General features: G+C 38.7%; 1 protein-coding gene across 1 annotated transcript; it reads left to right on the top strand.

Moving 5' to 3' along the window:
* Positions 1 to 23,572: 23,572 nt before the first annotated feature.
* Positions 23,573 to 112,873, top strand: SPRED1 (sprouty related EVH1 domain containing 1). Its single transcript, XM_084869861.1, has 7 exons — positions 23,573 to 23,739; positions 71,815 to 71,989; positions 85,414 to 85,582; positions 88,497 to 88,546; positions 93,757 to 93,912; positions 107,272 to 107,373; positions 109,842 to 112,873. Exons 1-7 carry the CDS (start codon positions 23,708 to 23,710, stop codon positions 110,478 to 110,480), a joined length of 1,323 nt encoding a protein of 440 aa, XP_084725987.1. The 5' UTR covers positions 23,573 to 23,707; the 3' UTR covers positions 110,481 to 112,873.
* The last annotated feature ends 31,306 nt before the right edge of the window (positions 112,874 to 144,179 follow it).

Raw genomic sequence — 144,179 nt, 5'->3', positions numbered from 1 at the left:
CTAAATAGAGAATTACATAATTTGGAGGACTGGGGAAAAAGACATCTTACACTAATAAAAGAGTAAGATGCAAATTGACCTTACTTTCACGATGCCCAGCAGCCAATCAGCAGTGAATATGCAAATTAACCCAACAAAGATGTAGAGTTAATTTGCATACCAGGGGTCTTCAAACTTTTTAAAGTGGGGGCCAGATCAAGGTCCCTCAGAGAGCTGGAGGGCCGGACTATATGAACTACTAATCCCTACTGTAACACCTTGGCTGCGCTCACTGCCCAAAAAACCTGGCGGGCAGGATCAGACTCCCCTGGGGGCTGCATGTGGCCTGAAGGCCGTAGTTTGAAGACCCCTGGTATACACAATGCCGAGTGGCTGGGGGGGGGGGGGGGGAGCAGGATGCTTGCATCATCGCCACGGAGACAATGCAGGCATTCTGCACCGCCCCATCCTCTCCAGGCCTCTGGACAGTATGGGAATGCAGAAAGGTGGATCCGGGCCAGAGCAAAAAATCAACTCCAGCCCGAGCGAAGGCAGTGCCAGCAGCCAGGGAAGGAAGGCCCATATTTGCACAAATTTTCATGCATAAGGCCTTTCTTTTATAATAATGCCCATTTAAAGAAAACTTCATTGAACAACATACAGTTTCAAATTAGGCCTATTTTCAGTGGCCTGAAGGATTTAACTGGGTTTCTCTTAATCCATCAAGAAAGATGGATTAAGAGAAACCAAGATGGCAGCATAGATAAACACCTAAATTGCTGTCTCGCACAACAATTTCAAAACTACAACTAAAAGACAAAACGTACATCATCCAAAACCACAGGAAGGCTGGCTAAGTAGAAATTCTACAACTAGAAGGAAAAAGAAAAGCACACTGAGACTCACAGGAGCTGCATAAGGCAGAGAGGTACGGAGGCACGCACTCGGAAAGGGTTGGCAACTGAGTGTGCGCTGGCTTTCTCAATCAGGAGGGAGACAAAAGATTCCGACTGCTCTGAACTCCAGTTCCAGGCAAGACTCTGGGGACCCAGACACATACAAGAAGAAACTGAACTGTCTGGGAGCGGGCGACACTCAAGGGCGGCTTTCTCTCAGAGGTGCTTGCAGTGATTACCTTGGAACACTGAGACCCAGGGGCCTCTTAGGGCAGGGCTGACAGGAAGCCATCACTGTTTGCTCCGCCCTGATCTCCTACCCCACGAAACCATTGCTGATTGTTCCATCCTGAGACTCCGCCCCATCCCAGCTAAGTGCAGAGGCTTTTGCATATGAATGGCCTGGTCCTTTGAAATCTAAACTTACTTAACAATCTGTAGCTGAGTCAGTGAGACCCAGAACATCCAAAAGAAGGCCCAAGGCCCTGCAGCAGTTTGCATTGCTTCACAGCTGAGCCTCATCTGGGCACCTGTTTGCCCCCAACTTCCCTCCTCTGCCAGCCTGGTCACCCCTAACTGCCCTCCCCTGCAGGGTTGATCACCCCCAAGTGCCCCCCCTTGCAGGCCTAGTCCCTCCCAACTGCCCTCTCCTGCTGGCCATCTTGTGGCAGCCATCTTGAGACCACATGGGGGCAGGATCTTTGACCACATGAGGGCAGCCATCTTGTGTGTTGGAGTGATGGTCAATCTGCATATTACTCTTTCATTAGATAGGATAGAGGCCTGGTGCATGAGTGAAGGCCAGCTGGTTTGCCCTGAAGGGTGTCCTGGATCAGGGTGGGAGTTCCCTTTGGGTGCAGGGTGGCCTGGGCGAGGGGCCTGTGGTGGTTTGCAGGCCAACCCCCCCCCCCCCCCCCCCCCCCCCCCCCCCCCCCCCCCGACAACCCAAGCAGAGGCCCTGGTGTCTGGAATTTATTTACCTTCTACAATTGAAACTTTGTAGCCTGGAGCAGAGCCAAGCCTCCTGCTCACTCCGTGGTGGCAGCCATTCCTATTGGAATTTATGTATCTTCTATAATTGAAACTTTGTAGCCTGGAGTGAAGGCCTGAGCCAGCCAGGGTTGCAGAAGCTTGGCTTCCTCCATCGCTTGGGGCAACCCTAGCCTCCTGCTCTTCCAGTTCTGTGGCTGCTGCCATTTCTGTTAGTATTTATTTACCTTCTATAATTGAAATGTTGTACACTTGAGTGGAGGCCTGGGCCAGCCAGGGTGTGTGGAAAGCTTGGCTTTCTCCATTGCCAGGGAAACCCAAGCCTCCCTTCTGCTCTCTGTGGCTACAGCCATCTTGGTTGAGTTAATTTGCATACTAACTCTGATTGGCTGGTGGACGTGGCTGGTGGGTGTGGCTTGTGGGTGTAGCAGAGTGGTGGTTAATATGCATATTACTCTTTTATTATATAGGATGCTGAAAAATATTATTTTTTAAAATATATTTTATTGATTTTTTTACAGAGATGAAGAGAGAGGGATAGAGAGTTAGAAACATCAATGTGACAGAATCATTGATCAGCTGCCTCTTGCACACCCCCCACTGGGGATGTGCCCGCAACCAAGGCACATGCCCCTGACCAGAATCGAACCCGGGACCTTCCAGTCCAGTCCACAGACCGACTCTCTATCCACTGAGCCAAACCGGTTTCAGCTGAAAAAATATTCTTTAAGAAGAGGAAGAAGAAGAAAAAGGTTAAGATAAAAATTATGAACAACAAATACATATCTATCAATAAGTGAATCTAAAAATCAAGTGAATAAAAAATCTGATGAATAGAATAAACTGGTGAATAGAATAGAATCAGGGGCATAGAAAGGGAGTGGACTGACAATTCTCGGGGGGAAATGGGTGTGAAGGGTGTGGGAAGAGACTGGACAAAAATTGTACACCTATAGATGAGGACAGGGTGGGGGGTAAGGGCAGAAGGTGGGTGGGGTGGGAACCAGGTGGAGGGGAGCTATAAGGGGGAAAAGAGGAACAATTGTAATCATCTGAACAATAAATATTTGTTAAAAAATAATAATAAAATAAAAAAGAGAGATGGATTGTGAGATAGATTGGTTAAGACTACCTATTGAGTCTTTGACATAAATAATAATCCTTTATGCAAAATTAATATTTCTGCTATAATATATATTGAGTTTATGTATGAACCCTGACTTTGTCTTACTGTAGAAGTTTCCTTTATCCTATTATTCTTAGAATACTTGGGATATTTCATTTTTAATAGGTTCCTCAGAGAATTCTGATGCATACCAAAATTTGGAAACCACTGACATACTTTCTAATGGTTACCCCATGGTACATTGTAAGGACATAGTATCATTCATTTAAACAATCTCTTTTTCTTGGAAATTTAGGTTTAATGTAAGTGTTCCCTATTATAGATCATACTAGTGGCCTGATGCACAAAATTTATGCACATTAAAAAGAATTAATTAGAGGAAATATTTTAATATTGTTATTTGCCCTTTCTCTATAATAGAAGTGTCAGAGATAAAAGAAAATTTATAAAATGTATATGAAAATTTCCCTCCTGTCAGAATCTGTGACATGCTGTGGGACCCAAAATCAAGTCTCCATCCACCCACATGCTCCGCAGGGTGGGGGGGTGCAATCTCAGGTCCCCTGTCAAATCCCGCCAGGCAGGGGAGCATGGCCTCAGGTCCCCTGCCCCAGTGTGAGGGCATGAGGGTGCAAGGGCATGACGACCATTTGCATATTAGCTCTTTATTATATAGGATTGTAATGACCATCTTTATAACAACAGTTAACATTTATTGCATTTTTAGTGCTGCCACTATACTACACTTTTATTTTCTTAAGATAAATATTTAAGAGAAAAATTACTAAGATATGTTTTGTGTATTTTTAAGGGTTTTTTAAAAAAATGTTTTTATTGATTTCAGAGAGGAAGGGAGAGGGAGAGAGAGAGAAAATGTCAATGATAAGAGAGATTCATTGATTGACTATATCCTATATGTTCCCCACTGGGGATTGAGCCCAAAATTTGGACATGTGCCCTGACTGGGAATCAAACCCTGACTTCCTGGTTCATGGGTCGACACTCAACCACTGAGCCATGACAGCTGGGCTAAGTTTTGTGTATTTTTTAAGGTTTTTGATGCCGAGATGTTACTCCAAAAGGTTTGCTCTGTGACCACTTTTGAGTGGGAAAACACTGATGTTACATGAATACTAGCATTCAGCAGTGAGTTTAGTAACTACCCACAAACAGTGCCTCATTCAAGAAATTTAGAAAAGATACAGCACAATGTCCTGACTCAAGCATCATATCTTAGCTGCTATTGTTGCTAAAAGTAGCACTCCTGAGTGGCTGCTTCCAGGAATGCCTATCCAGAATCCGGCCACAGAGACTGTGCGATGTTTCTGGGAACTGGCACATTTCACACGCTGTCCCTTCCAGGGCCCATCAAGGCAGAGCCAGCCAGCTCCTGTAGTCAAGAGAACAAAGGGCAGTGTGTAAATGCCGAATCCAATATCATTTGTTATAGAATTCAATATGAAAATGTTCTGATATCAGACAAAAGAAATGTGCAAATCAGACAAAAGACTTGTGTACCCAAGTAGTTAAGAAATTAAAGCAAGCCTAGCCTTGGCAGATGTGGCTCAGTTGGTTGAGTGCACCAAAGGTCAGTGGTTAGATTCCCCATTAGGGCATATGCCCAGGTTAGGGGTTCAGTCCTAGGTCAGGGTTCATGCAGGAGGCAGCTGATCAATGTTTCTCTTGCATTAATGTTTATCTCTCCCTCTCCCTCTCCCTTACACTCTCTCTCTCAAAAAGACAAACAAAAAAAACCCCAAAACATATTTTCCACAAAAGAATATGAATTATTCCCAATAATATGAATTACATGTTCATACTATATCTTAACCATCTACAATGGGGAGGAAGAAATTGTTTGGAAGTATGACATTTTTCCATGTTAGACCGGTGTGAGATTTTTTGGCTACCTAAATAGACATTTTAAAAATCACAGCAGCAACTCATTATAATGCTAGCACTGGGAGACAAAGCCATCTTGTTTTCAAAGAAATCCGGTTGATTTAATGAACATAATTAGATCACTTAGGATCTGTGTACAAATAGTGAAATGCAAGGCTAATCACCTTAGCATAAAGCATAGAGAAAACATTTGGTATCCTGAAAATGTAGAAAGTTGAAACTGGAATGAATTTTATATTTAACTAGAGGCACAGTGCATGAAATTTGTACATGGGGGGAAGGGAGGTCCCCTCAGCCCAGCCTGCACCCTCTCCAATCTGGGACCCCTTGGCGTATGTCCGACTGCGGTTTAGGCCCTATCCCCAGTATCATGCCTAAACTGCCAGTCAGACATCCCTCTCACAATTCTGGACTGCTGGCTCCTAATCGCTCACCTGCCTGCCTGCCAGGTTACCTCTAACTGCCCGCCCATGCCAGTCTGATCACCCCTCACTGCCTCTGTGTGCCAGCCTGGTTGCCCCTAACTGCCCCTGGCTGCCAGCCTGATCACTCCTAACTGACCTGCCCCCCCTGCCAACCTGGTTGTCCCTCACTGCCCCACTGCCAGCCTAATTACCCCCAACTGTTTCCCCCTGCTGATCTGGTCGCCCCACGCAGCCTGCTGTTCAGGCATTTGGTCATCCCTCACTAACCCCCCTGTCAGCCTGGTTGTAGGCATCTTGTGAGGACATGAGGGTCAATCAATTGCTCTACCAATCCTTTTAAGAAGATAGCAAAAGTAGGGCCCTGGCCAGTGTGACTTGGTTGCTTGGAGCATTATTATCTACATCAAAAGGTGGTGAGTTCAATTCTGGCCAGGCACATACCTAGATTACTGGTTCTATCCCTGGCTGGGGCACATATTGGAGGCAACCAATCAATGTTTCTCTCTCTCTCTCTGTCTCTCTCTTTCTCTCTCCCTTCATCTCTCTAAAATCAATTATAATAATAAAAAGGAACAAAAAGAACAATGTAAAGGTACAACTTATAAATAATTTTAATAGAGATTACCTAACCCCCACTTTCATTTTATTGATTAGGTAACTAAGGCATAGAGTTAAAGTGAACTTTTGAAGATCACATAGCTAGCAAATGGAAAGTGCAAAGGATGTTTAATAATACACCAGCTATAGGGTTGGTATACAAATTTGTGCATGGGTAGGTTCCCTTGGCCTGGCCAGCAATGAAGGCTGACTGTGGGGCAACTGGCAGAGCGATTGGAGGCCCCACTTGCACCCACCTTGGCTGGCCTGGGGCCTGCAGGCTGGGGGAAGCTCCTTCATTGAGCCTCTGCTCCCTGGTGGTTAGTGCACATCATAGCGACTGGTTGTTCTGATGGTTGTTCCATCATTCAGTTGATTTGCATATTAGGCTTTTATTATATAGGATACTCAACTCAGTGTCCATTCCTTTCTTTCCCTTTTTTAGTGTTCCCAAAAATTTCCAAAGAATTTTCAATTGTTACATATAAATGCTCCTCCCTTAAGGAAAAGTATAAATTGGGCATCATAGATACTAAATAAAGGTGTTTAGATTTTCCTCTCCACCTACAACATGCCTGCTATATGATGAAAACATCCCTAAAAGCCTTATGTATATTAAATGTGTATCTTTGACTGGGTGTCTATCAAAACAACCAATCACTCTTCATATGGATTTTGTGAAGAGCCAGGGATGAGGGGTTCTGGAGTTTTCTACAGGGAAGATTAGGGGCAGTAATTTAAATAAAAGATACTGTTTAAAAGAAGGAATATTAGAAGCCCTGGCCAGATGCTCAGTTGGTTGGAGCCTCGTCCCATACACTGAAAGGTTGTGGGTTTGATTCCTGGTCAGGGCACATACTCAGATTGCAGGTTCAATTTTCAGTTGAGGCCCAATCCAGAGGCAACCAATCATTGTTTCTCACATCGATGTTCCTGCCTATATCTGTCTCTCTTAACAACCCCCCCCTCCCCCCCGCCCCCGGCCCTACTTCTTCTCTCTAATAAAAAAAAAAATGAAACAAAAAAGGGAGATCAGAAGACAATCTGATCTAAGGAGTAGTATGGTGAGGACAAGGAAAATTTCTGTGGTTGTTGTTTCCTGTTATAACCAGCCTGAGCACCAGAAACCAGGTCTGGCACACAGTAAATGCTTAGTTAATGTCTGTTGAATAAAAGAACATGAGTTTGACACTCAGGAGACCTGGGATCCAGTTCTGGATTTCTCACTAGCCTTGGTCAATCCACTTTTCTGAGCCTCGTTTTCATTATCTGTTCCATGATAGGCTTGGACTAGATTAACTTTATGGTAGATACAGATGCTTTTTTTCTGCCAAGCACCCACATAGCAGGGGCCTGCCCCTCTTCTCTATCATCTTTATGATTATGATCAAACTACTAATCCCCAAATTAGTCAAATCTAACCTCCCCATGGACAATGTTGACTGGTCCAGGCATAGGGACTCCCAATCTGGGCCAATATGAGTTTTTTCCAGAGAAAAACTGGAACAAAATATTTAATATTATCCCCCTTCTCATGGCTGAAATTTAGAAAATATAAACCCACAATTGGTTGGTGGTCACCTTTCCCAATTCTATCTGAGTGGTAGAAGTATCCAATAGACAGAAGAAAAAAAACAGACACAGAAATTGAGCAGAGAGACAGAAACAACTTTACATCCATGATCCCAGCTGAACGGAGGGCCCAATGCATTCCTGTCCTTTATGTAACCCTCACATTAAATTCCCCAATTAAAAATTAGATCAATCACTTAACCATTAGATTATCTATTTATTGAGATGAAAATAGTTATATCCAACAAATTCTATATTTAACTATTTAAATGATTTGAGAGATGAGGGAAGGGAGGGAGAAACAGAGAGAGACATTGATTTGTTGTTCCACTCATTTATGTGTTCATTGGTTGTTTCTTGTACATGCCCTGACTGGAGATTGAACCTGCAACCTTGGAGTATTGGGATGACACTCTAACCAACTGAGCTATTCAGACAGGGCTATCAATTGATTTTATTTAGGTCTATATTCTTAAAATTACCAATAGGGATATATTCTATTCTTTGAATGATTTTGGTAAAGAGGATATTGAGATAGGCAGAATTATATTAGCAAATAATGTTAGACTTGGTCAGAGTCAGAAAATGTGAATTCAAATCCCGACCTGCTTCTTACTAGCTTATGTAAGCTTGCACAAATAACTTCACCTTTCTGAGTCTTGAGTTTACACATCTGCTAAATTGGTAATAAGGCTTATAAGAGATAGTATACATAGGATTGAATGAAATACCTGTTACATAAAATTTAAAATGGTATATAAATCTCAAATATATTATTAAACACTTTGATTGTCTTAAAATGTCTAAATATATCATGTTATCATTAATAAACACATAAAATGGTAACATTCAAAGTAAGTTTTCTTAAGATTAGGAAGATTAATCAAAGTATCTTAGGTCTCATTATTGGGTAATAATTATTCCTCAGGCAGTTCCAGCAAAATAAAGGTTTCCTTTCCTTTCTTCTGTTATTATCCCAACAACACCTGCTCAGTTTCATTTCAATCCCTGGTTTTATAAGGAAACACCCAAATAATATCATTTACACATGACCAGAGGTAGAAAATCCTGGCAAGAAATTATACCCAAATATTTTGACTTGGCCTTGTATTCTACTTATGTTTTGCACCTTTTCCCCTTCATGAATGTCCTGGCCAGACAGGAAGGAGCTGGAATGAAAGAGTGGAATTTGGCTGGAAAGAAAAGTTCCAGTTATCCTTGTATTGCTGTTAGAGAACAAATTCTCATGCCACTGGATGGTAGTGTTAACCTGAGTCGGGGAAGCGTTGTCTTACAGGACAGGGCTTCCTCAACCTTAGCGCTATTGACATATCAAGTGGGACAGTCCTTTATTCTGAGAGGCTATCCTTAGTAGCATCCCTGTCCTCTACTTACTAGATGCCAGTGGTATTCTCCTTCTCCCTGCCCCAGCTGAGACAACTAAAACTATCTCCAGATATCATCAAATTTCTGAGAGTCAGGGGTGCAAAATTGCCCCTGATTGAGTACCACTGTCATGTAATAATTCCCTGTGGTCTTTTTTACTGTGTTGAAGATGAAGTGGCATCTGATTTGCCAAGGTTTGGGGCTCCATTCCAGTCAGGGCATATACAAAAATCAACCAATGAATGCATAAATGTGTGGAACTGTGGAACAACAAATCTCTCTCTCTCTCTCTCTCTCTCTCTCTCTCTCTCTCTCTCTCTCTTTCTCTCTCTCTCTCTCTTCCTCTCTCTTTCTAAAAATCAAATTAATTTTTTTTAAATCCAAATTTCATTGTTTTATCTAGAATATTTTAAGAATACACTTTGTAAATATTTGTCCTCCACCTTATATTACGCTTAAAAGCTCAAATCAGATGATGAGTGTAAAGTCAATCTCATCTTTCTTCATAAGAGTCCACAACTCTACAATTTTTGTGAATCTTAGAAGGACAGCAAGAGGAGATGCCAGAACAATGTTCCCAAGTTGAAAGAAGTATGCCTGTATGTGGGCTTGAAGGGGTGGTTGGGCCAAGGGCTTAGGGAGCATGAGTTATACCCACAATGCAGTGCATTTCATTGGTGCTTTTATGAACAAGCTCCATCAAGTGGGCCACTAGCTTAGCAGCAAGAATCAGAAGGTAATTTTCCCCACTTCTTTCTTTCCTACTTCCTTCCTTTATTTTATTTTTTATTTTTCTCTATTTTTTCTCCTCTCATCTTCCACTTTATTTCTTTTCCTCCTTGTCCATGACCTTCTTATAGTTACTTTCTCTTCTGTTACTATTTTATTCAAATATTGGTCATGGAAGTTCAGCATTGACTATGAGTGGGGCTCTGAGCTAGATGGCTTGAGTTTGAATCAGGACTCTGCTACTTTCTTGCTATGAAACCTACTCAAGCAAGTTATTTAACCTTGTGTGCTTTCATTTCTTCACGACTAAAATGGAGATGATGTTAATAGTACCTGCCCCATGGTAAGGTCAGTGTTAACATATGCAAAGCATGAGGAAAAATGCCTGGCATACAGTAAGCAACCAATAAATGTTAGCTGTTATGATGTTCCTCATGTCCTCCACCAGGGAAGAACATGTACCACATCCTATATAATAAAAGGCTAATATGCAAATTGTCCTCATGGGTGGGAGTTCCACCAACCAAGAGTTAGATGTGTGCTGACCACCAGGGGGCGGCACGGCACATGGCAAGCATCAGGGATGAGGTGCTGGCAGTGGGGGGCAGTAGAGGCACTGCCAACCTGATGGGCCCCAACAAGAGCAGGACCATGGCAGGATGGTGGAGTAGGTGAGTGGGCGGCTCCAGGCCAAGGCAGGTGTGAAGGGAGGCCCCAGCCTGCAGCAGTGGCAGGCAGCTGGGGGAAGAGAGGCCCCTGCCAGCAGCTGGCAGCTGCTAGGGACCATACCAGTGCACAAATTTTGTGCACTGGGCCTCTAGTTTTTATATAAAAGAGCCCAGCAACAACTGCCCATTTGTATTTATGGAGTGGATTATTCTGTATGGCTGGTCTGGGAGAGGAGAAAGTTAGATATCTGTCTTTTACGAGTAATGCTGGGTTTTATATACCGGTACCATTTTTGTGTTGGGGAAGCTGTGCGAGGATAATACTATGGACAAATAGTACATTTTACAGTAATAGAACTTAAGTAGTTCATTAAATTTCTCTCTGATGCATTATTATTGCTAGTCTGAATACAATGTATATAGTGTTTCAGTATGACTGGAGAAAAAGCAAATTTTAAAAACTGCATACAAAAAGTAGAATATCAAATACAGAGAAGATAATTTTGAAAACACTTTTAAAATAATACTTTTATTTATTATTTTTCTTAGAAAAGACAAAGACCCACTGATAATAATCTATAATAATAAAGGTGTAATATGCTAATTAGACCAGACATCCTTCCAGACAATCTTCTGGATGAAGCTGGGGCTACAGGGAAAGCCTGGGTCCCAGGTGCCTGCCAGCGGCCTGAGGGAAGCCCGGGTCCCGGGTGCCAGAGGGAAGCCAGTGCCAGCAGCCAGGAAAAGGAAGGCCTACCCTTGCATGAATTTATTGCATCTGGCCACTAGTCTATCTATATATATAAAAGGCTAAGTGACTAACTGTTCATCTGTCTGACCGACTCACCAGCTGACTGGCTGGTACATATGACATGCACTGGCAAATTTAAAAATAAACGTTGACTCATGCATGAGTGATACATATAAATCTCCCATCGAATTTCTTAATTTTAATAGTTTTTAAAATTTCTTAAGCATTTACCAATGCTTTTATATCATGTCTTTGTTGTTGTTATTGTTTATTTATTAATCAATTTATATATTATTTTCATATGCATTTCATATTATTAAGAAATCCGATGGAAGTTTTATATGTATCACTCATGCTGTGTCATAGATTAAAATTGAAAGTAGGTGCAATCATCATGCTACTGAGAAATCTTAATAGCAAATGGGGTCTTTGTAATGGTACTAGATTTATTATCAAAAGATTGCGACCTAACATAAGCGAAGCTGAAGTATTGACAGGATCTGCAGAAAGAGAGGTTGTTCTGATTCCAAGAACTGATTTGTCCCCATCTGACACTGGCCTCCCATTTAAATTAATTCAAAGACAGTTTCCTGTGATGCCAGCATTTGTGATGACTGTTAATAAATCATAAGGACAAATTCTAGTCAGAGTAGGGATATTCCTACCTGAACCTGTTTTCGGACATGGTAAGTCATACGTTGCTTTCTCTCGAGTTCAAAGAGCGTGTGACGTTAAAGTTAAAGTTGTAAATACTTCATCACAGAGAAATTACTCAAGCACTCTGTATACCACATTAAGAAAGTGTTTCTACTCTTAATGTGGTATACAGGGAGATATCAGAATAAGTTTAATCAATTTATCAGTCATTGTTTTTACCAATGTTTTTATATCATGTCTTTGTTGTTATTGTTTATTTATTAATCAATTTATATATTATTTTTATATGCATTTTACTAATTTTCTTTAATCTCTGACACTTCTATTATAGAAAAAGGGTGAACAGCAATATTAAAATATTTCTTCTAATTAACATCCTTTCAATGTTCACAAATCCATGCATTGGGCTGCTAGTATTTAATATGTGAATATTTTCATAACAGTTACTTCACAACAATATTGAACTAAGATTACAGCTAAGGAAATGGAGGCAAAGAGAAATTAATGAGAAGCAGATGGCTTAGGAAATTCACTGAAGAAGAAACATGAATGAAATTAAACCAAGTAACTAGGGAAATGAAAAATAAAACAAAAATAAGGAACCATATTGGGGATATTACATTGGCAAAAAGTAAGAACTGTTTACATCCACTTTGAGCGAGGGTGTAGAGGAAAGAGCACTCTCCTAACCCTAACCACTCCCTAACAAACGCTAGTGCTAGTTAATGAGTCCTTTTGGCTTTATAAAAGACCAATATCAAATGAAGGTGATAAAAAAAAAACCAAAAAAGCAAACAAACAAACAAACAAAACACACACACACACACACACACACAAGAAATAATTATTGTTAGAATTAAATGAGCTACATTTCAAGTGATTTCCAAGGAAATTGGACATTGTAGATATGTGAAAAGTAAAAAAGACACTGTAATCATACATAGTTTATTAATTTGAATGAAAGATTAGCAAATCTCATGTCATTTACACATTTGAAGAGATAGGAGCTCCAGAGATATAAATTGAAAATGGAAATTAAAAGTTGTGCTTGTGCAGAGACAGGTTTGGCTCAGTGGATAGAGCATAGGCCTGCAGACTGAAAGGTCCCGGGTTTGATTCCGGTCAAAGGCATGTACCTTGGTTGCAGGCACATCCCCGGTAGGGGGTGTGCAAGAGGCAGCTGATCAATAATTCTCTCTCATCGATGTTTCTCACTTTCTATTCCTCTCTCTTCCTCTCTGTAAAAAATCAATAAAATATATATTTTTTTAAAAAGTTGTGCTTGTGGAGTAATAAATTATTATTATCACATAAAATAATGTTTGAGAAGCACCAGACATCTCACCTTACAAGTTATTGTACAAAAATAATTTGATACATATGAATATTTGGGTTCTAAAATCTTGGAAACAGTAGATAACTATAGACTTTAAACCAATACATACTTACGAATAGTATCATGGACTATATCAAGAATAACTACATTTCTGAGATGTGGGCTAGACCAAATGCTGTAGGACTGTAGAAAGCAACTTTTCCCCTCCAAAATCAATTCTAAAAAGCATCTGGAAAACACTAGGAGATGTACTTAAAGGAACAAAGACAATAAGGCGAGGAAAGAGAGACTGTTGGAGGTACTTGGCACCGTTTGGCAGGGGCCCCAGAAGGAAGACTGGCATGACCCAACAAAGGAAGGAAACTTGAAATAAACAAAGATTGGCTAAAATACAGAAGACGATAAGGGTGTGAAGTGTTTTAAGGCTTCCTGATAAAGAACTTTAGAGCTGAGGGTAGCATTCTTTAATATAAAGGAAAATTGGTAACTTTTTGGGATTTCAATTTTCTAGAGAATGAAAATATCTCTTCCTGGTAAAGTAAGGGCTTGACCAGATGTCACTGCAACTGAAGTTTAAAATTAATTCTAAACACAGAAATTTTCAACGAGGTGTATATTTTAGATTTTTATCAAAGGTATTAAAGCTATTAGCATAGGATTCCAAAGTGGACCTATTTGGGAATGCTAATAAGATTAGTGTCATTAGTGGAAACAACAGCAGTTATTTTAATTACTTGTCATGGCATGCATTCATATAACATCTTGTATTTTCTAAATGTTTCCTTTTGGTGTCCCATGTCGGCCCCAGCTAGATGGCAAGTTTCTGCAAAGCATGTCTCCTAGCAGCTAAAGTAGTCTTGAGGATCTGGTACCTACGTATATTTGTACCCATCCTCTTCTCCCCAGCACCCAAATTGATCTCTTGCAGATCACCGCAACAGTCTTTTTACTGGTCTCCAAAATTTTACAATATATCTAGGAAGACAGGAAAACCCGGAAGGAAACATTTAGATAACACAGTTAATAAAAACAACTGCTATCATTTCCCTCTAATACTGACATTTCCTGTATAACGCTCCTCCTACCTCCATTGCCTAAATGTCTGTATTCCTTCAACTATAAATTATGAACACACACACACACACACACACACACACACACCCAACACAGGTAGCAGTCTGGAAGGGTCAATGTCATATGTAAATGGGGAGTCTTAACTTCTGTTTTGTTTTTAAACTATAGTAGAGCAAACAGAAGTTACAATAAAACCCAAGGTTTTAAGACTTCCTGAGAGGGTTGTGCAGAAAACGACCAGGTTTCCGCATGCCTAACACAGTGTGATAAAGTTCTATTCAAGTGCCATGTCGCAGAAGGGGAAGAGCTCGGACCCTTCAGTAAGTCAGAAACAGAGAGTTAGAAAAAAAGAAGGAATTTTTTTTTTTTTAGGAAAATAGGGAGAGCTGACAGAACAGAGGAAAATGGGATGGGGTAGGGAGGAAAGGGGCAGCCCTCCAGTCACCTAGGCTGAATCCAGGAGGAAGCAGGCCAAAGTACTGTTAGGTGCTCTAGATCCCAGGCCAGAAAGAAGAAGCTAAAAGCAAATTGGAACAAAAATCCTCTTCCAGGGGCCCAGGAAAATGGCTGGGAATGATGGGTGGGTCTGTCTTAGTTTTTTACACTTGGAGGCTGGACAAACCTGAAGAAAAATATACCTAGTCAAGGTTACGAAGGGCCACCATTAGAGAGAAAGAGAATATTTACAGCAGGGTTTCTTAAACTTGTAAACTTTAATGTGCAGATGAGTCACCTGGGGATCTAGTTAAAATGCAGATTATAATTGAGTAGGGCTGGGGTGGGGCCCGAGTCTGCATGTCTTTTTCTTTCTTTTTTTAATACACATTTTTAAAATTGATCTTTAGAGAGAAAAGAAGAGAGAAAGAGAAACATTGATGTGAGAGGGTGACATCAATCGGATGCCTCCGCCATGCCCCCTATGCCATCGAGTCCCCAACCTGGATATATGTCCTTACCGGGATTTGAACTGGCGATCTCTTGGTACATAGGAGGACGCCCAACCAACTGAGCCATGCCGGCTAGGGCTCAAGAGTCTGCATTGCTAATAAACTCCCAAGTGAGGCTTTGCTGCTTCAATAGCAAGGGTTTATTTTACAGTACTACACATGGCATTTAAAGTATTTTTATAAAATAAATCAATCAGCGAATTAGTGCTTCCGAATATAGATACCTTCTGTAGGTTTATCACAGACTCTAATTAAGAAGTCACCCTCCCTTTCTCCCTAAATGGATGGCAATGAAGACATAATCTGAGGTCAAGAGAGGGAATACAGTGTCCCAGTTCAAACAGACAATTAGATATTTGAGAGCATAATCATTGTGAGATGACTATGTTAAGAACAAGATAACAACAACCTGTGTTGTTTACAACAACACATATGCACAGTAAAGTGCCCAATATAATATTCTGTGATAATAAAAATGTCCTATACCTGAACTATCCAATATAATAGCCACTATTTATCTGTGACCATTGAGCATTTGAAATGTGGCTAGTACAACGGAGTGAAATTTTAATCTTATTTAATTTAATTAATTTAAATTTAAATAGTTACAGATGCTGGCAAGTGCCTACAGTGATCATCAAAACTGCTACCCTGTTTCCCCGAAAATAAGACAGTGTCTTATATTAATTTTTGCTCCCAAAGATGCACTAGGTCTTATTTTCAGGGGATGTCTTATTTTTCCATGAAGAAGAATACGGTACACATTTATTGTTAAATGAAAATAAAGGAAATTTATTACCTGTATCCGGTACGGTAGTACGGTAGTTGTCAACACAAACCAGACAAACTGTGAATCCTACAGTATCAAGAATTTACTCATTTATTCAATGACAATCATGTCATCATCTTCTGGAACATCATCATAACAATCCAATTCCTGAATTTCCTGGTGAATTTCTTGTGACTCCATTTCTTTCAGAATCAGTGGACCAAATCTCTCATGTTTAGCCTAGGGGGGGGAGGGGGCCTTATTTTCGGGGGATGCCTTATATTTCACTCAGAAGGAAACCTGTAAGTAGGTTGTATTTTCGGAGGATGTCTTATTTTAGGAGAAACACGGTAGTATTCCAAAAGAAAACCAGATATTTTTCCCCCCAATGGGATTAGTCTATCAAGGCTCTAGAATTAGCTACCCATTCACAAAAGAGACACCAGAGGTTTTCTCTTCACACTGATGACATAAATCAATTTATGTCCCTGAGGTCCACAGGAGGCAGTGATAACAGCCAAGGAATCAATCTTCCCTTTATCTAAAGCACTGGTTCTCAACCTTTCTAATGCCGTGACCCTTTAATACATTTCCTCACGTTGTGGTGACCCCAACCATAACATTATTTTCATTGCTACTTCATAAGTGTAATTTTGCTACTGTTATGAATCGTAAGGTGTTTTTGATGCTCTTAGGTGACCCTGCTAGCAGTTCTCAACCTGTAGCTGCTGTAGAGCCTAAGACCATCAGAAAACACAGATATTTACATTACGATTCATTAACAGTAGCAAAATGACAGTTATGAAGTAGCAACAAAAATAATTTATGGTTGGGGGTCAACACAACATGAGAAATTGTATTCAAGGGTCGCGGCATTAGAAAGGTTGAGAACCACTGATAAAGTACCCTCCACACAGTAATAATGACTTGAAATGGAAAGAATATCCCACAGAGGATCCCATCTTTGACAAGCTATATAGAATATTAACACATGCACATGGGCTTTTGAAGGAGAAAGTCTGAGTTGGAAATAGTCACAGCCTTACTAATGTGTGACCTTTCTGATTTTCAGTTTCCAATTCTCTCTGTACATTGGAGTTGATAATAATCCATAGGGCAAGGGTGTTAGAAAGGTAAGTTCCTATACAATGGCTAATGATTATTACTAAAAGGGAAGTCAAATGCCACATTTAAAACCAGATCCAAGGAACTGCTTAGACTTGGACACTTTTGTCGTGCACCGAATTTGTGTTGCATGCACATTGTCTTCAGAATCTTGCTGTAATAGGATTATCACCTTCAACGAATCAACATGCCCAGGCCATTTGGGAGAACCGCAGTAAGGGAGGAGTGCTTTACTTAGCAGTTGTGGAGCCTAGTCAGCATACTCCCTGCTAAGATTACACTGAAAATAAAGGAAATCGCAGACTGCTCATTTCCCTTGTACTCCTTGTAATCTTGTGGAAACTTCCTGTAGAAGGCAGTTATATCATTAAAAGTAAACTTATTTCACACTCACCGGATACTACCAGGCCAACAATTGCAGTCCTTTGAGAAAAATATAAAATAGCATACTTCTACTTTATACTTTGTATTAGTTTGGAAGAACATGGAAACCCTAGTGATGGAGAAACAGACTGATGCCAGAGGCAAGGAAACTATTTAGAAACATGGTTACCATTTAGTAATTCCACTGAGAGGCAGAGCTCATTAGCCAGGAGACTGGTTATGCGGAGAGAGAAAAAAAATCATTCATTAAACAAAGTACAGCATGAAAATAGTGTCCCCTTTGATCTAGGCACATATTAACTACAGTTTTAAAATATAAAACTTTAATAACGTCTGCTAAGGGGTAATGGTAAGCGTAGATTTAGAAAGGGAAATGTGTACATGTATTTTTTATATTCTTTTAGAACCTCCAATGTTGGCATGGCTATTTCCTCTTTTGGCTTTTCCAAGTACTGTATACAAATATCTGCTGAGATGCCGGGACTGGTTTGGCTCAATGGATAGAGTGTCGGCTTGGGGACTGAAAGGTCCCGGGTTCGATTCCGGTCAAGGGCATGTACCTTGGTTGCGGGCATATCCCCGGTAGGGGGTGTGCAAGAGGCAGCTGATCGATGACTCTCTCTCATCGATGTTTCTGACTCTCTATCTCTCTCCCTTCTTTTCTGTACAAAATCAATAAAATATATTTAAAAAAAAAAAAAAAGACAAATATCTGCTGAGAGCTTATTAGTGCAAGGCAAGGTGTGTGTGCAATGCTGAACGCAGTAGTGTTCAAGGCACACACAATAGGGGGCCAGAGGGGACTCCTGAGTTCCATCAAGAGTCAGTACGGCTTCGTTTTTACATATGCACACCGCTTTGGCATCACATTTCACTTGAAAAGCTTCCATTACTTAAAACCAATGCTGACAAGAACACCAAAAAATAGGTAATACTGCCTCTGCCTTCAAGCCACTTAAAATGTAACTGGGAAAAGATACATAAACTCATGAAAAGTTAATTAGAGCAAAAAATAGAGGGAAAGAGAATTATTAATGCAGGCTTAAAACAGTAAAGGTAAAAATAAAATAACTTGAGAGTTTGCTCAACTCATTGGAGCATTGTCCTATACACCAAAAAGGGTTTCCGGTTTGATTCCCAGTCAGGGCACATACCTAGGTTGTGGGTTTGATCCCGGGTTGGGAAGTGTGCAGAGGCAGCCAATTGAGATCTCGGTCTCTCTCTCTCTCTCTCTCTCTCTCTCTCTCTCTCTCTCTCTCTCTCTCTTCTCTCTCTTTCTCCCATTAAACATATCCTAGGGTGAGGATTAAAAGAAAATAAAAATGAAAAGAATTTGAGAAGACAAATTCTGAGTTCCTAAGAAAGATGGTCACTGTGGACCAAGTGGTCTGGGAAGAAGGAGAAGGCCCTGACTTGGAGCGCTCCATGCCATCTGCCAGTGCCTCCATGAGGACAGGCTGCTTGGCTGTCCTTGTGAACTCTGGTCTGATATCTACCTGGAATTCAGAATCCACTTGTACTTTCTTAACTTTAGTTATCTATAGTGACAATGACCTGGCAATTTTGCTGTTGGCCAGCCCATGGGTGCTTTAGATTAGGGGTGTCGAACTCAATCAGAGAAGGGGCCAAAATCTAAAATCCAGCCTAAATCGCGGGCCGAATGGTTTACTGAACAGTCATAAACTGACAATGTCATAAACTGACAGCGGAGTGCAGTGATGACAGCGCGGTGCGGGCCACATTGCAAGGCCTGGCGGGCTGGATTTGGCCCGCGGGCCTTGTGTTTGACACATGTGCTTTAGATCAGTGGTTGGCAAACTCATTCATTAGTCAACAGAGCCAAATATCAACAGTACAATGATTGAAATTTCTTTTGAGAGCCAAATTTTTTAAACTTCTTCTAACTCCACTTCTTCAAAATAGACTTGCCCAGGCCGTGGTATTTTGTGAAAGAGCCACATTCAAGGGGCCAAAGAGCCGCAGGTGGCTCGCGAGCCGCAGTTTGCCGACCACTGCTTTAGATAATTAGTCATCTGTTACAGGTTGTCAAGTGTTAAGTGGCTGTGGCTAATTCTTAAGCTCAGGACACCAGTCCCAAGAGCCACCTGTAGGAGCCAGCTATTGTGGCCAGTGTCCTTCCCACAAAACCTCCTCAGAAAATACAACAGAGCGAATGCAAGGGCCCCGTGCCTTCCTGACCCTGATATGGCCACAGAATCATTCTGGACTCGTGCTCAGCCAACTGAATGAAGTTGGAACTTAAGGTGAAACTGTGGCCTATGTGTATCTCTCACACAGCTTTTCAAGACTTGTTGAGTCCATCCTCCACAGTTGAACCAGGTCTCTGGCCTTGATCAGTATCTACTTAGCCTAAGATATACATTGGGCCACCCTTTTTTTGTGTTCTGTTGTTATAGAAGTTTCAATTAGAGATGTGTTGAGAGAAGCAATGACACCAGTAGTTGCAAGGAAAGGGGGAGCAGTCAGTGAGGGGCTAAGAAGGACCTTGCTTACTTCTGAAAAAACAGATTTGTTAGTCCCATTACAGATCTGTGATCACAATCTCTGGAGTTGGATCTAGGAGTCTGCATTGAAGCAGCACTCACACACCCTAGCCAGCCTCCAGACTGAAGGGTCCCAGGTTTGATGTGTCTCTCTCACACATCAATGTTTCTCTCTGTCTCTCCCCTTCCTTCCAATCTCTCTAAAAAATCAATGGAAAAATATCCTCGGGTGAGGATCAACCAAAAAATATAGCATCACTTGCAGTGTACAGTAGGTCATCAAACAGTATCATTTTATTCAATGTCATTTTGTTATAACCTAGGAAATTAAGCCCATGGTAAAACTGGTTTTGTTACACGTTGTTTCCCTTAAAATCATAGAACTCATCAACATTAAGCGAGGACTTACAGTACTTGAAAAAAGAACTGCTTGGTGACTCTCTTGGTCATGGGATTGGAACAATCTAAAAGCATTAATTCAGGCTGTTGATTATATCTTGCCCCTTTGGGTAAGCGCTCTGTGTGAAAGCGGCCAGCATAGTACCCTGCAACTGACAGCCAAAATGGCTTTCCTATCTTTTGGCAAAACATGGTATTGATAATTTCCCTGGTGTACTTGAATCCCAAACAGGCAGAAATTTCTTCCAAAGAAAATGAGGCTTTGCAGGCGACTCAACTTTCCTTAATTATAACTCTGAGAACTATCATTTATTGATGACTTACTGAGGGCCAAGGCATATGTCTAGTAGTACATAGAAAAAAAAAATCTGAGTTATTTATTAAATGATCAAGGCTATTGAATGCTTTACATTCAACCTTCAGAGCACTTGCCACTGCCTTGTCATGGAGTTCATTATCTCCATTTTACAAAATCATAGGACTTATTATTGAGCTCTTAATCTGTTCCAAGTGCTTTATGTATATTTATACAATTTAATCAGTACAGCAACTCTATGAGTTAGGTATACAGGCTGAGTTTAAAGTAACTTGTCTAGAACACAAATTATAACTGATTTGATTCAAATCTGAGTACATGAAGCAGTGAGCAGTAGTGCTGGAAGGAGGGCAGGCCAGTCCCAACACTCCCAGTTACAGATTCTTAGCAAGAACAAGATAAACAACAACAAAAACAAACAAACAAACAAACAAAAACTCAGGTTCAGAGGTCACAGAGGTAAAGTCTGATTATCCCAGATCCTCTCACCTCTTCCCTATCGCTAAGTGAGTTACCCGTCCTCACTGTGAGCAAGGACAATGAAGCTGCGGAGGCAGTTTTGCAAGAGAGCTCAGAAGTCAATGGGATGTATTTTGGGGGCAGATTGACTGGTTTAGCTCCTTTAATTTGTTCGTCACACATTTATTAAGCACCTACTATGTTGAAACACTCCTAACAGAATAGAGCATGCATGCCTGAGAACAGCAATCCTGAAACTTCCAGGAGACAGAAGGCAGTAGGTGAGTGCTGACTTGTGTGGGAGGTTCTCCCACTTTCTTCTTCCTCAGGAATTGTTCTACCCCTCAAGGTGGCAGGAGCAGCATCCTTCATTACCAGGTCGTACAAACTTGAGAAGGAAGAGAAAAACATTGCGCACAGAGCTAGACCGATCACCCAGGGAGATGCGTCAGAAAAGCTGGAGCGCTTGGGACTCACTCAGTCCGCCAGGCCGGATCCTACAGAGGCTGGCTTTCTGGAGAGAGAAGAGAGAGAATTTGCGGAGCCAGGGGCTTAGAGTCCTCTGATTCAGGAGACCCCCTACTCCAACCCGCAAGCCCAGCAGGTTTCCGTGCAAAAACCTTTTGAGACGAATGTATACTTTGTCCTCTAACAATGCAAACGTGGACAGCTGCCCATTCAATTCTCGTTCCGCCTCCATTCAGAGCAGTTGATGCCACAGCGGCATCTTCTGCGCTGTAGTTATGCAACCTCGCTCGCAGCGGGAGTTATTTCCTGTGCTTCTGGCTGCGCCAGATTCATGTAACACGCCTATCCTGGGCTTCAATGGAAGTCGTTCTCCATTAACAGCCACTCTAGCTCTAAGAGATGAATGCCCTGCACGGCATACCCCTTGAATCAGTAAGAATCCGAGGCATGAAAACCAACTCTTTCTCTCTCCAACACACGCGCGCGTACACACACATACCCCCCCCCACACACACACTCACACAAACACACACCCGTTGTGCATGCAGCTAGGATACTGCAGCGATGCAAGCCGAGGACAGCAGGCGGAGCTCTCTTTGTACAGTCCCTCTCCTAACCCCCACCAACTAAAGATGAACTCATGCCAGTTCCATTCTTTGCTCTGCAAGGAGAACGCACACGGCAGACCAGAGCGGCCTCCCCTGTCCTCCTAGAGCACAGTTATTCTAGCTTCTCCGTTGTTCAAACAACCTGGATATTCCAAAAACGAGTGACTTGGGGGGTGGGGGGGGGGACACGGACCGCTGCCGCAACAACGCAGCCTCCGAGGCAGCTCCCGGTGCAGCTCGCACCCCCGCCCCCTGTCGCGGCGTGCCAAGAGTTTGGAGCGCGCGCACGCACACGGGGCTCGGCGCCTGGCGTATCCCTCCGCCTCCCTCCGATTTGGGAAATGAAGGGAGGAGGGGACTACTTTCCTGAAACTTGCTATGCTGCACACGACTTGGAGCGGCCGTGATTCGCTCCGGGGCTGCAGCTTCGGGGCCTCCTGCCCACGCACCCTCACAGCCCCGGGCACCCCGCTCTGCACCTCCTGCCCCCCCAGCCCCCCAGCTCGTGCTCACTTTGCTTCCTCCCCTCCCCACCCCACCCCACCCCCGGGAAGCCAGCGTCCGGGAGAAGTCGCCAGGGACTACTTCGCCTCCTCCGGCGGGCGGGCGCCCCGGGTTCGGGCCGCGGCGGCGGCGGCGGAAGGAGCGGGCGGCGTGAGCGCTTCCGCCGCCCCCCTGGCAGGCAGCTCCCCTCGGGCGGGTGTGCGGCGCTGAGGAGTCGGCCCGCCGCGCGGCTGCTGGGCACCCACCGGCTGGCGCCTGACCCGCGGCCGCCGCTCTCCTCGCTCTCAGGCTGCTCCTCGCGAACCCGTGCTCCCCGGGAGCGCCCCGCGTCTTCGCCGGCCCGAGCGAGGGGGACGACGATCGGCCGCCGGCCCCCGCCTCACGCGCTGCCCGCCGCCCCCCTCTCCGCCCTCAGGAGCCGTCCCGGCCGGAGCGTGTCTGGAGGAATCCGCCGCCGCGAGGCCCCGCGCCCGGCGCTTCTGCTCCACCCGGAGGAGGAGGAGGAGGACCGCCGGCCCCACTCGCTGCCGCCGCCGCCGCCGCCGCCGCCGCCGCGGGGGCTGAGCGGGCGCCGGCCGCGGGGCGGGAGATGGTGGGCTGGGCGCCGGTAGCACCGCGCCGCCGCCGCCGCCCGGAGCCCGGGCTCCGCACCCCCGCGCCGGCCCCCGCCGCCCAGCGCAGCGCCGCTTCCTCCTCGCCGCATCCCTGAGGGCAGCGCCGCCTCTGCTCCGGCTGCTGCTTCCCCGCCGCTCAGCACCCGGCGGCGGGAGCACCGCTCTCCAGTCGCCCTTGGCAGCCCCCCCCCTTTTTCTTTTTCTTTTTTTTTTTTTTTCCCCCTCTCCTCCCCGGCCTCCTCGGACCTCCCGGCCGGGCAGCTGAGGCGAGCGAGGGGAGAGGCTGGGGTCGCCACGGCGGAGGCTGCCGCCGCCACCCCCCTGCGGGGGCGGCCGGGGTTCCCGGCTGGGGGGGCCCCGCTCCGCGTGAGGCGTCCACCATGGTGAGGCCCCTGAGCCGCTGCCCGCGCGCCCCCCCGGCCGCCGCCGCCGCCTCCGGCCCCTCGGTGCTCCCGCTGCTCCTCCCGCTGCTCCTCCCGCTGTTGCGCCTCCATCTCCAGATCGGATCACGGTGAGGGAAAGATGAGCGAGGAGACGGCGACTGCTGACAACGAGTAAGCAAGCGCCCCATGGATCTTGATTCCTTACCCCCCCCCCCCCCCCGTATCCTTCCTTCCTCCGCCGGCTCTCCCCCCCCCCCCCCAACCCTCTACCCCGCACCCCTCGATGACTTGGGTGCAGGGAGGCTTGCAGCCCTGGAGAGTTGGGTGCATCTTGTGGTGCAAACAATATTTGGTTTCTTGAGCCATTTCATTTCATGGCAGCACTCACCCCCTCCCACCCCCATGTAGTTGCTTCCTTCTGGGGAAGGGTATTGGGGGTTGGGGGTGGGTGGCAGTTTTATGTCCAGGAGATGGAGTGATGATGGGGGTGGGTGCGTGGATGGATGGAGGAGGCAGGGTAGAAATAATGACCCCTTTGCCTGCAAGACCTTTGGCCTGTCCCTTTTTTCACGGGAGCGTGCCAATCAACATATCCCGAATATGCATCCTGTTTCCTTTATAGCTTATTTCACTTGGAAACTAATGTGTGGGAGCACCTCCTGCAGCAAACGGCTCTTGAATCTTAATTTGATGAGTCAGTGACTCTTCAATACAGATTAAGCCTCCGCCCCCTCCCCTCCTTTTTTAAACTTATGACCTGTAAAATTCTTGTAAAAAATGGGGCCAGGGGGACTTTTTTTTTTTTTTTTTTTTTTTTTTAAGAATTTAATGGGATTATGGACACCTGGAGTGTGGGAGATGTTGAACCATTATATTGTGCCTTTGCGAACGTTGGGCATGTGTTTGTCAGGTGCCTAGGAGAATTGTGAATGCTAATTTTTGTTTTTCAGCTATCTTAAAACACACCCTTTACACCTTGGTGTTGATTTAACACTATTTCCGTTGCTGACTATGTTGATGACTTCATTGATGAACTTCTAGAGCAGCCTGGTTCAAGTTTTTATTTATGTGGGCTGCTGTCCTTATGTTTTTCAAGCCAAATATTTTGCCCTTTTTTTTGCAGTATTTTTTGCTTTAACCTAACAGCTGCTTGGAGAAGTATCGGGTGAGATGTTTTCTGTTGAGACTGGATTTAAGTTCATGCGGGATATTAGCTTCCGTTTTCTTGTAATTCAAATTTTGTTTATCTTTTGAGGGTTGGAAAGAGTTAAGTGAGTTACGGCTAGCCCTAGGATGCATTCCTTTAAATGAAGTGCATTCCTCGAGTCAGACCTCTTTTGAGAGAACTTTTTAATGAAAGTCCCAAGCCTAGGCCTGTTTAACATAAAATAGCTCGAGAAACGCCAAGCAGCGTTTTCCCTTCGCCGCCCTCCCCCCAGCACGCGCCTCCGATGAGCGGGTGAGGGAGAAGGTGGATCGCTGCTGTGTCAGTGCCGCCGGGAAGCAGAAGTGGCCGCCGCCATGTTCTCTCTTTTTTTGTGAATCGCCCTCATTTGCATAGCACACTCTTCATTCATAAAAACATAATTAAACATCCATCACCTTGGACATCTTGAAAAGGATTTCCCAAGAAAAAAAAAAATCGAAGCTTGATTGTCTTCCACGTAGATTTTTTTTGAGTTCAGGAAGTAAGGGAAATTGCGAGTTTTAGGTTAAATTCTGAAACATACGGGCACACACAAACAACTACCCCTGTTCTCAGAACGTTGACACAGTTATGTGGGAAATATCAGTTCGGGGAGGTGCTGGGATCACGTGACCGCCTCCATTCATAAAATACCTGGCTGTCCATTCACAGTGCAGTACACTGTCTCGTTGCCTTCCGCAGATTAGACCTACTTTGAGCGAGATCAAGGAGGACTGTGTCTCAGATAACGCCTGGTTAGGAGAGCAGCTGCTGCAAATTCTGAGCAGAAGGACGATATTTTTTTGGGTCTCTTAAGAAAGCTTGGGTCAACATGCCAAGTTCACTTGAGGGATAGGAAAAGACTAATTACCATATTTAAAGTGAAATATTTAATACCTCAGCTAATAGAAAAACAAATGAGGGAATGCGGATTGACACACGTGTAAAATGGTTTCTAAATGGCTCTTTCTGTAATATTTGACATGAGCAAATTCAGAGCAAGTTTTTGGTGGAGTGGTGTCAGTGGATGATTTTGCTGTTACACGAAAAATGAGTAAATATTCCCAGTGGTTTAATCCCAAAGATGTTGATATTTGAAACACGAAATGGCAGTTTTTACTGAGAAAATTGCTTCTCTCTCTCTCTCTCTCTCTCTCTCTCTCTCTCTCTCTAATTTTAAATGTACTTAGTGTGGGACAACTTGGAAATCCCACCCATATTTTTGGAATTCTGTTTTCACAGATATATCCTGCTTTATTAATGTTATTCCCTAGGAGCTTTGTTAAGCTAGTTTTTGTAGGACAAAATTAATGTTTTAGCATATAATATTTTGCTATTAGATCTTAACTCTTCATGGGAACAAGCTCTTGGGATTTTATTTTATTATTATTTTTTTTTAATATTAGAAAGTGATGTGTTCATCCGGTAATCAGTTTTCTTAGGGCCAACATTGTACATTAGATAAACCATAGTAAACTTGTTTTGAATGTAGCTTTTATTCTGGTGATTTATATATCTCATCTTTATTATAAAGTAATGTTTTGAAGTGGCAGTTTATTGTTTAACCATATATATTATGAAGGCAAAAGAAATATATAAAATGGCCTATGCCCTTGAAGGTTTAACTGTTTAAAACTGCCCTGTAATGTGGACTTTATTTATAAAATCCTTATGTATATTTTTTTCTTTCCTCAGTTTTTTTCAAAGTCTCAATTAGTAGGAATTTAATTACAGTAGAGATTATTTTTAACACTGGAATGTTTTTACACTTAATTTCAACCGTTAAAAAAAACACAAACATGAATCACTTCTAGGCCTTTAGGCTAAGATCAAGTGTAGAAAAAAAAAAAAAAAGTGAAAATCACCAATATCTTGAGAAACCTTAATCTTTTCTAAGCCATTGTAGTAAAATACAGTAAGGCCTTTGTGACTTCATTTTGAATTCCTCTATTATATGCTTTATTATTTGAAATAAGAGTTACGTGTAGAGAGAGAGAGCTCTCAGAAGTTGATTGTGGATATATATTGATTCAAGAATTAGTGAAGGATCTACTACGTGTAAGACTCTGTCTTATGCAATATCAGACTTTGGGAAGGGTTGGTAAAATTCTGCTTTTCTTCAATCTTTAGTAGGAACTGGAACTGAGTTAAAAGAGCAGTTTAAAAAAATAATTCTTTCCCTGCAGGAGAATTGTTTATTTCAGATAATGTACAAAATGGTCTTTAAAGTGAAAAAATAATAACTTATTTGCATTTCTACTAAGATGTCTTAATATTTGATATATAAACACACTTTTCATATGATATGCATAAATCACATTCATTTATTGGATTTTTTTACCATGTGCCAAGCACCGATAAATGCTTTGCTCATGTATTATATAATTTATGTATATGCGTGTATTTTTAGCAGAAATGGAATTGTGTAGCAGATATTATTATAGCTCAATATATTGTGAATATTTTCCTATGTCATTACATTCTAGAATATAATTTTAATCGCTACATTATATTCAGTATATAATGTGCATTAGTTTTAGTCAGTCTATTTTTGGATATTTCTAAACAGTGCTTTATTTGATCCTGAGTTCTGTCTGTATCCAAATATATTACTTTTTCCTGGAGATAGTCTAGGAATGGAGTTAAAATAAGTAAGCTTTAAAAATTTTTTAGATTGCCCTCTAGAAAAGAATAACTCACTGTATCACAGTACTTATACTTTGAAATGTCTGTCCATTTCTCTTAGAAATAAATTTTTGCCATTTAAAAAAAAATTCTCACCTAAGTATATGCTTTTTATTGATTTTGAGAGAGAAAGAGAAAGATATGAGAGAAACAAACATCTGGTGCCTCCCACACCCACCTGGACCCAGCCAGCAACCTAGGTGTGTGCCTTGACTGGGAATTGAACCCGCTATATGGGACATTGCTCCAACCACCTGAGCCATGTGGCCAGGGCAATTTTTGCCAAATTGAATGAGGAAATGAGATCTTGTGCCTATTTTTAAAAGGTGCTGGACGGTAAAATAAAATTGATACTTGAAAAAGCAAATAAACTTGTGAGGTTGTTTTTGGACAACTGGACTGAAACAAAATACTATATAATAAAATAAAATTACAATGTATGTGCTCATACAGAAGTCATCTGCAGATCATTTATTTAACTCTTACTAACCTTTATGTAGTAGGGTATAGTGTAGAGAACATTGGACTTGGAACTGGGTGATGCAATGCTATCCTAACTGTCACTAATTTTTTTCTGTGATTCTGGGCAAGTGACAGCTTCTATGGGCCTCAGTTTGCTTGTAAATCAAGGTATTTGAACTGAGCTTTATCATGGCCCCTTCCTGTGCTAAATCACCCTAAAGTAATGCAGTGGTAGAAGTACTGCAAGTCACTAGCCTTGTAACGTACACATTTGTTAATTTTATTATGTTGTTGTTTGTGAAATATTGAAGCAAAAGAAAGAAAAACTTCTAGTAGAGATCTGGTAGGATGATGAATTAAAAGCATGAATTTTGATGAATTGAAATAAAAAATCGAAACAATTAGTATGTTCAGAATCCTTTAAGATTTTCTTATTATGTGTCTTTGATATTATATATCATAGATGGAGAACTTTTTAGTGCTTTTTTTTTTAAGCCTCCTTTTAAGGCTATCGGGTTTAAATACCAATTTGGGTATTTCTAAAAGGAGTACTTGTACTAACAGGGTACCAACCCTTGTGTTTTAATTGTTCCAGAGGTTCAAACAAAGTAAGTCTTTTCATTTGGTTATTCATACAAATCACGTTAATCTAATACTAAGAGGTAATTTAATTCATTTAAGGAGCTAATACAGATAATGAAATTTTTTATTTAATTTTTTAATTTTTTTATTGACCCACTAGAGGCCCAGTGCACAAATTTGTGTTTGGGTGGGATCCCTCAGCCTGGCCAGCGACCAGGGCCAATTGGGGGCCGTCTTGCCCACTCCCCATTAGGGCCAGAGGTTGGCCAGCCATAGGAGCTTGGCTGTGGGAGCCCACTGACCGCCGGGGGCAGCTTCTGCATTGAGTGTCTGCCCCCTGGTGGTCAGTGCACATCATAATGACCGGTCGTTTGGTTGCTTAGGCTTTGATATATATAGATAGATTTAAGAGAAAGAGAAATATCGCTTTATTGTTCCTCTTACTGATGCATTCATTGGTTGCATCTTGTTTGTGCCTTAACCTGAGATTGTTTGTGCCCTAACCTGGGATTGAACTTGCAACCGTGGTGTTTGGAAACAGTGTTGTGCATTAACCAACTGAGCTACCATCTCTGGGCCTTATTTTTTAATATTCAGATTTAGTTTGCTGTTTATAACAAATTTTGTGTCATTGCAGCATCTCATTTTAGAGTCCTGAGCTATTGTCATTATAAACTCCTAACGTGTTGATTTTTGTGGCAAACTGAATGGTTTCAAATGAAAAAAAAAAAAAAAAGATGTATTTTTGTTTCAACATAGTATATTATTTTTGTTAAAATATGGTTTATTAGTAATGGCTCTTATACTGAGGTGTTAAATTGCTTGAGACATTGAGTTCTTAGAATTCAGACTACTAATCTCTAACAACCTTGTTTACATTCATGGTTGAAGGAAATACCAACAAATCATAGCAGAATTAGAAGTACTTGTGACAGCAATTGTATTAGTTCCCTAGGACTGTCATAATAAAGTATCACAAACTAGGCGGCTTAAAACAACAGAAATGTGTTGTCTCACAGTTATGGAGGTTAGAAGTTCAAAATCAAGGTGTTGGCAGGACCATGCTCTGAAATCAGTGGGTGAATCCATCCTTGCCTCTTCCTAGCTAATGTGGTTGATGGCAACTTTGGCATTCCTTGGCTTGCAGCTGCCTAATTCCATAATCTGCTTTCATCATCGCATGGTGTTCTCTCTGTGTATCTCTATCTTCACATGCCCCCTTTCCTTTTTTATAATATATATATTTTTTATTTCAGAGAGGAAGGGAGAGAGAGAGAGAAACATCAGTGATGAGAGAGTCATTAATTGGCTGCCTCCTGCATGCCCCCAACTGGGGTATCGATCGAGCCCACAACCTGGGCATGTCCCCTTGACCAAAATTGAACGAACCTGGGACCCTTCAGTCCGCAGGCCGACACTCTATTCACTGAGCAAACCAGCTAGGGCACATGGCCCTTTTACTAGTATAAGGACACCAGTCATATTGGATTAGGAGCCCATCCTACTCCAGTATGACTTTCTCTTTACATTCTACAACAACCCTGTTTCTAAACAAAATCACATCAACATTATTTATTTTTGAAAAAATATAATTCACCCGTAATGGCCATAGAAGTCAGATTTTTTTTTTTTTTTTTTTAACAGTACAATTGGTATCCAGGGGTTAATAGGTATCTTGAAATAGCACTTTACTATAGTTATTATAGTTATTAAATTTTTGAAATTATTATAGTTATTGAAATTATTATAGTTATTAAACTATTGCTAGAGCTTATTTTTTAATATGTTAATAAAAGAAGCACATGTATTTTGTATTGCTATTTCAAAATTTAAAATATTTTGATATTTATGTCAATGTAATTGATTTCTTTTGTAATCTTATGCATTATGTTTTAAGCCTTTAATGTTCTGAGAAGGGGGCCATAGGCTTCTTTAGACTGACAAAGAGGTCCAAGGTACAAAAGCTTAAGATCTGCCAGAGCCCTGGCCAGTGTGGCTCAGCTGGTTGAGCATGCTCCCTTGCACAGAGAGATTGCCCTTTATTCCACTCAGGGCACATGCCTGGCTTTTGTAGGGGGCTTGCAGGAGGTAGCCCATCCATGTTTCTCTCCCTCTCTCTTCTTTTCTCTAAAATCAATAAAAAACATATTTTAAAAGAATCTCCTGCTATAGAAGGCTGAACCCAAAGATATGGATATAAAATGGGAAGATTAAGAAACATGAAGGATAAGATAAACAGGTTCAGCAGTTCCAAAAGAAGTGATAATAGAGGAGAGGAAATAGAGATAATGGCCAAGAATTTTCAAAAAGAGCAAATTAAACCCAATTCAGTGAACTAAACACAAAACAGCCTCACATTCAAGCTGGGATTATCTGTAGATTGCAAGAAAGGAACAACCTAACAAACTCCATGTAGTTTATCACATTTGAATATTAAAGGAGAGAAATAATTTTAATAAGTGCCAGAAATGTAATACTGTCATTCCATGTCTGCCTATAATATGGAAGTAAATGTTCATAATTTAAAGGTTTACAATATAAATATTCATAAATACAGATTACATTATTTCTCTCCCTGGAATTTAAGACTTAATTTTTCAGATTTAAAATGAGAGTGTTGTATTTTATCTTTAGGATTTCTTTTAGCTCAGTAATTATAGAATCCTAAGTGGTTTTCTTTGTATTTCTGAACCACATTGAATATAGATAGCGTTACTGTTACTTATAAATATAGAATTGATGGGTGAAGATTTCCTTGTATCTGAAATTTTTCAATTATCTGGGAAGGCAATTTCTTTGTACATTTAGAGTACAAAGAATAAGCTTTAGTAAATTCAACAGTGATTGGAAATAACAATCTAATCAGTTTTTTAACATTATAATTTAGATAAAGGCCTTTATGACTCAGAATGTAGAATGTAATTGTTTTCTGCTGGTTGTATTTAATGATACTGTTGCTTATGATTGAACGCATCTCATTTGTTTATTCACATGTTTAGAGATTACTTTCACAAATACGTGGTATTTTTGTTTTTAATTTTTTTATTGTTTAAATTATTACATATGTCTCATTTTTCCTCTATTGACCTCTCCCCGGCCACTCCTACCCCCAGCACAGGCCCTCACCCCCCTGGTGTCTGAGTCCATTGGTTATGTTTATATGCACACAAGTCTTTTGGATTACCAGAAATTTAGTGAATCATGACTTTTCTGATGCCACTTTTTCAAAGTTGTCATTACTTTCACCACATTAGAATGTTTTAGTAACTTTGGCATAAAGTTAACAAACTTTTGTTTGTTTTATTGTTAATTACATTGATATTTTGAGATTGGAATTCGAGATCAATTCTGGGTTTGCCCCATTAATAATATGTGAAAGCATTTCAAAAATTTTAGTTGTTGAATTGTGTATATGTATTTCTTAACAGTTTTTCAGGACAGATTTCATTAGTAACGTTTTCTCCAAGAATTTCAGATCAGTGACATTTGAGTGCCTCCTAGGCATTTGACTTTTCCTTAGCCTTGGAGATACAAAGATAAGTAAAACCGGATAACTGCTTTCACTTTCCCTCTGAAATGTGATGAGTGCTCTGCTTAGGAAGTTATTCAAGGCTGTCGGAGAAAATGATTCTATCTGGAGGTGGATGGCAGGGTGAGAATTATGTGTGAAGGAAGTTTTCAGAAAAGAAGTGCCATTTTAGGAGTCACCTAGAGATAAGATGGAACCTAGAGATGAGATGGAAGGAGGAAAAGTATTCCAAGAAGTGGGGTGGGAAGGGGGTAAAACGGAAGCAAGCACAGAACGTTTGAAGAAAAGGAATGGCTTTTTGGGTAAACATGTTTGGAGGAGTAATGGGAGATAGATTACAAGGTGTTGGTGGCCAGATTGTAAGTATAGATTTGTGTTTAACTGTGTATCCGCAAGCAATCTTGGAGCAAAGGTGATGGCTAGGTCTGGAGCCTGAGGCCACAAGATAAATGTGACAGAGGCTCCTGGGAGCTATTTCAACACTTTTGAAAAGTTGAGAGAAATTTACTTAACTGTTCAGTATGTTAATAACATTAATTTTGAACAGAATTCACATAAATTTTTCAGATAAAGCACTAAGCATTTGCAGAAAATTTGTTATTTGAGCTTCTCTCCCTCTTCATCACTTCGATCAGTAAGGATAATAATGAAAGGCACCAGCTTACGTCTTTATCTTGTAGACAGTGGGGAACAATATTTTAAGTAAGGAAGTGATGTCAGATTTGTGTAGAACGGTGAATATGAGGGTTCCTTTGTACAGGTGATTAGAGGGAAAAGGAAGGAAAAGAAAATGAACTCTCATTGAGGAGGAAGATGTATAATAATGATGAAGGTAAAGAACCGCTGGGAATAGTTCTTTTGGAACTGTTGAGGATGAATTTGTAAGGCAGTTTAGATTTCCAGTAAGTGTGATTATGTGACTGGATGTGAAGGAAGTAGGATGAGTGTGGGATGATTTCAGCATTTTAAATTTGGGTGGCTGTGATGCTTTTAAATGAAGTGGGAAGAGGAAGAGACATTTTTTTAAGGGGAAAATAACTCAATTTTGATACTTTTTAATTTGTGGGTGCCTACTAGGTATCCTATCTAATAAAGAGGGAATATGCTAATTGACCATCATTCTGTCACAAAGATGGCTACGCACACATGTGAGGCCAAGTTCCCATAAGGAGCCTTAAGGAGCAATCAGCAGGGACCTGAGGCTACGCCCACCCCTGCCCCTTGAGGCTTGATTGGGGACCTCAGGCTGCGACCCCCACTCTGGAGCCGGCCAGGGGACCTGAGGCCACGTCCCCCGCCTGGTGGGGCTTGCTGGAGGACCTCAAGGTGCACTTCCTGTCCTGGTGCTGGGCTAAGGGATCTCAGGCTGCTCCCCCCGCCCCAGCGCCAGGCTAGGAGACCTCGGGCTGTACCTCCACCCCAGCACCAGGCCAGAGGACCTAAGACTGCGTCCCCCTTCCTGGCGGGGCTTGATGGGGGACCTCAAGGCAAACATCCCATCCTGGCGTTGGGCAAGGGGATCTGAGGCTACATTCCCTGCCTGGTGGGGCTTGACGAGGGTGAACTAGCCAGGTCTGGATCTAGCCTAGGGGTGTCGAACTCAATCAGAGAAGGGGCCAAAATCTAAAATCCAGCCTAAATCGCGGGCCGAATGGTTTACTGAACAATCATAAACTGACAATGTCATAAACTGACAGCGGAGTGCAGTGATGACAGCGCGGTGCGGGCCACATTGCAAGGCCTGGCCGGCCGGATTTGGCCCGCGGGCCTTGTGTTTGACACATGTGATCTAGCCCAATTGTGGGGTGGTGTCTGGGTCTAACATGATTTTGAGGTGCATGTGGGTTGGTGGGCGGGAACTTGACTCTGGGTCCTGTGGTGTGCCCCAGACTCTGATAGGAGGAAGGTTTTCATAATCATTTTACTTATTTTCTTTCATCTCTGACACTTCTATTATAGAGAAAGGGCAAGTAGCAATATTAAATTATTTCCTCTAATCCCCTTTTAATATGCAAGAATTTCGTGCACTGGGCCACTAGTCAAGGTATAAAATACCCCATACGGTGTTTCAAATTATAGGTTAGGTGCCCAAAGAATGTTAAGAGAGCAGTTAGAGGCAACATAATCAGCATATGTAATAGTTGAAGCTAGTGGAAAATTGCCCAAAGATAATATTAAGTAGAAATGGGAAGTTGAATAGTTAGAAACAGCAGTTTTTGTTCTTGTTTTTTTATTTTTTATTTTTAATTGATTTCAGAGAGGAAGGGAGAGGGGGGGAGAGATAAAAACATCAATGATGAGAGAGAATCACTGATCCGCTGTCTTCTGCATGCCCCCTACTGGGGACTGAGCCTGCACTGGCACATGTGCTCTGACCTTGAATTGAACCATGACCTTCTGGTTCATAGGTCAACACTCACCCACTGAGTCACACGGGCTGGGCAATAGCAGTGTTTTTAAGCGAGTGTAAGAAGAGACACTAAAAGACAGGAAGAAAGTCTTGAGGGGTAGGAGAGTTCAGAGAGAAAATGTTAAAATGGGAAGTGATGAAATGGAAACAACAAAGAGTAAGATTATACTCATTTAGGGGAATGCTGGGAGTTGAGATTATTTGTTAAATGAGGTAATGTCAGTTATGCAGAGAAAGAAAAAAAAGTTTAAAAAGATGGGCAATTGATAGAGCAAGGCCTAGTAAATTGGAGCCTATCAACTGTTTTACTGCTTGTCAGATTTAATCCTTCTAAGGACCATGTGAGCTTAGTATTATCCATAGTTACAGATAGAGATAACTGAGATTTAGGAGAGGTTTAGTAACTTGCCCACAGCCACACAAGGGAGTAAGTGGTAGAAATGAGATTCAAAATGCAATGTGATATTTATACTGTATCTCAAATACTTAATGGCCAGACTCGATTTTAAACAAAGTAAGCTTGAAGTGATAGGTAGACACATAGAATTGACAGCTGATTTGAGGGACTGGAAGTTCTGATAAAGTTAATGGACACATGAGTGAAAGTGGGGAAAATTGAAAGTTAGATTTTGATCAGAGAACACAGACTCAAGAGTGTTGACATGTGAGGGAAGATTAAAGTAAAAACAGGTTGTAGGAGTAGAGGAGCCATGATCTGCTAGGATGTTTTAAAAGGTCAACAATGTGGCTGTTCAAGTTTCTGGATTGGTATTAGGAGTTGAGGTGGAGAGGAATCCTGAGCCAAGGCCAATGTATTTAATGTGAGTGTGGGATGAGCAGCTTAGAGTGGGAGTGTGAATGCTGACATCTGCCTCTACAATTTAAAGAGACAGGAATAAGGATTTTGGAATTGGAGGTTGAAGAGGAGGATATCAGGGAGGAGGGTAAGAAAAGGGAAGGGCTTACCTGAGAGGAGTTGAGAATATTAGGGATGTTAGGGTCTCATGTAATAATGGCCCTATCAGGGATGAGAGATGGTAGGAATTAGAAAGTAGACAGGAGGATAGACATGCAAATGAATTACCCAAATTTGGATTTTTATTAGGAACTTTAAGGTTTTTGAAAGACTAACCAAGATGTTGATTTTATCCAAATAAATTATATTGTCTTTGACAGAAGGTTTTGTATTCTTGGGGTACTCCAATCTAAATGGTTAAAAAGGCCTTTTCAAAACAAAATTCACTAATTAAATAACCACATCTTGGTGTTCACAGTTAACTTGGTCCTTGACAAATCACATAACCTGTCTTTGTGCTTGATTTTCCATCTGTAAAACCAGGGAAATGTGTCATACCTAAGAGAGATGTTAAGATAAATGTAACTTCTCCCTTGGTATCATTTTTTTTTTTTTTAATGAGAGTTAAGAGAATGTTAAAAAGAACTTTTAATTCTTGAGAAGAAAGGTTTATGAAATAATGAGTGCTTACTTTCACTTAGCCTGAATTGTATGTGGGGTTACTTTTTTTTAAAAAAATTATTATTAGAGAGAGAAACATTAATTTTTGTTGTTCCACCTATCTATGCATTCATTGGTTGCTTTTTATGCCCTGACTGGATGAACCCAAAACCTTAAACAACACTTTAAATAACTGAGCTACTTGGCCATTACTAGGAGGGTTACTTTTTAAAAAGGATTTGAACTCCTGGAAAATTTGTATTTCACTTTAAATGTTAAAAAGCAACTTTTTAGAAAAACCTAGAAACTAATAATTCCAATAAGCAGAAAATAATATAAATCTGTATTGTGAACATATTCTTCCATGTTCTGAACAAAGATTAAGTAAGTAGAATATAAGTGTTGGGTAAAGAACTAGCTCTAGCCAGTCTTTTTCTTTGTTTGGTATTTAATACAACTATTTAGTTATAAAAGGAGTATATTTCTAGAGCTTGTTAATGAAAGAAATTTTAACACCTGAGCACATTTTGGAAGTATAAGTCATCTTTCTCAGTTGAATGCTGAAGCTTTCAAATATTGTAGGGAGAGCAAAAATAAACTTTCATGGGAGAGAAGGGGAGAGGAAGGTTTTTTCAGCTTTTTAAAGATTTAGAGAATTTTTCACAACTGTAATCAAACTAGAATTCCTATTAATAGGCTAGATCTATTAATAGAGATCCTAGTGATAAGTGAGAGGCAGGATATGCTAGTCAGTTCATTGTTCTTGATTTAGTCTGATAATTTAAATTTGGACAGCTAAAGGTCTGTAAGCTTATGTTTGAGTTCATTTTATAGTCCTCAACAACTAAAGTAAAAACTTGTTTATGTTTTAATTTAGCCTGATATTCAGCCTCATTATTCTAAAACTGTATAATTTGTTAAATTAAAAAATAACTGCCTTAGATACATAATTACTGACACTTGTGTTAGGTTAGGAAAGAATTTGAAGTTAATTCTCAATCAAGATCTTACATGAACATAAATCAGGAATTTAAAAAATATGATAATTAAAAATTGTATATACTTTTTCTAGAGGATTATTCAAGCCAACAAACAAAATTAACTTAATAAGAATTAACATATAATAAATAACTTTAATAAGTATATCTAATTAAGATATTCTTTAACTGTATTACGATCATTTTTTAAAAGGAAGGGGAGAGATTAATGAGACAAGCTAGCCTCTAACTACCTTTGTTTTCTTGAGCAGTTTTTCCTAGTCTTGATACTTTAAGATACTTAGCTTCTAAAGTGAGCCAAAAAGAGAAAGAATATATCTGATGTTATGTAGACTCTATTTGCAGATGAATCTGAACTTTATAATGTATACTAGGCCTTAGCATACACTGGTTTGGCTTTTAATTACTGGCTAACTTCTACTTGTGTCATTTGTGTATTTGCCCTGTGTCAAACAGATTTGGCTAGGTGTAGTGGGAGGAAAACTGAAACTGAGAAGTCCTTTTAACTGACTGCTATGGTCTGAATGTCTGTGCCATCACGCCTATCCCAAATTTGTATGTTTGAATCCTAACCCCCAAAGATTTGGAGCTGGGGCATTAGGGAGGTGTTTAAATCGTGAGGGTGGATCCTTCTTGAAGGGGATTAGTGTCTTCAAAAAAAGAGGCTCCAGATAGATCCTTATCATATGAAGGACACAGAGAAAGGCCTTGGTGTGAACCAGGAAGAAGGCCCTAATATGACCATGCTGGCCTCTTAATCTTGGACTTCCCAGTCTCCAGAACTATAAGAGATACAAAGCTCTTGTTAATAAGCTACCCATCAGTGGCATTTTATTATAGCAGACTGAATGGACTAAGACACTGGCTTTGTGTTTGCTTGTTTTGGGGAATAACATCTAGAAAAGAAAGAAATCAACAAAAAACAACACAATTTTCAGTTGCTTCTAGGTTCATATGTGTATATTTTACTTGTTTTAGTAGGGTATGCACAAATACCATTTATTTTTTTACCTGATATACTTAATATAATTTCTATGCTCATACATAGATTTTTAGTAATCATTATTTTAATGCCTGTAATATTCCATCAAGTTGTACCATAAATTTACATAGCTATTACCTTCTTAGTGAACACTTTAGGTTTCCAGCTCTTTGCTGTCCTATCTAATAAAAGAATTCAGATTTGAGTTGCTGTGGCTAGAGTATACTATTAGAGAAATGTTGCATCATTGCTTTGCAGATTTCTTCACTGAAGTGCCCTAAAAGATATGAGAATGCATCCCAAAAGCAGCCTTTAGAAAGTATAGAATTATTTTGGAATCTAGTAAACTATCTTAAAGATTAATGTGAATATTGTATTCTAACCAATATTGTATTCTAAAATATAGTAGTATTTCCAATTTGAATTGTTTTTAATTATATCTGTTAGGAAAAATATAGAAGCTCTTTAGCCACAAAATCTTTGCACATTTATATGCCAAGGCATTATGTGTTCATAGCCCATGTGGCACATTCCTGGAAGTGTACTCTCTGGAGTACACTTTGGGATACATCCAGGGTGTGCTTCTGAGACCAAAGCATAGTTGTGCACTGTATTTATAGCTGCTGCCATTTTCATACAGAAAGTAGGAATAAGAAAGAGTATATAGATTCACCAAAGAGTAATATAAACTTTTTGAAGTATAAAAGCAATGTAATCAATCACACTAGGAGATATGGAAGGTGATGGGAAATACCTGTAGAAGAAATTTTCTTTTGTGTATTTCTTTATATTAAAACTATTAAAGACAAATATAGAAGGAAATCTTAAATTTTAAATTTGTTGTTGCTATAAAAACTTTAGGTTGATCATAAAATTCATATAAACAGTAAATTAGCTGTTTTGGAACAAATATAGTATGCTAATTGGTAGTCTAAGAAATCTGCAGTGTTGTGTAGCAAAAGACACTCGGATTTCCTTTCAGTTTTGCCATTTAATTACGTGACTTAGAGCAGATCTTTTTATATGTGAGCATTTCTGTAAATGAAGACAGTAATCTTTTCCCATTTATAAATTGCTTTTGCATGAAAAATTGTATTAAATGGATTTAGCTATACAGTTTTGATTTACTTAGAAATGGGGGTTTTCTAGAGGATGACAAAAACAAAGGCAAACAGATGAAGGAGAGAAAGAAAGCTAAGAAAAATGAACCTAGGCCTTAGATTTAAAATCTCTAGGCTTGTTTGGGAGATAAATGAGATCTGTAAAAGGAGTATTAGCTAAGTTAAAAGGTTATGTAACCCACATATTGGGAAGTTATGTAAAATACCTACATTGGTTATATAATCTACAAATTGGGAAGTTTTTAAAAGCATCTACATAGTCAAAATCAGTGAAAATTTTATATCAGATGAACTGGAAAATTCCCTTTTAAAGTGTTGGTTGCAGGAAACAAAACATTCGCAAGGATGTTGAGATCATGTAGAGTACAGGAAGAGGGGACCCTAAACAATTTTAAGTGATCAGGGGAAGGAAAATAGGAATTTCTTATGCAAGAACCTTTATTTTTAAGAGCTATATATTACTGATACTGTGTTCATTATTTGGGCATGCTTTATTATTGCTTTATTAATGAAGGTAAGGTAATTTTAAGAGTTTTCATAGGCTCATATGTTGAAACAGTGTTTGGTATACAGTAAGCACTAAATGTTTGGCAATAGGCATTCAGTTATGGCTGTAGTCTCTTAACCTTTTTTAAAATTGATTTTAGAACAGAGGTTGGGTGGGAGGGGAGTAAGACATTAATTTTTTGTTCCAGTTCCATTTATTTATGCATTCATTAGTTGATTATTGTATGGGGCCTGACCTGGGATCTAACCTACAGCCTTGGCATATCCAGATGGTGCTCTAACCAACTGAGCTACCCGGCCAGCTCTCTTCACCTAATTTTCTTTCTCAGTTTTTAAGTCTCTTCCTCAGTTGCAATAAAAATCTATCATCTTAGTTGGGAGGGATTCCAGCCTGCTTTAGTACGTCTCCAGCTTTTGAAATAATCAAACTATAAAGGAATTGTAGAAGAAAAAATATTTTTACTACCAACTTTTAGAAATTCATTCTCTCACAGTTCTTTCAAAAATGTTTTTATTACTTTACTGAAAGATACATTTTTTTCCTGTTAAAATTTTTCTTTTTAAAAAAATATATGTTTTATTGATTTTTTTTTTTTACAAAGAGAAAGAGAGAGAGAGAGTTAGAAACATCGATGAGAGAGAAACATCAATCAGCTGCTTCCTGCACACCTCCTACTGGGGGGGTGCCCGAAACCACGTTATATGCCCTTAACCGGAATAGAACCTGGGATTCTTGAGTCTGCAGGCTGATGCTCTGTCCACTGAGCCAAACCGGTTAGGACCTGTTAAAATTTTTCTTACTACCATTTGCTACCCTTTGGGCCTTATTAAATTCCTTTGACAATCGTAAGCAGCATTGCATTAGAACTTTCTGTGATGATGGAAATGTTCTGTTTGTGCTATTCAATATGGTAGCTAATATGTGGCTATTTGGCTAATGAGTACTTGAAATATAGCTTGAGGGACAGAAGAACTAAAATTTTAATTTAAATAGCCTCACGCAGCTTGTGATTTCTGTTTAGATAGCACAGATCCTGAGTGTTTCTAATTCTTGAATTCTAGCCAGTTTTTGAAGAAAGTTCAAAAAATTTTAATAGGGAGTTAGCTTGAGGTAGTGCAGCTTTTTTCAAAGTACGGAACTTGCCCTGGTATGTAAAATAATTTTTGTTTTACACAGACATGGCATTAAATTTGACACATTATTTCTTTTTCAGTACTATTGCATTTTTATTAAGTTGTTTATCTGTGTATTTATATATGTTTGTGTGTGTTTAATAGGGGAGGAATAATAATCAATCTCATTCTCTTATAGACAAGCCAATACAGTTTGACTTTCACTGTACTAAAATTTATTATTATTAAAGACAGTCTCTTCAATAAATGGTGTTGGGAAAATTGGACAGATACATACAACTAAATGAAACTAGACCACCAACTTACACCGTACACAAAAATAAACTAAAAATGGATAAAGGACTTAAATGTAAGACAGGAAACAATAAAAATCTTAAAAAGAAGCCATAAACAGCAAAATAGCAGGCATTTGTCGCAGCAATATCTTTACCAATACAGCTCCTAGGGCAATGAAAACTAAGGAAAAATAAACAAATGGGACTACATCAAAATAAAAAGCTTCTGCACAGCAAAAGAAACCATCAACAAAACAACCAGAAAACCCACTGCATGGGAGAACATATTTGCCAATGTTATCTCTGATAAGGGTTTAATCTCTAAAATTTATAGGGAACTCATACAACTTAACAAAAGAAAATAAACAATCGAATCAAAAAAATGGGCAAAGGACCTAAATAGACACTTTGAAAGAGGACATAAAGAAGGCCAAGAGACATATGAAAACATGCTCAAAATCATGAATCATCCGAGAGATGCAGATCAAAATGACAATGAGATACTATTAACACCTGTTAGAATGGCTATCATCAACAAATCAACAAACGACAAGTACTGGAGAGGATTTGGAGAAAAAGGAACACTTTTCCACTGCTGATAAGAATGCAGGCTGGTGCAGCCACTGTGGAAAACAGTATGGCATTTCCTCAGAAAACTAAAAATGGAACTCCCATTTGACCCAGTGATCCCACTTCTAGGAATATATCCCAAGAAACCAAAAACACTAATCAGAAAGAATATATGCACCCCTATGTTCATAGCAGCACAATTTACCATAGCTAAGATTTGGAAACAGCCTAAGTGCCTATCAGCAGATGAGTGGATTAAAAAAGTGGTATATCTACAATGGAATATTATGCTGCTGTAAAAAAAGAAGGAATTGTTATTTATAACGGACCTGGAAAGCATTATGCTAAGCAAAATAAGCGACAGAGAAAGGTAAATATCACGTGATTTTACTCATTTGTGGAATGTAATGACCAACATAAGCATATGAACAAAAATAGAAACAGAGTCATAGAAGCATCCATCAGACTGTCCACCCTATGAGGGGATAAGAGATCAAAGGACTGTATGCATGCATATGAGCATACCAGTGGACACAGATGGGGCAGGGGAGGGGTTGGCGAGTGGTGAGGGCTGTGCTGAGGTGTGGGGTCAGCTAGGAAGAGGTCAATGGGGGGAAAAGGATACTTATGTAATTCTTTAAACAATAAAGAATTTAAATTAAAAAATTTATTATTATTTATTTATGGCTTGTGATAGTTTTGCTTTTTAAATTGACTGAAGTGATTAAAACCTTTAGGAACATTTTTTTTGGATAACATGTGGTACATATATAGTGCAGAATATTGACGAAGACAATAAATGCCAAAACAGAAGCAGGTTGTGTAGTAGTGGAATTGGATTGGTGGGGAATCAGGAGCCCGGCTGTGCCACTCCTTTGCTGCGGCAGTCTCTGGCCCTTATGTAAGGTTCCTGCTTTGGCTAAAAAAGAAGATAGGTTGGTTTAAAGTTAGAAGTGATTTAGCCGAAGCCGGTTTGGCTCAGTGGTAGAGGGTGGGTCTGTGGACTGAAATGTCCTGGGTTCGATTCCGGTCAAGGGCATGTACGTTGTCAGTGGGCACATCCCCAGTGGGGGATGTGCAGGAGGCGGCTGGTCGATGTTTCTCTCTCATCTACGTTTCTGGTTCTCTATCTCTCTCCCTTCCTCTCTGTAAGAAATCAATAAAATATATTTAAAAAAAAATAAAGTTAGAAGTGATTTAAAAATTTTAAAATGTGTTTTATTCTGTAGTAACTCTGATAGATCATAACATTTTGGATGATAGCTACAATGCTATATGTCAAACATAAATTGCCTTATTTAATCCTTCACTCCAAAACAGATTATACTTAACTCTCAATTCTTTTTAAAAAAAATATATATTTTATTGATTTTTTACAGAGAGGAAGAGAGAGATAGAGGGCTAGAAACGTCGATGAGAGAGAAACATCGACCAGCTGCCTCTTGCACACCCCCTGCTGGGGATGTGCCCGCAACCAAAGTACATGCCCTTGACCGGAATCGAACCCCGGACCTTTCAGTCTGCAGACCGACGCTCTACCACTGAGCCAAACCGGTTTCGGCAACTCTCAATTCTTTAAAACAAAAACAAAAACACCTCTGGTGCACCAGCTATAAAATAAGTCACAGAATATAATGTGCATCATAAGAATATATATACTTTATAAGTATATAAGTGTTGAGTGAGTGTGTTGTACACCTAAAGTTAATATAATATTGTATGTCAACTATTAATAAAATGGAATAAAATAAAAAACACCCTCTGGTATATGGAATTGGATTAATCTTTATCTTGACTCATGCTGTCATCATTGGTCTGTGTATGGCCCTCAAAATCTGTTATTTTAATATTTTATTTCCTTGGCAGTACAATCCAAGGATCAGAACCTTAATGATGACTAACATTAACCTAATGTGCATGTCTCATATTATCTGAACTTCTCAGAGGTTACTCTAACCTGAGTTGTGTGCTTACCATTCTTTTCCTATTAAAAAAAAAAAAGTTTAATTACATACATGTATGTCTAAACAGTGTCTCATTGTTTAAATATTTTGCAATTCCATAAAAGGAATATATTATATGTTAACTCCTGGAACTTGGTATATCCCCCCACCCCCCAATACATTACTAAGATGTATTTTGGCGGGGTGTACTTTTTAAAAAAAATACATTTTTATGTATTTCAGAGAAGAAGGGAGAGGGAGAGAGAGAGAAACATCAGTGATGAAAGATAATCATTGATTGGCTGCCTCCCACTGGAGATTGAGCTTGAAAGTCCAGCATGTGCCCTGACTGGGAATCGGTTATAATATACTTCTGATACCTATGTGTTAAATGTCTCATGAGTATATATTTAAAAGTAAAATAGTTGGGTTGCAAGTTATGTTGTGATTTTTCAAGTTTACAAGATAATGCCTAATTGTATCCCAACATAGTTTCAATTTGTATTCCTACTAGCAGTGCAAGAAAATGGGTGTAAAATTGTACTTTATGGTGGTCTTGAAGTGTAATTCATTATTAAGCCATTCATCTTTTCTTATCAACTGTTAGATGCCGAATATATGTTTTTTGTTTTACTTTTTTAATACTAAGGTTTTTAAGACAAAGTATTACTTTAAAATTATAATTCTAGTGTAGATGAGAATTTATATACTTAATAATTGTGGAATGACAAAGTGCTAGGCCCAGTAATGAACACCTAATTATCCATATTTCTTGCCAAAGTGTAAGGTTATTATCTCACCTCAGATGTTAAAGTGTTTAGGTTCTCTAAAAACAGACCTTTTCCAGAGGCAAAAATCTTCTGGTTCATATCCATTATGTGTATGCTGCATGGTTTAGTGGTAGTTAAATGTTTCCGTGCACTGGGCACAAAAGGATCAATCACATATGCGTTGGGAGTGGTTGGCTGATACAAGCAGCTAAACAGATGGAAATCAGGATGTTGCAGCATTTCTTATTAGTCAAATTTAGTTTGTTTCCTGGATTTTACATTGCTCTTAGGTTTGGCAGTCATTAATGTTGATACTGAATGAAACACCTACAACAAACATTTATTGAACATTTATTATATGCCAGAGAAAGGATTGGAACATACAGCATGTCTCAAAAAATTATTTACACTATGAATTATTATAAAGTCAGTGCTTATTGGCATACACTTCATTTTCAAAATTAAGTGAGTTACCAGCTGTTAAAGTGTGTATACTTTTTTTGGGACACCCTATGTTCCAAGTGTTAAGAAGGTAGATTAATAAAATCTGTATCTTTGCCCTCAAGATATTAAACCAAATGATAGTTTCTTTGGTAATGAAGGACTTGGAAATATTGATTTCTTGCTAGGGGAAAATCTTATTTTCTTAGAAGAGAAGGAAAACTATTGAAGGTATAAATTACTACATTTAGAAGAGGTATCTTTACAAGTTATGTTTAACTTTACATATAGTTCAGTAGTTTTATGCTGTGACAAAGTAGATACACTATTAATTGTCTTATTTACTTTGAAGTTTGTATAGCAGGATAGATTGTGTAAGAATGGTAAAAGGTTTAGTGTCAGCAACTTAGAGGTAAGGCTCTGGTGAATATAGTAAACCTAGTCTTTTTATAACTTGAGCCTTCATGTATTATATATATATATTATATTTTGTTATTTATGAGATGTGTATGACTTTAAATTTTTTCACTAAGCAAGAGCTTTGAAATGAGTAATTTGTAGCTGATTAGCCCAGTTGGTTGCCATCCTAAGTTACACAAATGGTCCAAACAGCCTAGATTTCTGATAAGAAGATTAAGGGGCATTTTAGGTGAAGGACATTTTGTGGTTCTAGACTCCACAAATACATTATAAATTTACTGAACAAGAACTTTTTTCCCTTTTCTCTCAATTATTTGTGCTAAAACTTGGAGATTTTTATGGGTGAGAGGTCAAGGTGGAAACAGTGAAGGGGTTATGTAAACATGCTGGTCTGTCATTGCCTCTTACCAGCCTGGGTGATCTTGAGGATTTCCCCCCTGTTGTATACGAAAAAGTTGTCATTCAGAGATACGTGGCAGTTATTGAAAAAAGAAGTATAAGCTAATCTTCCTCATTATTGTGTTTCTTCAGAAAATTTATATATTTTTTTTATGTTAGAATAATTTTAGACCTATATAAAAAGTAGGAAAAATACACAAAGAATATCCATATATTCTTCAGCTAAGTTTCCAAATGTTCACCTTAAATTGCATAACCAAATCAGAAAATTAACATTGATATGATATTATCTACTGACCTTATTCAAGTTTCATCAGTTGTTCTACTAATGTCCTTTTTCTAGTTCAGGATGTAGGCTAGTATCACATATTATATTAGGTTTTCATGTCTCCTTAGTCTCCTTTAATCTGGAGCAGCTCTTCACTTTTTCTTTTATAACCATGAAAACTTTTGAAGATTCTTCAGTTTAGGTTTATCTGATGCTCGCTCTTGATTAAATTCAAGTTCACCATTTATAGCAGCAATGCTATAAAGTGATGACATCCTCATGCTTTAAATCAGGAAGTCTTTGATGTTGATATATTCCCGTACTGATAATGTGAACTTTTGATTATTTGGTTTTTCAACTGGTAAATTTTATTTATATTAAGTGTCTTCTGAGGAGAGATACTTTGAGTCTATGTAAGCATTTTATTTCCTATTATACACTTGCCTGCTATTTTTGACATTTGTAGATGATTCTTTTTTTTTTCTTTTTTATTGTTGTTGGTTGTTGCCTGCAACAATTGTGATATTTGCCAAATGATAATTTTTTACTTCCATCATTCTTTTTTTAATTATTAATTGAAATTCTGTAGACCAGCTTTCTTTTCTCCCCATATTTATTTATGTAAGTATTTCTGTCGCTATAGGTTATAATCCTTTGCTATCATCATTTTGATACTTTGTTGTCCCAAATTTGGCCATTGGGAGTCCAAGTTGACTTCTGTGCCCTTTTGACATGTTCCTTCATTGAGCACTTCTGTTTGGGCTTCACATGATGTTCCAGGCTCATCTCATATGTTCTCTTGCTCAGCTTCAGAGTCATCCCATCCCATTTATCCAAGGAATTCTTTATTTTCTTTTTCTCTCAAGGAATTCTGTTTCCATTTATTGGAAATTATATTTAGAAACTATTATCTGGGTACTAGGTGTGCTCATTGGCATTAGGTAAGGTTGGTGTTCTAACTCTATTTGACAGATGAAGAAAACTAAACTGAAGGTTTAAAGTCTTTTTTTATAGAGCCCAGATAAATGTTAGGGCGTTGGCAGATACATTCAGACCTTCTTCGTTCGAAGTTCAGGCTTTCTACTTACAGGTATTCCTTCCTTACACTTGCCTTTTCCATCAGTTTTGTTACTAGTTTTTTTTCTGGCAAGGTTAGGGCATAATCTAATTCTAATATTCAAGAAGATTATTGGCTAATGTATAGCTCTTTTAAAACAAAAACGTCTGCAATTCCAAAAACATACACATACACACACACACACACACACACACACACGCACTATGGGTAATGTAGTGTACTAGACATTGATGGTATGTGAGTATATGCATATATATTTTGAGAGGGCTATTAAGAATTTTTTGTTTACAATGGCTTCTTTTCCCCTTGATATAGTTAGGGGGTATGGGTAACTGGTATGGCTATTGTAAATTATTTCCTCATCCATGAATTGAAATAGCTTAGGGATATATATATTTTAGTTAAATATATACTGCATAAACATGGTACTTAGATTTACATTTACTTATATGCCTTTAAGTACGTTGTCATTTTGTAATTTCAGTAATATTACTTAACCATTAAATGATACATGTTTACTAAACACACTTAAACACCCTATGTTTTTGCTTTTAGTTTTCACGATAGCTTCTTGATATTATTTGTCCCATATTCCAAATAATCACAGAGACTTACATTAAGTTTTGTGCCTAAATCATAAGACTTAATAAATATAAGGTAGATTTAAATCTAATTTTGACACTTCCTACTATGTGAAGTACTGTTTCTTTTATATATTTTGCTCAGGCTTTTAGAGTATTTCGTGAACAAGTTTATTCGGTATAGCTTTCCTTCAGGGTTAAAGGCCCGGCTCTTTATTTAAACAATTTTGTGATTTTTGTATTTGTGAAAAACGGCATCTGTAAAACGAAGATAATAATTATACCTGCTTTGGAAGGTTATTGTGAGGATTAAATGTAATCCATGTGAAGCATTGAACTGTTTCTGCACATAGCAAATACTGAAGTGTTAGCTGCCTATTAATGTCAGTAATAGAAGTCCTAATTAATTCATTGAAAAGAAACATTAAAAGTTAATACTATAGCCCTGGCTGGGTGACTTAGTTACTCATCCCCATACACTAAGGTTTCGGGTTCAATCTTTGGTCAGGGCACATACAACAAGCAACCAATGAGTACATAAATAAATGAAACAACTCATCGATGTTTCTCTCTCTGCCTGCCTCTCACCCTCTCTCCCTCCGTCCCTCCCTTCCCCCCCCTACATACCTCCCTCTCCCCACACTTCCTCTTTCTCTCTTCTCCTCCCCCTCCTTTCTCAAATTAATTTTTTTAAAGTTAAAAAATACAGAATAAATAATAAATAAAAACAAACATTTATGGTGGACTACCTGGGATAATTTTATAAGTCTTGGTATTTCATGGAATCAAATTTAGAATGAGGAAGGATTTTGATATAAGTAGCATCTTATTTCTGATTTTTTTGGATGAGGGGTTTTAAGGTCTGGAAAATAACTTCCCCAAAATATAACAGTTGCATATGTTAGTCTCAGTGCAAATTTGGGCTTCATGGTTATTAACTCAGTGTTCTCTCCACTTTGATTCCCCCCCCCCCCCCCCCCCCCCAGTATGTTCCTGGAATACTCAATTTCAATTAAGGGAAATAATTTATTTAGGAATGTCTTTATTTTTAGGAATCATTAATATTAGTATTAACACTGATTTCTAAAATGTAGCCAATGTAAGTTGGAAGAGAAGTATTTAATTTGCCTCTTTAAGGGATTATAATAAGCATAATAATGCTTTTAATCAGAATCCCTTCATTAATATGAGCAACAACATGTTAATGAAAAAGCTTCTCTAAAAGCACATTAATATGCAGATTGACCATCACTCCAACACACAAAATGGCTGTCCCCATGTGGTCAAAGTTCCTGCCCGCAGCCTGCAAGGGAGGGCAGTTGGGGGTGACCAGGCGCCTGCAAGGGAGGGCAGTTGGGGGTGACCAGGCGGGCAGAGGAGGGAAGTTAGGGGTAATCAGGGGAGCAGTTAAACATTAATCAGGCTTGCAGGGGTGTGGTTAGAGGGTGATCAGGCTGGCACGCAGAAGTGGTTAGAGGCAATCAGGAAGGCAGGCAGGCGAGCAGTTGGGAGCCAGCAGTCCTGGATTGTGAGAGGGATGTCTGACTGGGATTGGGCCTAAACAGGCAGTTGGATATTCCTTGAATGGACTCAGATTAAAGAGGGTGCAAGCTGGGCTGAGGGACACCCTCCTCCGCCCCCCCACCCCCAAGTGCACGCTTGTGTGTGTGTGTGTGTGTGTGTGTGTGTGTGTGTGTGTGTATATATATATATATATATATATATATATATATATTTTTTTTTTTTTTTTTTTTTTCCTCCAGCTTCTGGTGTTAGTTTTTCTCTGTTAATTTTCTGTATTCTGTATTCTATTTCACTGATTTCTGCTCTAACTTTTATTATTTTTTTTCTGCTTGCTTTGAATTTCATTTGTTTTTTCTACTTTGCTGAAGCGTAGCTTAGATGATTGATTTTAAATGTTTTTTTTTTTTGACATATGTATTCAATGTTTTAAATGTTTCTCTAAGCATTGCTTTTGCTTCATTCCACAAATTTTAATAAATTGTTTTGATTTTCATTTAATTTAAAACATCTTAAAATCTCTCTTGATACTTCTTTTACCCGTATGTTATTTTATGTTTGTCATGTATATACACATACATCATTACAGATATATAAACATACATAATGGGATATATTGTTATTTGAACAAACTATTATCTGTTAGATCAATTAAGAATGAGAAAAATATCTCTTTCTCTATGTGTATCTAGGTTCTTGGCCCGTATAATTTTTCCTCTCTAAATAACTTCTATTAACATTTCTTGTAAGACAGGTCTGCTGGCAACACATTCCCTCAATTTTCATTTGCCTAAGGAAATCTTTATATTACCTACACTTTAAAAAAAAAAATTCTTTATTGATTAGAGTATTACATATGTAATACCCTAATCCCCCATTAGAGTATTACATCCTCATCTCCCCATTACCCCCTCACCTTCACTTTGGAAGGATCATCTTGCAAGGTACAGAATTCTAGTTTGGTGGGTATTTTTCTGTGAACCCTTTAACTCTTTTACTATAATCTCTTCTTCATTGCATAGTTTCTGAGGAGAAGTCAGATGCAATTCTTGTCTTTGCTGCTTTACAAATAAGGTGTTTTTTCACTGTGGCTTTTTTCAGGATTTTCCATTTACCTTTGTTTTTTTTTTTGTTTGTTTGTTTAAAAATACTATGCTTCATGCACTTTGCGGGGGAGGCTATTTATCCTGCTTGTCCTATGAGCTTCCTAGATCTGTGTCTTGTGTCTGACATTAATTTGGATAAATTCTTAGTCTTTATTGTTTCAGCTATTTTTTTCTATCTTTCTTCTTATATGTATTCCCATAGGTGGTATGTTACATTTTTTTTAGTTGTCTGGCATTTCTTTTGAGTTGTTTTTTTCAATCTTTTTTTTCCTCTTTGCCTTTTAGTTTTGAAGGTTTCCATAGAGATATCCTTAAGTTAGAGATACGTTTATTCAGCTATGTTGTCTATTAATGAGCCAATCAAAGACAGTCTTCATTATGGTTTCTGTATCTTTCATCTCTAGCATTTTTTTTGTTTTTGTTCTTTCTTAGGATTTCTATCTCTGCTTTCATTGCTCATCTGTCCTTGCATACTGTTCACTTTACCCATTAGAGCTCTTAGTGTATTAACCACAGTTATTTTTAATTATTGGTTTGAGAATTCCTGTTTCTATCATATCTGATTCTGGTATACTAAAATTTTTTTTGTGTGTGTGTGCGTGTGTTATTTTTTTGGCAGTTTAGTATGTCTTGTAATTTTTTCTTGATAGCCAGACTTCTTAAAAGAAACTGCTGTAAATAGGCCTTTAATAATGTAATAGTAGTGGGGGGGGGGGGGGCGGTATGGGAAGTGCTTTATAGTCCCATTATTAGGTCCCTGTCTCCATCCCCAGCCCCCCACAGCTTTATTTAGGTATGATTGACAGAAATTTTTTTATATTTAGACATGTAATAACTTGCTGTTTTTGTATACGTATACATTGTGAAACAATCACCACAACCAGTCTGATTACCATATCCACCACAGCATGTAGTTACCATTTTTTCTTTTCTTCTTTTTCTTGTGCTGTATGAATATTTAGTATCTTGTTAGCAAATTTCAAGTATATAATATAGTGTTGTTAATTACAATTACATTGCTATACATTCGATATCCAGAACTTCCATTGGTCTTAGTCTCTTGTGATCATGTGTCTCTGGATTGTGAACTTCTCAAGTGTTTTCTTTCCCTCCTGACCCTTCTAAGGTAAGACAGGGTGGCTGGAGGGGGCTATAGTTGGGCGTTTCCTTTCTTGAGATCAGTTAGGTGCTGATAAAACTCCAGGAGGTTAGGCTCTGGTTAAATAAATTCTGCTGAGGGCAAACTTTAAGAATGTGCTCTGATATATTTCAAAATGCTTCCTTTTCCCTTTCCCTTCTGGAAATCTGAAGGGGTTTTTTCTCTGATATTGATTGTAAGGACTTGGGAGAGCTCCAAGAGGTAAAGTTCACAAAAGTGTTGGGCACTTCCATGACTGGGTCTTCTTGGAGTTTTTATCTCGGTTGTCCACACTGAGCCTCCCGCAAATCATCAGTTGTACCTCAAGTTCCCCACAGAAGGCTCTGCTCCCTGCTGTTGGGTTTCTGGTCTTGTAAATTATGATTCTGTGTGTGTTTGTATCTCCAATTTTGGGGGCAACAGTTTTCCCTGTGACTTTGCTTTTCTTATGAATCCAAGAAGAGTTGATTTCTCAGTTTCTTCAGTTTTTTACTTGTTAGCACAAATTGACAGCTTCCAAGTTTTTTTCAGGCTGGATTGGAAACTGAAAGGCTTTATATTTCTAATAAAGAGTTCGCTGTGGGTTTTTTGGTAAACAATTATGTAATCTCCAAATAAGGTAATTTTTAAATCAATATTTCTGTTTCATTTTTCTCTTTCTCTGAAACTCCTCTTTTAATCATATCACTATAATTTTAATTTTTAAAGCCTTCCTAGTAATACCCTATATCTGGCTATAATGGGAATGCCTCAGGTGCTTCACTTTGAGATATGGTAATACTTATTGTATTTTAAGTAGCCTTTATCATGTTAAGGAGTATCTTTCTAATAGTTCTTTACCAAAAATATTTCCAGGAGTTAATGTTGAATTAAATAAAAATTTTTAGCATCGTTCAAAGTAGTAAAGTTTTGTGTTTTTTTTAAACAGTGGCTCTCACTGTTTAAAAAAAAAAGTTCCCTTTTCAGCATTTGAATCTTGATGTAAACTATGTAAAAGTAATATGATCCCACTGTATTAGGTTTATAACATTTATATTTAAGATTCTCCTCCTCCTCTGTTTCCAGGTATTTTTATTCATGTTGCCCTATTTATTTTGTTGCTACTTATACTGTCTCTAATGCTATTTAATAATACTATTTAGATGGTGAACTCCTTGAGGAAATAGGAATCTTTTGCATAAAAAAAAAAATCTATCAGGAAAATCATTCTCCCCCTTTTTCAGCTTTTCCCCTTCTCTATAATTTACCTCTACTCATCATTCATCTCTCTTAGGATTCCCAGTGCACCTGGTTCCTAGAAAGACAAGTCGCTCTGAGAACCCAGGTAGTCTTCTCTGAATGACACATAACTGAGGACAGTTCCGTACCTTCTGGTATTTGCTTCAATTGTAAGAATGTATTTGTGTAACATCTCCATGACATTTGAGTTGCTTCTGGAGTCTGTTATGTTTAACCCAAGTTAAAACTACCTGGCCACCGGGGTACAGGGGAATGAGGAAGGGAGCTGAGGGGAGGATGGTAGAGGAAGCTAAGGAACTGGAAATTTCCTCTTTTAATCTTGCTTAGGACTAAACTTTTATGAAACATTTTATTGTCTTTGTAGAGGCTCATCTGTATGGCACATTAACAAACTGAGACTAAGATTGGAACTTTGTATGCTTTTCTGTTTATTTACTCAACAATAACATGCATTGAACACTTACTGAATCTCACATAACTTTCTGTTCAGTGCAGTAAAGGGACATAAATTCTACTAATAGGAGACAGACAATAAATTCTTAAAGAAATGAATAAATAAGATAGTTTCAGATAGTCATACACAGTATGAGGAAAATAAAACGGAGTGAAGTAGAAATGGAGTGAAGTAGAATTAGGGTGTTGGAACTAGTTTACTGGTGAATCCACGTGGAGGATGATTCATGCTAGCTTACACTTCGGGAGCATCAAAGTAAAGGAAACAGGAAGTGCAGAGGCCCCAGGGTAGATAACACTGTTTAAGGAACGGAAAGAATGCTATTGTGGTTGGAGATAGTATGAGTGAATTAGGAGAGAGTCAAAGAGGTGTAAGTTGTGGTAAAGAGCAATTTAAAGATTTTAGATTGTCAAGCTATCTATAATCAATATTTTTGCCTTAACTATGGAATTCTTGTATTAGTGCTTTCTTCTGAAATTTAACTTATAAGATTATCTTAAATCCCAAGCTAGCTATATTGCTTGAGGTGATAGGAAATAAATTATTCTGAATAGAATTTTATAGTGACCACTTTTCTATTATTTTATTCAAAATTAAGATTAGTTTCATGGTTTTCTAATATCCCAAATTCAGCTACACATCAGAAATACATAAGAAATTTAAAATAGCTGAAATCTGTTTGGCTCAGTGGATAGAGTGTCAGCCTGCAAACTGAAGGTTTCCAGGTTTGATTCCGGTCAAGGACATGTACCTTAGTTTTGGACATGCCAGTAGCGGGTGTGCAGGAGGCCACTGATCCATATTTCTCATAGATGTTTCTAGATCTCTATCCCTCTCCCTTCCTCTCTGTAAAAAATCAATAAAATATATTTTAAAAAATAAATTTAAAATAAAGGTCTGCTCAGCCTCATCCTTTAGGAATTACGGAGTAGACCTTGGGAATCTGGTTTTAAAAAGTTCTTCAGCCCTAACCAGTTTGGCTTAGTGGATAGAGCTTTGGCCTGTGGACTGAAGGGTCCCAGGTTCAATTCTGGTCAAGGGCATGTATCTTGGTTTTGGGCACATCTCCAGTAGGGAGCATGCAGGAAGCAGCTGATTGATGTTTCTTTCTCATCAGTGTTTCTAACTCTTTCTCCCTCTCCCTTCCTCTCTGTAAAAAAAATCAGTAAAATATATTTAAAAATAAAAGTTCTCCCGAAAATCCTCTTACTAATCCTCAGACATGAATTTAGGAACCTCTGAGCCAGTGGTATTTTTATCTAGAACAAGTTTGCCCGTGATGTTCGGTCACTTTGTGGTCATCTATATATATAAAAAGCCACTGACTGAAACACCAGAATAACCAGATGACTGGTTGCTATGACACCAACTGCAGCCAGTGAACTGGCCCCATCAGGGTGTGGGGCCGGCCAGCCAACCTCCTGTGGCCCCAGCTGCCCCGCCCTTGATCAGCCTCTCCCACTCCAATCAAAAGTGGGGCCACTGGCCAACCCCCCTATGGCCCTTCCCCCAGGCTGGCCTGGCCCCCAATTGGCCTGTCCCACCCTGATCAGTTCACAGCCCCTCCTGCTGGCTTTCCTCACCCCTGATCGCCCCTCTCCTTCCATAGGGGGTGGGGTCTTCCAGCCAACCTCCTGCAGCCCCTTCCCTCCCAGTGTCCCCCCCCCCCCCCCCCCGCGCCCCCCCCCCCCCTCAGTCAGTCCCCTCAGCCTGATCAAAGGCAGGACCAGCCAGCCAACCACCCACCTGCAGCCCCTCCCCCTGCCTGGCTCACCTTCGATGGGCCCCTACCACTCTGATTGGCCCGCAGCCCCTCCCCCTAACCAGCTCCATCCCAGATCACCCCCACACACACCAATTGGGGTGAGCCTGGCTGGCCAACCTTCTGCAGCCCCTTTCCCAGCTGCTGACCCCTGATTGGCCCTCCCACCCCATTCAGGGGTGGGGCCCGCCAACCAATCACTTGCAGCCCTCCCCCCAGCCAGCCTAGCCCTGATTGGGCCCTATCAGGGCGAGCCAGCCTGCCAGCCGGCCAACCACCCATCATCTCTTCCTTCTGACAAGCCAGCCCTGATCTGCCCCCAATTGGGACTGGGCTGGCCAGACCCCACCTGAGCACGAATGCATTTGTGCACTGGGCCTCGAGTTGTTAAATAAATGTACTGGGATTTTACAAGTTTTGTATTTCATGCTTAAGAACAAAGTGTATTCAGAATTTTGAATTGAAAAAAATGTATTAAAGAACATTTAGTTTAAGGAATTGAGAATAAAGTACTAGTTGGTTAATTGCTCTTTCTTGTTGCTTGCATTATTTGGGAGATCCTAAAATATGCTATATTAATTTGTATAGTTTTCTAGTTTAAAAAAGATAAGTGCAGTGGTAAAATTAAATAAAACCAATTTGTATTTCTGATGAACTAAAAAAAAAAGTCATTATTTAAGACAAGATGAAAACTTTAGGTGAAATCAGTCCATTTATAAATGAGCCAGTATTTAAGAAATCAGGCAGGATTTCTAGCTTTTCTAAGAAGTTCAAAACATTCTCATAATACTGATTTTATATTCTTATAAGGCAGCTGCTGGAGTATTGAGTATTAAGTATTCCATTTCCATGGTCCCTGTCTTCACCACAACAAGTATCATAAGCACTAAAAGCTGTAATCTTTGCTCATTTATGTTGGTTTTGATCTCTACTTTAAGACTTAAGGTAATATTTTAGGGACCAGTATAGGCTTAATCTGAATCTTCTGTGAAATGAAAAGATTAAAAATTTTAAATATTTATAGCTATTCCTTTCTAAAAGGTAGACTATTTTGGCTTTTGATATTAACAAAATGTGAATTATTAGTTTATTCTCTAATACTGGAGAAATGAGTATTCTAAATTCATTAGTTGATTAGTACTATTGCATTCCAATTATATTCCCCATATGATTCTAAAATAACCCTATTGTTTGGGCTTTATTACACTTCATTTAAAAAAATATATATTTTTATTGATTTTAGAGAGGGAGGGAGTGGGAAAGAGAAGCATCAATGATGAGAATCATTGATCAGTTGCCTCCTGCATGCCCTCTACTGCGGATTGAGCCCACAACCCAGGGATGTGCCCTTGACCGGAATCTAACCCAGGACCCTTCATTCCGCAGGCCGATAATCTATCCACTGAGCCAAACCAGCTAGGGCTACAATTTATTCTTTATAATTTCTCGCCTATCTGAAGTATTTTGACCCCCATTACTGACTCCTGTCTTCCTCCTTAAGAGAATTATTTCTCTTAAAGCTCAGTTTTAATACTATATCCTACTTTCCTTTTACACAGGCTTCTGAATCACTCCTGAAGCTTTATTTATCAGAATTAATCACTTGTTTCTCTGAACTTTGATGCCAGTTTATAAAACTGACTGCCCTTATTATTTATTCAAGCTAGTTGTATAGTGAATTCTTTGAGATCGGGGACTGTATCTTATTCATGTTGGATACTTTTTTATTAATATATTATTTGACTTGTAAAAGACATCCAATCCACCCATCCATTTATCAAACATCTATGTGTGCTAGGGACTATGGAATTACTTAAGCTGTCCTTGGGTTTTGAGTTATTCCCTTTGAGTGTTCTTCCCACACTTGACAACTGAACTCTTAATCTGTATTCATGACAACTTCTCTTCTACACATCCTTTACACTGTATATAGCACTCCTGGACTGATCCTTACAAACCTACAATCTTGGAGTTTATCTTTGACCCCAGTATTTTTAGTACCCCCCTTTTCTTGCTTTCATAGTACTTGTTCTGTCTGAGTTTTATTGAAAATAATAGAACTACGATTCTGCCTTCTACTTTTTCTATAAAGACACTGCTTTATTCCCAGGCTTCATTGTTGAAACAGCATTTGGATTCAAATAGCATCTTCCTAGCTGCCTTTCTGTCTCTGATCCTATTTTTCAATATAATTATTTTTAGGTACCAACTTAATTATATTCCCCCTACACGGAGGCCTAGAATAGTTCCTTTTTGAATACACAAGACCTTCACCAGTAGATTCCTATTTAGTCTCAATCATGTTTGTTGTCTTCAGTAATCTTCCAACTCAAGCAAGAATAGCATATATATTGCATACTCTGTATATTTTCATGATGTGCCACTCACTTTAAATGATTTTTTACCTAACTTACACCCACTCCCATGTTCCCTCCTTCAGTATTGTAAGGGCCATCTATTGTTTTGGTATGCTGAGAGTACCATGATTCTTCTGTTAAGAGCACCCTATTTTTCTTGGGGAATCATCCCTCCTTCTTTTTTGAGCCTTTTAATTTGGGTGGGTTCACTCACTGTGGGATGATTGGTTCAAAGATTTTCCAGTAACTCAAGCCAAGACAAGTCAGAGACAATGAGACTCAATTCCAGAACTTTTGAACTCTGAGAAGAGACTGTGACCTATTACAGATTTTGTGTACGTAGAGTTAATGGGGTAGGGAGATAAATAAGGAAACAACCAAGAACCAACTAAAGTGAAGTCAGTTGTATTTAAAAGTAAAATCTTTTGGTGTGAAGCATTATCAGTACACTTCAGACAACTCAATAAGCAGGGATCCTGTTTAATTTCCTGTATTGGTAGTTGAATATTGTGTCCACATGCAGTCAGAGGGGTGTGTGTGTGTGTGTACACACGCTCATGTGCAAGAGAAATTGCCTCTTAACTTACGCTGCAGGAATCCAACAGCTTGGAACCCTGAAAAATGAGAAAAAATTATTTCTTTGAGTAGATGAGTACATATTAATGTAAATACTGTTTTTTATCAGTGAATTATATCAGCTGTCCATATGCCTGGTTGTAATGGTAATAAAAAGCATAGGCTTTCTACTCCAACCTTCATTTTATTCCTTGTTCTTTCTATTTAATTGAGTATGGAAAAATTGTGGTATTAAGGAAATCTCATGAAGAGAAGCTAGCTCTGAAACCGAATCTGTTATTTTTATCTAACTGGAGAAATGGTATCGAGAGAGGGTGTCTTTGTTTTGATCTCCAAAGGGATCCCTGTTCTTTTGGTTAATTGACATCTGTCACTGCTTTCTCTTCAGAAGACTTGATTCCGAGGAGCATAGGTCCTGCCTTTCCACTTTAAATAAATCTGCCCTGTGCCAGCACAAATTGACTGGCGGGTCTTGTCAACACTATTATTACCTGCTTTTTCCCTACTGCAGATGCTTTTGCAAAATGTTCTATCACAGTCACTTTTAAAATAAAATGCTATTAGAATTTTTTCCTACTTCTATCAGTGACATTTTATTTTATTTTTAATATTTTGTGCTAAACCTCACCCGAAGATATTTTTCCATTGATTTTTAGATATAGAGTGAAAGGGGAAGGGGAGAGACACAGAGAGAAACATCACATTGATTGGTTACCTCCATCACACACCCCGACCAGAGGATAGAGCCTGCAACCGAGGTATGTACCCTTGACTGAAATTGAACCCAGGACTCCTCAGTCTTCAGGTTGATACTTTATCCACTGAGCCAAACTGGCTAGCACTGTCAGTGACATTTTAGGTGATGATGTATTGTTGGAGGATATCTGACTTGTTCATTGCAGCAGTGTTTTTTCAAATTTATAGCTCGGATTTTAAAAAATGACTAAGTTAGCCATAGCTGGTTTGGCTCAGGTGATAGAACATCAGCCTGTGAACTGGAAGGTTCCAGGTTTGATTCCAGTCAAGGGCACATGCCTGGGTTGTGGGCTGGATCCCCAGTAGGGGACTTGCAGGAGGCAGCCGACCCATGATTCTCTCTCGTCATGGATATTTCTATCTCTCTCTCCTTCTTCCTTCCTCTCTAAAATGAATAAAAATATATAAAGAAATAACTAAGGTAATTTCTTACTGGTTTTTATTTATATATAGTTAGAATATTATGAATGAATTACATATAATCAGGCAATATCAATATTTTGTTGATATGAATACAGTGAATTACAATGAGAAGGCACATCCTATATAATATAAGCCCAATATGCAAATTGACTAAACTACAGAACCACCAGTTGCTGTGATGCACACTGACCACCAAGGGGCAGAAGCTCAACGCAGGAGCTGCCCCCTCATGATCAGTGCGCTCCCACAGCTGGCAAGCGCAGCGGTGGTGGTGGGAGCCCCTCCCGCCTCCTCTGCAGGCAGGCGATAAGGAGCCAGGGGTCCTGGACTGCAAGAGCGCTGGACTGTGAGAGGTTTGTCTGACTGCTGCCAAGGGGATCAGGCCTAAGTCTCCAGGTAGACATTCCCCAAGGGGTCCCAGACTGCGAGAGGGCACAGGCAGGGCTGAGGGATAACCCCCCCACTCTCTCAGTGCATGAATGTCATGCACCGGGCTTCTAGTCTTTAAATAAGTATGTAAATGTGTTCCCACCAACTTAGCAGTTTTAACTTAACAGTAACAAAGACTTAACCAAATCCATTCTCCTCCTTTATGGAAAAAGTATAATGGGTTCACTTTTTAAGCTCTGGTTTTTTGGAATCCTGATGAAGATAAATAGCACCTGGACCTGGAGGACTGGGAATGAACTACAGTGGTGCCTCCCCATCTCACCGCACCCCCCGTGTCCATGAGGAATACGTTCCAAGACCCCCAGTGGGTTCCTGAAACTGGATAGTACCAAGTCCCTGTCTACTGTTTTATTTCCTGTACATATATACCCGTTATAGCATTCAATTTCTAAGTTAGGAATAATAAGTGATTAAAACAATAACAACGAATAACCTAGAACAACTATGAGAATAAAATAAGGGTTACTTGAACCCAAGTACTGCAATACCACAGTTGTCTATTCTGATAACAGAGGTGGCTACTAAGTGACTAAGGAGTGGGCAGCGTAGACAGTGCGGATATGCTCGGCAAAGAGGGGATTCACATCCTTGGATAGGAAGGAGCTGGGCTGCATGATATTTTATCACACTACTCACAACAGCGCACAATTTAAAATTTATATGTTTTATTTTATTTGTTTGGATTCTTCCATTTTCAGACTTCAGTTGTCCTTAGGTAACCAAAATCTCAGAAATCAAAACATGCATAAAGGGAGGGGGCTACTGTAGTTATCAGGTGGAAAGCCAGAGCTTCGGTCTGCCCTGAGTGTGGTGCATTCTTTTACCTGGGTGCATCCCTTGCCAGGACTTAAAGAAGTATGTCCATAGGATTGTTACAAGATATTTCAGTCCTTGTATGGAGTGTGGGGCTTTTAACTCAAGAGTTTTCATTCCTTCATAATTGAACTATACCAATTAAGGAGCTAAGTAATAGTCCCTAAATTGCTGTGAGGACTCCTGCTGAGGATAATTCTTCAAGTTGCCCTGTTGTGTTTCCTGTTTCTGTTGTTTTGAGTTAAGGATGCTAAGTAGTCTAATTCAGGTTGTGTGGACTTTGGCTATTTAGTTCAGCCAAAAACAATCCATTAAGAGTGAATATTGCAGATATCCCTTTGGTATTATCATTACCTGCATCTGAAATATTATTTATTGTAGTAGGAAGAGTTGTGATGGATGTTGAATGTCAAGTTCTTGCTGTATATGAGGTAGTATAGGTGGTCCAGGGCAGTTCAAGATATGGTAAATAGGGGACCCTTTCCCCTTCCCTACGTGGGAGTCAATTCTGTGGGCCTCTTTCCCTCTCCCCATGTGGGCATTTGTACTTATTCAATAAATCTCCGCCTTTGCTATTAAAAAAAAAAAAGGTATGGTAAATAGGAGAAGGTTGAAGTTAAATAGTAGAAGATAATAGTAGAAGAATTATAAGTGTTATATTTACCTAACAAAAAACATAGATGAGAAATACATTGAATTCCTCAGAAGAAGAAACCCTTATAGCCTCTAGAAGCCAAGACGAGAATGAAATGTGTGATTTACATAGGATTAAAGAGCATTCCAGGGAGAAAATACAACCAAATGTAATACTAATTGCATTTTAGTTCTTAGGTGGGTACTTTACAAACAAAAAAAAAGAAGAAGAAGAAGGCAGCATTAGGGGTTAGCTATAGATGTTGTATGCCAGAAAGTGAGATTATAGATATTATGTCTTCTTTTTAATATAAGCTCACCCAACAACTTGTTTTTATAATCTTTTTTGTAATTTTTCCTGTCCAATATGGAAGCTGGTAACTACGTGTAACTATCAAGCACTAATCAGAATTGACATACACTATATATATATATATATATATATATATATATATATATATATATATAATGTACACCAAATTTTGAAGATTGGTTTAAAATTTTTTTAATGAATTATCTATATTTTCTATTAAAATGATATTATGTTGGACATATATTAAATATACTATTAATATTAATTTTGCCTGTTTTTACTTTATAAGAATTGAGATGAAATTCACAAACTTAACCATTTAACAAATATAACCATTTTAAAATGTACAATTTAGTACATTAAAAATTTTTGGAACCATCATCTCATTCTAGTTCCAAAACATTTTTATCACTTTAAAAAGAACACCATATCCATTAAACAGTTATTCCCTTTTATCCCCCACCCTCCTTTCACTGGCAGCCACCAATCTGTTTTCTGTCTGTATAGACTTATCTATATTTGATATTTCATATAAATGGAACCATGTAATATGTGACCTTGTGTGTATGACTTCTTTCATTTAGCATTAACATTATAGCATGTTAGTATTAATTTTTTTATAGATGGTGTTATATTAATTATTAAAAGTATAGTGTTAAAGTCTTTCAACTATTATTATAGATCTATTTATTTCTCCCTTGAGTTTTGTCAGTTTTTACTCTATATACTTTGGGACCCTGCTATTTGGTGCATATCTATATCTATATATATATATATATATATATATATAAATAGGCAATATGCAAATTAGCCGGGTGTCATGACCTCTCAGGAGGAGTTGTGTGCGCAGATGGGCGGGAGGGGACTGCTTGCCGCCTCCAACTCCAGCGATTCAGTTTTCTTTCTGAACCTAAGACTGGATGACTTCAGTTTACCATGCTTTAATCTCACTAATTCTTCTCCATTCTCAAATCAGCTATTGAAACCTTTCAGTAAATTTTTCATTTTGGTTACTGTACTCACCGGCTTCAGAATTTGTTTGGTTCCTTTTTATAATTTGCTTCTTTATTGCTCGTACGTTGTTTTCCTGATTTCCTTTGAGTATATTTAAGACAGTCGATTTTAAGTGTATAGGAACTCCAATGCATGTACTTCCTCAGAGATCATTTCTGTTAATTTCATCTTTGAATAAGCCAAACTTTCATGTTGGTTTTTTTTCCATGCTTCGTACATTTTTGTTGGAAACTCAACATTTTTAATATTATACTGTGATAACTCTGGAAATCAGATACTTCAGGGTTTGTTTTTGTTGCTGGCTGTGGGATGTAGTTTGTTTAGTTACTTTTCTAAACTATTTTTGTAAAGTCTTTATTCTTTGCCATGTGTGGTATCTGAAGTCTGTTCCTTTAGCCTGTGGTTTTCTCATGCTTTGACAGATTTCCTTGATCACCAGGAGCTAAAAAAAAGGAAAGAAAAACTCTCACAGTCTTTGCATATTATATCAAGGCTCCTTCAAAGTTTAGCCAACTTTGCCTTACCCTTTACTTCCTGCATGTGCTGAGCCTAGAGGTCAGCCCAAGATAAGAACTTAGGGTCTTCTCAGATCTTTCCTGCACACGTGTTGTACCTTGTGTGTGCATGTGGCTTTCTGAATTCCCCAGTATATGAGATCAGTTTTAGTAGCTCTAGTTCCCTAAAGAAACTGTCTCCCCAGCTTTTCCTCCCAGGCTTTTGGTACATCTGTTGTTGGCCTCTGTAATATTTTGTGCTTGGCAGCAGCTGATTGTTTATAAATACGTTGTGTTGATCCTTCACATAATAGCTCCAGACACAATTCTTTGAGCTTAAGGGCTGTTCTGCTCTCTCTGGAACCAGGGCCAGGATCCCATGCTGAGAACTCAGGTTGCTGACTTCAAGACCACTGCTAAGGTGTGGGAGTGGAGAGTGGACTTAGGCCAATGACAAGTAATAGTGGCACAAAGCTTTCCTTTCTTCCTTAAATTGCCTTTTGGTATAGTATTTGCTTGGTCTCTGTAAACCTTTGACTATTTTTTAGAATTCTGACAGAGGATCCTGACAATTTCTACTCTGTTAATATTTCTGTTGAGTGATGGGCCCTTGCAGCCACTTTCTTTCTTTTTTCTTTTTTTAAATATATATTTTATTTGTTTGTTTGTTTGTTTGTTTGCTTATTTTTTACAGAGAGGAAAGTAGAGGGATAGAGAGTTAGAAACATTGATCAGGGAGAAACATTGATCAGCTGCTTCCTGCACACTCCCTACTGAGTATGAGCCTGCAGGCCTACGCTCTTTACCCTGAGCCAAACTGGTCAGGGCATGGAGCCACTTTCAATGCCATCTTCCTCTTTATGCTTTTTAAATATGACTACTAGGAAATTGAAGATTACATATATGACTTGCATTTTATTTCTAGTAGCACTGCTTTAGGGTAATAAGTTTCAGTGAATATTGAATCCGTTTATGTTGCATTTGGGAGGAAAAATGTTTAAAATTTTCAAAGGCCTCACAGTTAGGATTAGCTATTTGCCCTTATGCTGGAATAAAAAGCATAAGGGCAAAATAGCTAGTGTGGTATTTTTAGAGGAACTCTTTAGACTTCCTTCTACATGATGAAATGTTAACATTGTGTAATTATGTATTTATATAATTGAAGCCTTCTAAATTTTGACTAGATTCTCACTTGATTAAAAGTTTAAGTCACTTTGTTTTAAGTCCAAAAGCACTCTTGATTCCATATCTCTTTAGCATCTTTGGCTTCTTTGCCTGATCCCTGAATAATGGGCCTCCTAGATATGCAGGGTTGCCAGCTTACCCTTGTTATTCCTCTCATCTTTGCCATTAAATGCTAAGATGTTATATGTGTGGTTATATGCATTCTCATCATGGGTAAGCTATACTCTAAATACTTACTTACAGGTGCATTTTAAAAAGCGAGTGCTCTTTGCTTCTCCGAAATAAGGTTGCATGTGCAGAACCATAGAAGGAGTTGGCAACATATTCAAAGGTTGTGGGTACAAATGCAAGGGATTCTGCTGGCTTTCTTAACAACAACAAAAAAAATTAAAAAAAAAAAAATATATATATATATATGGCTAATATGCAAAGTGTCCCCTTGGGAGTTCGACCAGGAGACCGGGAGTTTGATCACTTGCTATGATGTGTGCTGACCACCAGGGAGTGGCACAGAACGAAGGAAGGCCCCAATCAGCCCTAATCGCTGGCCAGGCCTAGGGACTATCCGTGCATGAATTTCATGCACTGGGCCTCTAGTCATTTTTTAATGTTGACAGTAAATGAATTGCCTCCTGAGTATCAACTGAATCTCTTTGAGACTTTCTCTCACCAGAGAGAGCATTGATCTCTCATTGAATTCTCTTGCTATTGCTCTGAAGTTATCAGAAGAGTATTGTTTCATCTTAGTTATAAATCCACAGTTTTTCCATTAATATTTCTGGTAGTACAGATTATAAGACCAAACAGTGGAATTTTACTGAAGACACCAAGAAACAACAGTAGTAGACTACTGTGTCTTCTGTCTGGTGGAAAGCAACTTTTGATATAACCAGATGGAAATCATGTACCTAATTTAAATCAGAAAATTTAAATCAGTGTCCACTTTTTGCTTTAAGTAAGAATTATTAACCACTAAGAACCAATTTAAAAAATAGATTTAAAAAGATAAATTTAAAAAATAAAATGCATTGTGGGGAATAGGATATTCTGTTACTGTAAATATCCCTCTGTGAGAAATGTTATATATTTTTATTGTGCTGAACAAATGTTAAGGGATTCTAAGTATCTTTTGGGAGGGAACACGCTATTTTGTTTTAATATAATATGAAGGTCAGAAGTCCAGATAATCTCATGAGGCTAAAATCAAGGTATTGGTAGGGCTGCATTCCTTCTGGATGAAGGATCCAAGGAAGAAATCAGTTTCCTTTTCCAGCTTATAATATGCCTGTACTCTTTGTTTTAGGACTCTTACCATGTCCAAAGCCAATTGTGATTCTGACCTCCACCTCTACCTCCCTTTTCCACTTAAATTGACCTTACATTGATTTTTGTGTTCATTTTTTGAATATTGTTTATTTTTATCTTTATTGTTGAAAGTATTACATATGACCCCCTTTACTCCACACTGTCTCCCCCCCCCCAACCCCCCTGAGTAAAATTTACCTTTCAAATAATAAGTATTTTATTCTCTTGGAAGTGTGGTAATTTTATGGTTTACTTGAGAGAGGATGATGTAACTTCACTTAACCAACATTCAGGTAACTCATTTGCTGGGAAATTTCATCTTGACAAATCTGTAAATTATAGCACCTAAGAATCTATTGCAGAGCAACATTGCCGTTAGACCAAATATTCTTAATCTCAGGTTGGTGGAACTCTTGGTATTGTATTCAAATATGGATTTTAGCTATATGTGTTTGTAGATTTTTTTCTCCCAGAGAAATAGTCCATAGCTTTAATTACAATTTCAGTAGCATCAGTGATTACCCTAGTACCTCAACTTAAGAACCATTTCTATACAAAAAAATATGACTTACACAGATCTGGCTTTTTTTCAGATCTGTTTTCTAAATGTTTGTACATTTCTAATTGCCAGTTGGTAATTTATAATGTATTATCTGACTGTTTCTAAACTTAACATTTCTAAAACAATTTCCTTTTTTTTTTCTCTCTCATTTTCTGTGTTCCTCCTTTCTCTCTACTACCTCATTCCCACCCAACACCTACAGATCCATGCTGTGAGCATTTTGATGCCAGTATGTTATTTATTTATTTTTTTCTTTTACCTTTCTGCCAGAAAGCCCTCCCTACTACTTCCCTCCCTCCCTCTCTTCCATCCATCCATCCATCCATCCAAGTAGTGGGTTTAGGAAACAAGTTACAGAGGCAAAAGAAGGGCCTTGGAGTTTAGGAGAAAGAAAGAGGCAAGAAAAATGCCCCTGGTGCTCCATAGAGAGAGCTCTTAATTTTCTGTAGTTCCCAGTTCTTAAAATTTTTTTAAATGTTATTTTATGGATTTATTTTTAGGAAGGAAGAGAGAGGGACAGGGAGATAGAAACATTGATAAGAGAGAAACATCATCAATCGGCTGCCTCCTGAATGCCTATACTGGGGATCTGAGCCCACAACCTGGGCATGTGCCCTGACCAGTAATTGAACTGTGACCTCCTGGTTCCTGATTCATTCTCAACCACTGAGCCACACCAGCTGGACTAGTTCCCAATTTTTAAATTTGTCATGGTTGCCTGGAAATACAGGCTACATTTTCTAGTTTCCCTTATAGATAGGTTTACTATTGTGACAACATCCTATCTAATAAAAAAGTAATATACAAATTGACTGTACCTCCGCCACACCAAGCCACACCCACCAGCCAATCAGGAGCAAGTATGCAAATTAACTCAATGAAGATGGCCGTGGTCACAGAGTGAGCAGGAGGCTTGGATTTCCCTGGCAATGGAGAAAGCCAAGCTTCGTACACACCCTGGCTGCCCTAGACTCCACTCAAGGCTACACAGTTTCAATTATAGAAGATAAATAAATCCCAACAAAAACGACTGCGGCCATGGAGCGAGCAGAAGGTTTGGGTTTCCCTGGCGATGGAGGAAGCCAAGCTTTCCGCCTGCTCTGGCCTATTCTGGTCTCCACTCAAAGCTACAAAATTTCAATTATAGAAGATAAATAAATCCCAGATACCAGGTCCTCTGCTTGGGTTGCTGGGGTTGTGGCCAGCCTGCAAACCACCACAGGTCCCTTGCCCAGGACACCCTATGTTCCAAGGGGCAAACCAGCGCCCCCTCTCCCCCTCCAGTGCACCAGGCCTCTATACTATCTAATAAAAGGGTAATATGCAAATTTACTGTCACTCCAACACAAGATGGCTGCCCCCATGTGGATACAAGATGGCCAGCAGGGGAGGGCAGTTGGGAGGGACCAGGCCTGCAAGGGAGGGCATTAGGGGCAATCAAGCTGGTAGGGGAGCAGTTAGGCATCTATCAGGTTGGCAGGGGAATGGTTAGGAGGTAATTAGGCTGGCAAGCAGAAGTGGTTAGGAACAATTAGGAAGGCAGGCAGGCGAGAGCAGTTGGGAGCCAGCAGTCCTAGATTGTGAGTTGGACATCCCTCGAGGGGTCCCAGATTGGAGAGGGTGCAGGTTGGGCTGAGAGACGACCTTCTCCCCATGCACGAATTTTGTGCACCGGGCCTCTAGTGTCTGTATAAATAACCTTTTATTAAGATATTATTATGTAAAATTTATTATATAGTCTCTCCATGTTACAAATTTTTCTGTGCTTTCAAGTTGTGTAAATCTTTATTAAATACCTTCTTTTGATAGGAAACTTATTAAGAAGGTACATAACTGATGTGTGCTGGCAATATCGTAATAATTTGCCAGGTTTTTTTTTTTTTGGAAAAGATATAATTGATAACTGTTTGAAGTAATGTCAAACATATCAATGAAGTTAAAAAAACAAAACAAAAACAAACAAACAAAAAAAACTGGAAGTTTTAAACTATGAAAGGGCAGAAAGGTTTAGAAGTTGGAGTAAGTTTAGGTATGGGAGGGGTAAGTTTTCTGTATAGAACCATGATGGATGAGAAGGAGCCCTATATATGAAGAGAAATTAATGGAGATAAGTCTCCATTCAGCAGCACTACTCAACAGCTGTGAAGACCAACAGAGAAGCATATGTAGCTGAGAAACAAAGACCAAAGTGGATTTCATTTCAGGGCAATGGAAAAGGACTAGTGTGTGTTATAATTTAGTAAATACATGAGTACTTGCTCTGCTTGGCATAGGTGATTTGAGGGACTTTCTTACTTTCACAGAAAATAGAGTATTCTGCTTGCTAAAATAACTTCAAAAGAAAAAAGGTTTTCTTAACTAGGATGTAAAGGGCTTAAAATATGTGAATATGAGATCTTAAAAAAAAAAAAAGTCAACAGTATAAATCATAAAGGAAAATAAATATATTTGACCATGGTAAAATAAAAGCTTTGTTCTTAAAAAAGCATTTAAAAATAAAAGAAGCCACAGATTTGTGATTCACGTAACTGGCAAAGAATTAGTATTTATATTAAAAAGAATTTATGCAAAGAGCAAGAAGGTAGATGAGTGGATATTTTATAGGCTTGATAGTAATGACAGGAGGTTTAAGAGTCCATTTGTCTTTGTGTTTGATCCTCATTTTGCCTTAACTTTATTGAAATGCCAGTTGAAAATTATATAAAATAAAGGTCATAGTTTATTAAGAATGTTAGATAATTTAGAAAACTTACTATAGTTATAACCTCATCAAGTTATTTTGGATCTTCCTCCAATATCGACCCAAATCAGTCAATTTATATGTGTCCATTATTATCACCCTAGTTCAATCCAACATTTCCTCTCACCTAAATTTCTAAATAGCCTACTATGGCATGAAAGAATATATTTGAGGTAATTGTTCAAATAATACCAGAGAGTAACAGTTGAGGCTCAATTTAGATTTTGAATAAAATTAAGGAAACCGAGCATCATTTTACAAGAGTCTCTTCACTTCATTAGAATGAAAGCTAGGCTGAAAAAGTGCTTATTATGTAGTTCATTGTCAAAGTGAAGAATAGAGCTGTAGTTGGAAGTATTTTCGAAAATTATACTAAAGAACTAAATTCTTGTCAGATTTGTCTTTTTGAATAAATCAGTTGGAACAAATGCTTTTCAACTAAATATTTTAAAGACACTCAAGAGTGAAATTCGGAGAGCACGTTGTTATTATAAATGGCTGTTGTGTCAGAGAAGAATATATTGCAAATATGATACCCAGAAATTAAAAATCCAACAAAATTTTGAATATTAATTCCAGAATGGCAAATACTACTTTTATTTATTTTCCACATTTATTGGAATGGGCTTCTATTGCTTGCATAATCAGGACAAAATAGTTTGTTAAGTACTTTAAATAGAAGAATAGGTTTTGGTTTTGTGCCCTTAGGTCACTTTTATCTAAGGAGGGAATGACAAGAGCAAATTTTACTCTGCTACAAGAAAGAGTCTGGCCGAAACTGGTTTGGCTCAGCGGTAGAGCGTTGGTCTGCGGACTGAAAGGTCCCAGGTTCGATTCCGGTCAAGAGCATGTACGTTGGTTGTGGGCACATCCCCGGTGGGGGGTGTGCAAGAGGCAGCTGGTCAATGTTTCTTTCTCATCGACGTTTCTAGCTCTCTATCTCTCTCCCTTCCTTTCTGTAAAAAATCAATAAAATATATTAAAAAAAAAAAAAGAGTCTGACAGAGTTTGTAAAAGCTGCCATTAGTCTTTAGGAGTGGTTGCATGTTTTAGACAAAAGAGTTACTGCTTTCGTTTGGGAAAAGAGGAGGACATTTGAAGGCAAGGAGGTTATGAGATGAAAAACTGGTGGAAAAGATTAACTTTGTCAAGAATGAAAATCTGGAAGAAAAAAAAACCCCACACAATATTAAACAGCTTGACTTGTATTCTAATCTTAGGTTTTGAAGTTGAAAGCTGAGTTGTTAAATTAGAAGCTAATGAAGGCTATCGAAGGATGAATACAGATTTACATAGGCTTTTGGAGTACTTTAAAGATTGAAGGAACAACTTGAATAGATAAGAGAAAAAGTTATATATTTGGGATAGTTGAAAACATGAGATTGAAAAAAGTTTATTTAATTTACTGGCCATTTTAAAAAGAAAACTCTTTTGTTATGTTAAGGTGAACACTGAATCGGCAACTTTACTCTTCCAGTTAGGAAACTGGTTTTATTCGATTTTCCTAGAAAGTACAGCACATCTCTTCAGGGTGGTACTTTTATAAAATAAAATAAATTAGTGGTATTGATAGGAATTATGTTAGAGATACTTTTGTTTGGAACATATTTATACACTTATAAAAATAACATTCTAAAGTGTTTATAGTATCTGTAATAATAACAGCATAATATGCTAATTAGACCGAATGACCTTCCTGACGAAGCCGGGGCTGTGAGGGAAGCCTGGGTCCTGGGTGCCAGAGGGGAGCTGGTGCAGGCAGCCGGGGGAAGGAAGGCCTACTCTTGCAAGAATGTCATGCATCAGGCCTCTAGTTTTGTATAAAGCCTAAGGCAATTAAAAATGGGGTTTAATTTATTTAAATTGCTTATAGTTTATAAATATGAATAAAAATTTTTGAAGAAACAGAGATGAAGGGGAAAATATCAAATTTCACCATCATAAAGTAACCACTAGGTTTTTAAATATTTTAAAAGTAATCTTATGTATATTTTTAAAATATAAAATATGCCTGAGAACCATTATACAAATTGTAAATGAGAGAAAGATTCAAGGATGATAAGAGTCTATGCCCTAAAGAGAACAACTGCTCTCCCACTCTGAGGTCAAGATGTACCCTGGGCTTCTGCACTGGGTATTTTACTCCAAGTCTTAAATAATCTAGTATAAAATTCTTAAATTTTCTAGTTGACTAAATATTTAGACAAGAGAGAAGAGTCAGGGTTCTATAGTAAATAGACACTTAAATGATTATTAGGACCTTGAATTTAGGTTTTGACCCACTTCTACCTTTGTGACTTGGTAACTTCACTGAATTTCAAATGTGTTGAGCTTCAGATTTATGAATTTAATTCACAAATATTTAAACCTAATATGTCTAAGTTAGGTGCTGGGTTTTGGTATATTTCAGTCCAGCTTTTATGCATCCACACCTCCACTGAGCAGTACTCGATGAGTTAAAGATTGATAAGAATTCGGCCTGAATAAGAATTAGAGCCTCAGAATATTTGAATAATAAAAAGTTTAGATAGAATGGTCTCCTGTAGCCGAAGCCGGTTTGGTTCAGTGGTAGAGCGTCGGTCTGCGGACTGAAAGGTCCCAGGTTCGATTCCAGTCAAGGGCATGTACATTTGTTGTGGGCACATCCTCGGTAGGGGGTGTGCAAGAGTCAGCCCGTCGATGTTTCTCTCTCATCGACGTTTCTAGCTCTCTATCTCTCTCCCTTCCTCTCTGTAAAAAATCAATAAAATATATTAAAAAAAAAAAAAAGAAAAAAGAAAAAGAAAAAAAGAATGGTCACCTGTAAAGCTAACCACTTTCAAAACTTCTATATAAAAAACTAGAGACCCAGTGCACAAAATTTATGCACAGGGGGAGGGTCCGCTCAGCCTAGCCTGCACCCTCTCCAATATAGGACCCCTCGGGGTATGTCTGACTGCCACTTTAGGCCCAATCCTGGAGTATTTGTGGTTAATGATTCTGAATGGATCTAGAATGCAGTCTGTTAAGAATAGTCTTCCAAAAAGAAGGCATGAAATTCAGGTTTCAATTACTTGATAAGTTATTGAAACAGAACATTTGTCTTTATATGATTCATGTGATTTAGATTCCAAGCTGTGAGAAGATATAAAAAACATGGTGTCCAAGTTTCAGAATTTATTTATAATAAATTCCGGAAACGTTAGAAGGTTATAGGTGTTGCTATTAAATATGCTAAAATATAGCAGTATTTTGTCCTGGTCGTGCTGCAGCAGGTGAAATATATAGACAGGTTTGATGAGGGCCTGTGTAGTTTGACAGTGTTTGTCTCTGGGTTTTTTCTTAATTTGTTCCATGACAATCAAATGTGCTTGAACTATTCAAATGATTAATTGAAATAAGAGTTCTGTAGTCTTTTATTGTGAGGTTGATCTTTAAAATAAAGGTTAACCTTTTCAGTTACTTTGTGGTTTTTGACATCTTCCAAGTAGATTACTTTCTGTAGACTACCATGAAAGTAGTACTAAGCACTTTAACTGATGTGGTCTTTAATTTCTCAAACAAGACTGGAAGCTTGGCTGGATTTTGTTTACAGAGAAACTAACCTATAATCTTTGCCTTTGTTTTAGTAATAGTTATGCACGAGTGCGCGCTGTGGTGATGACCCGGGATGACTCCAGCGGCGGATGGCTGCCCCTCGGAGGTAGTGGACTGAGCTGCGTCACTGTCTGCAGAGCCTCCCACCAGGAAGAGGATGGCTGCGCCGACTTTCTTATCCGTGGAGAGCGGCTCAGGGACAAGATGGTAACTGATAATGCATTTATTATAATTTTAAGCTTACATAGGATGAATTATTAATTTAAAATAATGATTAGTGTGCCATAATTTATGAGAGTTATTTATGCCCAGGATTAATGGTTATGTTTCTGGAACTCTTTTAATATTAAGCACAATGAACTATTCCTGGTTGGTTGTTTTGTGTGTGTTTTTTGCAACTGGAATGTACATTAATGCACACATGTTAGAGGAGAACTGCTTTTGTGGTTAGGTTTAATGGAAGTGTTCCTGGATAGTCCCCCTAGTTATTAAGCCAGGTACACCCTGCCTCTCCTTCTCCCCTCTATCTCCTAGACTGGAGGCTGGCAAGCTATGTAGTCCACAGGTCAAATCCAGGTCTGCCACCTGTATTTGTATGGCCCATGAGTAGGTTTTAGCATTTTTAAATAATTGAAAATAATCAAAAAAGAGTAATCATTTTATGGCACATGAAAATATATTTGTGGACTGGTTTGTGAGCTCATTTAGCATCTATGATGTTTTCTTCTATTGAAAATGTATTTTAAATTCTAAATTTTTTATACATGAACATTTTAAAAAGTTATTTTTAATTTGTTGATTTAAAAGAGAAGGGAATAAAGAAGAGAGAGAGAGAGAGAGAGAGAAACATCAATTTGTTGTTTTACCTATTTATGCATTCATTGGTTGATTCTCTTATGTTCCCTGACTGGGGATCAAACCTACAACCTTTGCATATTGGGAGGATGCTCTAACCAGCTGTGCTACCCCAGTTAGGGCCTGAGCATTTTAAATAAATTTACTTTTAATTTTGGTTATTGGTTTCCGAATAATTTTACTATTGAATTATTTCAGTAATTTAACTTGTCTTGTTAAACTAACTTTCTTGTGCCCTGGTTCTGCCTCAGTGAAAGGGAGAGTTATCCTAAGTCATCTTGAAAGTCTCCCAGCTCTAGAGTTTTGTGAGCTTTGATTCACTCCTAACAATGAATCTCAGTGAACCAGAAACTTCAATATCTGAAGGTGATTGTGGCTTTCCATAAGATGGTAGCTGGCACATACTATTGCTAATCAATATATTTAAAAGCCTATGCAATCATTAAGACCGGTTATTATGATGATGCACTGACCACCAGAGGGCAGACACTCAATGCAGGAGCTTCCCCCTGGTGGTCAGTGCGCTTCCAGAGCCAACCTCCTGTGGCTGGCCAACCTCCCACGGTCCCTCCCCCAAGCTGGCCAGGCCCGATTGGCCCAGATCACCAGCCAGACTGAGGGACCTCACCTGTGCACAAATCCGTGCGCCAGGCCTCTATTGTAAAATAAGGCTTTGTAGACTTCTAAGAAAGAGCTTATGGTTACTTGTCCTGGACTATAATGCTACTCATCTGAGCTAATGGTACTGGGAAATGTTGTTGGAGGAGAAGTTGTTGATTTTAGAAACTGAGTATAAAATGATAATGATCTAAAATATTGGCTGTATTAATGGACAGATTTATTTTAGGGTAATTTAATAAGTGACTTAATCTGTATAACTAGGATTTAGGCTGATCAGAATCAGCTCAGATGGATGGATTAGGTGTTGGTCATTGTGGCTTTGACATAAAGCTAGTACAAATAAACCTGGGATTCAGAAAGAGCACAAACTTATCCCCTATGGCAGGACTTAAAAGGAGCTCTTAGGTGTAGAATTATTATAGACTAACAAGAAAATACATTCTTCTGAAAGATGCACTAAGTAGGAATCAGAACACTTGTTTCACCTGACCATTTCTTCTTGCGGAAGCTTGTTATCTGTGTAACAGGGACAATCAGTATATCTCAGTGTAGACATGAAGGAAAAGTTATTCACTTGGAGGGTTGCCGTATTTCTTGCAGAGATTAGATATATAGTAAAGCATTTTAGGTTATGGGGACTTGTATGATTAAATGCAGAGGCAATAATGCATGTTATAAATTTAAAACAGCAGTGTCTTGTGGAATTTCAAGACAAATAGGACAGTGACATTGAAATAAGCAGATTAATTAACCCCCTCTGCTGGGTAAGACACTTTTAACCAAGATACTTCTGAAGCAATACAGAATTAAAGTGTGTGTGTGTGTGTGTGTGTGTGTGTGTGTATATATATATATATATATATATATATATATATATATATATTTAATTATTACTGCATTTTGGAATTCTTAATGTCCATTTCTATGGATGTTTTTATTGATTGGTTTTATTTTAATTCTGTTTGCTGAGTTCCAGTTTTTTTTTTTTTATTTATGTAAGAAAGAAGTACTCTTTGACTGTTGAGTCTATAAATTTACAAAGTTCTTTCGAAGTTATAGTTATCTTTAAAATCCTCATTTGCTAAAAACTGTTTTGTACCCATTTTGTCTGTTGGTCACATCTTAGAATCCTTTACCTTAGATAAATTCTAGAAATGAAGTGAAATACCTGCCCCTGATATCCCAAGAAAAACTTGTGGTTTTTAAGAAAGAATAGATAACTAGTAAAAAGGTGTACCATGGCCATTTGTATAGCTAACAAAGAAATATTGACAATATTTTAAAGAGTGTTCATAAATCAGAATGCTAGTAATAGTAGGGGGGGAAAAGATGGCTTTTGTAGAAGCGTTTTTGCGGCTTTTGATTTGCAATCACTTGTATTAAAATACATCTTTTATACTTCCAAAAGGTTTATATTTCACTCTTTTTATTTTTTTAATAAGAAATGAGCATAGTAAATAAAGAGTAAGCTGACTGGGATTTTTTTTGCAGGAAGTTACTTTGTGTGTTTTGGGGGTAGGACTCATTCATTTATTGATTTGTTCGATCTGAGTACTCAGAAATTATTCCCTTGCTTACTTATAACTTTCTTGTTTTTACGATGTTCATATAGGTAGAGTTTATTTTACTAGTACAGGTTACTCTTTTGCTGCTCTAAATGAGAGCTTCCCAAGCTATGTGCCATGAATAAAAGTGGCTGGAGCCTCTTGGTTTGTTGCTTCTTAACTAGTAGCTCCTCTTTCCTAGATGCCTTACAAATGTTATACTTTTAAGTATGCCATTGGAAAGCACTGAGAAAAACCAGGGTTTGGTGTTGTATTCTAAGGTAATCAGAGAACTACCTTTCTTTCAGACAGTTGGATATGTGGAATGGTCTTTAACATGGATAGATTCTCAGAACCACTTTTCTTGATCTGTATAAGCTGTAGCCTCCATTGCCTTCTAAATCTTTTCTTTTTCTTTTTTTTATTTTTTATTTATTTACTGGTTATGGTATCACATAATTGTCCTCATCCCCCTATTTCCATCCCAAACCCTTCCCCACATATGCCCCTACCCCCTTATTGTCCATGACCACATGCATTAGGCTTATATGCATGCATACAAGTCCTTTGGTTGATCTCTTCCCCTTTCCTCCACCCTCCCCTGCCTTCCCTCCGAGGTTTGACAGTCTGATTGATGCTTCCCTGTCACCAGGTCTGTTTTTGTTCTTCAGCTTATGTTGTTCATTATTTCCCTTAGATGTGTGAGATCATGTGATACAAGAAATACACTTATAAGAACCAAAAATGAGACAAGCCATAATGGTTACTTGCTGATAGGCAAATGAATCAGTCTAGTGAGTTCCTTCCTGGGCCAACAGTTCTTTGGAGTCCCAATTTCAATGTCAAACATTTCCTTGTGTGTACGTGTCAGCAATGATATTTCAGTTCTGGGTGGTGGACAAATGGTAGTGATGTGGGTCTGACCATCTCTGCTTTGGTCCTGGGCATCCTTCAGCGGTGCACAGCTGCTGTCTGCTAGTATGGCAAGGTGTTGTCAGCATCTTCCATCTCTGGACTGCTTCTCTTCTGTCTTCACTGCTGGAGCAGTCCTGTCAATTCCTCTCTATTGCAGGAATCCACTTAGTCTTGGAGTTATTTTAGCTCCTGCAAATGGTGTATCTTTGGATGTGGAGGTCTGTGGGTCTGCAGCTGGGGTAGCAGGATATTGGCTCGGGTGGGTGCTGGGTCACGGGGCAGTTCCAAGGCCTGTTTTGTTGGTGGTATTGATGAGTTTCTAAAAAAGGCCATTCTCCCCTTCAAGATGGCGTGGGCTCCATGCTGGAGTCCCACCATCCGGGGAGTGCCCAAAGCGGTGGTAGTCTCTCCTTGTCAAGGAGATGCTTTCTGCCAGCTCCTGCTGCTCCTGCGAGATTTAACTTTCCCTCACTCATTCCCACACACCCCACACACGTCCACACACACTCCTTTCCTACCTTTACTCACTCACTTCTCTCTCAGCTCCATCCTGCCAGCTGCCATCTTTTTCTGGTCGCCTTCTAAATCATTATGGCCTTGATTTCTTCCTTTAATTCTTGAGTATAAATTAGTGTTATCCTTGATCACATATTTCTTAAATGTTAGCTAAAATTTAACTGTTAATTTGTATATATAACCTTCACATTCTGCATAATAGGAAATTTCTCTTTTGCATTCATTTTTTTAAAATTAGGTACTAGAGGCCCAGTGCGTGAAATTTGTGCACAGGAGGGAGGGTGTCCCCATAGCCCAGCCTGCACTCTCCCTAATTCTGTACCCCTTGGGGGATATCCATCTACCCGTTTAGGCTTGATCCTGGAGATCAGGCCTAAACCGGCAGTCGGACATCCCTCTCACAATCCGGGACCCCTGGCTCCTAACTGCTCACCTGCCTGCCTGCCTGATTGCTCCTAACTGCCTCCCCCCCTCCCTGCCAGCCTGATCACCTCTGACCAACTCTGCTGCTGGCCTGATTGCCCCTAACTGCCCCCCTGCCATCCTGGTCACCTCAAACTGCCCTGCTCCCACCGGCCTGGTCATCCCCAACTGCCCCCCCCCCCGCCGACCTGGTCACCCCTCACTGGCCTGGACGCCCCCAACTGCTCCTCTGCAGGCCTGGTCGCCTCCTATCCTGGTCACCCCCAACTGCCTCGTCTGCCAGCCTGGTATCCCTTCATAGCCCCTCCTTCGGGCCTGGTTGCCCCCAACTGCCCCTCCTACTGGCCTGGCCACCCTTCACTGACTGCCCCCCTCTGCTGACCTGGTCGCCCCACGCAGTCTGCTGTTCAGTCCCCCATTCAGCCTGCTGTCCAGTTGTTACTGTGAGGGCATCCTGACCAATTTGCATACCACCCTTTTATTAGTATAGATATTAGATAGGCCCTTCTCTGTTAGTATGACACTTTATTTTATTGGAAAATATTTTATCAATGTATAGGTTATATTTTTTTTATCATTTTTAGCTGAATTGTATATGATATGTAAATTTAAAACACTATATTATATCAATAGTACACCCTTACAGTCTTTATAAGTAGCTGAATAAACTGTCCATAATGACATTAAAATTTTGCTAAAATATTTACTATTAAGTTGTAAATTACCATGGGGTTGTATTCTTTTTTTTTTATTTTTTTTTAATTTTATTGATTTATTCACAGAGAGGAAGAGAGAGGGATAGAGAGTTAGAAACATCGATGAGAGAGAATCATCGATCAGCTGCCTCTTGCACGCCCCCTACTGGGAATGTGCCCGCAACCAGATACATGCCCTTGCCCGGAATCGAACCCGGGACCTTTCAGTCCGCAGGCCGACGCTCTATCCACTGAGCCAAACCGGTCCCTGCGCATGGGGTTGTATTCTTATGTTTATGTAGTGGGCAATAAAATATTGTAAATTTACAAATGTAATTAAAATTATGCTTTTAAAAGCATATTATGTGCTAAAAGATGACAAAATAATGAATGGGCTACACAGATACAATAGGACTCCTACAACATATGTATTACTTAAGATAGTCTATAGAAATAAGAAAAAGACACTGTGTTATGTCAGCAAAGTTATACGATAGTTGTTATTATAAACATATAGTGACAAAGTTAATAATAGTAAAGGTAAACATAATAAACGTAAAAATGAAGTAAAGAAAGGGAAAATAAGAAACATTTTAGGTTATGAAGTTGCCAAAGAGATTAAGGACATGTTTTTCAGATTATTAAATAGAATTAGGTTGTGGATAAAAAATGGCCTATAAAAAATAAAAATGCCTTTAAGATAATAGTTTTATTGTTTAAAGTGCACATTGTAAAAATGACTTTTCTTTTCAGTTATTAGAACGTAAAACAAAATTAGAGGATTTGTTTTCTAAGAAGAAAACAGGAGTAGCTTTGTTAACAATGAGAATCACCCCCTTTCCATCATGGGACATTTTAAAAGACCATGGACACATCTTTCTGCCTTGGATTGAATTTTATAAAAGTACAGAACAATAATTTCCTACTTGGCTTTTCCCCTTGTGCCTCTGTGAGTTATTGCATTGTGAAATCCCAATCTTCCACTAAAAACCAATTGCATTAACTAGTTTTCTCTTTAAGATTCAGCAGCTCTGTCTCTTGAAAGATACTGGTTCTCCTTTGACTATAATCACAACTAGGGGAGGAAAGTGGGAGTATAGATGGTGTTAGCATAACTTTAATTATGCTTTATTCACCAAAGTATTACTCTAACTACTATATATATATATATATATATATATATATATATATATATATATATATATAATGGTACACTGTCAATAAAGGGATATATATATATATATATATATATATATATATATATATCCCTTTATTGACAGTGTACCATTCAGATCACCATCCATTGGCTTTCATTTTCATCTACTGACCTTAGCAATTCCTTCCCATAGCCAACTCTTCCACATCTGAGCCTCATCATTATTCTTGGCTACTTTGCTTGCACAGTCTTGACCTTTTGGTCTTCATTACAGCAGGCTGCTTTCCTGAACCTGGTAGTTGTCCAGAACTGTTCCATTTGAGGAATTTTACAATTTCCTCTCATTTCTTTTTTATGCCCCTTCTCCTGCTGTACAATTTCATGCTTTGTGCCTTCGATTTTCCCCAGTTTCACTAGATTCCTCTGGCTTGAGTATCTTTTTTTATTATTTTCTTTTTAAATCCAATCTAAATTTTTTTTGTCAGTCATTTAAACTACTTTAGTACGTATTTACCTTCTACGTATTTACTTTATTTTATGCTAAAGGAATGTCACTGAATTCTACATTATTAAAAGAGAATGTTCCCTTTTAAAGGTGAGTCAAATATATATTGAGAAGCTGCTGTGTGCTAGAAATTGTTCTAAGCACTGGGAATATCCAAATGAACAATGACAGAAATTCTAGTTTTAAAAATAAATAAACATTTAGTGAGGGACAAAGAAGTGTTACAGTAAGTAAATAAGATTACTATGCTAAAGAGTCCTAACTGATAAGGGGGAAAACATATCAGGAAAGAAGTTTAGGGAGTTTATTTGTGGGGAGGAACTTTTTTTTTTTTTTTTTAAATCCTTACCTAAGGGTATGTTTTTGTTCATTTTCCTTTCGTTTTGTTTTAGAGTTACAAGAAGGGAGAGAGAAACATTGAAGTGAGAGAAATATTGATTGGTTGCCTCCCGCACACAACCCACTGGGGATCAAACCTGCAGCCTACCTATGTGCACTCACCAGGAATAAAACCCACAGTTCTTTGGTGTACAGGACGATACTCCAGACAACTGAGCCACTGGCGAGGGCCGTGTGGAGGAACTTTTATAATCTGGCCTTCACTTCCTTTATCTTGAATCTGTCTGCCTTTTCCCAAAGGCAGTTACTTCCATGGTTTTGCCTTACTTAGTTATCTTTACCAAAAGCTAGCATTGAATTTATGGAAATGCCTTCTGCTCTTCCACATGAACTAAATAACAATAGGTAGCATATTAAGAGTTTATGTGGAGTAGAGAATGTAGACAGATTGCTAGTCCTGAGGAAACAATAATGACAGGAACAATTTCCTGTTTATTGTCACAGATAAATCATAAGCAGAAAACTCGGAAAATTTAATTAGAGAAAGCACCTTGGGCAAATCAGTTTTGCTATTAAGGATTGGAATTGGAAGAAATGCTAATAATGATAACAACAACAACATTCATCTAGTCCAAAATTAGCTGTTCATTTTAGGGTCAATTCATTGAAACGATGATAAATTGTACTATTAATGACTTCTTCGTATAACCATAAATTTTGTGACTTTCTCTTGGCAGTTGTTTTTCAACAGTTAACTTATAATATTGCCAATATTCCCTGAAGAAAAAGAATCTGCCTGTTAGCATATTTATTATCTTTCTTTTAGAGCAATGTGAGAGCTGTTTCCTGGAAATTTAAGATTTAGTATATTTCCCATATTACCTGCCTTGTAATTTCCTTTTTTTAGAAAACTTCAGATTAACTCTTAACTTCCTTTAGTACTCTACTGAATATACTAAACTTCTTTATTATTAATTAGAGGCCTAGTGCATGAAATTTGTGCATGGGTAGGGTCTCTAGGCCTGGATAGTGACCAGGGCCAATCAGATTTTCTGCCTCCCTGCCACTGCATGGTTCCCCCCCCCCCCACTCCCCCCCTTGCCTCCTCTTTCCCTTGTTCCCTCAGTGCCCTCTTCTCCCTCCCCCCATCCTCCCCCCCCCCCCCAACCACCCACCACTGCTGCTGGTCGCCTGCCATGTTCCGTGATGCCCTCTGGTGGTCAGCACACATCATAGCACACGATTGAACTCCCAGTCGAACTTCCAAGGGGATGCTTTGCATATTAGCCATATATATATATATATATATATATATATATATATATATATATATACACACACACACACACACACACACACACACACACACATATGGGCTTACTTTAAATTAAAGTCATTCCATTCTCTAGTTATTGATTTATACTGGTTGATCTGGTCTATCAGGCTCAGCAGGATTATTTTGGCTTCATCTTTCTCCTTTATACCTGATTGTGATACATTTCACATTCCTTCCATTACATTCCAACTGACATTAAATTGTTATAATTGTTAATAGCTTTCCTAATAGCTAAATTAACGTTCAAACTTGATCTCACTATTAGCTTTCTAAATATTTTGTCACTACCTTTGCTCTATTAAAATCTAAATTATCATGTGAATGTAGCATGCTTTTTAATTAATTGGTTGACTGCTATTCTTTTAACTAATCAACAGCTATTTGAGAGTCTTCTATATGCTAGATTTATCTTGTATTAGTTTGCTCATGACACCATAAGACAGTACCATAGACTGGCTGGCTAAAACAGTGTAAGTTTATTTTCTCAGTTCAGGAGTCTGAGAAGTCCAAGATATGGGTACTCATTGACTCAGTTTCTGGTGTGAGCTCTCTTTCTAGATTTCAGAAGGATGTAATTCAATCCATACCACTTCTTATTTAATTCCACTTTTTTATCTATTGATTTTATGTGAATATTAAACTTTTAAAATTAGTTTTATAATATTTGCTAATACTAATTTTAATTTCCCCCTCATTAGTCTCCTCCCCATTTTAGGTATATTTTTGCTCATTTTTCCATAACTATACAACTTTTTAAAAATATAGATACATTGGCCGAAACTGGTTTGGCTCAGTGGATAGAGCGTCAGCCTGCGGACTGAGGGATCCCAGGTTCGATTCCGGTCAAGGGCATGTACCTTGATTGCGGGCACATCCCCGGTGGGGGGTGTGCAGGAGGCAGCTGATCGGTGACTCTCTCTCATCAATGTTTCTAACTATCTCTCTCCTTTCTCTCTGTTAAAAAAATCAATAGGATATATATTTTTAAAAATATATAGATACATTGATTTAAGTTTTTCTCTACATATATAAAAATTTTGTGACTATTATATATGATTTGGGGGGAGGATCATTTTTGGTTTCTTTTAAAGCTCATTTCATGCAACTCATCTTTTTGTATAGTGTTAGGCAGGACTTCCAGAATAATATTAGATAATGTTGGTGATACGGTTGGCTTTTTTATTAATTTTTAAAAAAATATTTTATTATCTGATTTGATAATTTTTCTGAAATCTCCATAGACTTTTTTAATTGATCTTTTTATTGAGATGAGATTAATTGCTCACATAAAGAATAATGTAGAGATCTTGTATTCCTTTTACCCAGTTTTCCCAATGGTAACATTTTGCAAAACTAGTGTATCACAACCAGAATATATATTTACATCAACACAGTCCATCACGTTCAGATTTTCCCAGTTTTGTACTCATTTGGAGAGTGCATTTAGGTCCATATAGTTTTATCACATATATCCACTATGATAGAAAAGATGCAAAACAGCTCAATAACAATAAGAATCCTTTCCCCTGGTTCTATATAGACACCTACCTCCCTCTTGGCCTGGAAACCACTCACCTGTTCTCCATTTCTATAATTTTGTCATCTCAAAAGTGTTATGTAATTGGAATAATAAATACATTACTTCAGGATTAGTATTTTTTATTCAGCATAATTCCTCGAGGGTTCATGCAGGTTATCAATAGTTTGTTCCTATTTATTGTTGCCTGGTATTCTACGACAACTGTGTACCAAAGTTTAACCATTGACTGAGTAAAGGTGTTCTTCATAAAGGATACAGTTTTTATATCATCAGGAAGACTAAAGTTCATAATATGAGGCAACTGTTTGAGATGCCAGTTAGTGATTTTGGTTATCAAATAATTTGAATTTGGAATTTTTAATGAAATGATTCAAAGATATTTTAGAAAGTTACTAATAAAATTTTTTATGTTTGGTTACCAACCATACTACTTTTTAGATAATACTATTTGTAAACTTATAATTATCTACTTGTAAGGTAGCAACCATAATAAAGTACATAGTAGTTTGAAAGTACTAGTACTAGTACATATTTAATTTTACTCTGCTCTCCCAAATTATTAGTTGTTGTAAGTTAAACAGAAATGCATTTATACTCATTTTTTGCTTGGTCTATTTTAAATGCTTGTGAAAAACAAGCCTGGTAGTTTTATGATGGGAATTTTGGTCTGTATTTCCCAAAATAACTTAGAATATATCTTCAGAAGTTTTAGTTGTTAAGTGGCCTTGGTGTTTCCCTTCTCTCTCCCCTTCTTCCTTCCTTCTCCTCCCCCCCACCCCCCCCCAATCTAATACCCTAGTATTTCTTTTAGAAGAAGGAAAAAAAACACAACATTGGGGGGGTGTATCAGATTTTAATGTTTGTGCTAATTATAGGTTCACTTTCTTAATTTTAGACTTTATCTTTTCATAATTAACATCTATTCAACCTCAATAAAAGAAAGAAAAAACATTGTTCTTGTCAGTACTTGATTGAAAGACTTTAAGATCTCATTAAAATATTTATGGTTCCAAAAGTATAAATGTAGCTAGAAAATAATTTAAACTGCTATGTCTTACCCAACTCAGGTCTGTTAAGATCTGTATTAGAATGCAAAGCTATTCTTTCAAATATCCTTACATAGTTGTACTTTTCATCCTTCATTATTATAGTCACTTCCCAAGGCTGCCTGCAGCCAGTCTGTTTGTAGCAATTATATTCTATTCAAACCTAGTCATGATTGTTGGTATGTCAAAGTCTGAAATTTTTTTTTTATACAGTCATAAACATTAGAGTGTTTTTGAATCTGTTATTGCTTTTTTTTCTAGTTTTGAAATTTTTCATCATACGTTAATTGTTTTTAGTTTCTAATCCTATATAATAAGGAGGTAATATGCAAATTGACCCTCACTCCAACACACTAGATGGTCGGCAGGGGAGGGCAGTTAGGGGCAACCAGACCTGCAAGGGAGGGCATTTGGGGGCAACAAGGTTGGAAAGAGAGGGCAGTTAGGAGTGATTGGGCCAGCAAGGGAGGGAAGTTAGGGGCAACTAGGCCTGGAGGGGAGGACTATAAAGGGTGACTGGGCCTGAAGGGAAGATAGTTAGGGGCTACCAGGCTGGCAGGAGAGGCAGTTAGGGACAATCTGGCCAGCAGGAGCGCAGTTAGGCGTCAATCAGGCTGGCAGAGTAGTGGTTAGGGGATGATTAGGCTGACAGGCAGAAGCAATTAGGGGCAATCAGGCAGGCAGGCAAGTGTGCAGTTGGAAGCCAGCAGTCTTGTATTGTGAGAGGGATGTCCGACTGCCCATTTAGGCCCGATCTCACTACCAGGATCAGGCCTAAACGGGCTGTCGGACATCCTTTGAGAGGTTCCAGATTGGAGAAGGTGCAGGCTGAGCTGAAGGACACACACACACACACACACACACACACACACACACACACACACAGGAGTTTCATGCACGGGCCTCTAGTAAATAAAAATACTTCATTTCTAATCCCAGCACACTTGTACTTTCAAGTGAACGTGAACAAAAGTTCAAAAAGTTCTAGTATTATTCTGATTCTAAAACATGACTCCTTGGTTTGTTTTTATTTGGTAACAAGCCACATCCTTAATGGATCTTACAAGTTATTGATGTCATATTACTTGGGCAACATATTCTTTCATAGTTAGAGGTATATTCAGCTATTAATTAGGATTACTTAGAGATGTATGTATTTCAAGTTTAACAACTGTATATACAGAATAATTTTCAGATAATATTTGTAATGACTGTGGCATTTGCCTTTAGGAGAGTCTTGACAGACTTTAATTATTTATCTTGTACTGTTTCTTTTTATGCATTGGGATTATTCTGGTTCAACACTGGGCATTTGAATCTAACAATGTGGTAACTCTGGAAATCAGATTATCTCGTTTCCCCATGGTTTGCTGTTTTTGTTACTACATTATTATTATTTGTCTCTGTGCCAAGGATCAGAATAAGATGAACTTAATGTCTTCTTACGTATTTTCTGAGTCTTTCCCTGGGTATGCATAGTCACTTTATAATTTCCCCCATATATGTTGTTGTTTTTGCATTTAATGTCTGGCTCTCAAAATGAGAAAAGTGAAAAAATGGCAGCTAAAATAGGGTGCTGACCCTTTAAATTCCCTGGAAGTCACTCCATTCTGATGAGAAATGACTTGCAGCAATGACGGAGGTACATCCGTGTACCTCTTTGTCTTTACCTCTGTGATCAGAAGCAGCAGTCAGTGATAAGAGCACAGATATCTGGTAGTTGTAGGACAGGATTCTTTTTATCTACCCTGGCTCCCAGGATTTGTGTACTTGCTGCTCCAGGATCCACTCCCACAACTCCCAGAAATTAAGCACAATTTCCTGCCCATGCATTCTTCTGGAAGTTGCAAGCTTTCAACAGACTCCAGACTTCCAACATAGTTATATCAGACAGATTCTGCCAATGCAGTTGTTGTTTAGGTAGGAGGACAGGTTCCTGGTTCTTTGCCATCTTCTTAGTTCCATCTTAATTTCTGTATGGAATAACTTTGTCAAGTAGATTAAGTAGCAAGACCTCTGTATTAATATAGGGCCGAAATAATCATTAAAATATAGTAGCTCTTTCCTTCAGTTTGTATTTAAGCGTTACATTAGATGCATTTGACACATAGAGTAATTTTTGGTATTTAACTTTTGACAGGTGGTTTTGGAATGTATGCTTAAAAAAGACCTCATTTACAATAAGGTCACTCCGACATTTCACCACTGGAAGATTGAAGACAAGAAGTTTGGCCTTACCTTTCAAAGTCCTGCTGATGCTAGGGCTTTTGATAGAGGAATTCGAAGAGCTATAGAGGATATTTCTCAAGGTAAGTTTTTCTAACTATTTTCTTAATTTGTTCATCAGTTATCTGTTATAAAGTAGAGTTACTTTAAGCAAGTCAGCTTTTGTGATATGTGACCAGACTTTGAAAACTCACTGTAGGTAAAGTAGATGAAATAATGGGCTCCTTAGTCTGTTTCAGATTTGTTACATCACAGTATATGCCAATTAAATTTATTACCTTGAAGAACCCATCAATATTTCTGTTCAGATAATAATTCAGATGATTTCATGCCGGGACCGGTTTGGCTCAGTGGATAGAGCGTCGGCCTGGGGACTGAAAGGTCCCGGGTTCGATTCCGGTCAAGGGCATGTACCTTGGTTGCGGGCACATCCCCAGTAGGGGGTGTGCAAGAGGCAGCTGATCGATGATTCTCTCTCATCGATGTTTCTAACTCTCTATCCCTCTCTCTTCCTCTCTGTGAAAAATCAATAAAATATATTTAAAAAAAAAAATAATTCAGATGATTTCAAATAAGAGGTTGAGGAGAACAGTAAGTTACAACTTTTAAAATCCTTGTGTATATGTTGTATCAGTCATATAACACATGTTATATCAGTCATATTCTTGTTTTGGTATGATAAAGATAAAATTTCTAATAATCAAATAGGTATATTCCAGTTATTCTATGTCAGAACCCTCCCCCCCCCTTTTTTTGAAAGAGAAATGCTTTAAAAAAAAAAAAAAAAAAATATATATATATATATATATATATATATATATATATATATATAATTGCTTTTTTACAGAGAGGAAGGGAGAGGGATAGAGAGTTAGAAACATCAATCAGCTGCCTACTGCACACTTCCTACTGGAGATGTCCCCACAACCAAGGTACATGCCCTTGACCGGAATCGAACCTGGGACCCTTGAGTCCGCAGCCGGTGCTCTATCCACTGAGCCAAACCGGTTAGGGCAGAACCCTTTTCTTTTTACCTGATTTTATTATTGAGCATTGACAGATACCACAACCCCATCTATCCCTTTGTAATCTTTCTGGTCTCTTAAAATTATTAACTCTAAAGCTTGTACAAGCTTGCAGGTTTTAAAAAGAGGGAGATTGTATATACATATAAAACTGGCCTCTGCTTAATTAAACAAAGAAATCACATTAAAACTAACTTCTCCCCCCAAATAAGTTAAAACTTGATTTGTTTTTCTAATTAAGAAGAAATATCATGTCTATTAATAGAATGGCTTCTGTATAAAGTAACTCCATCAATATTAGACAACTTTGTTATTTGCATATTTTGAATATTAGAAGAAATGAACTAATTAGGAAACAGACCATAGGCAAGAACATGGAAAAGCTTAGTGTAAATTGTATTAATAGTACATGAAACTGTGGTTAAATAATATATTTAGCTACTTTAAATATTAGAGTTTGTTAAGCAAGTAATCTTTGATTTCCAATTCAGAAAGAAATTCTATGAGATGATAGTAATTATTTTATTTTCATAACCAGATCCCATAAATTATTTTTATACCAGTGTTCTTGATGTTGGCTGCACGTTAGAATTACCTGGGAGGCTTTTGAGAAATAGAATGACTAGTTCTGACTCCAGGTCACTTGAATCAAACTATTTGGGGAGTGGAGCTGAGGCATTATATATATTTATTTATTTTTAAGTTCCTAGACATTTCAAATGTGATAAGAAATTGTTATCCTAGCTGAATGAGTATATTATAAATTTACAAAAACAAATGAATATGGGTCCTCAGATTCTCTAGCAGATGTGGCTCTCAAACCACTACAAGAAACTTAAAAATAAAAATAAAAATGCATGGTACCCTCATGCCTCACCTAACAGACATTTCTGACATTATTGGTTTGGTACTGAACTCTAGTATCAGTTTCCCAGTTGATTCTGCTATTTTAGCTAATGTTGAAGAACCAGTGCTTGAAAGAGAAAATCATTATCTATGGGTGTTAAATTTATATGATTTATGTTTAAGTTTTGAATTATTTTGAAGTCTATGCTTATGTCCCCATAAGAACACACTTTCACTAGGATCAAATAGATTGAGTTTAATGTTCAAAAAGACAATTTATGAGGAGAAGTTTACAAACTCCTAGCCTGGTAGAATAGACTGCTGCTGCTGTATTCAGTCGATCTTGTTATTTGTAAACATGACTTTAAATATACTGGTTAGCCTTATTACCAGTTATTATATAGACTTTGAACAATCTCATTAAATTTCTCTTATTAGCCTTCTATGACAATAAGGAAAAATTTATTGCAACCCTTTTCAAAGGGCATATTTCTCATCTCCATGCTAGCTATGTCTCAAGGCAAGCAGAAACTCAGAATTCATTGCTAGGAGAAATCCCTCTTTATGAATTTGTTGGAACCAAAAGCTCTCTTGAACATGATTAAAATGTATACAGAGACATTGATGCATAACGGTCAATGGCAACAACTGGCCATTGACTATCTATAGTGAATTAAGGCTCATTTATTTTTCTTACTGTAGCAACTAAAATCCTACTTCTGGGTACTAAATACTGTTCCTGGGTCAGAGTATTTAGGAAGATTGAGGAGATCACACATGGACATTATCTAATACCAGAGGAGTGTGGTGCACATAGTTTACCTAGGTGTTTGAGAAATCAGGAGCAGGACTTGCTGTGAATAGTACACTTTTCACAAACAGTAAAACATCTCTTTGTAAGTCATTGGGGATTTACCTGCAGGAAAGGAAAACAATCACTTTATTCTCTATTCTTTTAATAAAGGGGCAAGTATGAGTGGCCTACGTCAGATTGGTTGCCAGGCAGCCTAGAATGATCTCTGATCAGTCTCCTGTAGTATTGTAAATGACAAAATCAATTAGTCAATAATACTAAAATCTAAGACAAAAATGTTATGTTTAATTAAACTTTTACCTGTTTTCTTAGGATGCCCAGCATTAAAAAATGAAACTGAAGGAGCAGATGATGACTTACAAGTAAGTAGTTGGCTTGAAAGAAATTTTTAAACATAAAGGATATAGAGCAGAGGTGGGGAATTTCCAGCCTCTGGGCCATGTAAGGCCCTCGAGATCATTTGGTCTGGCCCTGCCAAGGCATTAGGGGTGAGTTAATTAAATGTTTGGCCAAATATTTTAAATTGATGATTTTGTATGGCCTGCGAATGATGTCATCAATATCCAAATGGCCCTTGGTAGAAAAAAGGTTCCCCACCTCTGAAATAGAGGAAATAACTAGCCTTAATAAATAAGTAACTTGTAAGTTTTTAAGAAACTTTCTAAGACACTGTATTTGCCAGCAAGTACAAAGAAGCTAGAATAAATACTATGTGTATATGTATGTATGTACATATTATATAGAGAATATGTTCAGAGATCATAATAATCTGACCATTCAGTGTATATGTATTATTGTATTATTATACTATAATCTGTTTTTTCCACTTAAATTACATAACGTTTTTTGTTCTAAATATGTTTTCAAGTTTAATTTTTAATGGTTTTGTTTTATGTAATTTGTTTATATTAGAAGTATCTTAATTACTAGTTCTCCTATTGTACATAAAGAGTTTTTATGTGTTTAAATATTTGAATCTGTTTATTTTATTGATGGTTAATTATTACTTAAAAAATACAGTGAGTTGGAATTAATTAGGTATAAGAAACAAGTAATAAAATGCAAAATAAATACAATGTTCCATTTTGTTCTAGGGAAAATATGGGACTAGAAATGGGGAAATATGTTCTAAATTTCTTCCTATGATGAAAGTAAATTTGGTTAAAGTTCACCTTAAAAATGTGGGCAAAAAGATGTAGACATCATTCATTCATAGGATTGCCAGAAGTTGAGCCAACTCAATGACATAACACACATTAAAAGATTTAGATGTCACTCTCTCATTCATAGGATCGCCAGGAGTTGGAGCCAACTCAGTGGCATATAACACACATACAAAAAAAGCAGGGGAGAGATACTGAGAAGCTAGTAAATATGTGAGGTAAATTTTTCTGGACATCCTATTTGAAAAATGTTAAGAAGAATCAACATCCAGAATTAAAACTAACAAAGACTCTTAACTTTACCTTATTATTTCATGATATGCCAAAATTTTTGCATATCATTCTTATTTTGGAATAAGATATTGGAAGTATAAAGTATTCAAATTCACTTAACTCAGCAATTTTTAATCTTTTTCAATTCATTGCACATATAAGCTAATTACTAAAATTCAGCACACCAAAAATGTAATATTTATTTATTTATTTGTTTGTTTGTTTATTTTTTGCTGATGTGCCAGAAATATAGGTGTAATTTTGGTTATTTACATTGGATGGTTATTATTGTGTTTGCTGTCATCATTTTTTAATTTGATATTCTAAGGGGAAAGAGAGAGAATCAATGATTAGCTCTCTCCTGCATACCCTCTTCTGGAAACCGAGCCCGAAATCTGAGCATGTCCCCTGACTAGGAATTGAACCTGTTTTGTAGGTCAACACTCAACCACTGAGTCACATTGGTGGGGCAAAGTCGGCTTTTTAACTATTTTATTTGGGTAAAGTACATCTTGTTTCATAACACACCTATAGGCCCTGCATAAACATTTTGAAATTATTTTGAGTACAAATTGACTGATTTACGGTAGTAATGTCAGGTTTACTTTATTGGTCATTATTTGCAAAAATAACTAAAATGGTTTTAAAAGAGTAACTCATTATCTAAGTTTTTAAGCCTAGAGGAGGCAATAATTGTTATTTAGATCAGACTTGAGGTAGTAAGAGGAAAAGATCTCAGATTTCATGCTTTGGACAAGTAGAAAGATGATACCTAACTGATATGAAATGAAAAGTCATATCTTTTCTTTCTGCTACTGAGAAGTATTTGACTAACTTACCCTTTTTTAGAATTGGGTAATGTCATTTATGAGTGAAAATAATTAAAAGGTTTGTGATTTATATTGTTTAAAGTTATTATGTTATAGGCTAGGATGATATAAATTGTTCGTATACTAATTTTCAAAGTTGGTACTGTTTTAATAAGGCTCTCTATCTGAAAACTAAGTTAATAGATAGGTTTATTTAGTTGGGCCTTTTTTAAAATTCTTTCATGTTGTATTTAAATATATACTTTTTTTTAAAAGCACTATCAGGATCAATTTTGTCCATTTTGATTTTTTGTTAGGACTTTTGTTTGAATTGGGGATGGTGGTGGTTGGAATTCAAGTAGCATAAATCATAAAATGTGAACCCACATGGTTTGACTTCACAGTCTTTGAATTTTAGCCCTTATATCATGTAACAGTGCTACTAATTATTTAACCATTCACATTCCATTCAACATTTATTTTATTTTCCACAGCCTTTTACATTAATTTTTGTTGGCATTTCTGAATGTGATGTTTAGATTAGATTCGATTCTAGAAATAGATTTGTCATTTAGAGGATTGTATAAAGACATATAATTATCAGGAACTATGTAACTATTGCCTAGTAACTCAGATTTGCAGACAATAAACAATCTCTGAAAATCTAATACCATTTTTAAGTCAAACTAAAGTTTCATTAGGAAGGTACAATAGTTAGGGCGGAGGACTTGTTTTTCTTTTCTACTTTTGCTGGGCATTATATATTGGTACATTTCTCATATTTCTTTCATATTATTTCATCACTGATTACTGTATTTAGGTTGCCTAAACAATATACTATATATGCTATTGATGTTTTCAAACAAAACTCATAGACAAATGCAAAATTTAAAACTCAAGGTTACATTTCTCATATTTCTTTCATATTATTTCATCACTGATTACTGTATTTAGGTTGCCTAAACAATATACTATATATGCTATTGATGTTTTCAAACAAAACTCATAGACAAATGCAAAATTTAAAACTCAAGGTTTATTCTTAAATTAATCAAATGTAAACTAAGAAATCTAATGAAAATAGGAGACAATTATGGTCAGGTCTGAAATGAATTTCTATTGGATGCTACTCCAAAACTTTAATAGTGGTTTTGTTAAGTTCATGGAATTATTGATCATTTTTTCTGTCTTCTGTGCTAAGTTTGCATAATTTGAGTATATAATTTTAAATGCCAAAAATAACTTTGGTAGCATTTTCAGTATATGCAGTATTAAAATATAAAATTTCTTTATTGAAGAACATTTAAAATTTTTTGATCATTCTAAAGTAAACGAATTGTATAATCATTCAAAACATCTATTGTTGGATATGGCTCAGCCACACCTTTTGAAACCTGTGACTTGTGATATATAAAAAGGGAGTTTTTGAGCAATAAATAGACTGTAATATTTACTTTCTCATACTTAATTGGTTATTTATGGGGAAACATAACTTCAAAAAGGCTTGCAGAGCAACACCTAAGTTTTCTCTGCTTCAGGATTACTACAGGAAGAAGAGCAAAGGTGGAGAGAACCAAATTTTGTTTTTATTTTCTTCACAGCTGTCATCTAGCCCTGTGATCTAGTAGAGAGCTACAGCCAATTTGTTTTTTTCGCTTTACCTGGCATCCTTTTGCCTCTACACACACAATTGCTGTAGTAGTCTTGGAAAAAGAAAAAGTTAAACAATCTCTTAGCAACCATAGGAGAATAATTATTATACCAGCCTCTGAGAGTGAAAACATTAAAGTTGGCATGGGTTACTCTATAGATAATACAGATGAGTCCATGCCAACACAATACTAAAAGCATTGAATGTGGATATAAATATATCTTCTCTATATCATTTTAAATGCTGAAGATCATGCAACTGCATGTACAGTCCCTGTGTATATAATGTATTACATTTTCTAGTCTTGTGGAATATTTTTGGCATTTCTCAACACCTAACTTTAGATTATGTCCATGTTCCTGAAGTAGTCTTTTTTAAGGGATTATAATCCAGTAAAAACAAACAAACATTCAAACTTGACTAAACCTGAACACTTTTTACTCATTTGTATACAAATTAAAGTGTTTTGGTTATTACTAATTTTACTTATGAAAATGGTACAGATAATCTTTTTGGAAAATAACACTAAAAGTGTTTTTTCTTAATTGGTTGGAAAAGATTGGTGAATGATAATGCTCAGTGTAAGCAGAGACGTGAGGAAATGGTTCTTCTTTCATATACTACTGAGCAATTCTCTTTGTAATATAATTGGAATATATGCATATCCTTTAGTCGATAATCGTATTTATAAAAATTGATCCTAAAGAAATAATACTACCAGTCCACCAAGATGTATTTATAAGGAGGTGGGCATTGCTATGTATGTATAAAATATTGGAAGCAATCTAATGCCCATATGTAGAGTATTGTCTATGGAATATCCTATATAATGAAAGAGAAACATGTAATTTGACTGTACCTCTGCTATGCTAATCAGCCAATGAAGTGTGAGTATGCAAATTAATGCAACAAAGTTGGAGGGTTAATTGCAAGAGCTGGCAGAGAATAGAGAAGCTTGGAGAACTTAGTCCCCCAAGCCACTAGATGGAGGGAGAGGGAGAGCTGGTGGCTTGGAGGACTTGGCAGAGCAGGAGGCCATGGGACAGAGACAGAGGAAGAAGGGAAAAGCTTTACAGGTGACCATTCTTTTTTTTTTTTTTTTAATTTATTGATTTTTTACAGCGAGGAAGAGAGAGGAATAGAGAGTTAGAAACATCGATGAGAGAGAAGCATCGACCAGCTGCCTCTTGCACACCCCCTACTGGGGATATGCCCGCAACCAAGGTACATGCCCTTGACCGGAATCGAACCCGGGACCTTTCAGTCCCCAAGCCGATGCTCTATCCATTGAGCCAAACCGGTTTCGGCAATACCTTTCTTTTTAACTTGCAAATTTCTTGGTACATACCTTTCTTTTTAACTTGCAAAAGACCACTTTAGTTATAATTAAAAGCTCCTTATAATTAAATGTCTCTCTTACATGGAATGGTTAACTGGTTAACCTAATTCTTCCTTAGTTATGTTCCATAAGTTTGTTCATAAAGTTGATTTTTTAAATTATTATTTTGACATGGCTCCCTAATCTTGTACATTTAAGTTTTGGGAATTGCTATTCAGAGTGTTGGTGGTACATTCTTATTGATTTGCTGAATATTTGTACTTATTAGAAAGTATCTAAGTTTTTATTGTTGTTTTTATATTCTGGCAACTAATGAGTTGGGGATTGTTCCCATTAGGCAACTGCTGAAGAGAGTACTCCTAGTCCTCGAGTGAAAGATCATCTTTTCCAGCAAGAGACCGTTGTTACCAGTGAGCCTTATAGAAGCTCAAGACCATCTCCCTTTGAAGATCTGAATGCCAGAAGAGTCTACTTGCAAAGCCAAGCCAGTCAGGTAAGAAAATAAATGTTTTCCAGTATGTTATTCATTTGTATTGAAATTGGGTGTGTTAGACAAGGGTCAAGGCCATCTGCTCTTCACCAAGCAAAATAAACAGAAACAATAGAAACCTAAGAGAATGTGATTTATAATGAATCAAATCCAGAATTAGATAATAAATACATAGGCAAAAAGTCATCTACACTTAATAATTGAGCCATAAGTTTGACTTTAAACTTGTTCCTGGCTTCTCCAGATTTATTTCCTATCAATCTTTCTCACTCACAGTCTCCTAAATACTGTGATTTTCTATGTTTTATGTATTTTACTACTAAGATTATTTATGCCTCGGGCTTTGCATTTTCTCTTCTCTGTATTTGAAACACTCTCCTCCACATCTGCACAGAGCTACCTTCTGACTTCAGGTCCCCTCTTTTGTGACCCTCCCTGAGCACTCTAATAGCACTCCCTCCAGAGCTGTATTCTTACTATGCTTTATTTTTCTTGCTAACACTTTTCATGTCCTGAATTTGTATATTTGTCTCATATTTGTGCTTTTTTCTTTGTTCACTGATGTTCAGAAACCTAGAAGTTTCTGAAATAGAGTAAGCATCCAGGCAACATTTGTTGAAAGAATAAATACTAACTGCTTCACCTTGGAAACAAATGATGTTTTGACTCCGCTTATTCCTAGACTTATCATTCATTATTGGGAACTAGATTAATTTAGGATCATTTGGTTGCAGGTGATAGATCCATTCAAAATAGATTAAGAAAAGGAGACTATATTAATGACACAGAATGGCATTTCTCAGAATTTATTTTTAAGAGTAAATGCAGCTAGGTGGTTTTTTTGTTTGTTTGTTTTTTGTGTTTTTTTTTTTTTTGAGATTTGAAAGGTATTAGGTAGCTTCTTTCTTTTCATACTCCCTCTCTTCTCTCTACTTTACCTACAAATACTCATAATCATTTATCTCCGATTCTCATTACACATCTGTTTCATTCTTTTTCTCTATAGGCTGGGTTCTTTTTGCCTCATCAGTTTGTAATCAATCATGACTATCAAAATATCAGGCTTATTGATCTATATTTTAGCCTCGTGTTACAGAACACTAGCAGAGACAAACACTAGACACCAAGAATTGCAGTGGCTATTATGAATGGTGCCACCCAGGAGAACAAGAAGCAAATGCTCAAAAGCCTGAACTTCCCAGTCCAGGGCTTGGAGCAGGATTTTGTGGGCATAGGGGGAATAGGTATGTGAACGTGCTGGCGAGTTATAATTGGAGGTCCTTGGAGCGTGGTTATTTGTGGTAAGGGACGTCAACACAGGATCTTCCTAGACAGTGGACCCTCTGCTTCTGAAAGGGTTCCAGTGTTCAAGTTACTACTACCCTGTTTCCCCGAAAATAAGACACTGTCTTATATTAATTTTTTCTCCCAAAGTTGCGCTAGGTCTTATTTTCAGGGGCTATCTTATTTTTCCATGTGCTAGGTCTTATTTTCGGAGGATGTCTTATTTTCGGGGAAACCCGGGTATGTCCTGGCCCTGTGGTTAGGAAAGGGGTGCGAGACTTGGCTCTGGGTGCAGCTGGAGGTCGCAGTTCTCCCATCTGCACAGGCTTTGGCTGAAGACTCGTGGTTTGGGTCTGCTGACTCTGAAAAGCAGCTTAGTATTTCATTTAACAGGATAGAACCATTTTGAGCTGGTTCTAAAGTTATATCCCTGTAGTCAGTGCCATATTCTTACAAGAAGAAAGCTGATTGACTCGGCTTAGGATAGGATATTATAGCATATACAGCTGTCCGTACCAGGGTTACAGGGTGGACAGATTAGGCAGAGAGGAGATAGTGATGTGCACTTGACCCAACATTGCCACTTTTAGACAGCGCTGTTCCAGTTGATCTTATAAACTTGTGGCTTGCCTTTGTGTCCAAGGCCAGACCCTGGTTTAGTCATAGTTGTGGCTGTTTGGGAGGAGAGAGTGACTTGGCTAATCTTTACGCCCTTTGAGTAAGAAGATGCATCTTGCTGCTTTGTGTAAATTGGAGTTGTGAATTTTACATTTCCTGCATAGACTTGTTATTCTGCCATTTTTCTTTAAACTCTTTTTAGACTCAAAATAGGCATTAGGGAAAAGTTACGCCCTGGATGGAAATTTCTGAGTAATGCCGTGGGCTTTAGTCAGAGGCAGACCTAACTTTAATTCCTGGCTTTTTAACTTACTTAGAATTACAAAGCTACTAATGCTCTCTGTCTTCCTGTTTCCCCGAATGTAAATAGCAATAATAATACTACTCATTCCCAAAGCGTTATTTTAGGGTTTTAAAAGGATATTCATATTCACACATATATTGATATGTATGTGATAAATGTTAGAGCACCTGTGTATGAGGCATCTGGTCTAAGCCCTAGGAATAGCTGTGAATGAGATAGAGATGAGCCCTAGCCTCACAAAGGATATAAATGCTAGTGAGAGAGATGGACAGTAAAAAATTTAATAATCAGTAATATTTCCCAGTAATTGTAAAGAAAATAGTAGTAGGCCTGAAAGGCCTATTGGCTATAATTTAGTGAATTAAGGTGGTAGTAATACATGCATGAATAGAAAAGTTCATAGAACACTTAACTTATTCTACCTCTATAATTGTCTTAGGAAATTGAGAAGACTGTTAAAAATAATAATGAAATTTTATAGTCCTTTGGTGCTTCACTAAGTGTTTTTGAGTCTAATATTTTATTTGATCACAGCCAATATCTTTAGTTTTTATCAGTGAAAAAATTGATGCATAGAATCATTAAGTACCTGAACAAAGTCACTAGGTTAAGTAATTACTGAATTGTTGGAATTCTTATTTAGAAATGGTAAGTTTTCTTCCCTTCCTCTATATCCTTCCTTTCCTCCTTCTCCTTTTTCTTCTAGCTCAGATTAAAATGTTTTCCTATGGTAAATAGGCACTTTCATATTTCACTAAATCTAATAGTTATAGTTATTTAATCTTTATTATAGCTGGTACTTGCTATGTGCTGGATACTTTTTTTTTTTTTAAATCTTTATTGTTCAGATTATTACAGTTCCTTTTTTTCCCCCCATAGCTTCCCTCCACCTGGTTCCCATACCCTACCTTTAACACCCTCCCCACTGTCCTCATCCGTAGGTGTATGATTTTTATCCAGTCTTTTCCCTCACCTCTCTCAACCCTTTCCCCCCAAGGACTGTCAGTTCACTCCCTTTCTGTGCCCCTGATTCTGTGATATTCACCAGTTTATTCTGTTCATCAGATTTTTTTATTCACTTGATTTTTAGATTCACTTGTTGAAAGATATGTAGTTGTTCATAATTTTTATCTTTACCTTTTTCTTCTTCCTCTTAAAATATACCTTTCAGCAGCTGCTCAGGTGGATGTGATGTGTGCGCTCGCTCGCGCTCTCTCTCTCTCTCTCTCTCTCTCTCTCTCTCTCTCTCTCTCTCTCTCTCACACACACACACACACACACACACACACACACTCCTTGTTTAGGGAACCCTAGTGTTTTCTTTCTACTGGGCGATAAGTCTGCCTGACTTTTGAAGGAGGCTGATTTTGTTACACTAGATACTATTTCTTAACTTCTAAGGGGAGACACTACATATTCCACTAAACACACATCTTTGAGAGAAAGTCTGAAACAAAGGCAGACAGTGCCTCTGCTCCTAGGTCTGCAGAAGGGAGACCAAGCCATGGAGAATTGTCACTTAAGATTAGTATAGGGTTTTTTTTCTTGTAGTGTTTGTTTTGACTCACGTACTATGTTTTCATGGGCTATTTAAATGTCTTTGATGGATAGGTACAATCTTTCAAAATGCTAATGCTCTCATTCAGGTTTTAGTTAAGACTAATAGTCCTAGAAACCATTATGGCTCTTTTTTCAGTTTTGCTTTCAAGTTTCTGGAGCATATTTTACTATAGAGAAGGAAGACCTCATGCATCAATGAGTTTATTATCAAAGATTTATGATATTTAATGCAAACAAAACAATATATGTAATGAACACCTGAGAAACCACCAAACAACTTATAGAAAGGAACCCCCATTTCTATCCACATGTCTTCATCCTACCTAGAGGTTATCATTGCCTTGGATTTTGGTTGCTTAGACTTCCTATGCTTTTTTGATAGTTGTACTACTTATTTTTCTTCTGCCAGTGGATATTTCAGATGTTTCCATAATTGTGTTGTTATTAGGCATACTGCTAGTACAAACTTTCTTGTACCCAGGTGATCATGCACAAGAGGTTTTTCTTAGGGAATATAGGAATGGGCTTTTGAGGTTGATGTGCTACAAAAGATTCTGGGGTAAATTAGTCTCTAGGATTCATGTGTTATATGAGTACAAGCCATATATATTGAGCATTTGAAAGATTATGGAAATAGCCGTGATTGTTCCTTTACAAACTAATTTTAGCTACATGTTCTTATATAATAGCCTTGTTACTGAGTAATACAATTTTCTGTGTCACTTCTCCTTTTTCAGTTTTACTTGTGGCCAGTATCTCCTAGTTTGTAGTTAGTTTTCATTTTCTATATGGGTTTGGTGAACAGTCTAAATTTTAATGCAATTGAATTTTTTCTTTTCCTGGTGGTGTTTACATAAATGCCTCCCTATCCTTGTTTTAAAGATTTTCTCCCTATTTTATACTAACAATTTTAGTTTTTGTCTCTAACCCATCTTAAACTGATTTCTGTGATAGGAATCAAATTTTATTTTTACCATGTGTATAATTAATTGCTTCTACACAGTTTATTGGAATCAGGGGGTGCCGTATCTGTCATATATCAAATTTTCCATATTTGTTTCTTGGTTTCTCTAATCCGATCCGTTGGTCTGTTTTTCCTAACATCAGTGCAATATTGTCTTCTTTACTATAGAATTACTTTAGCTCTGTGAGGTCTTAATATCTGAATAATTAAAGTACCCCTACCTACATTCTTGTTCCTCTTAAATTAAAAAAAAAAAAAAAGTTTTGGTTGTTTACTCTTGCAAAACTTTTAGTCAGCTTATCAAATTTGATGAAAAACCCATTTATAGTTTGTATTTTAATTGCACTGAATCTGTTTTAGGGAAAATTTAACTTTCATAATTATTAATATGATATATCCCTTTGTTTAACTACTCAGTATCTCTCATTAAAGTTGTGAATTTTCTTCATGAAAAGATAGAGTTTTTATAAGATTCTTTGCACTATTTTGTGCCATTGCCATTGTAAATATAATCCTTTTAAAATTTCATTTGTGACCAACTTAGAAGAAGCATCTACCATTTTTCAGCTAAGAAATTCTTCTGAAAGCCTGTAGCAGTAGCATCACATTAAAAAGCAGGGGTGAGTTGGGGTGTATCTTACAGCATCTGTGCTTAATAAGTGTAAAAAGTCAGCATTGTCCCTTTATGTTTTCATGTAAAGATTTTGTGAGAGGATTAACATTATCAACTACTCTGTTAACTCGGGTAGTTTCAAAGTGCATGTGTTTTGGTGCTCTTTGTGACTTTTTTTCTGCAAGTGAAATTAGAGTAATAAGTCAAAAAGTGGACATTTTTACTATAAAAATAAACCTCAAGAATATATATTTAATACATGTTATTTTGGTTTATAAGAAATACATATATCAGGGGGAAAAACAAAAATGTTTCTCTCTACTTCCTTTTCTGTAATGCTCTTCCATCTTTTTTTAAAAAAAATTGAACAAATGCTTCCTTTATTTGTTGTTTACTTTCAGTTTCTTTTTCTTCATGAATCTTTTTCAGACCGTTTAATCATAGTGATTCCTTCCTCCATTAATTCCTGAATTCTTACATATTTCTCCTTGAGTTGTATTTATATGCTTTATCATCAACTCATGAGGATAAGAGCCATGTTTCTACTTAATTATGCCTTCCATAGAGACGAATACTATGTATTTATTAGGAAGTCAAATTTATAGGTATACACACACTTTGAATAATTACAAAGGCATTGATTATTAAAATACATTTCATTTTCAAAATTGAGCTATCAGCTGTTAAAAGTGTGTGTACCTTTTTGGGGGACATCCTGTATACCTGAATATTGAAACTAAAAGGAAAATGGAGTGGGAAGTGTGTGCTCATAATTTTTCATCCCGGGTAGAGGTAACTGGGCATGGAAGAATGTATAATAAAGTCAGGTTAGAAAAAATAAACTCCAGAATCCACTTCATCCCACATCAATTTTTTAGTTCTATAGCACAATTAAAACTGAAATGCTTTTTTTTCTCTTTATGTATTATGTGATTAAAGTGCTAATGAATGTAAAATTTTAAAGCTATAGAAAACAAGGTTGGGAATGAGGTAACCTCTTCAGTCTTTAATTTTATTAAATTTTCTTCTCTGTTTAAGACCCTACAAAGTAGGAGGTTCGAGTTGGATATATCCATTTAAAATTCCTTTTTTAATTGAAGTATACAGACTTTTAAATTCAGCAATTCTATTTTAGGAATTTATGATACATATGTACTTGGACATGTGTATTAAAAGTAAATATGCAAGAACATTTGTTACAATGCTGCTTATAACATCCAAAGATTGGAAAAAACCTATGTGTATATTAATTAGATTAAATAAATTAAAAGTTATTCAGTGAAACACTAAAAGAATAAGGTTAGGCCGAAACCGGTTTGGCTCAGTGGATAGAGCGTCGGCCTGCAGACTGAGAGGTCCCGGGTTCGATTCCGGTCAAGGGCATGTACCTTGGTTGTGGGCACATCCCCAGTAAGGGGTGTGCAAGAGGCAGCTAATCGATGATTCTCTCTCATCGATGTTTCTCTCTTTCCCTCTTTCTTCCTCTCTGTAAAAAAATCAATAAAATATATATTAAAAAATAAATAAATAAAAGAATAAGGTTAGAAAAAAGACAAAACAAAAAAATTAAAAATAAAATTAAAAAAAAGAATAAGTTTAGAGATATATGTATAATTAGAGAAAAGTTGGTCTGGCTTCTGTGGCTCAATTGATTGTCTTCTCATGCACCAAAAGGTTGCAGTTTTGATTCCCCAGTAGGGGGCATGCAGGAGGTAGCAGATTAATGTTTTGCTCTCATATAAATGTCTCTCTCCTTTTTCCCCTCCTTCTCTCTCTCTAAAATTCAATAAAAATATTTTTTAGAAAACATAGAAAAGTGTCCATGTGTATCATTAAGTACAGAAAAGCAAGGCACAGTGCAAAAGGTCCTATTAAAAAAACTTAAAGATCCATATATATGCATGCATGCATTTGTGTGTGTAAATTAATACATAGCAAAAAAAAAAAAAAAAAAAAAAGATGAAGTTACCACCAGGACATAAACATGGGAATACTTCGCATCTACTTTTTAAAATTTGTTCATCAGAATTTTGTGGCTTTTCTCATATAGATCTTGTACATATTTTGTTAAATATCAAATTCTTCTTGTTCATTGTTGGTATATAAGAAAGTGGTTGGCTGTTGTGTATTAACTTTGTATCCTCAGCTTTATTATAGTTTGCTTACTGGTTGTAATGTTTTTGTCTGGTTTTAGTATTAATGTTGACCTTATAGAACTAGGTAAGAAGTATTTCTTGTTTGGATCTTCTGTAGAAGATAGTAGAAATTTGGTATAACTTATTCTTTAAATGTTTGGTAGATCTCTACAGTAAATCCTTCTGGGGCTGATGTTATTTTCTTTTTTTCTTTCATTGAGTTGATTGGGATGACATTGGTCAACATGAACATATAGGTTTTAGGTGTGGATTTCTTTGTTACAATATATTGTACCATGTGCCTACCACCCCTAGTCAAATCTTCTCCTGTCACCTTATATTAGGACCTGCTTCTCCTCTCAAAAACCCTCCCTCCCCCTTATCTCTGGCAACCACCACACTGCTGTTTGTGTTCATGAGTTTCAGTTTTTTATTTCACTTAGCATAAGATCCATCCAACCATGTTGTAAATGGCACTATTTCATCCTTTTTTAATGCTGAGTAATATTCCACTGTGTGTATGTACCACATCCTGTTTATCCAGTCCTCTATTGCAGGACACTTTGGTTGTTTCCATGTCTTGGCCAGCATGAATAATGCTGCAGTGAACATAGGGGTGCATATATCTTTGTGAATACATGATTTTGAGTTTTTCGGTTATATACGTAGGAGTGGGATTGCTGGGTCATATGGTAGTTCTATTCTTAATATTTTGAGGAATTGCCAGACTGCTTTCCATAGTGGTTGTACCAGTTTACATTCCACCATCAGTGAATGAGGGTTCCTTTTTTCCACAACCTCTTCAACACTTATGGCTTGTCTTATGGATAATGGCCACTCTAACAAGCATAAGGTGGTAGATATCTCATTGTAGTTTTCATTTGCATTTCCCTAATTGCCTGTGAGGTTAAACATCTTTTCTTATATCTATTGGCTGTTTGTATGTCTTGGGAGAGGTGTATTTTCATTGGTGCTTTCTACTTTGAAAAATTATTGATTCAACTTCTTAACATGTTAAAGTGCCCAGTCACTCACCGGTGACGAATACTATACTTTCCATCTGGAAGACAAAACAGGCTGGGCGCTTAACATGATCTAGTCCTATTCAGATTGTCTATTGAGTTTTGGCATATTTTGCCTTTCAAGGAATCATCCATTTCACCTTGGCTAGCAATTTTGTGGGCCTATAGTTGTTCATAATGTTCTTTTATTAACCTTGTAATTTCCATGGGATCTGTACTGATATTTCCTCTTTTATTGCCGATATTAATAATTTGTGTCCTCTCTTTCTTACCTAGCCTGACTAGAGGCTTGTCAATTTTGTTCATCTTTTCAAAGAATTAGTTTTTTATTTCATTAATACTTTGATTGATTTCTATTCTAATTCTTATTCTTTTCTTGTTTTGGACTTATTTTTTTCTGCTTTGCTAAGGTTAGAACTTACATTTTTTGTATAGATGTTTCCTTTTTTCTAACTACATATATTCAATGCTATCAGTTTCTCTCTAAGCACATGTTTTACTGTATTCCATAAAGTTTGATCATTTGTTTTTATTTCCACTTGGTTCAAAATACCTTTTAAGTTTCCCCAGATTTCTTTTTGACCCATTATGTGTTACTTTGAAGTATGTTATTTAAGCAACACGTATATTGGGATTTTTAAATTACCTTTCTCTTATTCAGTTCCAGTTTAATTCCTTTGTGGTCTGAGAGCAGACATTGTATAAACCCCCACCCCCAGCTTTTTTTTTTTTTTTTTTTTTGCTAAGATCTGTTTTGTTCTGTTTTTTACCCAGAATGTGGTCTGTCTGGGTAATGCTCCGTGAGAGATTGAGAAGAATGGGTATACTGCTGCTGGATGAGTAGTGTGCAGATGTCAATTATATCCACTTGGTTGACTGAGTTAATGTGTTCAATTTGTCCTTAGTGATTTTCTGCCTGTTGGGTCTGTCCCTGCGTCTTCATCTACAACAATGGGCACATCTATTTCTCTCTGCAGTTCCAACAGTTTTTGCCTTGTATAATTTGACACACTTTTGTTAAAGACATACTTGCTAATTCTTGGAGAATTGACCCTTTTATCATTATATCATTGCTCATATGTTGTTCTTATAGACAACATATAGTTGGGTCTTATTTTTTTTTTTTATTCACTCTGCAGTCTCTGTCTTTTAATTAGAATATTTAGGTCATTAATGTTCAAAGTGATTACTGATGCAGTTGACTTAATCTCTATCATATTTGTTAGTTTTCTGTTTGTTACCCTTGTTCTTTATTCCTATTGTTATATTTCAATTTTTCCCAAAGTCTTTTGTGGATTTATTGAACACTAGAGGCCCGGTGCATGAAATTTGTGCACGGGGTCTGGTCCCTAGGCCTGGCCAGCTATTGAAGCTCCAGCATCTGGTGTGCAAGGGCAGGTCCCAGCTGACCTCTGGGCCTTGGGCAACACTTGGCACCCCAGGCCCCCATGCACCCCAGGCCCCATGCACCCGCCTCCGCCTGAGTCACAGTGCCTGAGTCCCACACAGAGATGTGGTGAATGAGGCTGGATGCCAAGGGCTGGGGCACAGTGTGGGGCTCTGGGCTGCCCAGCGGTGCCACACAGAAGTTGGGCAATCAGCACGCGCTCTCCTGGCCAGCCTTGCAGACCAGCTCCTGCAAAACCCAAGGGAGGCAGACCGGCCCCTGCAGTCCCGGCTCATCCTTAAGAACCTGTGCGGGTGGGGGGTGGGCTCGCAGGCATCAGGCACCTGAGCGTGGGGGCTTCCCTGGCACGCCAGCCCTAGCAGGGGGAGTGAGAGTGAGCTCGGTAGACACCCTGCATTCTCACTGCACCTCTGTCCCTGTCACCCCTGCCCCCAGGTAGCCAGCGAGAGTTCACAACGCATCACAGATTCCCACCATGTTCCACACTGCCCCCTGGTGGTCAGCATACAAAGCAAGCAGTTGAACTCCCGGTCTCTGTCGAAATATCGCCCAAGGGGCAATTTGCATATTAGGCTTTTATTATATAGAATTTTATATTATTTCATTCTCTTTTTCGCATATCAGTTATTCTTTTTTTTTTAAACTGTTTTTAGTGGTTGCTTGACAGTTTACAATATACATTTACAATTAATTCATGTCTGTTTTCAATAATACTAAACCATCTTAACAGGTAGTGCCAAGTATCTTGTGTAGTAAAATAATCCCAATTCCTCTCTCCCATCCCTTGTATCATCGATGTCATTCATTTTAACATATATAAGCATACAAGTATATTCATACTAGAGGCCCAGTGCACAAAATTTGTGCACAGTGGGGTCACTAGGCCTGGCCGGTGATCAGGGCCAATCAGGTTCCCTGCCTCCTTCCCTCATCGCCACCATGTGGTTCTCTGCCTCCCCTGCTCACTGCCCCTGTGCCACCACCACAGGGTCCCCCACCTCCCCCGCTACCCCCTTATCTTTACCTCACCCTGACCGGCCATGCGCCACCACTGCGCAGTTTCCCACTTGCGCCTCTCACCACCTGCATCTGCTGCTGCCCACCCCCAGTTCCCCATTTAAACCTGGGGGCTGGCCCCGATCAGGGCCTGCCACCCGGGGGGGGGGACACGGAGAGTGACCCAGGAGGTTGCTGCTTGCCCTCATTCCCCTTTTGGAAAGGGGCTGCATTTGCCGCACCCACCCCCGGTTCCCTGACCCAGCCAGGGTGAGGACCTGGGAGGTTGGCAGGCAGGCCCCATCAGCAAATGGGGCCTGCTGGCTGGGGGCGGCTCCTGCATTGAGCATCTGCCCCCTGGTGGTCAGTGCATGTCATAGCGACTGGTCATTCCATCGCAATGGTCACTTAGGGCTTTGTAATATATATATATATATATACACACACATTATCAAGTACATTGTTGCTGGTTTGGTTTTTTTTTTTGTTTGGTTTTTTTTTTTACACTTTTGTTAGATCTTTTGTTAGATCAATTAAAATAAGAAACAAAAGGTTTTATTTTATGTTTACTTATTTTTTCCTTGATACTCTTTCATTCTTATGTAGATTCAAGTTTCTGATCTACATTATTTTCCTTCTCTTTAAATTTAGAACTTCTGTTAACATTTCTTGTATTGCAGGTCTATTGACAGCAAACTTCCTCGATTTTTGTTTGCCTGGGAAAATCTTTATATCTATCTGTTTTACTTTTGAAAGATAATTTCACAACATACAGAATTGTATGTTGGTGGGATTTTTCTCTCAGTACTTTGTTTTACTCCACTCTTCTTGTCCTTGCATGGTTTCCAAGTCAGATGTAATTCTCATCTTTGCTCCTTTCTTTAAAAAAAAAAAAAAAAAAAAAAAAAGATAAGTGTTGTTTTTTTTTTCTCTCTGTTTTGTGTTTGTGTGTGTGCGTGTTTTGTTTTTGTTTGTTTTGATGTTGTTTTTCTCAGGATTTTCCCTTTATCTTTGACTTTCTTTTTTTTTATAGTTTTAAAATATTATGCTTAGTTTTACTTTTTTGGGCATTTATTCTCCTTGGTCTTCTCTGAGCTTCCTAGATCTGTGGTTGACATTAAATTGGGTAAATTCTCAGACATTATTTCAAATATTCCTTCTGTTCCTTTCTTCTCCTGATATTCCTATTTCATGTATGTTATGCTTCTTTCAGTTGTCCCATGGTTCTCCAGTATTCTGTTCATTTCTTTCTGTCTTTGTTCTCTGCTTTTGTTTTGGAGGTATGTATTGATATATTCTTAAGTTCAGAGATTCTTTCCTCTCTATTAAGCTCATCAAAGCCATTCGTCATTTCTCTTGTTTTGTTTTTTTTAATCTCTAGCTTTTTGTTGTTCTTTCTTAGGATTTCCATCTCAGTTTTCATTGCTCATTTGTTCTTGCATGCTGTTTATGTTATCAATTAGAACCCTTAGCATGTTAGTGATAGTTGTTTTAAATTCCTGGTCTGCCATTTCCAACGTCCCTGTCATGTCTGGTTCTGACGCCTGTTCTATCTCTTCAAATTTTGGGTTGTTGTTGTTGTTTTGTTTTTGTTGCCTTTTCATATGTTTTGTTGTTTTTGTTTTGTTTGTTCTTTTTTTTGGGGGGGGGCGGTTATAGCTCCACATAATGTACTGGGTAAAAGGAATGCTAGTAAATAGGCCTTCGGTAATATAGGGGTAAAGTGTGTAGGGAGAGGTAGTATTCTTATAGCCCTATGGTTGGTCGGTCTTTTAGTCTGAGTCATGCATCTGGACTGTGCACTTCACTAGTATTTCTCAGTTTTTCCTTCTCTGCTTAGGGTGGATGGGATGGTCAGATAGGTTCTGATGACACCTGGCAGGTCAGGCCCAGGTTAATTAGTTTCTTCTGGGGCAGACTCTGTTAAAAACAGAGTGCGCCCTAATTTCAAAATGGTTCTTTCCCCCCTCTTCCTGCTGAAAGCGTTTGGGACTCTTCTGATATTTACTGTGGGGACCTAGTGGCCTCCTGCAAGTGAATCTTAACATTATCTACAGTGAGTTTCCAGCAATTCATCAATTGCAGTTTAGCTTTTCCTACCCCAGCACTGGTTTCCATGGCATTGATCACTCATGAGTCTGCTCTGTTATTCTGTCTCTCCAGGCTTGGAAGCAGTGGTTTGCCTGTGTCCTTCTCTGTCTTACACACCCAAGAAGTGTTGATTTTTTTTTTCCTGTTCATATTTTCCTTCTTAGGACAGAGTGACAACTTTAAAGTGCTTACATGTAGAACCAGAAATCAGAATTCTGTATTACTTTTTAATTTAAATTTTTAATGCATAAGGAAAGACCTAATTTTATATAATATATAGGATGACTCAACATTTTGAAAAGCTTAACTACTAATAAGTTATGAAATCCTGGAATTGTCATTTAAGTAGAAATTGTTTGTATTTTAGATAACGTTCACTCATCCAAGCCTAGACATTCAGGGCAGAAGCATAGAATATGCACAGCGACAAATATCCAAGGAATGTGGAGGCCTAAAGTCCCAAAATAAGGTAAGTTACCTTAGTTTATCTTCTGGTATGGACTATAACTAATGAACAAATAAGTGAAGTTTTCTAGTCCTTCTTATTCTCTATATAGTTGAATTGTACTAGGAAAAGTAATTTAGTATATAAGTTTGCTACATAAATGCTTGTAAACCCTAATACATAAATTCTTTCCAAATTTCTAGTGTGAGTCTAGGGGATATCAACAGTGTATTTATCACCAGATAGAACCAATAAGAATTATACATAGTTGATTTAATGGACTTCACTTTAGCCCTGACCTGGAATTTTTTTAGTCCCGGTACCAAATATCTGGGGAATAGAAGTTTGCCCCAACCTGGGTCAGGTGTTTACTTGTAGACTAGTCAATGTGTCCAGGGACTGGGGCCAGGAGATACAAATTCGACTTCCAGAAGCCCACCTGAATGGTTAAATAAAGGATCGTTTTGATTTAGACCTTGTATGATTTATCTCTAGAAGATTTACTTTGCTCCTTGGCCTCAAGGAGACAGTCTATCCAGAAGGAGGGGTGAGGGAGGTTGTGTGTATATGTATATATACATGTATGTGTATACACATGTATGTGTATATGGTATGGTGCATTTTAAGTTATTTTCAGAGACCAACAGACTAGATGGCTGGAACAACGAGAATTTATTTTCTTCTAAATCTGGAAACTGAAGTCCAAGGTCAAAGTGTTAGTAATTTGGTTTCTTCAGGGACCTCTCTCCTTGGCTTGCAAGTGACCACCTTCTTGGTGTGTCCTCACTGGTCTTTGCTCTTTCATGCATATCCCAGTGTCTCTCTGTGTGTCCAATTTCCTCTTCAAAGTACACCAGTCAAATTGGATGGATTAAGGTTCACTCTAAGGGCCTTACTTGAACTTAATGACCTCTTTAAAGTCCCTGTGTCTAAATATAGTGACTTTTTGAGATGGTGGAAGTTGTTGCCTCAACTCATGAGTTTGGAGAGGACATGGTTCAGCCCGTAACATTTTCCCCCTCCGGCATCTGGTCCCCTAAATTCCTGCCTCTCTCAACGTGCAAAAATTCACGCCATCACAGCAGACCCCAAGTCTCATCTAAATTTCATCTAAATCAAGAGTGGGCTCAGACAAAATACGATTCATCCTGAGACAAATACCTTTCTCTCTGGGACCTGAGGACTTACCTGCTTCAAACTAGAATGGTGGGAAAGGCACAGAACCGATATTTCCATTCCAAAAGGGAGAAACTGGAAAGAAGAAAGGTGTCATGGGATTCCTAAACAAGTCCAAAACTTAGCAGAGCAAATGTCATTAGATTTTTAAGTCTCGGAAATAATCCTCTTCGGCTTGATTTTTTTTTTCTTCCTTCATGGGGGGGGGGTGGCCCCACAACCTTGACCCTTGGGCTTCCTGGCCCCCTGAAACTGAGGAAGTGGCCCCGTCCTATTGAACTGGGGAGACAGCTCCGACATTTCCCGTTCTTCCCTTAAGAGATAATGCATGTTCCCAGCCAGATAGCTCTGTTTGCCAGTCCTGGAAATGCTATTACTTTGACGACCTTGATTCATTTCCTCTCAACTCTGTCCCCTTAGATCCAACCTGGCAGCATTTCAGCTGAGATGGTTGATAGGATCTCTGAGTCATACCATAGCCTCTTTATCCTATGATTGCCTAGCCACACCTTTGGTATTTTTTTTTCTTTTTTTTTATCCACACCCGAGGATATGTTTATTGGTTTTGAAAGAGAGAGAGACAGATCCATTGCTCCCTGAGGGGGTCAAACCCACACCTTTTGGTGTATGGGACAATGCTCCAACCAACCTAGCCAGCCCGGCCAGGGCCATCACACCTTTGGTGCTTTCTTCAGAGCATGCTTATACTCCTGCCTTCCACAAAACACTAGAATACAATTCTTCCCCTCGCCCCCCCCCCCCCCTTTTTTTTTTTTACCACTTCCTTTCACTATCTGGTATTATATTTAAAGTTCGAGGCTATCTAGGCTTTTTATAACGTGCACCTCAAAACTTTTTGAGTCTCTGTCTATTACCCAGTTTCAAAGCCATTGCCACACTTTTAGGTATTTGTTAAAGCAACCCACTTCTCAGTACCAATAGATGAGTCAGGATTCTCCAGAGAAACAGAACCAACAAGACATGTATAGAGGTTTCTTTTAAGGAACTGGCACATGTGATAGTGGAGGTACATCTCCAAAGCCTGCTGTCGGGCTTGAGAAGGGTAAACTGTTGGACTTGAGAAGCAGGGGAGAGTTGCAATCAGTCTGTTCCATAAAGGCCTTCAGTTTATTGGATGAGGTTCACCTATATCATGGAGGCTGATCTTCACTCGTCAGAGTCCACCAAGAGACATCTGTACTTCAATATTCAGAGTAATGTTTGACCAAATATCTGGGCACCATGCTCAGCAAAGTTGACACATAAAATTCACATTTACAGTCCTTATTGCAGTTTTCATCTCTTCCCTTTTTTAGGTCCCTCGACATGTCAGCTTTCAAGATGAGGATGAGATTGTCAGAATAAATCCTCGAGATATCTTAATCCGTCGCTATGCAGACTACAGGCATCCTGACATGTGGAAAAATGACTTGGAGAGAGATGATACTGACTCCAGTATTCAGTTCTCTAAACCAGACAGTAAAAAATCAGACTATCTGTACTCTTGTGGGGATGAGACTAAGTTAAGTTCATTCAAAGACTCCGTGGTATTTAAGACACAGCCTTCCTCGTTAAAGTTTAAGAAGTCAAAACGAAGAAAAGAAGATGGTGAGCGTTCTCGCTGCGTATACTGCCAGGAAAGGTTCAACCACGAAGAAAACGGCAGGGGGAAGTGTCAGGATGCTCCAGACCCTATCAGAAGATGCATCTATCAAGTTAGTTGCATGCTCTGTGCCGAGAGCATGCTGTATCATTGTATGTCAGACTCAGAGGGAGACTTTTCCGACCCCTGTTCGTGTGACACTAGCGATGACAAGTTCTGCCTGCGATGGTTAGCCCTGGTGGCTCTTTCTTTCATTGTCCCGTGTATGTGCTGCTACGTCCCCCTGAGATCGTGCCATCGCTGTGGGGAGGCGTGCGGGTGTTGTGGTGGGAAACATAAGGCTGCTGGATGAGAGGATCTAGGGCCGACAGGAGTTTAAAACCTTTGTTTCCAGGCATTAGCTAACTTGGATTTGCGGAAGCTTTCGGCAAGCAATATGAAACCTTGCCTGGTGTCACAGGGGCCACACGTGGAGGAAGCAGCACTCGTCAGTTCTTGGCATTTCACCGATGCCAGCCATGCCTAACTTTTCCCTTGAGTGCATGGCATGTTTTGTTACAGGTTGTAAAGCGTATTTGCGAAAGGAAACCATTTCTGGTTATTGGCTATAAAGAGCGATCATAAAATATGATCCGACTAAAAGGGATTAATTTTTGGCATTTTTGTATATTTATGCATTAGGTGATGGGACTTTTAAAGGTTTGAATTCATTAGGACATGAACTAAAAGTGCACTTGGGAACAGCTGATTTCAATCTAAGAAAGGTTAACACTTGGAAATTATAAGAAGTTAAACAAGTGCACCTGAATCATTTATTGTTTTTTTGAAAGCAGTTTTATGTATAAATAACAAATGTTTATATTTAACTAAATATAAGGTACGAATTATGACATTAAACTTTTCTTCCCCTTCCTAGTTCTGAAGTAGATATACATATATCTACTGTCACATTCCATTATATTTTGCATACTTTACTCATCTAATTAATATAACATTTTTATTCCATGTGAATGATTTGATATTTCCATCTTTGTTTCCCTTTGGCTATGGTTTATATTGAGTTCTATCTGTACATTCTGGTAATCTAAAATTCTTTAAAATATTCTAATAGCCTTGAGTGACCAACTTTTTTTTAAAGCACAGATGTAATCGTCTAATGTTCTGATGGGAGCGTAACACTTATTTTTATATAAAAAGCGATTGTGTAAACATAGAAAAAAAAAGAGGTTTCGGGGTTGTTGTTTTGTTTTTTGTGGTATTCAACCAGCAAGTTGTTTTCTTTCAGAGTTTCCTCCTTCAAAAAATTATATTGCATTTACAAATATGTTACAAGGCCAAGAAGTGTAACTGGATGGTTAGTGTAAAAGTTTCCTCCTGCAATCTCGTTTATCATTCTGCTAACCCAGAGTTTGTTCAGCTGTGTTACTAATTTTTTTAGCTTAATCCTCAGTGCTCATTATTCACATAATACCAATAGCTTTTTTCAGTTGCATTTTATTCTATTTAAACCAGCCAAAAGCATAATTATTTTATGTTAAAGTATGTGCTAAACTATCCCAGGAAAGTATTTAATCCAACAGTGTGAATGAAATACCTTGTACATAAAAATTTATTTCTTTTGCAGAGCATTGTATCACTGGATGTTTTACTTACGAAGTAGTTGGATAAGTTTTCCAACAATTATTTAAAGTACTTTGGGAACAAATTGTCTTTTTTTTTTTTTTTTTTTTTTTTTTTTTAACTGTTACATTTAAACTCTAATCAAGTAAGGGTTCTCTAAGAACATTCCCTTAGAGGGATCAAGTTGAGAAGCGTGCCTTTCCTTTTAATGGCTTGAAGTTTCAGAAGTGATAAACATTAAAATCACACTACCATTTGAAGCTCATTTTCTATGCACGTTTTTAAATGTCATTTATGGATCATTCTTTTTACGTTCACACTTAAGCTTGTGTTAGCTGTCTTCTTTTGCCCCAGATCAAACTGAACAATGTATATAACACTATCTGTCTGTAAAATACTTTTTTTAAGAAAGCATTTATATTTATATGACAGCTTGAACTGACAACATTGTGTATATAGATCATCTTGAAGTATTATTTCACATTGAAAAGAAGAAAAATATATTGATAACTATAGATGTTATGAAGAAGAGGTTATTTCTAGTTTTGTACTAAAAATCAATTGGATGAACTAAATCCAAACGTGACACTGTAACAGCAGTTTTAAGTCTTATTTTTACTGTTTATATATTTGGACACTGCTGCACCAGATGATCTTCATCCCTGAAGTTTTCAGCTAAACTCGGTTACCTAGAATAGACTGTTAACTTTCAAAATTACTTCTTATTGGTGGGATGAAAATAATTGATTTTCCTTATGAATAAATTTTCATATTTGTAAGTGTGGAGTTTATAATTCAGGTTTGAGCAAGGTGTGAATAACTGAAGAAAATAACTTGCTGGCTATATAGGAAAATCTGTGGAAATGGACTGTGTATATATTTCTGGGAAGAACAAATATAATCATTTCTTCTGTTAAGCACTAATCAATATAGTGCAACTCCTGGTTCTGTACTGTATTTTATATGCGACATATATGCTTTAATATTTTAATGTTTGTGCATTAATATTTTCAAATTGTTTTAACCACTTTGCTGCTAAGATTTTGCCGTCCCATCCCCATTTTTTTCCTTTACAATTTTAAACAAGTTTCTTCATTAAAAACGATGGTGATAAAATGGTTTTTATTTCACCTTGGGTCTTTACAGTTAACACATCCAGTTTCTAAATTGGTCTAGAAAACTAGTAACAAGTTATCTGAGTCCCTATGTGGAAAGTTCTCTTGAGTAAATTAGAAGTCTTATGTGAAAAATAAAGGGTGGTTTAAATTTCTTACACTAAAATGTGTATAGGTGTGTTCAGGGACATTTTCTCTCGTTCTGCATACAGATTTGGCACTGCACTGCCAGCTGGCTTTTCCTCTAAAACCTTTCTCTGTTTTTAATCTCATAGTATAAGCAAATGGCTAAACAAAACTGCTTACATAATAGTCAATATGGAAAATGAAATCATCTAGATGGCATGACAAGAAAGACTTTGGTCAGATGGTGTGTTGTGTTCAGACCTGATAATTCAGAAATGATTTTTCTCCTGCATTGAAGGTGGGGGGTTAGTGAGGGAATCTCTTGGTTTCTAAAGAAATTTGAGGTGTGGAGCTTCAGCACCACCTACTGGATAATTTGTAGGCCAGAACCGTGAGGTAGCAATTGGGGTCTGACAGGTCTCACTCATCACTATTACCTGCACAGCCTATTTAAGTGGTGGTCACCGCCAAGCGGAGGAGGCAGGAGTAAGATATATCTCAAACTATTAAAAGGAATATTTTACCTAATGTGTCTTGTTGGTTGCTGAAGGATTTTGAGCACTTTTTCCTCATATATCCTGAATTTAAATATTTACTGACATTTGGAACTGGCAATCAATCTTAATTAATGGATGTGCCGAAGCATATATAGAACCAATTCTTTTAACTTTCTAAAGCCATTACCAAATGGTATTCTTATTTTTCCTCCCATTGCTAGTGAGGGAGAATTTTTAAAAAGAATAAACATCACCTAACTACATCAAGACAACTTCAGAGGGAGTGTGTGTTTATGTCTCTGGGATGCTGGGGCAGGGGAAAACTTGAGATTACCTATTTTCATTGGTTATTCAGCAGTGCCTAATATGAGCCTTTGAAGTCATTCAAATGCACTTTTAATTCTTGTTATAGTGCCATCTGATAACTTAGGTAAGTCCTGCTTTTTCTTTTATTTTTCTTCCCCAACTCCAACCCCATTTAATCGAACACCATAAAGATGTTTCCTAATGTCCATACAAGTCTCCCAAATACAGGAAAGTACTTTCCTCTGAATTTAAAGAATCTTAAGGATGTTTCTTATATTGAAATTTGTTTTCAGTCTTGTGATTACACTTTAGACTATGTATTTAAGAGTGGGTTTTTATTTCTAGCCCAAAGATACATTAAGCAAGTGTAACATTTTTCTGAAAACTTTGAAATTGTAGTTACCTAAAAAAACACAGATTATTCACTAATATCATTCTTAATTTGACCTCCAGAATCACATTTCCAAGTATAAGGGAAAGTACTGGAAACTTGCATTGTTGTGTATGTAAAAATTTTTTGGTCTGTAAACCACCGTGAGAGATTGTGCAGGAAATGAAAACAAAAAGATCACAATGTGGAGTGATTTATGTAAACCAAAAACAAGTGCGTTAAGGTATTAAGGTACTGTTTGCCTAGCAGCCAGGTGGTTTTAAACCTTTCGTATGCTTTGATTCACTGATGTTAGCCGTTGTTTCTGGAAGCCCCTTAAATTGCATAAGTTGCTAGTTTTGAAAATTTTTCAAAAATACCTAGTTGAAAAGCTTATGTATTACAGATACACATAGATTTTTGTGAACATTACCAGTCTGTAGTGTCGTTTGCTTTCTATTCTTGACCTCAGAAGTGCCTCACTTGTATATTACTTCCATTAAAAGCTTGACTGCATTCTTTCTAATAAGCATTAAAGTATTGTTTAACTCATGTCATAATGTATCTCCTTAGATATAGTTGACTAGCTTGATAGTTTTGGGTATATAATGTAAATATGCATATATGTTTGTAACTGTTTTTGTTACATCATACCCATGTAATTGGACATATCAGATGATATCAAAGAATTTGTTTTCATTACCTGATTAAACCTATCATGAAATATAAAAAGACTTTTTCTTACTCTTCTGGAGGATAACAAACTATCACACAAGAAATAATAATTACGAGAGGAGAAAGCAATAGAAATGGAAGCTTTTGACCATAATTTTGTAAGGTAGATTTTTAACTGAGAGTTCATGTATAGTTCATCTTAATGACTTACATATTAATCCTTGATGGTATCCAGATTTTTTACAGTCTGTTACCTAATACTGTACATTATATTTATTGGTTGGGGAATACATTGCAGCTAAGTCTAGGTTAACCACTTTAACTGGTAGGTGAGACATATTTAACCCAAGACTGCTACTAATTTTTTTGTGTGTCTCCTAGTAAGTTTCAGAATTTGTCTTAATTTGTAATACAAACAAAAATCGTCAATTATCTAAATGGAAAATTATTGGGGTAGTCCTTACTAGTAAAATCATAGTGTATTTCAACCCCAAAATAATCATTGGCTACTATAATACAGTTGGATTTGTTTGAAATAAAAAATTAGCCATTTGTACCTTTAACCATGAATTACATAATGTAATCTCATGTGCTTGCTTACAGGTTTTTCAGAAATTTGCTTTATTTATAGTCTTCTCAAGTTAATACCCGCAAGTAAATAGGATGGTCTTTACATCAGAGAAATTGAAAGTAGGGTTCCTACTTGATCATCAGTTTAGTATCATTCACACAGTGGTCTTTTTTTTTTTTTTTAAGTCAGTATTAATAATATGAGATTTGGAGTCGACTCATTTAGCTGCTCTAAATTTGCAATTTCAGACCCTTGAAATGATGCTCAAAAACATAATTCATAATAAGTCTAACTGCAAAACATAGGTGAAATGGTATTTTGTCTCGCAATCTTTATTTTTGTTAATGAATTTTAAATGATCACTTTCAATCCTCAGATAACCCTATATTGTATTATCTTCATTTTATTTAAGAGGAGATTTAGGCTCCAAGATGTTAATAAATATTCCCAAAATCTCTTAGAGGCACCAGGATTTGAAATTTGCTTACTCCAAAGCTCATATTTTAGTCACAGTGCAGCTTTGCCTTTTGTTACAAAGGTTACTTTATAGAATAAGCATTGTTCAAATGCAATTTTTTTACATGAGTAATTTTTAAGGGAACACTTTCTTAATTTCCACTCAAATTTGTTTAATTTCTGGGCTTGTTTTTTTTTTATCTGTTACTGGGTTATGCACTACCCATCATATGGCAGGTGGAGGATAAAATTGGGATGATGCTTCAATATGTATCAGTTGTGTGCTGATCCAATAGAAAGCACTAAAGACATATATATAGTCGAATTTGTGGGATTGTCCATCTTGCCCAATTGTTATTTTGCTAAAGACTGAGTCAGAGGGATTCTTTTTCACCCAAGCAATGGTACTTTCTCTTGAGATAGTAGGGGGGGAAATGCTCTCAAATGAGTCCTCTGTCTTCTGTCTACTGTTTCTTTTCAAAGGGCCAGCCACTCATATGTCAGTTCTCCCCCAAAGCCTGCCTTTGAGCCAAAGTTACATTTGGTATCGGCTCCTTGCACATGTGTCACAACGATTAGGTTAGTGTCCCCTCCTCCCTCAATCTTAATTTTAACGTGGAAATAATTTGTAATGACCTACAGGTTGTGTGCAATTAGGAAAGAGGTTGGACAGAAAGTATTTCAGAATTTCTAATATTGAAATAATTATTTCTGGACAGTGAAACTTAAGGAGACCTATGCAGCTTTTGTCCCCATTGCTTCTTAATTTTGCATTTCAGAATTGCAACCTATTTATTTATATTGTTTTATTTACTTTTGAAATGGGATACAGAAGATCTTAAGAATATTACTTTGTCTAACATAAAACCCCTTTTTGTGCCCTCTATATTTTCTTCCCTCCTTTCCCCAGTTATAGGAATATTAGAGGTCCTGTGCATGGGGGGGGGGGGGGGGGGTGTCCCTCCCTCAGCTGGGCCTGCGCACTCTTGCAATCCGGGAGCCTTCAGGGAATGTCCCACTGCTGATTTAGGCCCCCTGCAGGCCAGCCTGGCAGGCAGTCAGGGAGGAGCCTGAGCTGGGCCTGGCACCGATTGCGCTCATTCCAACCCACTGTGCCTGCAGCCACCACCTCTTGGTAGCACTGCCACAGCTCAGGAGAGGCTCACGATGCCATGGACAGCTGTACTCGCCAGATGTGAGCCCACTTCTGGCTGAGCAGTGCTCCCCCTGTGGGAGGGCACTGACCACCAGGGGGCAGCTCCTGCATTGAGCGCATCATAGTGACTGGTCAACTGGTTGCTTAGGCTTTTAATATATACAGACATTTCTCCAAAACTACTAGTATAAGGAGAAGAATTCATGGAGAAGAAATTTCAACAGTTTATTATAATTATTTTGATTATTGTATTCTCAAGAAAGGCCAGAAAGCCTAATTTGTTTCATCGATAAGGGAAGCCAGTGTGTCACCATCTTAAAATTTAAGAAAAAAAGTTTTACAAATTCCTTAGCTTCAAGGTACTTTAATAGTTCTTGTTAAATTGCCAAAGTAAAATGCACATGGCATATACTCCAGAATTTTAAGGAAGTAGGAAAACAACACAAATGACTTAAGATGACTGATGAAGTTGATTTCATTGATGTTTTAGGGCTAGGAGACATCTTTGAGATTATAAGTACAGCACCCTTGTTTTGCAAATGTGGAAACGGGCCCAAGGAGGCTACAATATTAGTGCCACGTCATAGTAACAACCTGCACGTGTAACCTAGACATCCAGCTACCTGAAGCACATTTCTTGAAGACCCCCCAAATTCAGTATGTCCCAAACTGATTTTCCCTATTCTTTAAACTTTTTCCCTCTTCTCTGTCTTTTTTTTTTTTTTTTTAATATCTTTTATTGATTTTTTTACAGGGAGGAAGAGAGAGAGATAGAGAGCTAGAAACGTCAGTGAGAGAGAAACATCCACCAGCCGCCTCCTGCACCCTCCCCCCACTGGGGATGTTCCCGCAACCAATGTACATGCCCTTGACCGGAATCGAACCCAGGACCTTTCAGTCCGCAGACCAACGCTCTACCTCTGAGCCAAACCGGTTTTGGCTCTTCTCTGTCTTGATAGATGCAGAGAAGGGCACTGTTGCCCTTTCAGCAGTCTAAATCAGAAGCCTGATCATCATCCTTAATTTCTCATTTTCCCTCACTTTTCACCATCGATTCTCCATTTTCTACAGTTCCATTTCCTAAGCCAGTGTCCCTCACATCTGTCCATGTTCCCCTGTCTGTCCTCACTGCCACTGTCCTGGGAGAAGTCATCTCATACTAGTGATGCTGGGGATTTGGCATTGAGTCACTTGGGTGTCGGTTTTTAAAGAGATGGTCTATATTTTAAAGGATAGGAGGGTGAAAATAACTTAAGACTGCAACAAAATGGTAATAAAAAGTTTAGATCTTCAGAGTCCAATATACCGAGATTCAGACAAAAAAAAAAATGACTTGTGGTAGGACCGAGGAATCAAGGGATGGTGACTTTAACTAATTCAGCACTTAGAACCACCTAGAGAATTAGGAGTAACTTGAACTGCAAAGTGCAAGCTTACAGAAAGTTCAACTTCAGGCTATTTATATGTTCACCTTTTCTCAAACCCATCCTCCCCCCCCTTTTTTTTCCCCACATGATGTAAGCTTGTCTGTTGTGGTGGTGGTGGTTTTCCGAGAGCTTGGGTAAAGAAAAGAGTCCATTACTGGAAACCTTTGAAATCTTACTGCTAATAGTATTTTAAGGAAATCAATAACTCCATAAGCAAGTGAGCCCACATTTAAAAGATTGTCTTTGCTTTTTACAAATCATTCTTCCCTTAGCAACATCAAAAACTGACTACCTCGTATAGATTTCCCCTTTTGAAGGTCACATCTCCAGACAAGGCTGACTACTTCAAGGATGTTGGACAGGTAGACATTTTATTTATATTTTATTATGTTTTTAATCCTTACCTGAGAATATGTGTGTGTGTGTTTGTGTTTCTTTGTTTGTTTTGAGGGGTGTTGATTTTTGTTTTTCAAGAGAGAGAGAGAGAAACATCTATGTAAGATAATAAATTCTAAGAGTGAAGAAGCCTCAGGGTGGGAGTGGAAGCAGGAAGCTGTTGGAGAAGTGTGGGTATAGACCCTGCCTGGGGATGGAACCCACAGCCTTTTGGTGTACGGGACAATGCTCCAACCAACTGAGCCACCAGCCAGGGCTTGGCAGGTTCCATTTTAGGTATAGTAGCCAAGGAAGGCCACGCAAACAAGTAGGGGGAAAAATCGTCCAGGTGAAAGGAAGAGCAAGCAGTGCAAAGGCTCTGAATGGAAAGAAGCTTGGTTTGTTTTAAGGAACAGCAAGAATACTAGTATGAGTGGAGGGCAGCGTGAGGCAGCTCATGTAATGAGGTAAAATCACTGAGGCAGCAGGTGCTAGATCTTGTGGGGACTTGGGGTCATGGGAAGGAGTTTGGATTTTATTCTGAGGATGATAGAAATCTACTGAAAGGTTTGAACAGGGACATTTCATGCTCTAGCTGCTAAGTGGCTTTTTTTTTTTTTTTTTTTTTTAATAGAAAACCCAATTCTGGTTTCAAATGTAGTCCTGGTATTGCCTCAAGCTTTGTCCTGACTTTTCTGCTGAAATACTCTCCCCTGCTACTTCCCTGTTTCTAAATCTGATGGATGTTTCTTAGACATCATTCACCGAGCAGCTTTTGACGCATTCTTTGCTCCTTTGGTACTACGCCATCCTGGTTTCCTTCTGTTCACTGGTTTCTCCTCTCTGCTAGATCCTTCTCCTCTTTCCTCGGTATAGGAATCAATTCCCTTTCCTAGCAACACTCCTCTCTGAGGGGATCTCATCCAATCCTCGTTACCTGTCCTAAACAGGCTGCTGGTAACCTCATGAAGATCTACTTGGCCTCCTCTTGGGTGTCTCGCATTTCAATTGTAATAAGGCCAAAACAGAACTCTTTGTTTCCCCCTTCACCACCAGTCACATTACTTTAAGAAATGTTCAAAACGTACAAAGTTGCTTGAAGAATTACTGTCCTTCCTCATCAGAGACTCGAATATCGATTGCAAATCTACACCGGGCTCACCGTGTGCGTCACTGCCAGCTCAGTCCACGCCTCAGTGGTCTCCTGCCCTCACTTCTCCGACAGCTCCGTTTCCACTCCCATCCTGGGGGCTTTTATTTTTAGAATTGATTTATTACCTTATGTTTATTGATTATTTGTCTTTTTCATGATCATAGTTTTAGAATTGATATTTTTCTTCCTTTATTGGAGATTTATTTCACTCTGTTCCTTCCACTCATACTTAGTGAACAGGTAATGAAGAGTCAGAGCTTAACATTTATAAGCCTGTGTTGGACATATTTACATACAGTATTTAATTTCTCAATACTGTTGTGAAATAGGGGTGATTATTTGTTTTCCAGATGGGGAAACTGAGGGCATACAGAAATTAAGGAACAGGCCTACATTCTTAACTGGAGGAACTGAAATTCAAACTTTTCTTTCTGACTCCCACTCTTTCCTGGCTACCATTCTGCCTTTATAGGTTTTCCTCCCTCCCATACTCCTTAAGTCAATCCTCCTCCCTCTCCCCATCCCATCCCCCTCAAATTCCTGTGGTTGTATTTTGTCTCATTATTCTGCAATTTCTCTTATACTCACTGACCTATTCTTACCCACCAATGACATTCAAGTAGTAGTTTTCCAGTGACAGTCTATAATGGTGCCATCAATATCAAAGCTACTTAACTATGTTAAATCTATGCTTTGAAGATGTACTAAGAAAATGTCTAACATGTTTCTGTGATGCCTTTATTTGCTTTCTGGTAATGGGGCACCATGAAGTCTATTGTGCTTAGTAAATGCTGCCACCATCTTTTACTGTCTGTAGTTTGATATGCAATTGATTAAATCTCTACTTCCGGTGACAGAGTAGGTTTAATCTGTGTGTATTTTGATAGAGAATTTCTCCTTTTTAGCATTAAAAAAATCATTTTCTTTCATATTAATTGATCCTTTTCTTAGATACTTTTCTCACTTAATTTTTTTTCTTTTTAAAATTCTTCTCATGTAATTTTTAATATAGGTAAACCTAATAATACATTTTAGGGTTTTCAACCAGAAGTAACCATTTGTACACAATAAGTATCTATAGATGCAAGTGGTGGACCTTTTTTAATTAAATTCAAAATATTGTGACAGTTAACTGGCTAAATTATTTATTAGTATCTAATTTTCAAGCTCCCCTTTGCTCCTCAAAAAGTCAACTTATTTATAGAATCATAAAAGAAAACTGAATTAAGAACAAGAACTCTGAAAGAGTGATGTATACAACTAAATAATCCTTGGACCACTAAACTTTCACCAGCAAGAAGCAGGCTGAGAAAACTGAAGCCTCCAAAGTCCCACTTCAGGTGGATTATTTAAAAAAAAATTAAAAAAAAGAAAAACTTTCTATATTAGGTTGAGTGATCGCCTCAAAGATAATAGATTCTAATCCCTGGAACTGTAAACATTATATTTTAAAAAATGGTCTCTCCGGGTATGACTAGGTTAAGAATATTGAGATTGATTATTCGAGTGGATCCTAAATACAGTTACAAGTGTTTTTATAAGAAAGCGAGAGAGTTGACACACACAGGAAAAGATAAGGAGCAGGGAGAGATCTGAAGACGAAAGATGTAGTCCGAAGTCAAGGGATGCGGGTGGCCACCAGAAGCTCAGTCCCCTAAGTAAAAGGAAAAGATCCCCACCCAGAGCCTCCAGGTGAGCACAGCCCTGCGGACACCTGGTTTCAGTTCAGTGATTCTAGTCGCAAACATTGGGCCTCCAACACAAGGAGAGAATATGTTTTCAGCTGACAAGTTTGTGGTAATTTGTTACAACTGCCACAGAAAATTATTTTTCTCAGAATCAGGCTAATTAAAGATTCTTTCCCACTTCCAACCAGGTAGGCAATCTGCCTGGTTTCTCCCAAGTGGGAGAATTGTTGTGGACTATTGATTGCTTTATTTTTGCTCTTCCTCCTCTTTTCAAATGAGAGATTTCATTGTACAATACTTATACTGTTCATGCTTCAGCATTGCATGTTGGATGTCTTGAAGGAAGGGACAGATAAGTTGACTTGGCTCACTGACCTATGAAGAACAGACATGTCTCAAAGAAGAGAAATACATGGATCACTTAGAGACCCAGGGCATTAAGCTGAGTGCAACAATGGGATGGCACGTTAGGTTGCCACACACAGATTGTGTTCTTTGTGTGGATGGAAATGATTAAAGGAATAATTGGTGACCTGATTAAGGCTGAGATTGTTAGTGCTTTCCAGCATCCATGTGTGGTTCTACATTCCTGAGCTTCCCTTCATGTGTCATACCAGAGAGTTTAAACTTTAGGATAAGACCACAGTAAAGTGGTAGAACCTCAGGATTGAGGCAGCCTAAATTGCTGAGTCTCCTCCCAGACAACAGATGCCCTAGAGATCTTGGCCCCACTGGATACTTATGGGATTTGTGGATTGAGCATTACTGAAGCATAACTTCTCGATGCTATCTAAGGTAGGCCCTCGGGTGAAAACGAGATTTGTGGGTTGCTGGAAGAGGTAGAACGCCCAAAGCAAGCAGAGTGACCTGAGAGGCAGTCAGAAGCCTGTCTGAGGCTTTTGTAAAATAAGGTAAGGAGTTCTGACTTTATTCTAAGTATAAAAAGAAACAATTGAGAAGTTTGAAGTGGGGTGTGATGTTCTTACAATTACACAGAAAACTGGATGGGGAAGAAGGAGGCAAAACAAAAATCAGGAAGGCCAGTTAAGAGGCTTTTATAGTAGTCTTATGTGAATTATTTGAGTCAGGGTGGGTGGTAATAAGGATGAAAATAAGTGGATAGATTCTACATAAATGGGATGGACAAGAGGAGGTAATCAGTGAAAAAGAATTGCCTTTGGGCCTAAGTCTGGAGAGATACAGATGTGGGCAAGCTTGGGAAGGAAGCAAGCACCTAGCTTGCATAACACAAAAACACTCTGTAAGGTATTTTCTTAAAGGTGCCAAACTCCTTGGCTCTCAGCACCGCAAGCAAATTGGGTTCTGAAATTACAGTCTTCTTCATCAGGGCTTCTGCCTCCACTAATTTCAGTCATTGGATGGAGCTCAATAGAAAATTTGATGTTCCAGTCCAGAATAATCTTTCCTTGTACATATGAATTGTACAAAGTGCAATTTCACTTGAGCAGGAACCGGATGTTATTAAAATGTTTGTCCTTCAGCCCCATAGAGCACTCTTCATTTGATTTGTAGCGCAACTTAGAAGTTTACTAAAGATTTGCTGAATCCATCAATAATTGGCCACGTGTTATTTAAAGCCTACTGTTTCCCATTCCCTAACAGGGAATAAAAATACATTCATTACTTCAGTTCTTTACTCAGTGTTGTCAGGGTCCCTTCTCTGGAGAAGTTCTGAACACTTTTTTTGTTGTTACTCCTCACCTGAGGATATTTTTCCATTGAGTTTTAGGGGGAGTGGAAGACAGAGGGAAAAACAGAAACATCGATGTGAGAGAAACATTGATTGCAACGGAGCCCTGACCAGGGCCCCGGGCCAGGTAAGAGCCTGCAACCAAGGTACTTGCCCTTGACCAGAATCAGACCCAGGACCCTCTGGTTTTATAGGTCGATGCTCTATCCATGGAGCCAAACTACCTAGGGCTGAACACATTTTTGAAGGATTAAAGGAATGGAGAAAATAGAGTTCAGTGACTTTCATTCTCTCACAAAAGACTTCAATAAAATGCATCCTCTCAGAGAAATTTATTTTCTCAGTAAGATACAAATAAAAATGTATTCAAATTCATACGGTTCAAATTCTTGGTCTGTTTCTCTATTTGGTAAATAATTATGGTTATAAATACGTATTTATTTAAATAACATGATTTCATGAGGTATTATATGAATCAGACAGAAAGGAATGCGAGGAACCTCTCCTTCAAATTTCAAGTGCTATAGGCCTTCCTCTCTGCCTCTAACTTTGGAAATAGTGACTGGGGGTGGGAGGTTGAGAAGGGACGAGGTGAGGGCTGGGCTGTGGTCCTCTGACCTTTCTCCATGGGCTCCTCATCTCTATTCACCCCTTGACTGTTGCAGCCCCAGACTTTCCATCCTAGGATATCGTCGTTTCCCACTCACTGCCCACTTGCTGGAGAAACCTCGTTGGTTTGGGGGCTTCAGCTGCCACCCATATGTAAGTGACATCTAAATTTAATTCTGGCCCAGATACTGCTCATGAGTATGAAATCTCCAATTCCCAGTGGAGACAGCCTCCTGGATATCTTACCTGCGGATCAAGGATTGGCAAACTAGCTTATGTTCCATGCCTGGTCTGACATCAGTTCTTATACAACCTGCAAGCTGAGAAGGGCTTTTACATTGTAAGTGTAGCTATGTTCCAGGAGCACTTAATTTGTGGACAATGAAATTTGAATTTTACATCTTGATTTTTGTCAACCACTTACAAAAAAATGACATGATGTGCTACCAGTGGAATGAGAGGGGCAAGGAAAAGCCTGCCTGTAGTGGTGAAAAGGGCATGGCAGTGTTCCACCTACCTGTCTCTATACTGTATATAAAAGGCTAATATGCTAAGTGTCCGTCCCACTGTCTGACCAGTCGCTATGACACGTACTGACCACCAGGGGGCAGATACTCAACGCAGGAGTTGCTGAGCTGCAGTGACTTGGCCGCAGAGGTTCTCAGGTGACACACCCTGAAACCAGAGAGGAGGGAATCCGATTCCTCATGGAACCTTGCAATTCCACTTTCGGCCCTGGGTTATGTTGTTGCTGGGGCACTGTTGGCCCTGAATCTGGTTTACTGCACACTTGCATTTGCGTTCCACACCCTGTGGGACAACAACTTTTCAGAGTGTCCTCTCCCATTCAGGGATCCCTGTGGGGATGTCAGAGAGCTCGTTTCGGCCTGATTCCCGCAGGCCAGGCTGAGGGACCCCACCTGCCAGAGGGACCCCGCTCACTCTGCAGACGCCAGGGAGGGACTGTGTGAGGTTGGCTCCAGGGCCATCTCAGTCCTGCCCCACCGGCCACCTTCTAATTAATTTCCTTTCAATGTGCATGAATCCATGCACTAGGTCATTAGTTGATATATAACTAATCACCCCAAAAGGCAGTGTCTCAAAGCAACAACGCTCATCTTATTGTTTGCTTGGGGTTTCTGTGGGGCTAGAATTCAAGAAGGGCTCAGCTGGGCCGTTCTGGCCTGGGAATGTGTGATGCACTGGAGTGGAAGTTCGGGTGCTGGGCCCGGGGACTGGAGCCACGCTCTCTCAGGGACTCTCTGAGACTCTCCATGGCCACTCCAGAGCACTCTGACTGCTGGGGTGGGGCTGAAGGCTTCCAAGTTGAGTGTTACTGTCCACAGGGCAGAAGCTGCATCCCCTTTCATGATTGAGGCTGGGAGGTACGTAGCATCACTTCAGTTGTGCTCTAGAGCAGCGATAGAGAAACTTTTTCTGTAAAGGACCCAGATCATAAATGATTTGGGCGTTTGGGTCATGCAGTCTCTGGCACTCACAACTACTCGACGCTGCCATCACATAGTCCCAAGAGGGGCGGCTGCTCTGTCAGCCTGAATGGGGAGATGCAGGCTTGGCCCACAGTCCACCTGCAACCTAGAGCCGAGCCTGAGTCAGAGCCGCTGGACTTCAGCTGTAACAGGAATGGCAATAACTTTTAATGTTGCAGGCCACCGAGCTTTGGATGTCTCTTGTTCCTCAGCATGACTGTAGCAATCTACTATGTGCATCTACTATGTGCCATGAGCATACAGAGAACACATTGCGGTGGATTGCTCCTGTTCCTTAGCATCTGGTCTCCCATCTCCTGCCGCTACCTGCCAATCTCTTTCCAGCGGTTCCATGACTCTGTGCCCTTTGCACACATGATATCAAATCATATGCAGTCTTCAAAACTCACTGAAAAGCACCTCCTTTACAACACCTCTCCTAATACCCCCCAAAGCCTCTCCTCATACCTTCTCCAGCACTGGTTAGCATGCCCGGGAACTCTTGTCTGTGATGATGAATGTTGATGAGTCAGAGCCCCTGCTAGGTGGTAGTCTCCTCAGACCCAGGGAGGGTGGCTTTCCATGGCCACATCAGCCCCCAGACCTTAGGACAAGGCCTTGCACTGATGCCCCTTTGAGGAGAGCGGCTGAAGTGGTGCCCCGAGGCTGATGGAGTCCTGAGGGGGAGGGATTGGCTTTAAATTTGAGGCAAATTCTCTGTTTGGAATTCTCTCATTTCTTTCTCCATCCTTTTTCTGCAGAACAAGCCGGATTCAAATAAACATCAAGGGCAAGTTTGAAGAGTAAAGGAATAAAAAAATAAAAAAATAAAAATTCTGAAGACTGTTGTGGTCTTAGGAGTTTGGGGGTTGATGTGATATTTATAAAGCTTGCTGTGTTCGTTTATTTTAGTATCACCACACCACCCATCAATTTCCTCCTCTCCCTTTAGCAATTTGTCCTCAAGTTCCCTAACCAGTGAGTTCCAGGCAACCGCCCAATTTACAACACCCTAGCACACCTTCAGAGAACTGCCCAGGGTCCCTGCCAGAGACAGTTCTGATGGCCCTCCTTGCTTTGAAGGGGTCTCTGCCCGAGGCCCAGGGCCAGTATCCGAGAGAGGGCAGTTGGGCATGTCCAGTGGGCATCAATGCTCATCCAGGAGGGGCAGAGGCAGGGCTGGGGGGCCTCTTCTGTCCACTGGTGCACACGGCATGTTGCGTGGATCCCCGGGCCACTTGCAGGTGGATGAGGACCGCTCAGAACTGGGTTGTCATGTTAGTATGATGGGGACATGCTTGGGCACATCTTAATTTTTCATGCAGCTCTTTGAAAACCCTCTGTGAAAGCAATATAGGAACTATCAGGGATTGGGAGTATTAATTGGATATGTACTTGTTTTATTTGACTGTAATCCTGGCTCTGCCTCTAGCTAGCTCGTTGAGCCTCCGAGAAATGAATGGTTTGGAAGTAACTGAGAGCTAATGTTCCCTTAAACCTCTGAGATTCTAAGATTTCATAATGGATTTAGCAGCTGCAGGCTTTTTGATGATGTGCCCAGAAATACACACCACAGTTCGATCAAGATTGTGAACACGCCGATCTTTAAATAAGGGTGAGTGTGTGTGTGTGGGGGGGGGGGGATGAGATGCTGGTGAGGATAAAATAGAGTTCCGGATGGGAACATGCTTCAGGAAACGCCGGATGTGAACATGCTGATGTGTTTTACTCGAAGTCCTGCCCACATTGAAAAGTGAAGTGCTGCATTTGGCAGCCTGCTATCTCCTTAACAAAACCTGTGTTGTTTTGTACAAGCGGTGGCCTGCAGCGGAAGGAAGTGGCTGAGAGCAGGTTCTGGTGAGAGATGGCAGACGGGACAAGACATCCCGAGCATCCCTGATGGGCTCCTGCCCTGCCCTTGCCCAGGAGTCAGTGATGGCCTTCACCCCTGACCAGGCTGCAAGTGAGAAACCCGAGCTGCTTCCGGACCAGCCTCTCCTGTGAGACCAGGGGCCGTGCTTACTGGTATTCTTGTTCGTCATTTGAATCCCTAGTACCTAGCAGGGTAGGAGCTCAATAAATATTTTAAAATAAATCCTGGCCAGTTTTGCACAGTGGATAGAGCGTCGGCCTGTGGACTGAAGGGTCCTAGGTTCGATTCCAGTCAGGGGCGTGTACCTTGGCACATCCCTGTTGGGGGAAGTCCGGTGCAGGAGGCAGCTGATTGATGCTTCTAACACTCTAGCCCTCTCCCTTCCTCTCTGTGAAAAAATCAATAAAAAATATTTTTAAAAATAATAAATAAATAAATCCTATTGTTAAGCATTGCCCCTTCCTCCTGGTCCTCCCTTGAGGCACAAGTACCCTGGGCACACCTCGAGTTATCAGATCTGTCTTCCTTGTGAGAGCAGCCACCTGAGATCATTTGATGCTGGCTGTTGCAGACAACTAGGTGCCACGTGAACATCGCGAGGGGCAGTGGCGAGTGCGGATGGTCAGGTACGGCTCGCCTGCTTCCCCTGCTGCCTACAGGAGGTTCTGCGTGTTTTGTCTGTCTGCTTGGGGATCCTGCGTGGACAGAGGGCATCCACCCCCTGGTCCCTGAGCTCAAAGGACCCTTCCCGTTCTGAAAACCAAAGGAAAAACATTCAGTTAGCCATGAATAATTAAAGAAATTACTAGTATACCTGAGAGTGATTTAAAAAAATAATAATAAAATAAATTAAAAAACAAACAGGGGCCTTGCCTACATCATCTGTGTGGGTGAGGCAAAAAGAACCACTCCACAGGATTACGAAGGCAACTGTGAGGAAGGGAGTAAAGTGGTTTCTTTGGTGCCCTGGAAGCCTTCTTGTTCCTTTGTGCGCGGTGTTTCTTCTCCTCACACAGTCTGTCTAAGAGAAGGGCACTCCTCCTTGGCCTCTCAGCCTCTTTCAGGCCAACCCTTCCTTCTTTGAGTTCTGGGGATATCACGTTCTGGTTTTTCTTCAACTCTGGGGTAGTTCCTTGTCAGGCCCCTCCGCCGGCTCCTCCTCTGAGAACAGGCTACTATGGTAGTAAATTGCGCCCCAGGCCTCAGCCCTTTTATCTTCCCCGAGTGATCTCATCCGGAAACATGGCTTTAATTACCATCTATTAACTGAGGCGCTCCCAAATTTATATCTCTGATGTTGACCTCTCCCCTGACTCCCAGACGCGAACAATCAGAAAAGCCTGCTTAATGTCTCCATGTGGATGAGGTGCTGGCTATTTTCTGTTTTCCCCTGTGGATCCTCTCCCCTCCTGCCTCCTCCTCCCCCCGCCCCGTGCCCCGTGCCCTGTGAGGCGGGCCATGCTGTGCTGCACCCCCAGGCTGCCCTGTCTCTGGCCTCCGGCTGGATTTGCCCAGTTGGGAATATTGACCACAGGGGGAAAGGCAGGAGGACAGTAAGGTCAGGGTATGTGTCCCCTTGTCTTCCTCTGTCTCTTTGACGGTGGCTTAGACATGTCCCTCTGCTGAGGTCAGCCCTTCCCATGGCCACAGCTATTCTCGCCGGCTTCCGGCAAGACCATCCTTCCTCCCTTCGCCCCTTTGGGCCTAGAGCCCGACACCTTTCTGTGCCGCAGCTTTAACACGGCCCGAATGGGACTCCCGTTTATACAAAGCACATGGCACCGGCGTGTTCTTTGTGCAGCCGGTGGGAATCCAGGACCCAGAAACCACTTGGCTTAAAGCTTCCTTACCTGTAGCCGAAACCGGTGTGGCTGAATGGGTAGAGCGTCGGCCTGCGGACTGAAGGGTCCCAGGTTCGATTCCGGTCAAGGGCATATACCTTGGTTGCGGGCACATTCCCAGTGAGGGGTGTGTAGGAGGCAGCTGATCAATGTTTCTCTCTCATCGATGTTTCTAGCTCTCTATCCATCTCTCTTCTGCTCTGTAAAAAAATCAATAAAATATATAAAAGATGTTTTACCTGTAGACACAAGCAACAACAGTGGCTGCATGAAGCAGTTACGATAAGGCTTACTTATGTTATAAAATGTTGGCCTTTTGCTGGGTCTCCATGGCTTTTCCATGAAGACCACTCATCTGTGACTCCCCATCTGTAACAACCACAGGATCAGAAGGCTGGGGCTTCTCCCGGATGCTGTCTAGTCCACTTGCAATGAGATTTTCCTGACATTTCTCACTTCCTTGGCAATGCTCATCACTGTATCATTACCTAGCACAGTGTTTGAAATATTGGGTCGGCAACTAAGTAATTGCGGGTTTTTTAAAGAAAATCAAAGACAGTTTTTTCATGGAACTAAATAACTTTATTCTGTAATGTATTGCCCATTTTGATCAATGACCTTTTGCCATCTTTCAGGCAGCATCATAATCCCACATTCAAAAAACTTCTGGTTTTTATTAGCAAAAAACTGAATCAGGTACGATTTGACATCATCATCATTATTGAAATTTTTACCATTCAAGGAGTTTTGTAAAGATCGAAACAAAAAGTAATCAGATGGTGCAAGGTCAGGACTATATGGTGGATGTGGCAAAACATCCCAACCAAGCTCCATTAATTTTTGCCGAGTGACCAAAGATGTGTGTGGCCTTGCATTGTCATGATGGAATACAACACCTTTTCGATTTGTCAATTCGGGCCACTTTTCTTCAACTGCATTGTTTAATTTCGTTAGTTGTTCAATGTAGACATCAGAATTGATCGTTCGGTTGGGTGGTAAGAGTTCAAAGTAGACAATTCCTTTGTAATCCCACCAAACTGATAACAAAACCTTCTTTTGATGAATATCAGCTTTTGATGTTGTTTGAGTTGGTTCACCTGGCCTGCTCCACGATCTTTTCCACTTGATATTGTTGTAAACAACCCATTTTTCATCGCCAGTTATCAGTCGTTTTAAAAATGGATCATTTTCATTACGTTTCTTTAGCAAATCGCAGCTGCTAATGCGTTGCGTTAACTGTGATTCTTTCAGTTCGTGAGGAACCCATGTATCGAGTTTTTGAACATAGCCAAGTTGTTTTAAGTGATTTTCAATGCATGTATGTGATACATGAAGCTTCTCTGCAATCTCACGTGTTGTACTGTGACAGTCCGAATTGATTATTGCTTTGATTAGGGCGTCATCAACTTCAACTGGACGACCAGAGCGTTTTTCATCTTTGAGTGAAAAATCACCAGAACGAAATTTGGCAAACCAATTTTGACACTGCCGTTCTTTTAAGGCTTCGTCACCATAAACAGCACATAACTTTTTATGAGCTTGCGATGCGTTTTTCCCTTTGCGGAAATAAAAAAGCAAAATATGACGAAAATGTTCCTTTTGATTTTCCATTTTTCAACGAACGCCAAACGAAAACTACAAAACAGATCAAAAAACTTTTTTTACTGATTAACAGCTGAATAGCCAACTATCAAATAACAAAATGTGTTTTACATTTGTACTACGTCTGCAAACCTAAAAATTCAACTGAAGCCATATATGTGTGAAACCCGCAATTACTTAGCTGCCGACCCAATATAATAGATGCCCAGAATATGTATGTTGGATTTATGAGTTAATTAAGGTTTGCTAGATATAGGTCTAGTTAAAGCCACTTTTTTTTGTTTTGTTCCTGCATATTTGAATGCTTAGTAACAGTGTAAGACTTTTATCTGGTTCATACGGTCTTAACTTACCTAGTGATTCTTTCTCGGCCTTAGTATGCTAGGACGTTCAGCTAGAGTTCTTCTAAAGCGCAAGGGATGAGAATTAAGTAGGAATGTTTTTGGCTTTTGGGTTGTTTTTGAGCTGAACGAAGTTCACAAAACTACTGGGAGACTTCTACAGGAACAGCTGTTATGTGACCCTGTAGAAGGAAATGTGCACTTTTGAAAAGGCAGAGTATAAACAATCAGCATGCTGGGAGGTCACACTGCGAGGGGAAGAGGAAGGCTGGAAATAGACATGGGAATATCTCACACTAGCGCGGAGATCGCTAAGCTTTTCCCCGATGTCTTTCAGAGAAGTTTTGGCCATTTTTGGAGAAGAGATGATTGTGGCTATTTATGAACATCATGTTGCTAGGTGACACCCTGGGATGAGCACCACGCTAACCTATCCCTCACTGGTTTCCAGAACCGGCAACGAAGGGGATGTACGGGGGGGCGGGGGACAGAGCCCAGGAAGGAATGCAGAGACACCGGGACAAGAACTGTCTGGAGTGAATGAATCAGCTTTAGGAAAACCCTCATTTCCCTCTCTCGCCATTCCTGTAAAACGATCTGTTCAGGATCTTAGGTCCAACCTTTCCCCTGCTCTGAATCAGGCCCCTTTGTTGCGAGCAGCCTTTTCCTCTATATGACATTTGGCCTCCTCTGGGAGAAAAGCAGATCCGCTTCCTGCAGAAGCCAAGTCGGGAAATCACCAGGGAGGAAACCGAGAAGTCAGGCTCCCCATGCAGCAAGTCTGAGAACCGCATTCTCTTCTGTCTGTACACTCGTGGCCTGGGAATGTGTGGGAGGCCCTGCAGCCGAGCTTCGGGGCAAGCCAGGCCGCTGGGAGTGATGCTGAGAGTGCTGCATCGTGAGGAGGCTGACGTGCCATCACCGACACCTGCGATTTCAATGCAACTGAAATAATAGCAACCCGAGGCAAAACCAATCACAATTGGAAATGCACCTCCTGAAAGCTATGCTGCTAATGTGTAGTTACCTAAGAAGCATGGGTTTCAGTTGGGAACAGGTTCACACAGCTGGCTGGAATCAGTGGGTAGCCAGCCGCCTGTGAGACATTAGCCAGCATCCTGGGGGGTATCAAGAAGTTGAGTGCTTTGGGACAGGGTGGTATTGCGTGCATGTGTTAGCTGTGTTTCCCTAGGGCTAGGCTATCTCCATCTCTGGGGCGGGCAGGCTCCAGTATAATTGCAAGGTGGATGCTTTGAATCTCATCCAAAGCACTTACTGGAACTGAGAATGCCTTTTATCCCCGCCCACCACTGAGGCTACAGTGAGTGTAATGCACCTCCTAGCGGCCACGAGCTTGTGTGAGCCAAGTCCCCTCTGCCCTGCTGCTTGGAGAAATGTGATAGGTACTGTCGGCTCTCCTGGGGTCTCAGTGGGCTTCCGCAGCCGCCTCCGCTGCAGTTCTCCAAGTTAGAGAAGAGGTGGTTTACCAGCTCGTGAATGCCAACCTCGTGATAGTCACCTTTATGAACAATTGTAAAGGATGATATTCCACTATGAACAGCAAAAGGATGATCCCTCAAAGGCAACCATTTTATTTATTTATTTATTTATTTATTTATTTATTTATTTATTTATTTAAAGTTTCTTCTTCCTGCTGACATCACTGCCTTCAAAGGCAGATGGCTTGGCAAGAGGGACCAGGGCAGGGCTTCTGTCCACACTTGTCCTTGTGCAAAATAGATGGAATAAGAAGAAAAAAATAAAGCACCGTCTTAATTATCAGCTCATAGCTAATCTTATTTATACTACCTCAACTTTCTTCCCCATCTAAAATACTCTAAAGAAAATTCTAAAGGGATTGCTTTAATCTATATCATTTCACCTATAAATATTGCAGTATGTATCTGTAAATTATGAGGATTCCTATAAAAATGTAAGCAGCCGAACCGGTTTGGCTCAGTGGATAGAGCATCAGTCTGCGAACTGAAAAGTCCCAGGTTCAATTCCGGTCAAGGACATGGTTATGGGCAAAACCCCAGTAGGGGGTGTGCAGGAGGCAGCTGGTCAATAATTCTCATAGACGTTTCTAGCTCTCTATTCCTCTTCCTTCCTGTCTGTGAAAAATCAATAAAAAACTTAAAAAAATATATAAGCAATATTATTCATTATCATAAGCAGTTATCAATACACCTGAAAACTATATAATTTTGTTAACCAAGTCACCCCAATAAATTTAATTAAAAAACAGTCATAAATAGTTATTTATGTAGTAATTCCTAATGTCAACATATACCCAGGTTGGTGTTCATATCTTCTTGCTTGTCTCATAATCTTTTTTTACAACTTACCTCTTGTTTGTTTGTTTGTTTGTTGTTTCAGTCCTCACCTGAGGATATTTTTTCCATTGATTTTCAGACAGAGTAGAAAGGAGGAAAGAGGGGGAGAGAGAGAAACATCGACACATCAATCGGTTGCCTCCTGCACATGCCCCCAAAGGGCTGGGGATTGAACCCACAATCAAGGTAAGTGCCCTTGACTGGGAATTGAACCCAGGACCTTTTGGTCCACAGGCCAATGCTTTAACGACCGAGCAAAACCAGCCAGGACCAGGTTTGTTTGTTTGTTTTTAATTGATTTTTTTACAGAGAGGAAGGGAGAGGGACAGAGAGTTAGAAACATGGACAAGAGAAAAACATCCAGCAGCTGCCTCTTGCACACCCCCCACTGGAGATGTGCCCTCAACCAAGGTACATGCCCTTGACGGGAATCAAACCTGGGACCCTTGAGTCTGCAGGCCGACTCTCTATCCGCTGAGCCAACCAGTCAGGGCCAGTTTGTTTGTTTTAATCAAGACCCAAATAAGGTGTAAAGGTTGTGATTAGTGAATATGTATCTTAAATCTCTATTCATTTCTTTTCCTTTTTCTGCCATTCAAATTTTTGTTGAAGAAACGAGGTCATTTGCTCTGTAGTTTCTGACAACTGGATATTACTGATCACATCTCTGGGGTGATTTAACCCCTCTCAGTACAGAAGTCCCCCTCCCCCTTACTCAAGTTTTGCTTTCCATGGTTTCAGTTACCCATGGTCAACCCTGGCTCAAAACATTAAATGAAAAATTCCAGAACTAAGCAATTAGTACGTTTTACGTTGCATGTCACTCTATGAAGTCTTGTGCTGTCCTGCTCCATCCTCCCTGGGATGTGAATCGTCCCTTTGTCCTGTGTGTCCACACCGGATGTGCCTCCTGTCCTTCGGCAGCCATCTTGTTGTTTTATTATTTATTGTTGCTAATTCCTTACTTTGCCTCATTTATAAAGTCAACTGTATTATAGGTATGTATGTACAGGAAAAAGCATAGAATACATAAGATTTGGTACTACCCATAGTTTCAGGCCTCTGCTGGGGATCTTGGAACATATGCTCTGTGGGTAATGGGGACTACTGTATGTACCTGGTAATTTCTGTAAACTGGAAATTGGATCAAGAGTCATGGCCAGATGTAGGTTTGTTTTTTTCATGGTGAAATGACTTCATGGGTGGTAGGAAATACTTCTATTAAGTTAGTGTGAGCCCCTTCAAACTAACTTCTGTGCCTTTGACATGTCCCCATCCTTGTTTGAGAAGTATATTTTAAATTTTTTATGGATGAATTGATTTTTAGAGAGAGTACATCCCTTCCCCTCTCTCTAAAGAGAAACATCGATTTATTGTTCCACTTACACTTTCATTGCTTCTCTTGTAAGTGCTCTGACCAGGGATCAAACCTGTAACCTTGGCATATCTGGACAACACTCTAGCCAACTGAGCTACCCAGCCAGGACTCTTTGAGTGCTTTTTAACTTTCTGGCACAGCAGGTGTTCCTGGCTCATCATGTACTGTCCCTGTCCCAGCCATGGAACTGGCCATCTCTTCAATGCTCTTTACCTATTACTGGAGAATGACTCTTAGAAATCAAGATCTAGGCACTAGGTGCTTCATTATTATTTGAGGTGTTGCTGCTCTCAGGCCTTCTCAATGGACAGGCCTAGGAATATATGTAGTATATACATGCAGAGATGTACAAACATTATATGTATATTTTAACTTTACCTGAGGATATCTTTTTAATTTTTTTTTTTTTTTTTTTTTTTTTTTTTTAGAAAGAGAGACAGAGAGACAGAGACAGAGAGAGAGAGGTCAGTTGGCTGCCCACCATATGCACCCTGACCAGGGATCGAACTTGCAACCTAGGCATGTTCCCTGACTGGGAATCAAACACACAACCTTTTGGTGTACGGGATGACACTCCTACCTACTGAGCAACCCAGCCAAAGCTGTATATATATATATTTTAAAAACTCAAGTTCATTCTGATATCTTTGATTCCAATCCAACACAACTAGGTTGATTCTTTTCCCCTCTTATGTTTGTAAATTCCTTTTTCAAGTGACAAGCTTAAATCCCATATCCTTAATACATGTACCTACTTGCTCAGTCTTCTTCCACCCCACTTAACACATATTCCTTGTGTGGGTTCTCTGCCTACCTCTGAGAAGCCATTGCCCATACTGGCATAATTTTCTTATATGGATCTCTGGCAGCCACTGGGCATATCATATACAACTTCTTCGTCTGGACCTCTGATACTAAAGATATATATATATATTGGGTCGGCAACTACGTAATTGCGGATTTTTTAAAGAAAATCAAAGACAATTTTTTCATGGAACTAAATAACTTTATTCTGTAATGTATTGCCCATTTTGATCAATGACCTTTTGCCATCTTTCAGGCAGCATCATAATCCCACATTCAAAAAACTTCTGGTTTTTATTAGCAAAAAACTGAATCAGGTACGATTTGACATCATCATCATTATTGAAATTTTTATCATTCAAGGAGTTTTTTTTTTTTTTTTATTTTTTTTTTTTAAATATATTTTTTATTGATTTTTCACAGAGAGGAAAGGAGAGAGATAGAGAGCTAGAAACGTCGATGAGAGAGAAACATCGACCAGCTGCCTCTTGCACACCCCCCACTGGGGATGTGCCCGCAACCAACGTACATGCCCCTGACCGGAATCGAACCTGGGACCTTCCAGTCCGCAGACCGACGCTCTACCACTGAGCCAAACCGGTTTCGGCCATTCAAGGAGTTTTGTAAAGATCGAAACAAAAAGTAATCAGATGGTGCAAGGTCAGGACTATATGGTGGATGTGGCAAAACATCCCAACCAAGCTCCATTAATTTTTGCCGAGTGACCAAAGATGTGTGTGTCCTTGCATTGTCATGATGGAATACAACACCTTTTCGATTTGTCAATTCGGGCCGCTTTTCTTCAACTGCATTGTTTAATTTCGTTAGTTGTTCAATGTAGACATCAGAATTGATCGTTCGGTTGGGTGGTAAGAGTTCAAAGTAGACAATTCCTTTGTAATCCCACCAAACTGATAACAAAACCTTCTTTTGATGAATATCAGCTTTTGATGTTGTTTGAGTTGGTTCACCTGGCCTGCTCCACGATCTTTTCCGCTTGATATTGTTGTAAACAACCCATTTTTCATCGCCAGTTATCAGTCGTTTTAAAAATGGATCATTTTCATTACGTTTCTTTAGCAAATCGCAGCTGCTAATGCGTTGCGTTAACTGTGATTCTTTCAGTTCGTGAGGAACCCATGTATCGAGTTTTTGAACATAGCCAAGTTGTTCTAAGTGATTTTCAATGCATGTATGTGATACATGAAGCTTCTCTGCAATCTCACGTGTTGTACTGTGACAGTCTGAATTGATTATTGCTTTGATTAGGGCGTCATCAACTTCAACTGGACGACCAGAGCGTTTTTCATCTTTGAGTGAAAAATCACCAGAACGAAATTTGGCAAACCAATTTTGACACTGCCGTTCTTTTAAGGCTTCGTCACCATAAACAGCACATAACTTTTTATGAGCTTGCGATGCGTTTTCCCTTTGCGGAAATAAAAAAGCAAAATATGACGAAAATGTTCCTTTTGATTTTCCATTTTTCAACGAACGCCAAACGAAAACTACAAAACAGATCAAAAAACTTTTTTTACTGATTAACAGCTGAATAGCCAACTATCAAATAACAAAATGTGTTTTACATTTGTACTACGTCTGCAAACTAAAAATTCAACTGAAGCCATATATGTGTGAAACCCGCAATTACTTAGCTGCCGACCCAATATATATATATATATATATATATATATATATATATATATATATATATATATATATATATATATATTTTTTTTTACTGAACTAAGATGGAAAATAGGGAGCAAAAGAGAAAGGGAAAGAGAGAGATTGGGAAAGAGAAAGGAAGAAAAGATTTATGTCCATTTTTAAAAAGGTTAATTTCATACTTAAAAAGGCCAAGAGCTACTACTTATACAGGTGTGGAAACATATTTAAATGTTTTGGAATTCTCAGATGCGGAAAGTATCCTATATAATAAAAGGCCAATATGCAAATTGACTGAATGGCAGAACAACCCATCACTATGACACACACTTACCACCAGGGGGCAGGCGATGCTCAATGCAGAGGGAGTGCTGCTCAGCCAAAGCCAGGCTCACAGCTGGTGAGTGCAGCAGTGGTGTTGGGAACCTCTACCACCTCCACGGCAGCGCTAAGGATGTCTGATTGCCGATTTAGGTCTGCTCCCCTAAGCTGGCAGTCAGACATCCCCAGAGGGCTCTCAAACTGCAAGAGGGTGCAGGCCGAGCTGAGGGACCCCCCTGAGTGCAAGAATTTCATGAACTGAGCCTCTAGTTCTTAAATAACAGGACACCATAGTCTCAGATGTTCTTTAATGTTTAGAGCCATAGTTAGTGTAGGAGTAAATCACTCAAGTAATGAGTAATGATTCACTGGAGTATGGGAATAAAATAATAGAACTTCTATGTATTTTTTATTTTATTTAAAAAAAAATTTTTTAAAAATATATTTTATTGATTTTTCACAGAGAGGCAGAGAGAGGGATAGATAGTTAGAAACATCCATGAGAGAGAATCATCGATCAGCTGCCTCTTGCACACCCCTACTGGGGATGTGCCCGCAACCAAAGTACATGCCCTTGCCCAGAATCGAACCCGGGACCTTTCAGTCCACAGGCCGATGCTCTATCCACTGAGCCAAACCGGTCCCAGCTAAAAAAAATTTTTTTCAGTTTCCTGCCTATGCTGGAACACCATGAAGGCATTAACCACATAATCATATATATTTCTTTCTTTCCTTCTTCCTTTCTTTCCTTCTTCCTTCCTTCCTTCCTCCTTCCTTCCTTCCTTCCTTCCTTCCTTCCTTCCTTCCTTCCTTCCTTTTTCCCTCCCTCCCTCCCTCCCTCCCTCCCTCCCTCCCTTCCTCCCTCTCTTTCTTTCTTTCTTTCTTTCTTTCTTTCTTTCTTTCTTTCTTTCTTTCTTTCTTTCTTTTTAATATATTTTATTGATTTTTTACAGAGAGGAAGGGATAGGGATAGAGAGCTAGAAACATCGATGTGAGAGAAACATTGACCAGCTGCCTCCTGCACACCCCCCACCAGGGATGTGCCTGCAACCAAGATACATGCCTTTGACTGGAATCGAATCTGGGATTCTTTAGTCTGCAGGCCGATGCTCTATCCACTGAGCCAAACCGGTTTTGGCTATTTTTTTCTTTATTGATTAAGGTATTACATATGTGTCCTTATCCCCCAATCCCCCCCCCCCCTCCACTCATGCCCTCACTCCCCCTGGAGTCTGTGTCCATTGGTTAGGCTTATATGCATGCATACAAGTCCTTTGGTTGGTCTCTCTCCCTTAACCCCACCCTCCCCTACCTTCCATCTGAGGTTTGATGGTCTGATCGAAGCTTCCCTATCTCTAGATATGTTTTTGTTCATTAATTTATGTTGTTCATTATATCCCACAAATGAGTGAAATCATGTAATATTTATCTTTCTCTGATTGGCTCATTTCACTTAGCATAATGCTCTCCAGGTCCATCCATTTGGTTGCAAGTGGTAAGAATTCCTTTTTTACCACAGCGTAGTATTCCACTGTGTAGCTGTACCACAGTTTTTTAATCCACTCATCTGCAGATGGGCACTTAGGCTGTTTCCAAATCTTAGCTACGGTAAATTGTGCTGCTAGGTCCTTTCTAATTGGTGTTTCTAGTTTCTTGGGATATATTTCTAGAGGTGGGATCACTAGGTCAAATGGGAGTTCCAGTTTTAGTTTTCTGAGCAAACTCCACACTGTTCTCCAGAGTGGCTGCACCAGTCTGCATTCCCACCAGCAGTGCACGAGGGTTCCTTTTTCTCTGCACCCTCACCAGCACTTGTCATTTGTTGATTAGTTGATGATAGTCATTCTAACAGGTGTGAAATGGTACTGCATTGTCATTTTGATTTGCATCTCTTGGATTAGTGACTTTGAGCATATTTTCATATGTCTCTTGGCCTTCCTTATGTCCTCTTTTGAAAAGTATTCAGGTGAGTTGCCCATTTTTTTTTTGATTGGGTTGTTAATTTTCCCTTTGTGAAGTTCTGTGAGTTCCCTGTAAATGTTGGCGATTAAACCCTTATCGGAGATAATATTGGCAAATATGTTCTCCCATGCAGTGGGCTTTCTTGTTGTTTTGTTGATGGTTTCTTTTGCTGTGCAGAAGCTTTTTCGTTTTGATGTAGTCCCATTTGTTTATTTTCTCTTTAGTTTCCATTGCTAGGAGCTGTATTGGTGAAGATATTGCTTTAGAATATGTCTGATATTTTGCTGCCTGTGGATTCCTCTAATATTTTTATGGTTTCCTGTCTTATGTTTAAGTCCTTTATCCATTTTGAGTATATTTTTGTGTATGGTGTCTAGTTTCATTTTTTTGCATGCATCTGTCCAGTTTTCCCAACACCATTTATTGAAGACACTGTCTTGACTCCATTGTCGAACAGGAGGGGTAAAAGTGGGCATCCCTGTCTCATTCCTGTTCTTAGGTGAAATGGTTTTAGTTTTTGCCCACTGTCTATGATATTGGCTATAAGTTTGTCATATAAGGCTTTTATTATCTTGAGATATGATCCCTCTATTTCCATTTTGCTAAGGGTTTTTTATCAAGAAAGGGTGTTGTATTTTGTCAAATTCTTTTTCTGCATCAATTGATATGACTATGTGATTTTTACCGTTCAATTTCTTTATGTGATGTATCACGTTTATTGATTTGCAAATATTGTACCATCCTTGCATTCCCAGGATAAATCCTACTTGGTCATGGTGTATGATCTTTCTGATGTAATACTGGATCCGATTTGCTAGAATTTTGTTGAGGATCTTAGCATCTATGTTCTTGAGGGATATTGGCCTGTAATTCTCTTTCATTGTGTTGTTTTTATCTTGTTTTGGTATTAGGGTAATGATGGCTTCATAGAATGAGCTTGGAAGTGTTCCCTTTTTGGAAAAGTCTGGGGAGGATATGTTTTAGTTCTTTGACTGTTTGATAAAACGGTCCTGTGAAGCCGTCTGGCCTCGGGCTTTTGTTTGATGGAAGCTTTTTGATGACTGCTTCAATTTCCTCCATAGTTATCAGTCTCTTGAGATTTTTAGAATCTTCCTGAGTGAGTTTTGGAAGGTTGTATTTTTCTAAGAATGTGTCCATTTCCTCTATCTAAGTTGACTAGTTTGTTGGAATAGAATTGTTCCTAGTATTTTTTAACAATTCTTTGTATTTTTGTGGTGTCTGTCATTATTTTGCCTCTTTCATTTCTGATTTTGTTTATTTGGATCTTCTCTCTTTGCTTCTTGGTGAGCCTGGCTAGAGGTTCATCAATCTTGTTTATTCTTTCAAAGAGCCAGCTCTAGGATTCATTGATCTTTTGTATTATATTTTTGGTCCCTATGTCATTTATTTCTGCTCTGATCTTTACTATCTCCTTCCTTCTGCTCACTCTGGGATTTTCTTGTTGCTCTCTTTTTAATTCTTTAAGTTGTAGAGTTAGATAATTTATTACAATTTTTTTTTTTTTTTTTTTTTTTTTTTTTTGTCTTTTTTTGTCTTTTGAGGCAGGCCTGGAGAGCTACAAACTTCCCTCTCAGCACGGGATGGCTTTCACTGTGTCCCATAGATTTTGGATTGTTGTGTTTTCATTATCATTCATTTCCAGGATGTTTAAAAAATTTTAAAAGAAATTAAGCTTTACAAATGTTTACTAAACCAGTTAGGTCTGTATGTTAGTTACCTTACACCGCTAACAACGGTGTCCTGAGGCAATATTAGAAATTCACCATTTCAGAGGCTTATTTATCCTTTTGGAAACTAAGTACTATTTGCAAATTCTCAGTTATGGGGAATAGTAGATTCCCCATAGTAGCTTCTGATGGATGTTACTTAATTTTAACAAATAAAACCATGATAAAATGGACAAATGGCTTTAAAAGATTCTGTGAAAAAAACTTAAGTTTGAAGATAAAACTATGAGTATCTGCACATTTATATGAGGGAATGATAGACCTATCACTATGCAGCCAGTACAAGCTCCTCAACAGCCACATGAGAATCAAACAATGAATGCTTGAAGTCAGTCCGAAGAATTAGAGACTGCCAAGGGACCCTTCGAAGTATGAATTTCTATCCACTATCCTCAATCATGACCCTCTCCCTGTAGGGTTAAGATACTATGTGCACCAGTGTTCATAACAGCATTATTCACAATAGACAAAGCATGGAAGCAACCCAAGTGTCTACTGACAGATGAATGGAAAGGAAAATGTGGCATACACATACAATGGAATCCAACCTTGAAAAGGAAGGTAGGCCTGGCATGTGTTATAATGTGGATGAACTTGGAGGACATAGCGCTAGGTGATATAAGCCAGTCATCACAAAAAGGCAAAAAAAAAAAAAAAATCCTTTTATTTTTGCAAGTTAATCCTAAGTGTTCCATGAGAAGGACAGTTTGGGCCTGGACTTCCCCTTCCCAAGATAAATTTTTATTTTGTTGTTGTTGTTGACGTTGTCACTCTTACTCTAATTTCATCCTTTCCTAATGAATATTGCTTTGTTCTTCAACAATTCTTAGCCGTTCTTCAGCCAGTTGCTTCTGCAATTTTTCAGTTATTCTCTTCCAGTATTCACTCTAGCTCCTCACATATTGCACATTCTTCCTCCTCTCTGGCTTTTTGTGCTGTAAGCTCAGCTTGGCTCCATTGTTCTAGTTATTTGAGCAACTGCTTTTCCATGATGTGCTTGGCTTCCTCCACCCTTCAGAGAATGTCTCACTCAGTTTCATCCTTCCTTTTCTCCAGTTCTTCCTCTACCCTTTGGCTACTAATTCTTCCACTCTTTGTACTATTTCTTCCTCAATGAGTTTTTCTTCTATTCCCTGCTGCCAGAGTTCTGGGGTCCAGAAGTACCAAATTAAAGATGTCAGCAAGGTTGGCTCTTTAGGGGGCTCTGAGAGAGAATCTGTTCCACACCACTTAGCTTCTGGTGGATGCTGGCAATCCTTGGCATTCCCGATGCTCCATGGCTTCCATTCTAGCTTCTGTCTTTTATATGAGTTACTTGGAATAATGAAAATCATAGAGCCAGAAAGTAGAATTGTAGTTGCCTGGGGCTGAAGAGAGGGAGAGAATGAGGAGTTATTGTTTAATGGGTACAGAGTTTCAGTTTTAGAAAATGATAAGAGTTATAAAGGTGGGTGGTGTTGGGTGGCTGTACAACATTATAAATGTAGTTATTACCACTGAACTGTAGACTTAAAAGTGGTTAAGATGGCAAATTTCATGTATGCATTTTACCACAAATAAAAAAGTGGGGGGAAAAGATATTAACCAGTGATAGTATGAAGCCATCATGATTAGAAAGACTGAATCTCCAAATGTGAATTCAAATCTCTACAGTTTTCCAGCAATGATTAATTCCTGATATCTGAGTTAGATGAACAAGTAAGGTAGTTCTAATATGTATATTATATAATATACAAGTATATTGTATTTTCTAGAATGTTTCAATGCAAAAACCTACATTTTTATTTAATAACAAATAATATTTTAAATATAACAAATACCAATATTTACAAAAAGTTTCTATACATGTAACCACTAAATCAAGTGGCTGCTTTGCCTGAATAAATAAGTAAAGGATTCTAGACTTACAAATATAGCACCATATATGAAATTCATTCTCCACAGGATTCATAGGCAAGCTATTGCTCCAAAATTAGGTAAAGTCAGAAATTTACAGAGCCACAAAATGAGGTTAATTTTACACAAATACAATTGTTTAAAAACCTTTTGTATCGCACAGAAGTTTGCTCATTACTTAATTAAGTGTCAACATACTTAAATCTGTAGTTTAATGTCTATGATCATTGTTGTAGAAATTTTTCAGTCTTATGTCTTCAAATGTTTCTTTTGCCCCAAGTCTCTCTTTTCTAAGTATAAATTTTTAAGATATTACACATTGTATATCTTATTTCTTTATATCTTATTTATAAAAAATAGAAATATCTTATTTCTATTTTTTATTTCTTCATAATCAGTCTCTACCAACATTCACAGACTTGTATTTTAATTACTTGAACATATTAATCACATATATTATAAGATATATATACCTATTGTGTATTTTTTTTCTCTTAATTTTCAATTACACTTTGTTTTCTTGTATGTATAGTTCTTTTTAAGTTATTAAGATCTTGACATTGAGGAAATATCCTAAAGCTCTGGATTATCTTCCACCAAGAAAATTTACTTTTATCAACTGTAGATTATCTTAATCCAAACAGGGATTGACATGCTTTGAAGTTAAGTTCAGTCCCTGAGAGAGAGGATTTATTTCTAGTTTACTTCTCAGTTTAGCCCCTGAAATGTTTACCAGGGCTTCTCTGATTTTTGTTTCCTCTGGTCTTATGAACCTGTTGAAAGTTTGTTTTAGCCTTTAACCCTTAACTTATTTATTCATTTATCTGTTGTTAATCCTCACCCAAGGATATAATTCCATTGATATTTAGAGTGGAAAGGAGAGGGAGAGACAGAGAGAGAAACATCAATGTGAGAGAGATACATCAATTGGTTGCC

This window comes from Pipistrellus hanaki, assembly GCF_964339955.1.
Source record: "Pipistrellus hanaki genome assembly, chromosome: 1".
NCBI classification, from domain to species: Eukaryota; Metazoa; Chordata; class Mammalia; order Chiroptera; family Vespertilionidae; genus Pipistrellus; species Pipistrellus hanaki.
Note: the sequence above shows the minus strand (reverse complement) of the source record. Positions and strands in the feature narration are given on the sequence as shown.

Coding starts and splice junctions, on each gene's coding strand:
- SPRED1 (XM_084869861.1), top strand. CDS start 23,708: ATGAGCGAGGAGACGGCGACTGCTGACAACGA. Junction 85,583..88,496: donor TATAGAGGATATTTCTCAAG/GTAAGTTTTTCT, acceptor CTGTTTTCTTAG/GATGCCCAGCATTAAAAAAT. Junction 88,547..93,756: donor GAGCAGATGATGACTTACAA/GTAAGTAGTTGG, acceptor TGTTCCCATTAG/GCAACTGCTGAAGAGAGTAC.